The 144179-nt window shown below is 40.9% G+C and overlaps 3 protein-coding genes across 4 annotated transcripts; 1 reads left to right on the top strand and 2 right to left on the bottom strand.

Moving 5' to 3' along the window:
* The first annotated feature begins 5913 nt into the window (after positions 1-5913).
* On the top strand, positions 5914-22432 carry NRG4 (neuregulin 4). Its single transcript, XM_074156010.1, has 4 exons — positions 5914-5979; positions 10040-10133; positions 17341-17490; positions 22339-22432. Exons 1-4 carry the CDS (start codon positions 5970-5972, stop codon positions 22430-22432), a joined length of 348 nt encoding a protein of 115 aa, XP_074012111.1. The 5' UTR covers positions 5914-5969.
* An 8677-nt stretch (positions 22433-31109) lies between these two features.
* On the bottom strand, positions 31110-36820 carry FBXO22 (F-box protein 22). Its single transcript, XM_074156175.1, has 7 exons — positions 36655-36820; positions 36418-36550; positions 36211-36298; positions 35698-35793; positions 34517-34681; positions 33366-33531; positions 31110-32086 (listed from the first exon to the last, which is right to left on the bottom strand). The coding sequence occupies exons 1-7, from the start codon at positions 36756-36758 to the stop codon at positions 31657-31659; spliced, it is 1182 nt and encodes a 393-aa protein (XP_074012276.1). The 5' UTR covers positions 36759-36820; the 3' UTR covers positions 31110-31656.
* Positions 36821-36969: 149 nt separating this feature from the next.
* Positions 36970-88396, bottom strand: UBE2Q2 (ubiquitin conjugating enzyme E2 Q2). Of its 2 annotated transcripts, XM_074156700.1 has the most exons (13): positions 87952-88396; positions 70006-70110; positions 63290-63394; positions 61561-61617; positions 59348-59488; positions 50908-50992; positions 45608-45668; positions 44164-44254; positions 43790-43848; positions 42182-42230; positions 41438-41533; positions 40345-40411; positions 36970-38557 (listed from the first exon to the last, which is right to left on the bottom strand). In XM_074156700.1, the coding sequence occupies exons 1-13, from the start codon at positions 88135-88137 to the stop codon at positions 38526-38528; spliced, it is 1134 nt and encodes a 377-aa protein (XP_074012801.1). In that variant the 5' UTR covers positions 88138-88396; the 3' UTR covers positions 36970-38525. The 2 variants fall into 2 exon arrangements, with proteins under 2 accessions (XP_074012801.1, XP_074012802.1); XM_074156701.1 differs by lacking the exon at positions 63290-63394 and having other exon boundaries at positions 87952-88137.
* Positions 88397-144179: the final 55783 nt, after the last annotated feature.

Here is a 144179-nt window from a genome sequence, read left to right as displayed (position 1 = left end):
AGGGCGGGGCCGGGCGGGGGGCGTGTCCCCGGCACAGGCCCCGCCCCCTTCCCGCGCCGCCGGGTCCGCTCACGGCAGGAGCCGCCGTGTCGCGATCGCCGACCCCTCGGGACAGGGCGGGCAGGTGGGAGCCCCGCCGACAGGGGCCGCGGGGCGAGGGGAGGCAGGCAAGGGAGGGGACCCGCCGTGAGGGGCCGCTCCAGCCCGGGGGGGGCGGCGGGGGCTGGTTTCTGTGGGGGCGGCCGCCCTGCGAGGCGCGCCGGGGTTTTGACGAGGTTCTTCGTTAAAAGTTCCGCCTGTTCTTTTTTTTTGGTGTGTTTTGCTGTGTTTTTATAGAGCCCCGGGATTACATAAGTGCGTACGGCGAGAGCAGCTGCAAGATTACACGATGCAGATTAGAGATTACGTTGATTCAGCAGATTGTCCGGTGCGTGTCTGAGAAAGATTACACCCGCAGAGCTCAGAATACCCGTTTGCTGTGGTAAGCCGTGGTTTAAGTAGAACAAATTAACTCAATACAAAATTAAATGCACAAAAAAAAAAAAAGGAAGTAAAAAAAAAACAACAAAAACAAACAAACAACCCCCCCCCCCAAGGTTAAGAACATGCTTTAAATGGACCAAATAAAACAAAACAAAACAAAAAACAAAGATTTAAATTCAAGTTTTAACAGTTCTCCCCCGTATGCTGGGCTGCTGTGGAACTAACTGGCAGCCATCAGTTATTACTGATCAATTGGTGCTGGCAGCAATTAATCAGTTATTGCTGCCTGGATGATGTTCAGCTTAAAAAAATCAAAATCAGTATTATGAAGAATAGTTACATGAGGTTCCTGATGACCACCATGTCAAAGTAAATATCTAAACTCTTGTGATACATATTTTTAATTATCCCAAAAATACTTACAGATACCGTTATATTTTATTAAATGTCCATGTGCTAAACTGTCTCCTTGTATGCCGGTTTGTAAAATGGATTTTTTCAGTTCTGATTTTTGGATCTGAGAGAACTGACATTTGAAAGCTGACGTTCTGATGGACAGGATACCTACCACTGAGATACGACAAAAAAATCGATGACGCACGGAGAACCTTTAAGTTGTATTATATTTCAGCTGATTTCTTAGAGAGTTTAGGGATGAAACCCGGGAGTGAAAGGGCCAGAGAAGAAATCAGTAGACACACAGAATGAAGGAACAATGCTGTGGGTTGGGTTTTTTTTCCAAGCTTTATAATGTTTTTTTTTTTTAATGCAAATGTCTTCTAAAATTTAATTCCCCCCTACATAAGCATTCACAAGCTCAAGACTGGAATCTCTTATCTCAAAGCTACAAATATGTAGTATTTCATTTAAGTTTTCCCTTAAATTTACTGTAATGCCCCAAATGGTGATTTCAACATCATGACAACAGTTTTACCAGCTGTTTTAGTATATAACTAATCTTAGACATACTTCAGTGGATAAAATCAAAATGTAAACCTAAAGTTTTGCTGCTGGCATTCCTAAGATAAGAGGACTCAGTCATTTGTTGTCATTTCAGAAAACTGTAATGGAAAGAATTTTGAACAACTGTAGTCAAAAACCTCACCAGTCAATCACAAGCATGTTCAGGCTTGTGAGCTATTTGGCATCTACCTTCGCTTCTTGTCTTTTGTTAGACCTCCTTGACATTGTGGCTGTCTCTTCTTAAAAGAAACTTGGAGTAAATTTAAGCAACACGTACTTACACAAATTTGTTGTAGTATCTCATCTTGAATCTCCATTTGTTTCATGCAGTTTGATGGATTTTTTTCTGATGATTTTCTGTGCTAAAATCAGTGATGAGCTTCATATGGTAAAGGTGTTAGAAGTTATCACTTAGATAAGAAAATAAACAGTCTCTTTTTAATGAGACTTCAATGCAGTTCCTGGCTCTTGAAGAAAATAAGAGGTGTAGACTACTAACTGCTCGGTAGATATCAAGGATACATCTCAGAAGGAAATTTATGTTTAATTCGCCCACTAAGCAGATAGTCAATTTTAAAAATTTCTTCCCCCTTTGTTGTTTTCACGACACAAATATTTGAGCTCTGTATTGAGGCAGAATGAGATTTTACCTCTTTTGGATTTTAAAAAAGAATACGTAATGCAGTAAAATCCCACTCGTGAAGACAGCTGAAAGGTGCAACTTAATCTAAATGAACAAACAGTCTATATTTGAAATATCCATGTGACTAAAATGATCTTCTTTAATTTCAGGGAGAGTTTGTATAGAGATTAATTTCAAGAATGTTTGGGTAGCAAAGAACCATAAAACAAAACCCAAATCATTATTCAGTGCTTTCTTTTTATCTACCTGTGCTCATTAAGACTTCTAGTTATCATCTTTTGGGGATACTGCATCTCATGGATGCTTAGAATAGTTAGCCATTAAAAGTACACAAAAATAAGCGGCAATAAGGATTCTGTTTTAAATAGATGGGGACTGAAGCACACAGGCTCATTTAGAGACAAGTCTAATGAGTTCAAAACACTTGTTCCAGTCAGCCTCTGGTATGGTCAGATACTTGCACATATTTTTGCTAAAGAGCTGAAGCCACTGCAGTTTTGGGTCAGTCCTCAATTTGCCCAAAAATCCAATAGCAGTTCCAAAAAAAAAAAAAGAAAAAAAACCTGTATTCTTTCCCCTACTGTTTTAGTGCTCAAGAAGCATGAAGGGGTACAAATTTTCTTGCGTGGTTCACTTTTATCTGAGGTTTCTGTGCTACAGAATAGTAACCCAATATTTTCATCACATTTGCAGGGTTCAGCGTGACACACACATGCACATACACTTCATGCTTCATTCAGCAAAGAGCTTGAACATGCTTTAAACTTAGTGACTTAGGATATGGTTAATTCCAAACATGTGGTTTAAATCCCTTCCTAAATCGAAACCCTTGTTAACAGATCCAGACTATGAAAATAAAGATGCAGAGGACTTTCAAGTAATTGAAGAGGCTGTAGTAGTATCAGTATATATCAGTATACACAGGTGACCTAACTTTAATGTATAAACTGTAATCTTTCAAATTATGTATTATTATTAATATGAGTTTAGATGACAAATATGAGGGAAAAGGGTAGAACTATCTGAAGTTTTTTCAACAAGCTGGCACAGAGCAAAACAGGCTGTATTTTAAAATTCAGATTAAAATATTCTGACTTGATACAGAATGTAATCTTCCATGAATTCCCAAGATGCATGCAAGATAAACCTTCGAGCAGTTGTAGAATTGGATTCTTATTTTCTGTGAGCACAGGCTACAGCTGTGTCTTAAAAGTAAGACACTGAGTTTGGAAAGTGTTAGGTAGATGCACAAATGATCCCTTGTGTTTCAAGTACCAGTTTAGTGCACAGATAGATGTAAGCAAGTTAGAATCAAGTTTAGGAATAATTTCTGCTATAGCCTTTCATTTCCTTTACCATATATCTGCTTACTTTTCTAATGAGATAGAGAGTCCAACTTATTTAGGACACCCATATACATACTTTAACTTCTGTTCAGAGCGCAACAAACACCCCAGAAAAAAACATTTACATAAAAATACACAGCTACCTAATGATTTGCTTTTTTGGTCTTTAAAAAAAACAACAAACCATAATGGTGAATGCTGTCAGCAACATCTCTTCTGAAAGTGATCTTGAGACCCAAATTGCAATACTTACTATCAGAACTTAAAGAATAGAACTATGCATACACACATACATCCTCTTGGATTGTTTAGGAAGTATTTTCACCCCCTTCCTTCACCCATTTCCTTGAATATGCAGGCAACAAAATTTGAAAATAAACAATTTGTAGTCCTGTAGCCTTCTTCAAACTCTCTTGTTCTCTGCAGTTATCTTACAAACAGATTTTAGTACCTGTAACAATTAGTCCTAGTCCAAACAGCTGATGAGGTGCACAGCACATCCATTTAACACACTGATGCAGTAGAAAACTGTCAGCTTCCTCCAAGGAATTTTCTGCTGGATCGCTGGATTTAAGCACCTCCTGAAAAGGTTCAACTTACAGCAGTAGCAGCACCAGAGAGATAGTGAGCTGCAGACTGACAATAAGATGAAGGAAATGTGAGATCGCCTTTTTGCAGTAGCAAAATCAAGTTATTTTGTCTGTTCAAGGACCCATATCCTAATCAAATCTGGAAAAGGAACTAGTCTGAAATTTATGTTATATATCCTATTTATATCTTCTGTTACGAGAGCTATTGGATATTATACAATTTCGTGGATCATTCTAAGAAAAGGGAAAGTAAATTAAAAAGGACTGCTTTCTCCAGTAAAATACAAATTTAAATCAGATTTTTGACTGCTGCATATTGTATTTTTATGATGCAATTTATATATACTACATTATGTGAATGTTTTGAATTCAGCAATAAATTGTAGTACTGGTAACCCCAGAAAAATATGCAAGCGATTCTGTGAGCATAACGGGGTGTTACCCTATTCTGTACTTAGCCTCCTTATGCATGTTTGTCTTTGTTGTAACCTCACCCACATTGCACTATATGTAAATTTGAAGACTTTTTAACAGCACATAGAGAATCCAAATCTCGACTGCTAAAAATAACCATCTCTCCAGGATGATTTATTTCTTTCAAAACCAGGATTCCAGTTCTGAAGTGAATCGTGTTGGTGTGTTTCTTTGTGCCACACGCTATGTTAATTGTACTTGATTGTGTACACAAAGCAAGCAAAGCGGCGTACCTGTGAGACAGCCCAAGAGGGCAGCCTTTGGGTGGGGACCTTGCTGTTACAGCCCAGTATCACAGGGAACTGCCATTTCACATTTTCTTGCATGGACAGGACTTAAAAGAGCTGGGGAAACCATTTGAGGCCCCATGAAAAACAGAACTGTCTGCTCGTACAGTAAGTACAAATGCTCTCTACCTTTTGAAATGGGCCTCTACAGAAAGTTGCCTTTCTGTACTAAAAGCTGAAGTACAGGCAATTATTTCTGGCGGAGTTGGTAATTTATTTTATTTGATCATTTAATGGGAAAAAATCTTTCTCCAGTATAGGACAGCTTGCTTAAACATTTGCTTTATGCACACATTAAAGTATAATTAAGAAAAAAAGAGCAAACATTAAAAAATAAGATTTATCATGCTAGGCTTATTCAGTAACCTGTTTGGTACAAGAAAGCTTGACTATACCTTACAAGAAAACAGAATATAGCAATTTTAGATGTTGTAGAGTTGGCATGTCTACTAAGTTTCTTTTTAGCAATGTCAAGTGAAGATTGGTTTCTGTCCAGGCAGAGAGTTTCTCTTCCATATTTTAAAAATAATTGTACAAGTCTTGACCTTGCTGAGTTCTGCTAAATTTACGGCCTATGTTACTAATTTCACCTGCAATCAAGACATGAGAAACACCCAAGTGAAACACACACATTCTGAGAAACTCCGAATTGGGAACTTCTTGTCTGTGAAATGCAATGATTCCACCACCAAGACCTTACCTGACTGAGTAATTATCAGTCTGAGGACTGGTTCAATTGTATGCACTGACCTTCAAGGTACAAATGTCAATTTAATTTGCTAGCCAGAAATAGGAACTTAGATTGCCTAAAAGCATCGGGTATTACAATTCTGAGTAAGTATGGGAGTTTGAAGAAAGTATTCATTGTTTAAACATGCTTTAGTGTGAATTTGGTTTTACTCTGTAGCACTGCCCTTAGGAGTTCACTGAACTTGACAGTACATTTGAATGTTTGCCATTAACTGTGAAGTAATGGAACTTACATCTAATATAACAGTATATTACTGTCAAAGTACAACAAATGTCTTAGCAGCAACACTGAAAGACACATTTCAATAGCTACTTCTTCAGGGAAAAAAGTCACTGGGATTAAAAATGATATGCTAAATTTACATGTTTGTCTTTAGGTGCCGTTTTAGAAGAATAGCCTCTGATCAAGAATAAGAATTGTTGTCGGAATAATATGCGAACAGGTAATTTCTTCCAAGTCTTTACATGGATATGTATACATACATAATTAGAATTCATTAAAATTGCATTGATTTTGACAGCTGCCATTGGGATTGTCAAAACTGCTCCACAGGGCTGTCTTCACTTACTAGTCAGCAAACTAGAGTTCACCAGTCAGTAGTATAAATTCTCTTAAGGATATGTTTGCTTTGATCAGTCCTAATATTTCACAGTTCGTGACTGATTAGCATACAGTCCAAAGATGCTTATAAAGTGAGGAAACATGCATCATCCCCTTTATCTTTTGTCAACATTTCCCACTCCTCCCCCTTCCCTTTTCCCTTTTAGCAGACTTCAGGATTAGACAGTCTGTAATATTTTAGCCTCTGGACCAGGCAAGACAGCCGAGTTAACACGTGGATTGTCAAGGCTGGCTTGGTTCTTCGGGGGTTAAGGTGGTGTTGAGCCTTTATTTGTTTTTCTTTTTAATAGATAGGACAGTCAGGTTACAAAAGTTTATATGCAAACAGACAAGATAGTTTAGGGACAGGTTTTCGTGCATGTCCTCAAAAAGAATAATTGAGAATTAGTGTATTTAGAGGCTGCTGTTACTTCTGCCAGTTTGAAGTATTTGCAGTCTAGAATTAGAAAGAACAATCTTGTTTCATACCTCTTCCCTTCTCCTCTCACCAAAACCTGACTTTTTTTTTTTTAAAAGTAACTTTTGTGTCCTACTTCTCTTTATTTAATCTCTCACATAGAAGGGTATATCAAAATACACACATATATATATTGTAGAACATATATTGATAGAGTTTCTACAGCTGTATTAATTGAAAAGCTAAGTCTTTTGTATTTTTTTAATTGCCTATCGTCACTTGACTTGTTAAACTTCTCTATCTTGATTATGGTAGTCTGAATGTAGTATACATTTGACTTTCAAAGCATACAATTTGCATTTTTAGATTAATATACTGTATTGACTTACCTCATGAAAAATCATAACATATTCACTGATGCAAATTTAATTGGGTTTTGGCTTGTACTGAAGCCCTTCTGATTCTCCAGTATACTCTTTTGCATCATTGACTATAAATTTAAAGGGATAAACTGTTGCTTTCATACTTTCCTGTCTATAAATACAAAGCTATAGCTTTCACATTTGATCCAAACTACTGCATTTCAGTAAAGTAAGTAAATTTTTATATTGTAGCAAAACCTGCTACTGCTAGTAATTAATAATATTTTTTTTAGTGTTAGAGCATCCTGAATTTTCTTTTTTTCTCTTTCATAATTCTGTCATCTACTTTACATTTTATTACTCTGCTAATTTCAATAAGTAGTGGTAATACACACATAATACACAAAACAGAATTAATGAGAAGCACAATTGGATGGAAAATGGGGCACCTGATCTACATGGACCTAGAAGGTTCTTGAAATATCTCATTACTGGTAAAATTAAGGTTACCATTTTTCTCTTAGCACTGGAAAAAAGTCTAGCTCTAGAAAGAAATAGCCTGTAGAGAAACTGTCTGTAATTACAATCAAAAAGGTTTCGAAGGCTTCCTAGGCACTTTTTGTTCTCTCTCTCCACCTCTCTCACTTTTCTGTAATAGTTCTGAGGTATTTTGCTAGAACAGAAATGCCTAGTTGGGCTGCAGAGCTGGTCCTTAACACACAGATCACACCATAACAGTGAGAGAATCACTCTCCCAAATGTTCTGAGACCTGAATGACTTGAGGCATTTAGCTTTCTTCAGTACTCTACCACTATGCCAGTGTGAGACAGGCCTGTTTCTGCATAAACATGAAGAAAAGAAATAGAACCATGAGGCAGGATTTTAAGGAAGTTAAGAAGTTCTCATTAATTCTCATGAGAATTTCTTTGAAGGCTTTCCACAAGCTGTGTAAAGGGATTTTTCTGTGGAGCCTACCTTCTATCACCTCGCTTTTCCATCTAGTAGAATTTCAACAACACTTAACTCACTCAGATGCTTAATAGAGTTGAGAGCAGGTAAAAGTTGAGTTTTGCTTTTTCTCTCTTGATTTTTCTAATTGTATAACTATCCTGATACACTGTTCATCTATTCAATATCCTCTCTTCATTTAAGGAAGGATGTAGCCTTCAATTTAATTACACTGTCACAGAAGTTCCACTGTTATGTTTGAATAGATTAAAATAAAATAATTTATAGTTCTTGTTTAAAAACCTGCTTGTATTTTTCTGTTACCATTTTATTCCTATTGCAATTATACTGTTACCCATACGAAATAATTTTAAAAGTCTTTTAATAGTGAACTTGCAGTAAATGAATTGCCAGTAGACAAGCACAGAAAGCTTTAGAGTTAAAATAAATTTTCATTAACCTCTAACAAGGTAGGGCGGAACACACATTGCTGTTATGCCACATCCCCAGCCACTGCAACAAAGTCAAACATGAACAACCTGTCCAGCCTTACCTCCCCCTTCCTCCAGCTCCCCAATTTATCTGCACACGTGCAAAAAGGTCCAGTTATCATGTCGATGCTAGCACTTTGATAACATGGAACTAAATTCCTGTTGAGCTCTGTAGTATAACTGCCATCGTCTTAAAACAATATAAGGACTTTACTTGCACTCCTGTGTCAATATGCCATCAGAGAAATGGAAGACTGTGTGAAAAGATGGGAGAGTGGAATCACTAGAGATGGTCTAGAGGGTGGCAGGATGCAGGATGTTTTTGTTGCACAGGGTCAGAAGTAGCCAACCTTTTCTGCTACTCCTAGAAAAGTCAGGTTTATTTTATATAGAAAGTTGCAGAAGCTCCCTCTAGGACAGAAGGTCTTGTGGCCATACTTCCTCCCTTTTTTTCTGCAGGAGTACAGGGGAACCGCAACACTCTTTCCTGAAGGACAGATTCCTCTTAAAAAACACTGTATAGAAAATATCTTCTATGCATAAATAATGAGACAGCAGAATTCTTATTTTCAGAACTTCTGGGAGAAATAACAGCAAAAACAACACCTAAAGTGTGAGGTAACACATGATTCTCACGCTTGTGATGTCAGGAGACTGCTCTATTTTTCTTCTGATTGAGCTATTGTGGTTTCATAAGATTGAAAAAAAATATGTTTATAAATATATATGCATATATATAAAATGAGTTACTGATGCATTAAATGTATCATAAATATATGCAGTCCAACTTCCAAATTTAGACTGCTTTCAAAAAGAGTGGAAAGGTACAGTTAGATATTCTATTTAAGCATAAAACAGACAACTGCTGCTATGAGTGCCAACTTCAGTATCCTGTATTTGAGGTTTTATTAGAATGCCTAATTGTGTTTTAAACCCTAACAATTCATAGAGGAAGCATATTGAGTTAGAAAAAAGCCTTTCCGAGTTCTGTGCAAATTACTTTGTAAAAGGCAGTCTTCTACTGAAGTGATGCTTCATAAGCTAGCTCCTGCATCGCTTGTTAAAAACTGGGGTGGGAAAACTTGGTTGTGTCCAGCTGCACTATAATTCAGCTCAATACTGCCTGAAGCAGTCTCAGAACGTCCTGGTCCACACCTGAGACTATTCTGAGTTTACCAGTGCTGACTCCCATTCTCTCACAGATGCTAGCTAAGCTAAAGATAGTTTGTGCCACTGGGACAGGACAAACCAGACTTCATATAGGTCATCACGAGAATCACTGTACTCAGTACGGACTGTGGTCATGAAAGGCAAATGAAGTAACTGAGAATTCAAAAGTTCCTCTCACCGCAACAGAATTTTGCGTTTATTCATATAATTTAGGTGCTTCACATCTGATACGGTGATAAATTTGTCATCTTTTTGCATATCGTTACATGAAACAATTCTGCAAGACAGATCATGTTCTATGTTGCTGGCCTGGAAGGCAAGACTGATACTTTATTTGTTCACAGGGTGGTTTTGTTTGTGTGGAGGTTTGTTTTGGTGTGGGGTTTTTCTTCGGTGTTTTTTTTTAAGGAGGCTACCCTCACTCCCCAAAAGTATAATTGAGATCTCCTTTTATTGATAAAAATACAGAAGTCTCTGTTTTTCTCTGTGTTTGTTTTCATCTTATTTTTAAGATCATGAAGAACTCTGTGGCACCAGTTATGGATCTTTTTGTCTAAATGGAGGGATTTGTTATATGATTCCTACTGTATCCAGTCCATTCTGCAGGTCAGTGAAACTGAGGTTAATGTGTTTAAGTATTGGATGGTAGCTGCCTAAAGACTCTTTCCCCATTTTGCTTCTTTAAGAAATTACTGTTAAAATGGTATATAAATCAAAATACCTCTTACCTATGGCTGTTCCAAATTCAGTAATTCATGCTCAGATTACTTATCTAGCTTGCAGAGACATGACAATATGAGAAAAATGAATGTGTATACTTGTGCAACGGTACTCATTTATTTATGCCATATTTTCTCCCCCCATTATAACACAGAAAGGAACAAACCACCCTTTGTCTTATGGAGTATAGACTGCAAGAAAGGCATTCAGAAAGGCAATTTACATTCCTAGGTTTTCTTCCAGATGAATTATATTGCAAAAATTCTTATAACATAAAATGGCCTGACCTGAACAAAATGCAGAGGCACAAAAAGGAATATAATCTTTTAAGGGGAAAAAAGAATGTAATTCAAGTGACAGCCAAAGACTACTTGATAAAGAAACATCAAGGCAGCAAACAGAGATACTTCTTACACCATTCATTTATGGGACTGTTTTTCTTTTTGAAGCCCATGTAGCACACTGGAAAAGAAGCGTTTCCTAATTTTGCACATGGGTGTTTCCTGCATAAATACAGCCCTATCCTTTTATTTTCTCATTTACCAAGACATAAGAAGATGCTAAATTAAATTCTAATTTTTCACGGTTCTGCATTTACTAATTCTGAGTTATCATTCATCAAAATAAATTACAGTTAATTTAATGGGTTTAGTTAACGTAATAATAGGTGTTCAGACACCTATTACATACACTTAAGGATATTACCTTTTTTCCTTCCATGGCAACTTCTCCTCCCTCTTCAATCTTGAGGTACAACTAATGATAACTGGATGAAACAGTTGAAGAAGGAAACAAAATCTCTTCTAAGATGCCTCATTAAAGTATTTCTTTCTTTTGTTTGGGACAGTTCAAACATTTAAACACTTAAACTCATGCATGTAAACTCATCTAGTAGATGAGAAGAAGCAATGTTGTGGTAAATGCTTATTGTCCCATGTCATACAAGGAATCGGATCCAGAAGTGAGGATAAAGCTCGGAAATGCTGGATGATGACGATCATTTATTCTAACTGCTAAGCCTTGCAAGCTTATGCAATGTAAAATAAATACTATACACACAAAAAGTGAAACAGTGAAATACACGTTGGGTTTTTTTTCTGGAAGGGATCCCATATTATTGATATTAAAATACTTAAAATAGAATGGATAGACTAAACACATCAGTTACACAATTTCAAAGGACCCTCTCAACTATTGCTAGACTGTGTGATGAGGAAGGTGTATTTGATGCAATAAATGTAAACATGAAGTAACAAATATTCAGAACAGGAATATTGAGGAGCACAAGCTAGTCAGCATCGATAATTTCCACTTTAAAAGGCTCCAAATGAAGTCATTTGTAATTCAGGTACTAGAGGATTTTATAATCTGCTGAAGCAGAAAAGTAACATCTTAAGAGCATTTCTGTTATACTCAGGCAATCTTATTGCATTTAAATTATCAAGTATTTTTCTTCTGTATCTAGTGGTTGATTATGAAGTTATATGGGTTTAAATAGAAGCATTCTATTTAAGCATGTCCTCATTCTAAGCATGTTCCTTAATCAGTCAGAGAAGGCTAATTATAGATGAGAAAGGTTTTGTTTACACACAGATATCTTAGTAATCAGCAGTGATGTGAATAGAAACAACAGAAAAAACACATCACTATTCAGCAGAATCCAGAAAAATATTTGGTGCTTTGGAACTTCAAGACTGGCATCGTCACACAGTTGTGCAAAGGTTTTTTTTGATGCAGGTTTCTGCCAAATCCCACCTAAAGCTTCCAAGGGTTCTCAGATCATCTCCCACCAACAGAAAAATTGAATCAGTTTTAGAATCAAAGGCTGAATAATCATTAGTACAGCATTGATTCAAAGGGGGAAAAGGAGCAAGAACAAACTGTAAAAATACCTTAAAACACATTTGCTTTGACATGCTACTTATTTACACAAACATGTTGTGCTAAACATCGTTAGTCCAGATTACCTAATGCAACATCATTGGAAGTAATTTCACAATGTGTCTAGGAAAATTGCATCATTCTTTAGAAATACGTATTTTGTAGCATGCTAACAAACTACGAGCCACTGTTTACTTTTGGAATTTCAGTTATTTTGACCATTCAGAAATGGATATATACATACAAGGTAGAGATTTAATAGAAACAAAACATTAGTTGGCCCCTCTCCCCTATGCAACATTAGCAGATTTTAAATACAGCTGACGTGTGTTAGAAAATGAAGTCGCTCAGCTGCCATCTTCCCTCATTCCTTTCCTAACAATGAGTTAATGTTCTCAGCAGCAAAAGGCGCACCTGTCACCATAAGCAAGATGAGCTTCAAACCCAGGAATGCTCATGTACTAAATAAACATGCAGCAGAATGGAGAAGGATGGAAAAGCAGCTGCCTCAGGTGTATCATAAAACATGAGGCTGAAAGCTGTTTGCCTCAGCACCTGATGTGCAGCTGTCCCATAATCATTAATTAATGCAGTGCAGAATTAAGATTATGTTGTCTGAGTGGAAGCTCTGGTATTTCCATTTTGTCTTACACATGGCAGATTTCTGAGAGCCTTCTTTCTGTATTTCAGACAAAATACAGATGGTATAAGAGCACACAAACACAGCTCCTCTGCTTCCAAGGGCAGTACACACAGAAATTAATAGTGACGCTCTCTTTTTGAGGAAGGGATCACGTTCTGCAGAAGGCAGTGTGCTCAGGCTAAGTACACTAAGCCTTAGAAATCTCTGCCCTGAAATTTCTGTGTATGGCTATCTCCTCTTTCCCCTTCCTTTGCTTCTACCCTAATACAATCTCTCCTCCACCCTTCCTATCCTAATCCAAGAAATCCCATGCAAATCCCTTCTATCACTTTCTGTATATCCCATCCTTGTCTGGCTCTTTCTCCGAGATGGGTCCTTCGTTCTCTTTTCCAAATGTCCTCCTGAGTGATATACTCACTGTGCCGTAAGCCTTCAGAATATACACACTGCAAGTTGCCAGTTAAGGGCTTCCCACTCATCCGGGCTTTTCTTCTTTCTCTGCCTCCAAAACTATACTTTCTCATACCCCAGGCTATTCTGAAAACAAAGCACCCAATTAGTATTTTTCAATTCTGCTTTTAGCTTGAAAGGTAGGAACAAAAGTTAGAATACAGGCTATAAGGATAGCCAAAAAAAGAAATCAATAATTAAGATTTATTTTTAATGGGACATAAAATATAAAATGCAACATTATCTTATGTGTTTGAAAAGTATTAGTGATCAGAACAATACCATTGCCAGATGTGGTAAAGCTTGCCACATAAACACATAGCTAGGGGAATTATAGGGGAAAATAACCCACTCTTTCAACTTCTCTCCAGTAGTAGCATGAGTTTCATTTTACTTTCTAGGTATATGAGTACAGCTTCAGAGTAACAGTTCTGAAACTCCTCTGAACACAAAACTTTGAAAAAAGCTGCTCAGGGCTTCCAATTAACTTTGCCATTGCTTATTCACTTTGGCCTTAAATTCTTTTTCATACTTACTAGTAGCCCTTACAGTGTATGGATTAGGACGACTTTTAGGAGCCTATTATAAACTAAAGGTTGTGGTGATTTTGAAGCTATCAGCCTTGTAGTCTGAATTGCATTGACAAGCAGATAACTTTTCAGCTGTCTTTTTCTGCTTAGAGCCTTGTATTTACATGTAAGTAATTTTTATACCAAAAAGCATACGGGTTTTTCTTGACTAGAGTCAAGACTCCTGTAGTATAGTACTAAGCAATAGGAGTCTGTATGCATATTTGACTCAAATCCTACTTCTGTTTTAAAATCTGTCAGATATTTGCTTACAACGCCCACCTTCGAGTCTGGAAGAGAAAGAAACCTCACTTTCTTACCTAAATAAGACAGGCAGTAGACACTTGCACAGTCTCACAAACTGCATCTGCAAAGGAGACAGCAGAAATGCCCTGTGTTATTTTAGTTACCGATGGGATTGTAAAGGATCAATATAATTGTGGTCATGTCCTGACATCTTATCCAATACGGCCTATTTCCTTCCACCTTGTATTGATGCTGATATGGGTAGTTTTGATTAATACCCTATGCTGAAAGATTCTGTGGGTTTCTTTACCCACATGTTAACCCATATGTTAGTGTTTTGTCTCCAGCATAGCTCCTCTAGTAAGTTTATATACAACAGTTGAGGCTGGCTTATCTCATCTGACAAGAGGTGTGGGTGTGTGTGCACGCGTGTGCAGGCATCTAAGAAAGCAGAAATCTGGATGTGATATGAAAATGGGAGATTCTAGTCTCACAGCTTTTTCTCAAACATTTGAAGGCTGTTTTCTTTCAACTCCAATTGAACTGGAAATCCTAATTTCTTAGAGAAATAAAGACCTTTTTTCCCATTTTAAAAATCAATTTTGGAATGCTACATCCTAGGACTGCTTAAAGCCAACAGGCAGCATGTGCTGAAACAGCAGGCTAACGGCATGCAGACAATGTGCATCAGCAACACCTGGACTAGTAACAACAAGGCTTAATTAGTGTAACCCCCTCTAACTACAGCCTAGAAACAGGCTTCTCTATCTTCTGCACTCATTCGGTCTAGTGCAGAAGCACAGCTGCCTGCCATATTAACAACTGCAAGTGTGTCACGCTTAAATTGTGCTCTACTTTCAAGCATCCATTACAAGCAGATAAAGTTGCCACTGACTTTTAAGGCTGTGTATAATAAGAGCGACCACCTCTAGGAGACACTAAATAGATACCATCAGTCTGCATTACGTTCATAGTCCACACGCTTGTTAGAGACTGCTTTACTGTCTTGCCTGGGGTCACTGTGTATGTAACTCCAGTGGAATTATTAGAGCTCTGCTAACGCAACAGGAAAAGCAAATCTTCTGAGTGAGTTCCACTGCTAATTACTGAAGTCTGCTTAGTTTCTGTCCCACCGATTTTAGGAAAGGATGTACAGCAGAAGCCTTTCTCTCTCTTGGCTGTCTTAAAGCACCTCAGTTGCTTCTATATTTAACTTAGTCCTTCACCTGTTTGTAAATCAGCACCGATGACTTCATGAAAGCTTGTGCAAGCCAATATTTGAACATTTGGATTTTCAGAAAAGCCCTAACTGTAGCAGAACCTGGTGGTAGGGTCACGTTAGCTATAATTTTGATTATTTAAATGTAACCAAAAGATACTTCATCTCAATTTTCCTGTTTCTATGAAAACCTCCATAATTTTTATGTTATATGACAGTATTTTCTACATCCCAACAGTTCTCTAACCCTAGCCTTTTACCTAATCCTATATGCAACTCTCTTCAGTGCTAGAAGGACTGTCTTTTCTTTTTCCTGCATCATTTTTCTCTTTAGGCTACTGACTTACTCCCTTTACACTCAGTCTCTAGAACTTTTCGATGAGCCTTAGTTTGATGCCAAAACCTATTTATTTTTTCTTCCTGTATCATTTTAGCCTTGCATTGTTCTCCAGTTTTCATTGGTATTCAAGAATACTTCTATGAATTTTATATTCCATTTTCTATCCCTGTTATTCTATTCAGCTCTCCAAAGCATTTCTCTCTCACTTGCTAGAGAACAATGCCCCACTCAAACTACACTTGTATTCTTAAAGTATTCTACAGTATTTCAGAAATAGGCCACTGAAATGCCACTGTACTTAGAGTAAATATCTGGAACATTATCTCAAGCAATCAGAGCAGTCTGCCTACCCTTCCTTCTCCCAGCAGTCAAACACAGTCACTTTGAAAAGTCTCACAGTGCCCTTAGTAAATGATGGCTGTTTGATCAGTTGCACGTCTTTAATATATGATGATAATTGACACTTTTTTCCTAGTGTCTAAATCTTGCACTTCATTTCCAAAAGTGAAGAATTAAAAGAAATGGTAGTAATTCTTTGTGCAACAGTTTAGACAAGTAGTCCTGAAATAGTGGTCCATAATCTACAGACAGTGGTGCTGGGAGTCACATCAAGTATGCACGGTGGTACGCTCACCGTGATCCATTTGTCTCATTTAGATATGCCAGACATCTTGCTTTCTTGGCACTTCCTCCCCGCTCTGCCTTCTTATCCCTCATCTGAAATTATACCTCACAGCTGCCAATGGCAGTTGAGAACTTCAAGTATGTTACCAAGTTCAGACCATTTTTCTCAGCTGGAGCCTGAAATTGCTTATGTCACAGATTATTATGACTTCAGTGCCAGAAATAGCAAAAAGGAGCAACATCTTTAGTAATACAAATAGAGAGAAGCACATTTGCATATATAAAAGATACACGCAGAATGTAGTTATTGAATGAAGTGCTTGCCATTTTCTGTAATGCAATAAATTCCTTAAGAAAACTTAGCAGGGTAAGTGCAAAATGTAAGACAAATGAAGATTAGTTTAGCTTCAACCTATCTGGTTTTGACTCAATATGAATTACTAAGCCCTTAATTTTATTTATTTTTAATAAAATATCACACCATTTTACCATGGTAAAATACCATATTCATTTTAATCCTTTCTTCAGAAGTTTTCAGAAGCTCAATGCATAAAATAAGCATAGTAGAGAAGACTTTTAGCTAGGTCTCTCCAAAAGAGGGTCATTCACCAAGCATGTAACATGTTCTGGCATGAATTATTACACTGCATAAATTACTTTTGGAATTTAAGATGTGCTGTGTCTCAATGGATTCCTGTTTCCTTGATCTATTTAGCTGAGGGTACTAGCTCTTACAACAAAGCAAGCTAGAAAGTTACAGGAAAGGGGGAACAGAAAGCTGTGTGAGAGCCCGTGGGATGACCCAGGTAACACTGAAGAGGTGGATTTAATTAATTAAATCTGGCAGTGGAGGAGGCAGATTTAACTGCGAAGTACACCATTATGAAGTATATTGCTAATCCAATGAATGTATTAACTTGATGCCCAAGATGCCCAATTGCCTTTGTTCCAGAAACATGAGGTGAGTGGAAATTCCATAAGAAAACTTGCTGTGAAGCAAATATAAACCTTGAGTTATGCCATAACAAGTTCTGTCCCCACTTAAGACCAAAAGAAGCCTTTGTGCTTTTCATATTAGATGACAAGTTACCATCTAATCGGAATAAAACTTGGTTTCCCAGGTGTATTGAGAATTACACAGGAGCCCGTTGTGAGGAAGTTTTGCTGCCCAGCATCAAGTCCCAAACAAAAGGTGACCTGTTTGCAGTTTTCTTGGCTTCGCTTCTTCTTCTAGGAGTTCTTGTAATTGGAGCATTCTACTTCCTTTGCAGGTAAAAGTGCTTCAGAGTGCTGAAGCTATTTAATCAAGTAGAAATTTCTTCTGGTAATCATGTACTAATTATTTGAATGTAAAAGTATGTAATGAATTATCCATAAGGTTTGTATGGAATGAAGCATAATTAATGTGGATGTCTTAACTTGTTGCTTGTAATATTTTACTCAATGTCTTTTCTAAGTTGTTACTTACAGTTGCTTTGTAAAAAAAGCCACGTAGTACACCCATTTCTGAGAGATTTTACAGTCTACCCAGAGTTAATGCTAACATTTTAAAACATTAGTCAACCCTTATGTTGTCTAAAGACACAGAAGTAGAAGCAAATTACCAAAGCGCTTAGGGATCAGAAACTGTTCCACTGCATTGAAGTAGCAGCCAAACCAACTGGTGCCATTAGCTCTCATTTCCTTTACAGTTCCTGGTTTAAAAAGGAAAACTAAGGAAAGAATCAAATTCAAGAATAATCCCAGGTAGATTTTTATTAACTAACTAACATCTAGAACAAATCCAAGGGTTAACTCATTTATCCAGGATCATCCACATTTGAGTAGCATGAAAACGTCAGTGCTAGACAGCAAGTGCTGCAGGTTTGGTTTTGGTAGCATTTTAGGCATAGTAGGACTTCAGAAAGCCATAATCAGAAAACACGGAAGCAGTTACTGGGATTAAGTCAACTATTTGATGCTGTACAAACATCAGTACACTTATACCAAACCCAAACAAACTTACTGTCTTCACTTACTCTCTGCATTTATGTACACAAGTCAAACTCCTCTGTCCCCTCTTGTTTTTACAGTACAGCACTTTTTGTCAGAGCTCCTTTTGTTGTATACTGTTAATATGTATTTATGCTTTTATGAAGCAGCTTACAAGCCCCTGTGATTCTTAGCCATCACAGACTTGCAGCCTCTTCCTGTTACTCCTGTGCTGCATTTCTCCTTGGTTATGATAACCTAAGGTTCTTGCAATTCTGCTCTTTGCTCTCCCATAATCACATTGCCAGATCAGCCTCCCTGATCAGTGCCTTTCAATGAGCGACCTTTGGAATAACTGGTCTAGCTTTACCTCAGCTGCTGTCATGGAAACCCACTGAATGCCAGTTTTTCCCATAGCTGAATATATTTAGAAGAGATAGAGCAGCATTTGATAAAACAGAGTTTGTATCAAAAAACACTTGTTGTAGAGGATACCCCCTACCTTGGTAATTTTACTTAAATTAATCCTGTCTTAGCAGCAGAACGCCACGGCAGTTGTTAGCTAAAGAACGTTTTCAGATTACTATAAAGTTATTAGAATAGAATACAGCTTTAACTAACTAAAGAAAAAATTCATTCAAGTCTCATAAAGGTATGGAGAGTGTATCTTTAGAAGTAAAGCCTGTCTCTGAGAAGAGAAAAAAAGTCTTCAGAGAGCAGAGAATCTCTTAAAAGATCCTTTTCCTCTTGCATACAGCAAAATTAGGGGAAATCTGGAGACACAATCTACTGAGTTTTACTGTCAAAGAGCCTTGCATTGCGAAGTACAGAAGCTTAGAATAATCACAGAATCATAGAATGGTTTGGGTTGGAATGGACCTAAAAGATCATCTAGTTCCAACCTCCGAATAATAACAGCAATTACAGGGCTGTGCAAGTCTCTTACTAAATAGTTGGAAGTTGAACCTCAACTACTTTATTTCTTTATAGGAAATGAATTTACTGAAGCTTTACTTAACTGGCAGAACAAGTAGTAGGGCCTCTTTATAAGAAAAATACCAAGGGCAGCAACTCAGTCTTAACATAGTTGCCCTTGAACCTTTCTTACATACCAGAGTAGCTTGGGAAATCTCATAAAATCATTATCAACTTCTTTAATATAAAGAAAAGAACACAACTGTCTAAAATTTTTTTGTCTTACCTTTACACGTCGGAGGCTGATGTAGCACAATCATCTTCTGCTAAAGAACTCATCTATAAAAGAAACACTTCACTTCTAACAATCCGTATCTCTTGACTGAAGTGACCAACATACAAGAGGAGTCTCAAGTGGATACTTTAATCTACTCTCCTCTTTTCAGCTATATAAACAAGGATTATTGCTAAGAGCTGTCATTAATATAATTTTCTTTTCCCCCAAATTTGATCTACCACCTCTATCATAACATTCTGGAAGAGGGTGGAACCGGGGCTCGGAACTGTTAGCTGAGAGTCTGCATCATCTTTGATTTGTCCTCTTGATAGACTATATTGAATTTAAAATGTTAATGGAAACATTGTGCTATCAAGTTTCCACTATTACACTTTATTAACAAATATGTTTGACCCAGAATAAGAAAGCAGAGAGTTTTTTCCCCCATACTATGTGAGAGTACAGATTTCTGTGGCTCTTTCAGCCCAGGATTCTAGTGCAGTTTTAGTATAGAATAATGCAATCTGGAGGGATGCAGAAGAGGAAACATTAATTGCAATTTAGGATACAGAAACTGAATTCCTAAAATTATGCATCAAATCTTTCAGAATTTAGGAAATCAGTGCTCTATTTTCTTGTCCCTGTCATCCCTCTTACCCCACTTCCTTTCCAAGTTTTCTTCCTCTCAGGCTGCTTGGGGAAGATTTCAGGACCAGGCATGTGCAAGTGCATTTAATGCTCCCTACAAACAAATCCATTCAGCATACAAGGGTGGAGAGAAGGGATTTCATTGCTCTGCTTATAAAACCAAATCATAAGTAATGGTGAAAGTAACCCATAAAAGAAAAGGGCTGCATAGGAAAAGCTCTGGGTGAACAGTGGGAAATAATTCTCCCTTTATATTTAGCTGAGTCATCACATTTTTATCAGCCGAGGATTTATTTTTTCCAATCTGCCAACAATCTGCTGTTAAGCTGATTTCGTGCTGTATTTGATTATGCACTAGGGTTCATCAACATGGTCTGGGAAAGCATACCTACGAGGAGGAGGAGGAGAGAGAAAGATATTGAAAAGACAAACAGCATTTGAAATGGCTAGAGAGTGAGAATGATGGAAAGTAGAAGAAAATAGAGGAAAGGAACTGAAGGGCTGAGTGAAAGGAACAGCAGAGAACAGAGGGAGGGAAAAGTGGTCAAGGACTGGTGATGAAAAACAGCAGTTTAGAACGAGCAAAGATAAACAGTACTCCAGGATTAAACCTCCCACTGTTGCTGGAACCTGCAGAAGGAAAGGCTACTATATGTTGATAGAATATAGCTATTTAGGTAGTAAAGTGAATAGCTTTAATTTACTTTTTGAAAAAATGATGAGGAATGTTGTTGCAAAGAAAAGACTATGCTTTTATGTCTCCTCAAAGATGAGTATTGTAAAATAATTTTATATCATGTTGTAGGAATTCATAAGAACAGGACTGTCCACACCCAAAAATAATGAGAAAACCAGTTCAGTACATTAGCTTCCTTTTATCAAGTTTTCTCAAGGAATGTGTTGTTTCATAGGCAATAACCATCGCTTCTCTGTCAAAGGGGAAATCCTGGTTGTTAAAGGGCATGCTCAGTTCTGTTTGCTACTTTCCTGTAAAAGCTCAGCACATAAAACTATTGCAATTTCTAACTATTTGGATTCACTAGAAGATATGGCATCGTGCCAACAACCGTATTTTAGCAAAGACAGTAAAATATTTACATTGTGAATGTAAAACTTACCCATATATATATATATAAAATCAGAGCTGGTTTTATGAAAGTGATTTGCTACTTGACAATGAAAGAATGAGTAGGCTTCTGTGTGGCTTCAGGCTCGGGGAGCTGCATAATGTGTTAGCAGAGCAGCGCACGAAGGTAGGGCAAATCCAGACCTAGCTGTTCTCTATCTCTAAACAAACACACACACACCCCCAGGCAACAAATGGTAGGTAAAGCCTATTGTTTTGACCTGGGGAAAACAGGAAAGTATGCAAAAATCCTTGCTATTACATTGTTACTGAGGTACCAAATGGCATATTTTGCTACAAGCAAGTCACCTGTCAGTACAGGTCCATCTGGCTGCCTTTCTCCAGAAACATATTGCACCAGGGTTACTGGAAGAGGAATAAGAAATGTAGCTGATTAGTATAGATTCCACATAAGCCAGCTTTTATTTAAGAACACTATAGAGGCCTGAATGCCACACAGACAGCTTAGAGGAACAGAGAAAACCCTAGGGAAAACTAAAATAAATGTGCAATTAATTTCTATACTTTATTATAAGTCCATGTTGAAATGCCAAATTACCTGTAAGAGAAGTGTATGTTGATGAACAGGAGCTCAGCCAGCCAAAACAACAGGGTCTAGGAATAAAGCCATGTAAGCTGTCCAAGACAACAGACTTTGTGGAGGAGTTAGATCACCACAGGACACAAACTGGACAGAAAAGAGAATAGCTCACGACTGTTCTCAAGAGAGCAGATGTCTAATTACTATTAAAAGAAAGGGAAAGAGACAGCAAGAGATAAGCTCTATTTAAAAGATCTGTTTTTCCTCAAGAAAGTGTAGAAAATATCACATTATTGATATTTAACTTACCAATGCTAAGAGAGTTAATGATAAATTAAGTAATTTTGTGGTATCTACTAATTGCTTAAATAAAGACCTAAGAAATCAGACAAACAGGAACATTAACTTCAGGAGAGAAGCCATGTAGTTCTGAGTGCTGTTTCTGCCTCTGATGTCTACTCTCCCTCAAATACATGCTTCTCAAAAACGTTTAGTATTCATTAGAAAGTAATTGCAGAAGATCCATGTAACTTTTTTTCAGTGGAAGCACCATTCAATTAATTCATCTCTTCCCTGGTAAATTTTTTCACTCTGTGTGGTTTTTTTTTCCTCCCTGTTGCCTCTTTGTTTCTTCTGGTCAGGAAAGCTTCCATCCCAAGGACGAGTTCTTCAGAGTGTGGTGCCAACCTGGTTGAGACTACAACCAGCAATGGCTGCAACAGTGAGTACATTTAAAATTAAATGATTTCACTCCTTAAGGCAGGCAGGGGAGGAAGCTTTCTATAATTAAAAGCATGTGTTTTGTTTTTTTTTCAGAAATAATAACTGAGTAAAGCATTAGAGTGGAACAATGGTGGGAAAACATCATGCAGAGGAACCCTAAGAGTACAGCAGTGATAAGAGGCTGATGTGGTAAGCAAGATGAGAGAAGAAGGTAGACTGAAATAGGAAACTTGCTTATGTGTTGGAGAAGACTACAACTAAGACATAGATAAACAGTTGCACTTACTAGAGTTTCTATGTGTTTTTAAAGGTGTATCAAATTATACCAAAATCACTACAATCTATGTCTGAATTTTGTGAGATTTTTCATGACAAGTTACTGTTTTGAGTAATGCACAGGTAGATGCATGAGATAATTTTGGTTTTTACTGCATGGGAACTGTGAAATAATCTTTTTTTTTTCACTTCACACAGAATCTCAGATAATCATAGGGAATTTAGCATGAGGTAATACTTTGAATTTTGTTAGAATTGTCCTTTTCACAGGATCGCCCCAGAGGAGTTGAGGACTGTCTTGATTCAATAGTTTCAAAATTTATACCTGTGATACATGTTCAGAATTTGGCTTGTTTCAGACACACTTACCAGATGTAGGGAAAAAAAAGTACCTTTCTCTAGCTAACACCAATTGTTTTTTTTTTAATGTAAGACAACATGAGGATAAGGTATCACTGCTAGTGTACTGATCAGCTTCCTGGCACAAGATTTTAATTCAAATTAAAAGAGAAGAGACTGGTAATGGTTAAAAGAAGTTTACTAGGCAGAGTATTTACCCTTTGTTTGGTATATGTCCCTAATATTAAGCAAGATACCTTCCTTGATGGTTTTATTTTTGTCTTGCTGCCTTCTGAAAATCTCACTACTGAGGGAGATTTAAACCTTACTTTAAATTTTCCAGTTGATATTTCAGATACTAGAGGTCAGGAATTTTATTCATCAGGTCCATTCCTGACACAAAATATTATCCAGCCAGGTGTCTTGGCTGAAAAAGTGCTGCTAGCTCTAAAAATTTGTTTGTTTTATGCACATAACCATTTGTTGATCACACCAGTATATTATTTATCATTTTCTGGTTCCTCACAGGATTCTCTCCCTCAGACAAATAGAGGCCAAATGACATGGTCTGTCTCTCTCTCTGCCTTGACAACACAAACAGACTGTCTTGTTAGTCAGAGGCATAGAAAACGTGAACTGAACAATTTTCTTTTCAACTCATTTCTAGCACTGGAGGTTGAAACCAGCAAAAATCAGATATGTTTCCATCATGGCACATTACCTAGCAGCTCTTTATATGGGATTTATAAGGTTGTACTGAAGAGAAAGTTAATTGATAAAAGTTCAGGAATTGAAAGGGGAGAAAACGCAGAACACAGATTTCTTATCTCTGAAATAAAATATCTTGAAGTGTATAAAAATTTAGGTGCAAAGAAAATGTTGAATAAGCTTCTATTCCTAGGATGTCTATTACATGCTCTAGTGTTAGAAAAAATAGCGTGTATTTTACGTCACTGTAGACAAAGTGGCAGCGAGACAGAGAAGAAAAGACATGCTGTTACAGTGTATAAGGTAAGAAGTCAAAGAGAAAACCATATTATAATAGCTACTAGAAAACAAACCAGAAAAATACATTACCTTCCGAGGACTCATGTCAGAGAAGTTAGAGTTCAAATTAACACTCAGCATCTGAAGGGAGAATCTGAGGCCACCAAATCAAGTAGAGGATCTAATCCAGAGAAGTTCCTGATCAAGTTATATGAAGCACTAAAAGATCACCTTCTCCTCACATTATCCGACCTTATATGTTATTTTCTGGACTTCAGACCTTTAGCAGATACTTTGAAGGAAGCTGGTAATACTGTTTTAAAGGCTAGGAAAGAGAAAGGCGATTTTTCATCAGATAGGGACATGCCCCTGTTGCATACAGAGTGTAGGACATTCGTAGCAGTACTGACAGCTACATTAGAATCAGCGTTACCTAAAGTACTTGTCATAGCCTCAGTGAAAATTGGTCAGAGACAACTGCTTTTAGATAACTGCCAGATATTAATCATGAGACATTCAGACTTAACGTTAAAGTCTGGTATACTATTTTCATTGAGAAAGGAAATAATAATAGAAGATGTAAGAAATAAATGGACGGAAGTTGTACTCTATAAACCCTTAGAACCCTCCCAGCTTTCTAGACAGACATGGAATAGTAATTCACTGTTACCAATCTTGTTTGCATTATTAAGGAAACAACTTGTACAAAAAGTGAGGATGAATAAACTAAAACCATGTTTAAATGCAAACGAGTTGATTTACGGAACAATGTTATCTTTGAAGGAAATCCTATTAGCAATTCAGAGTGCTTCAAACCCACTGCATTTGAGAACATTTCAGCTTCTAAAACTAATTATTTCAGTTCACAAGCTTTGTGAATTTCATGTTCAGGTCAAAATGAGATCAGGCTACAAATTCATTTTAAGGTGGTCAAATGCCACAGAAAGTACCGGGTAGCCAACATTACGTGTAATTTAATAAAGTAGTACAACACTCTTCTAGCAATGCTTGCTTACAAAATTAAGCAAGTAGTCCTGTGAGCAATAAAGCTAAGGAAACACCAGTTCCAGTAGATCAGATCTTGTGGCTGAGGTCACTGGAGTCTAAAAAAGCATTATGTGTATATGCAGGGATGAGTAGTAAGGTCTGTCTTCTCCGTTTGACTCCTGTTTTCATGAAAGAAGATCTCATGTCTTTAAAATCACCCCTCCACCAGCTGAAAGGTTATGGCAGGAAGAAAACGGTAAAAGACTAATTTCCTAGAAACCTCCACTAATATTACTATTATAGTGTTATGGCAAAAATTCTTTTATACCTGAGGATCATGTTTTCCTTCCAGAATCTTGTAGTAAAGGTCTCTTCATAACGTGTTGCCTTTTGATCACTTTCACAACGAAATGCCAGCCATTAGCAGGAAACCGCTTTATAGACCTAAATAAGAGGTTGCTTGTATGTTACTCAGTATATACTAACTGTTTCATTAGTAGCCCAAACAAACTGGGGCAAAGTACAATGAAAGGAGAAGAAGAAATGGCTGTTCAAAGAAAACAAGAGGATTTCTCTGTGCTTTATAGTCTTCTGATTTATATTGTTAAATACTAAGCAGGACGACCAACGGGAAGTCCGTTTGGTAGCACTTCCCATTTTAATGTTGTGCAGCCCCTTCACAATTTACTGCACTAAAAAAGCCTATTTCCTTCCTGGCCCTGCATTTTTAAAGAGCAGCAGAGGGGGCCTGATAATATGACTTAGTCCTTTGAAAAGGGAAAACAGAGAATAAGTAGGGGAGAGAACTTGCCACAGTAGAATTGGTGTCTGCGCTGTTGCTTTTGGTTGCGAGCGTTCTGACGACGAGCTGCTGAACTGACCAGAGTCCAGGCAGAAAGGGAAAGCAGCAAGCTTACCTAAAAGGCTATAAATTCCTGTTATGTGTTCAGCAAATTTTGTATCAAGAGATACGTACCAAGAAGGGACTGCCCAGGGAGAGCTTTAGCCAAAGGTGGTTATGGATTTAACATGGGACACCCGACTCTTCTACATTAAAAAACAAACGAAACCAACTCCCTCAACTATGTTCCTTTGGTACTTAGCATCCTTTCAGATTTAAAGGATATCAAGCTATTTCCAGTAAAAACTGAAAGGACTGTGGGTTAGTTTGGGTAAGAGTTTTCACTTATATACTCAAACTCAGAGATATTAATGAAGATGTATTTGTACAAGTTTGGGGGAAAAATGGAACTACATTGTCTTATGATTCTCTGGCAATATTATTAGATTACCAGGATGCATATGTTCATTGTACCCCTCTGGGATATAATGCCTTTTGTTGATGTCTGTATCTTAAATGAAGAGATGGAATATTCCTGTATCTCAGATTACATGGAATAATCAAAAGAATCCAGACATAAATTACTTGCTTTTTTGTTCAAGATTAGTGAAAAAAATGCTTCTTTCAAGAAAGTTCTGCAGTATTTCCTACGCTTTGGGGAAAAATGAACAAACAAAAAAACCCAAACATGTGCATGTCTAAAGATGTTTAAAAAAACCACAAAGCTTTTTCATTATTGTATGTAAAATGACCTGTTTGTGCTCATCCAAAGTCTGTCCTTGTTTTTCTTGTGATTGTAACTTGTTCAGCATAATCTGTGTGCAATGTGAGAGAGCAATTTGAAAAGCAACAAATACAAATGTTGTGAAATCCCGCTAGGCAGGTTGCCACTCAGCTCCATGTTTGGGACTGATACTCCACAAAATATTCCACCAGGAATTATTTCTATAGCCAGCTAAGGGCACGTAAACAGAACCTGCAGCTGTAAAACCTGAAATAACAAGAGAATAATGCTGTTTTCAACCTCCAGATTAAAATTAAAATGAATTTCTAACACTTCTAAATGCATCTCTCTGTCAGTTTGTGTAACATTTGAGCATTCTTTTTCAGTGTACATTAAAAGAGATTGTTTTCAAATTATCCTCTCAATGTAAGTAATGCTATTTTGACTACAACTTTTGTACAGGCAAACAATGGGCTGTAAAAATGTAGCAGAGTTGTACATTTTCCATCACAGAATTTCCTGCCGTTTCAAACTATTCAGTCATTTTCACCAGTGCTGGAGATTGTCTCAGAGTTCCTCTATTGAGGGGATTAGTGTTTGCTCTCAATTTTAATACTGACAACTCAGCTAAGACTAGCTTATTTTTAAAAAGCTGTTTTTAACTCTTATAGCTGTGAAAATTTATGTTGAAAAGGTGACAAGACTGCCACTGATTCACTGATGTGAATCACTCCGAAACATTTATTTTGAGAAGTTTGTGTTACCTGCTAATCTCCATGAGGACCTAGCTGTGAAATGGAACGATGGCAATTTATAAATTGTTTTCTAAAAGCATTTAGAAGCACAAATCCCATTGATTTGGAAATAAAATTTTTGCTCCTAAATTATCAAAGCTCTTAAAAAAAAATTCCAATTAGGCATTTGTCTGCTAATAATTCTAACATAAATACCCAGGTAAGATGATTTCCAAATAATCCAAACCTATCTTAATGCCTTTCTTTGAAAATTTCCAGTTTTTCACTGCAGCTATGTTTGTGTAGAAAAATACCCTACATTGTTATGAAGTGCTGGGAGGCATAAAGGAATCAGCACAAGGGTCCTACAATGTTTGAACTCGTATTTGTTTGACCTAGAGCTGTGGTACAGGACCAAGGGGCACCCCTCCGTCCCCCCGAGGTGAGCTGCCTTTGCCTCACTGCACATCTCTGAGCCTTTAGTCAGGAGACACGTTCCCAGACAGAACACCCTCAGCCTCTTCTGGACCCTGTCTCTGGCTAAGAAATGGGCTTAGAACAGGTAACATTTCAAGTAAGAAATTTGATAATTAAAGTCTAATGTTTATCTTACCTGCTTTTGTGTGCACAAAGTACAGCTGCTGTATTAAGATGGAATGTATTTTAGAGATCCACTGCAGACTCATACAGTAAAAAAAATATCTTCCCCACAATATAATAATGAAAAATAATCAGAGGGGGGAAATAATTATTTTCTTGATATTTGCAGAGTGCTCAGAGATTATAAAGTAAAAGACCCTACAAAAGACCACTTAAATTTACATGTTTACTATCTTTGTTACTTCTAACTATGCAAACTTCCAGACCTCAAACCTTATTTTCCTGTATCATTCTGTTGAGTAAAACAGAAGTAGGCATCTGAATAGCAAATGTTTTTTAACTTACTCTCTCTCATTTAGCCAGACATTAGGGATTCAGAAAACTTAGGCTCATGCTAGTTAGTGTATTATATGAAAACTAATGAACACCCCTAGAGTTACTTCCAGTAGAAGTTCTCCATTTTTAGAAAGATAAAAGTGAATTATGAGGGGGTGAGTTTTGAGATAGACTTTTAACTAAAAATTAATTAAGAATCGTGTGTGACCACTTGTTTTTTCAAAATTCAGTCCGAGGCTTAACATTATCAGCTTTCTCTGCCGCACTGAAAGTCAAAGTTGGGCTGCATCATTTACATATCCTGGTTTACTCTTCGCTGCCAAGGGAGCACGATTCAGTATGACTCATTCATCTCTTAAAATAAGGCTTGTTTCACTATTCACTTGGGCCATAATAAATCTGACACAGAGAGTAACAAAACCCAAGTTCACTATCTTTGCACTTTTCGGCAGTTTTTAACTGGAAGTGCTTTCTGCAAGTACAGTTGTGACAATTTAGCATAATTTGGCTCTTCTTTATCAAATTATTCTTGCTTTCTTACAACCACATGCAATAGAAACATCCTATAATGAGGATATTTTTGAATTAGTAATTTTAAAATAAAAATTATAGTAACAGTTTTATGTTTGGCAATTGCCGTTTTGGTTGTGCAAGTACAAGGTTGTACATCACACCGCTTACCTATTTGTTTTTTTACTTTTGAAACCCTACAGTTTGCTTAATTGAAAGATGTATTAAGAGAAGATGTGCAACAAAACAATATTCATATTCAAAACATGGTGATAAAAGAATGTGTTTTACCTTTCGTCAGCAAAACCATCACTCCTCCCTGCAGGTCTTGTGACTTCGAAGATTTTCTTTTTTTCTTAACAAAACCAAAATCCAGTTGTGGTCACTTAGGGATTACATTCTCTTGCTGGAAACATATTACCATCAGTGCTGTAACTGCAGATAATTATCTTTAGAGCAGTCCTGCTATTCATATTTGCCTCAGTTGCTGAATATGCATTTAACTAACTTTGTCCGCTTTAAAACCCCATGTTTATTTTTTGAGTGACAGAGCTATAAATTACTGCACTCCAAACCTTTGTATAGGTTAAGAACAAGCTCTGCCTTTTGGTACATGCACCTTTAAAGCAAATATATTTTGGTTTCGTTCAGGAGTTGTTGTGTTTGAAGAGTAAATGACAGTGTTGAGGCAAAATGAGTTTGAATAGCAAAACACTTTAATCACAGATGTTGCAATTTGATCCATTACACCCCTCCCCTGTCACTCAGAAGGCAGACTGTGCTCTGGGAGAGACAGTGTAGTGGTTCTGGGGTCCCCATGGCTCATCCCCACTCCCTGCTGTTGGAGAGATGATCCTGGTGCAAGCTCTTGGGGCTCCCCACCAGCAACTTTCCTGTACTATGTTTACGTCTCAAGTGTCTGCACCTACAGGACTGGGCAGCTGTCGGACTTTGCTGAAGATCAGTCCCTTCAAACCACACTCTCAGTTCCTCTTTCGCTGCGCCATGGTTGGAGCTCACCATCTGCCGCTTGGGACACTCCCAGACATGTCTGCACTGTTGTTCAGGACACAGGGTTGATCATACGTCACCTACTTCTATTGCAGCAAAAAGTTAGTTACAGTTTACAGGCTTACAGTAGCAGCAATGCCGCCTAGCTCTAAAGCACGCCAACAGCTACAGCAATCCTCTCTGCATTACAGAAATGAAGTATTTCCTTTGCCTTCTGTTAAACAGAGGCTCTGTCTTGTGCAGACAGAAAGTGCCAAATATGACATTCCGATTATGCTGAAAAGAGAAAACATTTATCCACCTCCCACCAAGTAGACTCTCTTAAAATTCAAGCATACTCCATTTCAAAACACCTCGCTTTCTGAACACAATACCTAAACATTTTCCAAGTTGCATGCACACCAGCTAACCTCCTAGCCCTACAAGGCCATTGGGAGTTCACAGCTCATCCTGTCTTCTAATTAAAAAAAAACCCAAGGGTTTTTTTTTTCAACAGCCTTGGGCAAGTGCTGTCTGTGCTCAATGCCCACTGAAACCAACAGTTAACTCTCAGAATAGATATGCCTCTACTTTAGCTCGTTAGGCCAAGTTCAGGAAAAGTTTTAACTAGACATGGGCAAAAAGCTGCCAACTGTGGTCCTGGATGGTACATTTAAAGCAAAATAGCATCATTTTTTCTACAACAGACAGCTAAGTATTTTCTTTCTAGTACACTGAAAACGGGCCAGCTGCCTGATTTGGCATTCAGCAGTGTGGTGAAATGGTGCAAAATGAATCTTATTTTCTTGTCATTCTATTACTAAGTGAAAATAAAAGGGAGGAAAGAATTTTAAAGGGAGCAAATATATTATTAGCTCTACTGAGACTATACTGAATTTACTTACTTGAACTTTGCAGTAGTGCATTCCAGCTGCAGCAATCAAACCAGGTGACTGATGTAAAAGCACAGGAAAACATGCAAAAGCACAAGTCTTGCTTAAAGACTCTATATAAACAGAACACAGCCAGATCTTACATGCTCCACAATTTCAAATTAAAAAGCAAAACACTTTTTAAAGGAACTTAAAGGTACCGGGTAGTCTTAATTTTCAGCATTCTGGATATAAAGATGTGTAATAGAGAGCATCATGCTGTAAAGAGAATCTAGAAGAAAAGGCAACCAGTGCGTTTGGGGTGTGTAAACTTCAATACACGAAGACTGAAATTGCTGGTGCACACGAAGTATCAGATATTACTCTAAACCAGATATTTAGAACAACTGAAACTCAGTTCAAAAGCTGAGCTTGTAACTGGACCTCTTTAAATCACAGCTTTTTCTCTAAAAATAGAAGGCAAGGTACTTTTACGTATTTTCATCTTTATTTAATGAGCACTTTGTTATTCTTCTCTAAAGCTTTTCATTCATTTTATCTAGTAAAACCATTCAGTTCTGTAAATAGGACTCAAGTCTGGGTTGTGCATCTCGAAATAAAATCCAGGAAATGGTGGATTTTATGCATCAGTACATCTGTATGCATCAGTAGTTTTTCTAGACTGTTTTACATACACAAATAGAGAACATCAAAGTACTGTTTCTTTCTACATGTTGATATCTGGACTCCAACTGGCATTTGTGTAAACCATTCTCATTTTGGAAGAAAAAGACTTTCTTCAATTGCAGAATTCCATCAAATACCATTTACCTGCAATTCTGATGTGTACAGGGGATTACACAAAATGCAAAGCTCTTGCAGCTATGATATTAAACTCTATTCCAACTACAAGATTTGATAGTATTACCAAAATGATGTTTACATTTGGGGAGGGGCTTTGATTGCAAGATGTCCACTCTTCCAGACTTCTCAGCTTTCTGGAATGAAACAAACAGCTCACTGAAGCATTAAAAACATATTTACACTTGGTTTGCTTTAGTTGAACCAAGATGAATAAGAGTCATAACGGTAGTATAACCGTGAAGCAGGTCATCCTTTATGTCGTTACATTCTCTTAATACGAAATTCCCAGTAACTATTCGATCACATCCTATTTCTCCATGTCCAAAAAAGCCAAAGAGGGGAACGTTTGGAAAAAACTTCCGAAATGCATCTGCTTCCATATTCCTTTTGGTTTTATAATGCCGATATCCTCTGCCAACACAGGCGAACATGAAGCCAATGGTGTTATGCTCGGGGATGTTTGCTGCTTTGAGACGCTGCATGGCGGCTTCTGCTGTCCTCTCATCAGCTACGTCCTGGTCTAACAGAACAGTGGCACTCTGGATCTGGGGGCCGCTGAAAGCCAGCCCAACCACGCCGCAGGCATCGCCGGGCTGGGCACTGCTACTGAAAGGCAACAGGCATCAAGTCAGAGAACATTCCAGAAAGACCACGTCCGACCTGAATAATCAGGTTTGAGCAACCTGGTCTAGTGGGAGGTGTCCCTGTCCATAGCAGGAGGGTTGGAACTCCATGATCTTTAAGGTCCCTTCCAACTCTAACCATTCTATGATTAAACTTCTGCTGTGGCAGAAGTAGGTATCAAAACAGACCAACGCTCTAGCGATTTTGAAAGCCACGCATACTTCAAAACAAACCAAAATTTTAGCAACTTCACTTTTTAGCAACCTGTCACAAGGAAAAACTTTCACATCCATTACCAGAGATTAAGTGTAAGCCTACCTTTCAAATACATGCCAAATTCAGCAGTTTGTGTACGAATGCCAACTGAACTATTAGTTAAACTTAAGACAAGCAAAGAAACTTAGCATTTACATATCAAACCAGGGCAGTCAGTAATGGCTTCAGATTCATGTTGCTTTAAGTCTCCTTGGTTGGCCGAGTACATATCTACTTATGCTTTATTAGCAATAATTTAATATATGGTCATCTCTCTTATCTGGAGTAATGGTGCAGCTGGCATACATCAGGCGCAAGAAAAATGTTGGTATTACTATGGAGTTGAGACCTAGGCTGGCATGAGAGGAGCTGGTGGCACTGTCTGCACTGCACTTCCCAGCACAGGAGCTCCAGTGAGGATGCACCAGCCCCTGCGAGTCAGAGGGCACAAAGAGTCCTCCCTGTGCAGCCCAGCAGCTGGAACAGCTGGAGCCCAACTCTGCCCTGCCCTGGTGGAGGAAGGGGCTTTTAGCTGGATGAGACCACCACATCCTTCAGCCCTTAGGTGTGCTCCTGGGGCACAGTCCTGTTTGCGTGGTCACCTACTGATGGGTAGCGTGAACCAAGCCAAGGCTGACACAGAAACAAAACGTTCACATGAATGGTCTCTCTCACAATGAGTGATAATTTATCTGCAAGCCAGAGAGAAAACACAGCCTGCAACAAACACACGTGAGGTGTCCAAAGCTGGAAATCTCCTTCACAGTGGGCTTCTCCTAGCTGGGTTTCTAGAATCCAATTTGTAACACAGTCATAAAAAGTTTCCAGCTTTTCCAGCTAGATCACAGTGTACCAGTTGGACTTTACTCTCTTAAAACAAAAAAAAATATCATTTTACTACTGTTAACATGCATTTCTAATATGACATAACTAAAAGACTATGGCTTCTGCAGGGTTTCTCCCATTTTAAATCTTCTTTACAATTTACCTTGAAAAAGATACCTACTTCTCAGAGGTCAGTGACGTAAAGCTCTCCACTTGTCCCCCAGCCAGGATGATGCTTTTCTCATTCAAAGGATTGACTATTTGATGAAGAAATCGAGTCGCTCCAGACTTCCAGGAGTTGTAGCCAAATAGAAGAACCACCCGGAGATCTGGGTTATTCTTCAGACCTACAAACAAAACCACGGACACAAATCCTCTTATTTTTAAATCCTGACCCCTGAAGTCCAACCATCCTAGTCTCTCCTCAAATAACATATCACACCTTTAGTCATGGCTTTCCCTTGCTGCAATTGGGAAAACAAGACACAAGCTGCCCAGGCATCCAGGGGCTGGGCTGCATTCCCCACCCAAGTGAGAATTTCTGAAAAGCAGCTAGCAGGGAAAAGAGGACTCCGTCTGCTTCCTCCAGCTTGCAACTTCTTTAGCAGAACATCTGAGTTTTACTACAGCCTCTGAAGGCACAGCTCTTCAGTTTTACTTGGCAGCCTTAATTGTTCTTTAACAGATAAGAACTGAGCCTGTAGGTTATTCAACAAGAACCACAATGCAGTAAATAGCTTTACCTGAAAATTAAATACATTATGTACATCAGCCAGTTACTTATCCCAAGGCAGAAAACTCCCAGGTTCCTAGAATACTCAAGAAATCCTCATCACATTACTCTCCATAAACGATATATGCTGCTGAGGAGACGGTGTGAGGAATGTAAACTGCATTTATTGAAATATGCTGTCTTCTGTTCCACCTTTCCTTGCTACAACGCCTGACTTAGGATCTAAACGCAAAGTTATTCTGGAGAAGAGGAGAAGCAGCTCCTCCCCGCTTGTTTCTAAACTGTAGTGCTGGGAACCATTCCCAACAGCACAAACTCATTTATCATTATCTGTAAGCAATTAGAGGTTGCTCAAAACCTAACAGCTCCACTTAGAACCCAACTGAGGTAATCTGAGATCAATACTCAGGGTAACTTAATCTTAATACTCAGGAGAACAGGAAGAAAAGAGATGCGTAATTACCAGCTGCAGCCCCTGGAGAGCCACAGAGGGCTCTAGGAATGGAGTTGGCACAGAAGCTCCTGCTTCCACGCTGGTACCTAAAGGAGCAACACAACACTGCACAAAAGCCCAAATAACAGGGAGATCAAGGACATACCTGCTTCAGCAAATTTACTTTCATCAAAGACCCTGTTCTTTGAGTCCTTTGAAAAATGGAAAGTATGAATCTTCACCCCATCGATTTTGGGAAACAACAGAGCAAACCCAGCTTCACCGTCTTCAATTTCTTGAGGCTGATTGCTGCTTGAACCCATAGGGGTAACTACAAAGATACAAAACCAGACATCTCGTGTTCAGTGATTCTAATACTTTCGTCTACACTGTAACAGAGATTAAAAGAGGCAGAACATCTTAGACAATGTCAAACATGATAGTTCATTTCCATAACACCATATCTAATTGACAACTGGGGTGATTGTTTTTGTTGATGTTTTGGTAGGATGAAGCATGTAGGAGTCCTGCTGGCTACTGATCACGCTGAAGTCACTGTGGACAAGGAGACATGGATATATTTGGACATTTCCCTCCAGCCACACCAAATAGGCATCAGTTGGAAAACAAGCACTGGGCAATGCAGCTCTCTCAAGCCTTCCTGCCAATTTCTGCAGGCATGCGAACGCAGTCAGATTTTTAAGGTGTTGTACAAGCGTGTGATGACAGTATAAAGCAAACTGACAGAAATACTGGGAGCGTATTATTGAATTATGCTGGTGACAACAATCAAACACCCTACTCATGCTGTGGGAAGAGACTTTAAGGTGAGAAAGTAGGAAAAAACTTTCTAATGATAAAAAAATGAAGCACTAGAAAAAAGACTGCCAAGGGAGGCTGTGAGTCTCCTGTAGTTATTGCCTGTGCCTCCTGCTAGAGCATAAAAAACAGGTACATACTGAGGATATCCTGTACAATTAAGTCACAATATGACTCTGAAAAATACAGATAAATCCAAGAAACATTCAATAATTACATTAAAGTACCAGGAAAAAATGCAGGAAGCTGCCTGCTCAATTAAATCAACCCTTTTAGTTATAACTGCATCACATGAAGTAAAAATTTAAGCTCCATGTGACTTAGCAGCAACACTATGAAGTCCTTAAAATTTAAGCTCGCGCCGAACAAGGTGGGAGCATAACATGGTAATCGCTGTGCAAACTTTCCCACCAGTCTGCAGGACTATGCTTCCAAAAACGTACAAAATTGTGGTAAACTGGAACAGATGTGCAATACACTGGACACATTCAAGCCGATCTCTCCCAAAATCACACATTTTCCTCCTACCTACAACCCCTGGGGTGACCAGTCCGAGAACCTGACATCGCTTCGGCAACAATTTTTCAAGCGCAATTGCTGTTTCTTTACTGTTTCTTTTCCTGGCTGTTAAAAAAAAAGAAGAGGAAAAAAACCCACAGGGATTAGTAAAAATTAGCCGTTCCGAGTGGTACTGGAACAAATCCTGCAGTCAATCCCGTCCTATCTGTCCAATGCTGCCCATCAGCGGCTGCCCTGTTAACAGCATCTGTACTAATCTGTACTAATTGGTATGACCCCGCGGGACAGAATCAGCATCCTCCCGCGGGTAGGAACTCGCCTATGTAGAATAACGCGTCTGTAAGCTGTTTCACGCCACAAATATCAACCTACGGGGTCGTGGTTTTTTGCAAAAGCGTTACTTTTCCCCGAAATTGAAACTCAGAGGATTCCCTTCCGGCCGGGTTCTCCCTACGCGCCGCCCCCGCTCGGGGCGGATTAAGGCCCTTTACCTCTACCCTTAACCTTAGGTTGAGGCTTTACCTTTCTTTTGCTCGTGACACTCCTCGTGCCCGCTGAACGTCTCCGCGTCCGCGATGTAGAGCACGGTCTGCGGCAGCACCTGCACCTTCTGCGGGGAGAAGGGAGAACCGGGGGGCTGCGGCGCGGCGGGGTGGGGAGGGACGGAGGGGAGCGGAGAACCCGCGGAGGGCCCGCTCCCACCCCCTCAGGCCGCCCGCGCGCACCCACCTCCAGCTCGCGGGCCAGCGCGCGCACCAGCGCGTGGCTGTCGGCCGGCCCCGCCTCCAGCGCCGACACCCAAGCGACGCGTTGCCGCGCCCGCAGGGTCCGCCGGGCGCACTCCCTCCACAGCCGACACACGCTGCAACACAGCACCGGCGGGGCGCGCGTCGGACGGGCCGCCACGGCGCCCCGCACCGCCGCCACGGCACCCGGCCCCGCCGCCACCCGCCCCCCGCGCCTTACCAGGCGGCGCGCAGCAGCGCCTTCGTGGGCAGGAAGCCGAGGACGCGCTCCACCACCTCAGCCAGATTGCCGAGAACGAAACCGGCCTTACCGGTGGCCTCCATGGCGCCGCCGCCGCCCCCCCCCCCCCCCAGTCCCGCTGCCGCAACGGCGCTCTGCCTCAGCCTGAGGCGCACTTCCGGCCGCGCGGGGCGGGCACAGCCGGCGCAGGCGCAATGGCGCCGCCTGGCGGCCGGGAGGCCCCGCCCGGCGCTCCATCCTCCTCCCTCCCGCTTCCACGCCCCCCCCCCCCCCCAGGGACACAGCGCACTTCTTAAAATGGTTTTTATTCATAAACTTGATGCAAGTTTACAAATTACTGTACATTGCCAAGTAACTCTGCAATGAGAAATGGAACCCAAACCAAAGCCGGGGCTGCGCGCAGCGGTGGGGCCGGGCAAGCAGAACGACTGGGGAGTGAGGGCCAGGCCTCTCCCCTCGCTCCTGCCGGGGTAAAAACTGCATCCAGAAGCAAACGCACAAGGAGCCGTGGGTGCCTGACAGAGAAAAGAGCACAAGTCTGATAGTTGACTAAAAACCGTAACAAAAACATGCTTCTGCGCTTCTAAAAAGTGCTTAATCCGCGGTACACACCCTTAGCTCGGCCCCAGAGGGGTGCAAAGGCCGGATGACGAGTACTACAACCAAAATAGAATCGATTTAGGTAAGGCAATGAGATACGGCGTAATTACACAGACCCAGATTCATTTCCTAACAAAGAACGAACGGTTCCCATCAGTCTCTCAGTAACAAAACCACCGTCATGACTATGGCAACATTTCTTAAAACCTCTGAATCAGATGATGTTTTTGTACTTTATTGTAGCTTTTATATAAAAATTTTTTTCATTCAAGGACTTTCATCTCGATTTGTGCCAATCACTTTTTAAGTTCATTAGTTTACAAATGATTGCAACAACCCGTTAATAAAATGGAACACCTAAAAAGGTTTTTAGTATTTTAAATAACTTCAAGCTTCATACTGCGGCTCTTCATGTTAAGGAGGTTGAGCCAACAAGTAGCAGGAACAGCCCAGCAAGTTCTGATGCCCCAGTGGAAGTGACTAGTTACAAGGTTTTATTGGCACAGCCTTGCTCTGCTTTAAAAACAAAAAACCAAACAACAAACAAAACAAAAATGAAAAGAAAAACAAAAAATCCAAACCAAAACAAAATATTAACATAATCTAAACAAAGAGCATCTTTTCCAAGAAACAGTTCATATTCTCATACAGCCATGAAAAATGTTTAATGACTTAACATACATGTGTTTTTTCCTATATCATTAATTTGGAAATACTACAAATGCTGTCATTTTAGACCAGAAAAACTACTGTGATTTGCAAGACCTGACATTTCCTAAAACAGTATTAAACAATGTATTAAACTTCTTGTCTTTAAATGAAACGATACAACGCAAGTCTCTGCAGTCTGCATTTTGCAAAAGGTAAGAAATACACAAAAGTGTGTGAACAACTCACTCCTATTGAACGATCTTTAGTAACTCGATAGCCTGCTGGAGGGAGCTTACGCTTTCAAATAAAATAAAAAAAAAAGGGAGAAGGGAGGGCGTGGCCCAAATACGCTTAATCCATAAGAACAAATACGGTAAAGGCCCAAACTGCTCAGTCCAGATACCTAAGAAGAGCGGAATGGTAAGGCTGTAACTTATACTTTACGTGTCAGTTGACAGATTATCCACTAACTTATCTAATAGCTAAAGTCTTCAGTACGGCTGTTATAGGGGCACTCATAGCTTGAGTCTGTGTGTTGGAAAACATAAAAAAGAGCTTGTTTTGTTGACATTGGTCCAGGTGTACAACAGTCCTCAATGTTAGCCATCTTCTTTTGGAGGAGTGTACCAGCCTACGGAGAACAGAGAAATGCGTTAGGTACCGGCACAGCTGCATCAAGACAATCTTACCATCTTACTCCGAGTTTGTGGGAGATGGAAGCCTAATCCGGCTCCTTCCTTCCGTCTTAGAGCCAGCTCAGTCAGACCCAGTGCCTTAAACGCTACTGGTCTGCAGTGGGAGATAAACACGTGACATGTTCCAGGATCAGACCCAGTATTTAGGCATGAAAACTAAACAATTCCAAGTCTGGGGGGCGTTTGTGGCAGCAGCTATCCTCAGCTGGACAAGCGGGACATCACCAGAGGAAGCTGTTGAGGGAGGAACATTGCCATACCAGAGCCAAATGGAATATAAGTAAAACCCCCAAGTCTTCAAGCCACTCAACGCACAGACATACAAGCACGACTACACTGGGTTACTTGTATGTAAATCCCATCATCTTGCCTACTGAAAAGTGAAGCATGCACAGGCATTTGAACAGTTTATCCACTTCTGCAAATCCTGCTGTAGGAACGGGCTCAGAAATGTCAGCTGAATAACCTGCCACTTGATAGGATTTGGCGTGTTTAACAGTTGAATCATACCTGATCCAGTCTGCATAGTTTTTTTCTATGCACCTCCACACCTCCAATCTTAATTCTCCCAGCCACTATTGTAAAAAAATCCTCTACATTTCTGTACAGTGAGTACAGGGCCTATCTATGTCGTCCCGGAGAACAGGTAGCAGCTGTAAGTTAAAGACACCTTTTGCAGCAGCAATAAATGCTGTGAATGCTTTGTGTACAGCTCCTGAGGCAGCAGTAACCACTGTAGTCAAGGCTAGCATGAGCTAGAAGTAAACAGACAGCCATGCTGGCTTTTGTAGCAAACTAAAAAAGCAAAAGACTCGGTTAATGATGAGATCAAAATACCATAAAACTGGAAAGCATTTTTAAGTCGTTCTCTTTGATCTTCCTCCCAGTAGTAGAGAAGGCATCACGTTCAATTTTAGAGGTAGGGGAAACTGAGGTGCTCACTGCAGTCACACCAAAACACACTCTAATGTTCTCAGCAACATGAATTCCCAGAAGGGACTGTGTCCAACCTGTACCAAACAACATCACGGAAGCGTAACCAGGACTAACTCCCTCATCAGGAGACCAGGGCACCGACTGCTGACTGCTTTTACATAATGTATCCGCCACCTCAGGTCATTTGTTGTCTTCTCATCCTGGCATAATGAATACAATTATACCTGAAGCGCTTGGATATACTTGTTTCATGCAGCCGAGAGACCATTAACTGGCTTTAAATAGGGTAAAAACAGAAATAAATGTGTCTCCCATTTCTATCGCAGTTTTTCTAGCGCACTCACTTGACTTTTTGTATTTTTTAGACTCTGGTCTTTCTTTCCGCTTTCTCTCTTCCCTAACGATTGCTACTACTAAGGTCTCACCACGCTGAAACAAAGTCTCTCAGGGGAAGAGGCAGACTTCCAGCAGGTACTTCACTAACAAAAAGTGACCCTTTAAAAGCTACAGTATCAATAAAGTTACTGGATCAACAGGCTGAAAATGAAATTGAAATACCTTTCAAAAGACAGTAGGAACACAGGAAAGCTGGAAAAGTTGCAATGATTGTTAGTCCAGTTATTTTAAGTACCATTGTCGTTCTAGTGCAAGATGAGAAAAAGGAAGTGCCATCTATGGGCTTCCCAAGCCAACCTAGGACACTCTGGCACCACAAGTGTTACTGCAGCCAAATACCAACTCCTAGGTTGCTGTGCAGACAAGAACAAAGTCACAAGAATATACATACCATTTTTCTCATGTATTTGTACTAGTGACTTATAGGACTGTTGTGCTCTTGCTAGATTATATTGATTCTGAAAGGAGGAAAAAAAAACAAAACACCACCGTAAAAACCCCTGCATTTAGACATGTGAAACTTCAACACAGTTTTACAAAGAAACCACACAGTGGGCTTACAAAGAAAAAAACCATGCATGACGTTGCAATCTTTCCTGGCTTTAAAGTACAAGATTTTCAAGACAAATACCCTTATTTTCTCATTTCTCTTCCATCATGACAACCATAATTTGCATGTTCCTGATGCTGGAAAGGCCCCTCTACCAGACAGTTTGGAACCCAGGGTCAGTCAGAAGGTGGGTGCAGCTGGGACGGCGGGTTCAGGCAATCCCCACCGTGACTCTGTCCTGCTCAGCTCAGCAGCCACCAGGTTAGACTGAAATCTGATCATAAACTTTTACATCTCACTTAGTGCACTATCCTTGAATCAGTACTTAAAAACTGGCATCCGAGTGACAGTTTCTTTGACTTAAATATTTAAACCTCCTCTGAAAATAAAAGACTCTGAAGTACGAAATGCTAAGTTATGGCCTGTTACCAGCAGGCACACTTGAACCGAATTATGATTTCAATGGATGCTGAATGACTAGCTCAGAAATATTTGCATGGTATTATTTTTCTCCCTCTCATGAATCTTTGCAGGTGTTTAATGCAGCAAAAGGTAGAGAACAACTTAACATCAGTCTATGTGACTCTGGCAGTCAGGCTGTCATCTATAGCCCTTCTCATTTCCAAACCCTCCCGATTCCCAGTTCCAAATCCTTCTTCCCTCACTGCCTTGCCAATACAGGGACAGTACAAGTCCAACTACTTACAAACCCTGCCCACCCCAAGGTTTTATCCTCCTCACACATTCATCATTTCTTAACAAACTCATAGTTAACTGCCAATAAAATACTCATACATGCACCAGACAGCAAGATAAATCAAAACACAAAGATATTTGCAATGACAATTCTGTCGTTCGGCATCTTCTATGCAAGTCAGCAAAGAAGTGGAAGCCTAACAGTAATTTGTGTAACTGATATACACAGCGTATTTACCTTATTGGCTCCAAACTGTACTCTGGCTTTTCCTTTGACTAAAGTGGCATTGATCTGCATGATGACTGATTCTATTGAATAGGCACTGCTCCAGCCCTGCAGGAGGAAAGAAATATTTCTATATAACGTGTACTTGCTTCTTGTGCTCACCTTGCAAATCTATTTTTGAATGTACACTTTGGGATATTTAGGTTTTTTTCCCTGCACTCCACTTTTAGTTTTAACTACTTGTTTGCAGTTAACAACTTTTCCAAAGAAAATCTGGAGAGTGATATACAGTATTACTGCTAAGAACCTGTAGGAAGAATGAAAATCCTAAATCACCCATTTCCAAAACACAGCAAGACAGAAACAAGAAGAGCTCCATTATTACAGCATTGACACATTTTCAGCAACATCCCAACAGAAATTACAACTTTTTGTTGTAATAAGCAGAGAAGACTGCCATCTAATGAAGCCATTGAGTGAGCTATGACAATTTTACTCCCAGGAAAATTACTTGCTTCTCTCTGGCATTGTTTTACCTTCCAGGGTAGGTACCTTCCACCTCTTGCAAGCCATCCAAAGCAGGAAAGAAGATCTCACACAAGATCAGCAAGTTAAATCTTGTGGAAATTATGTGGTTTATTCCCCATGGAGTGTGTAATTTATTCTACACAGGGATTCTTCAACTCAGGGGAGATGCCTATTTCATTATATTAAAGCATGCTTTGTTATTATCCAGATAACAGAGTCTGTGTTCACCTGTTTAGTAAGAAGTTCCATGCATAATGCACCTCCACCTAGGACATACCTAGAAACAGACATGAAAGAAAACATATTTGACATTAGCAGTTAGTAAAAAGATGGAACTGTTCAATGCACTTTAAGCTCTTGCAGGCTAGTTTGTTATATTTCTTGTTCACATAAAGCCAAAATGGCCTATAACCAGTAATTTATTGTAACTAGTTAGCCGCCTTATATTTATGCAAAGAAGATTAGCATTGAGAGACAAAAAAAAAAATTCCTTTGCTAACTACACTTAGTTAAAATCAGTGACCGAGCCAGTCAGCACGACTGCTTACACAACTGTACACAGACCATGAAAAAAGGAAGGTTGCTTTGTATGGCTACACTATGTGTATATAGTACTGATGTGTAGTTGTAAAAAAACCAAAAAACTAACAAATTAACTTCTCTAAAGAAACTTAGCACAATTCTAAAAAAATGTAGGTACACCTATATATCAAAGAGGTAGACAAATGAGATAAAGCAGATCTTCACTTGCTCTTTTCCTATAAGCCACTTTCTAATTTCAGTAACACTTCACCGTGGATTGTGCTGGCTGGGACTCAGCAGTCAGCTCGCCCCGTCAGCACAAAGCTTGGGACTGAGGGGGCAGAATTTACCACTCCGAAAATGTAGTCTCCTCTACGATCAAGACATTCAAACAACATAGATCTGTGCAACACTCATAGGGAAGCGATCACAGAAATCCAAACCTCCTGGGCCATTCTTTCATTCTATAAAGAAGTCCAAGTACAAAACCAGAATCCAAATGAGTTTTCTGGTGTCTGGCACTGCTTGTTTGCTTTTTTGGTAGCAGCAACTCTCGTGAACACTATTTAACTGCACTAACCACTTCTTCAATGCAAAAAAGGCACAGCAAATCAAATCAAATCAGAATCAGCACCAGCTACCACACACTGCATTTTGAAAGGTACAGGTATAATTTCCTGTCAGCAGGAAATGCATGAAAGCCTTGGAAGGCGAATTTAATGTTCTCTCCATGGTTATATACAAGTTTCTGTGACACAGGACTTCAAACACAGTTTAGATGACTTTTGCAGCACAGAGTCGATTAAATTTAGTATTTTTGGATTAGCGTTTAAAGAGTTTTTAGACAAAAACTTTATGGCAGTGTTACCAGAAAAAGAGAGTCGGTGAAGACTGTACTGCAAGTTTAAGGCAACGCAGGGATCAAGAACCCTTCAAAGCACCAACTCCAAACACCCCACTATTCTGAACAACAGGTGAAGTACTGGAGATGTTAACCACCTGCAAAGAGGCCAGTTCTTAAACATTATGGCAGGTACAGAGTCTTGCAAAGCTAGACACAAACTAAGCAATTCAAAGAGGAATTGTGCCCAGCTCTTTGCCTACTATTAGTTTGTAAAGCTTGAGAAGGAAGCCTTATGTATCACACTTTGAGCTCTTCCCTAAATTCAAGGTCTACAGCATGCATCTATTTAGGGGAAATTTCTTGAAGTCTACATCATAGTCTAAAAATGTTCCCTCAAACCCAATCAACCTATCTCAAGTTGTAACATTTTTACCACAAAGTAAAATTTCTGTAAGACAACTCAAACCTACCCTCCTGTGAGCACAGGAGATACCACTCGCACAAAGGGAGGATCAAAAGGGAAGTTATCCTGAAAACCATAAGAAAAAACAGGTTAAGAAACATACTGTGGCAGTGTTTTTTCCTAACCAGGAAATATTTCAATAGCCTTATTTGGCAAAGCAGATTTAAAACAGTAAAACTTTTCAGTTCTGTAAAAATCACTTTTGCAGAGTACTGGCTAGAAAGCAATTTTTGGGAAGCTTTAGTGTCAAAGTTGCAATTTTTCTTTGCTTTTTATGCTACAGCTCCATCTTTACCCAAGTAACAGCTGAGGGTCTAATTCAGTCACTTCCTACGGTAAGCTACAAATTCAACCCCAGCATTTCTTCCTTTAGACACATACCTTAAAAGAGAAGTTGAGTAAAATGTATTCTACACCTTCTTTTTCTTTTAAGACCTGAAGATCACTATGCAGTGGGCTGTCAGGATCAACCCTATAAAAGAAGCAGGGGGGAGATCCTGGATGAAGTTAATATTTTCACTACCTGTAAATAGTAATTACTCTTAAAGAGGCCCTTCATGTATCTGCAGTTTACAAACTGTAATTTGAAGTGAACTGTAGAAAGCTCTTGTTCCTTTTACATAGTAAACACTTTGCCATGAGATCAGCAGGAAAGCTTGCTGCAATGCACTGCATTCCCAATGCTATCGAGTGTTATTTGAACATAGTACAAAATAACCCATCCATTGGAAAACAACAATTTTAATTCTCTTCAGTTCACCAGAAATGCATATCCAAAGTGCGCGTGTGGGGAGATTTTAACAGGAAGACTGTAGTGATCTAGCTTGCGGTAAACAGGTAGTGAATCCTTTATGGAATATGTGATCACAGTTCTGTATCAGCTGCTAAAAGTAATCTGCATCAGCACAAGTACTAAAGCCAGCAGCTTTGGCTCAGCAGAATTTCAACAATTGTTTGTTGCAAAATGCTGGTGGCGAGCAGCCTAGCCATTAATTCAGACGCTACTGAGTTAATCCCAGCCGGGGCTCTGACACCCAGCAGCTTTTAAGAGACTAGTCAAAAAATGCCTGTGGCAAGCCAAAAGCAGATGTTAAAGGGATTGATGAGTTATTAAATACAAGCCTTCGCTACTGATGGGCTATTAAATCCAATCCTCTGTTACAGGTGAAACCATGGATTTATTAGATCCCATTCCAGAATTATTTGGGCAGATTGTCCCCATCCAACCAATGGGAAGCTCTTTCAGAAGAAAAGCTCCCAACGCTTAGAAACTCTTCATTTCCAGACTAGCTTGTACTAGGCCAGTTCAGAATTACTTGTTCTAGTACCGATACTGTTCCTTAGGCAAACGGGCTCTTTTCTCTCTGACATGTATATTAAGTTATACCTAGAAGTTTTGGTCCTATGTGTCTGCTCAGCTGTAGATATAAAGAGCTAATGACACTAAGACAGTTCTGTTCCTTCTTATATCTTGAATGAACATAGAAGTTCCATTTTCTTGAAATCAGAAACAAACAAAACTAAACATCCAGACAAAAAAATTTCATAATTTAAAGTTTGTATTTTGGAGTAGTTTCAGTAATAGCTGAACAGCAATGAGAGTTATGGTAACACGCACTGTATTGGCTGTGCAAAGAGGGTTGGGTTTTTTGCCAGCTCACCTACTACAGTTCAATCTCTGCACGCAGGTTTGTAGACCAGAATTGTAGCCACCACACACTATTTTGTACGCTCTGGGTAGAGATTCTCATTTCTCAAAAGTAAGAATCGCTGCAGCAATAATAAAACAGATTCTTCAGAACATCAAAAAGCTTTAATAACTTACTTTAGGAGCTTAACGTGCCATTCATACAAGCTGTCATTTACCAATTCCACTGAATATATCCCTGTAGAAATATTAGACGGAATTAATTATGCACTAAAAGTTTAACAAGGTAAAATTTAGCAAAAGCATTATTTGCTTTTAAGTAAAAATACTGTCAGCAGAGGTAAGCAACAGGTAAGATACTAATACATTGATACTGAGGCACATGCTTCCTTCAACAGCAGAAGAACTTATGAGCAAACACATGGAAAAAAAAAAAAAGTGTTTTCACTTCTATAAAAATAATTCCACAGGAATCAAAATGTTTTTATGACACCTAACCATTTCCCCTCCTCCCAGTTCCCCTTCAAACTCTCCACAGCTGCAACTCCAGCTTGCTTAGTACATTTTATACCCAGTACACGACCAACATACTTTTAAAACACCTAACACACAGTCTGAGTATGCAGCATTATATTTCACAGGTTCTCATCAGTACTGGCAGACCAGGACAGGGCACTGGACAGAGTACGGAGTAGAAACCCAAGAAAAGAAGATACCGCCTTGGATGAAGGACATTCCCAGCAGCTGACCAAAGAAGACAGAAAAATGGATCAAAAGAACAGCTGTCTCTGGAAGGCAGCTGGTGATTTTCAGCGGTTCGTTTGTTTTAAGCACATTAAACAAGAGTTGTGCATCCACTCAAAGGGAAGGATGAAAGGTTATCTGCCATTTTCTTGTACATTCAAGCTTCCTCTCTGCAGAAGTTCACAAGCGGCCCAGGAAAAAGCAGTAAGTCTTTAACCATCAGACAAGATTTAGAAAATGGTATCAGTGATGTTCAAAAGTCTAATCTCTTCTCCCACATACTATTCATGCATACACATGAAACAGCTATGATTAAACTTGCTACCTGGGCCAATGTTTAACAGCATATCTGTTGCTGACGTAATTATTTGGAAGACGTATGCAAATCAGGAATCTGCCTAGGATTTCTGAAGTTTGTACAACCAACAGACTACAGCCACCATACTCTCTCCAAGGAATTACAGTATATATTTCCCAGTTTTATGATTCTAGAATACATTACCTTGCAGTTGAAAGTTTTAAGCATTAGTACTTGGAGTACAGATGACCTTTGAAGCTGCCCAGACACCTTTATTTCTAAAGCATTCCAAAAACTCAGTAAACAAGATAAAGAAACCCTGCTTGTTTCTCCTTACCGCAGTGCCACAAACAAGCGGGTACTGCAGCCAAGAGCATGATTTCAAATTTTTCTAAGTCTGGGACAACAAAGTAGGTCTGAAAAATAACTCACTGTGCCCTCAGTGTCCCTTTTAATCAGCAGCTAGTTCAGAGACACCACACTTTTCTGTTCAAGGATGAACAGAAGGAGCTATTAAGGCCTTTTTCCAATTTCCCAGATCCAAGGACACTATTTTCTGGATTGCCCTTAGTGTAACTGGAAGTGACGAAGTATAAGAATTTCAATTTGTACTGGGCTGATGTAACAACAAAAGAGTTGACAATCAGAACTCTGCTCACTGTCAACTCCCATTAATCTATTCCACCGTTGTGTCCAGAATATTTTCTTCCACCTACATACAAAAGGGAGTGACGACTGGACGAAGTAACCTCTCAGTGTTACAGCTTTGGCACCTAGCATGAGTATAAAATACCTGTTAGAGACAACAGAACAAGTTCTAGTAAGATTCTGACAATATCCTAAATAATGAAGATCACAAGAGACCTTCCATCAGCTTGTTTATTCGCCGAGCCTTTAGCCCTATTCCTGCATTCCTTCTGCCACCCTTAAATTCCTGGTCTTACCCAGAATTCCAGTACCAGTCCTTCAGCTCCATGGGCAACCAAGGTCCGCGTGTTTTGCTAGCAGCCCCGAAGGAATAACTTTTGCTGGCCTTAAGAGTTGTACTACACCTAAACTAGGGGCTGTAAACGGGTTCTCTTCAGAGAGATGTGCACAGTTCAGGACTGACAAGAATGTGCCTTAACAGAAGAGCAAGCTACTCAATCAACCTTTAAAGCACCCAGACTTTGAGCTGAATATTATCTGTATGTCCTCATGAACCGCAGCAGCACCAGGGTTGCTTGCTGTCTTGATACAGAAGCTTAACAACACTATCCAAAGTTGAAGGGGGTTTTGTTTGGTTGGTTGGTTTCTTAATAGTCAAGAGGTGTTATTTGGAACCAGCTCATATGCTTTTGTTTCTTAATTTAGGCATTAAGAGGAAAAAAAGTTACTGTAGAGTTTATCTCCTTGGTACCAGTTTCTGAGAGGTCCTTAGGGTAGGGAAGGGAATCAAGGTAGATTCCCCCCACTTAAACACAGTTTTTTTTTTCTTATTCCTCTAAGAGGCCATCTATAGAGGTGATGAAGTAAAAGCAAGCAAAAAAAAAAATCAAGAGATGAAAACAAATCCCTTCCAAAATATGTCTTACTTATAGCAACTTTACTACAACTAGAAGTAAATCCCATACGGTCTTTAGGTAAAAGCGGTGAGTTGAAGTCATTACATAAAAACAACACAACTGCTAAAGATATGAACAGAAAAGTTTGCATTTAATATCCCCAAATCCTTTATTCCTCCCCTCCCTACTGCCCCAAATTATGTTATGAGCTTTGTGAATTCTTCCATTTGACTAACCAAATCTCCCACTTTGTATTTGGAAATGGGAACACCTTAGTCTGGAGGACTTGTGACTCCTATTACCAAAACAGGTTAATGAAACTCTGTCTGATTTCTAGCAGAATATCTTAATTTGCTGGAGTATTTTTTGCTTCTGTTAGCTCATAAGAAAATAGTTTTGTTTGTTTTTAAGGGTAGTTTTTCACCTAGATGTTCCAGGTAGATAAGCAACTTTCCTATTGACAGCAAGCTTGTAGTCATCTTTTGCTTCAATTCCAACAGCAGTATTTCAATCACTAAAAGAACTTCAGTTCTAAAATGGGTACTACCTTGAACATACACCCATAGTTGAAGTCCTGACAGTGTTTCTTAATGCTACTTTTCTATAAAACAGTTTAAGAGAAAAGGAAAAAAAAAAGTGAAGGCCTATTACTCCAAGTATTACTCACTTCAGAAGTCCCAGTGTTGTCCTATTGTCAATCCTGAAAACATGTAACCTCAAATACACTAATTAAAGTGATCCTTAACTGAAAAGCAACCTTAGATTTTCTGGCTTGTATTACAAAAAATGAAAACAGTATTAAATTACCTTGCAACAGTTACCAGAACCTTTAAGTTTCACAATTGTTCCCTTTGTGTGTTAATACACAGAAATGAAATTAAGGGAAAAAAGGACCATCGAGTAAGTACTCAGAACAAAGCTCACATAAAAAAAGTCAGTTATCTACCATGCTCCTGCTCACAGGTGACAGTTATCTAACAACAAAAGACAGAATGAGGCTATAAAAGCAGTTTTGTGCAAAGGAGAGGAACTGATATTTAAATTCACTCAAGTCCTAAGACTAAATGAATCCATAAGGAATCAATCTTGGTAAGTTTTATAACGAACAGCGTAATTTACTGGCAAAATTTAATAAATGTATCAGTAGGATGGTGTTTCAACATCAGTTTTATAGTGTCAACCTCCACTTGACATTTTACTTCATTAACATGTTTTAGAGATCAACATAAAACATCCAGTTGCAGTCCTTTTACATATTCCTGCATCCTAAGCTAATAATAAGTTACTGTAGTCACCCTTTAGTATCTCAACTTCTCTTACAGTTTAGAAAGACTTACTTTTCTTCATAATTTAGAGTATGCTTTCCTACATCAGGAATTCAGTCTTTTGCAAGTAGTTACAACTTGTTATTAATCTAAAGCCAAGAAATGGCATTATTAAGCAACCCAAATCCTCACCTCAAACCACACCTATGACAGGGGCTTCTGGTTGTGCCTCCAGCAGTACCACTATGTGATTAAGCACCATACAGTATTTATAGTCAAGTAGATTTGTTATACCCCATCTTTGTTCTAACCACAAAAAAAAACCCTGAGGATCATACCATGGCAGTAAAGCATCCCTCCTGACCTAATGCAGATCTATTTGTAGGCTGTTCCTTAGACCCACTAATCCATTCTTTACCGGATAGACGGTGATTAGGGCATACTGGCAAGCACTCGGTTGCAATAAAGCCTAAAAGAAGTAGGCTACGAGAGATCAACACTAGGTTACCTAATCAAATTTATACTTCAGATATTTTACCACTGCCCACAGTACTTCAGCACAAATAACTGTTCACCTGAAAGGTAAATATGGCAAATCAAAACAGGAGCCCCGTGTCTCTTCAACTCTGTCCTTTTACACAAGTGAGATTTAAGCCACCAAGTGAGATTTAAGCCCACTAGAAATGAACTAGAGAAGTGCAGAAGTGTGAAAGATAGAGGATTAAAGTTTAGACTGACTTGCTAATTAGACATTCCTCCTGTTCCCATTCTGACCTGCACCAGGTTCTCACACCTGGTGGCAGTGATGGAGTTGTTTACTCGGCTGACTGACAGGAGTACAACTTGCCTGAAATCTACGCAGTTTCTACTTCTTGTATGGTAACACTCAGACAATTCAATATACCGGTTCCTTTGCTGAGCTAGTTTAGATACAGCCCTTATACAGAGCAAATAGAACAGCTGACCACCTACCTACCTAAAGCTAATCAGTGTTTGTTATTCCACCAGATTTAAAAGACAAGCTTGATTTCTATTGCCATTTCTGTCCTTCTTCCAAAGAATATATGGAGCTCGGGATCAGACTAACACCATCACAAAATAATAATAGTAACAGCAGTGTAATTAAGGTTAAACCCTGTATAACAACAAAAGCTTTGGCTGTTGAACACAAATCTCTCCGCATCAAGCATTTTCTTGCGAGCAGTACTACCTACTGGCAGTGGCCAAAGCTTTTGCCCTATCTACCCGGAGAGATAGTTCTGAAAACTCAAGAAGTCCCACAAGGAGTAATCTTGAGTTGTTCTTTGCAGTCATCCACCCCAAGAGCATTCTCATAGTTGCACCAATCCTGTTAATTCTTGTATGAAGCCATGTGTAACAAAAACGGAGAACATTTTAGAGGTTATGTATCCAACCTGACTTCCTTTGTCTCCACAAATATAATGAGATTATATATAATGTATGTATCTATGTATTCATTTTTATATATATGTGCACACATATATACACCTACACAACACGTATATACATACATGCGATAACAAAACACAGAGGGATTAGCAGGAAGTATTTGCCAAGAGAATTCTTTTAAAGTGTACTTAAGAATGGAAATCTGAAGCATTTTACCTGTTTTATAACTCTGTGATCTATATATATCCCTGAGTTCTTTCATAAGTCGATCTGAAGCCTGAACTGACCCAGAGACTGCACCCTGAAACAAACAAAAAGACTCCAAATAAGTGAAAAGTAATATTTACATCAAACAGCTTTATTTCCATTACAAAGTTAGTGTAACTAGAAGGTATTAAGAAAATACTAATTTCTGTATTAGGATTAAATTTTTTGAAAAATTACATATTCTAGCGAGCAAAGACTACTCAAAAGAAACAAGACACTCCCTCTAAAGCAGCACATTAATATATACTGCTATATGGTATAGGTGATACAAACTTTTAATCAACGTACAACAACTGACATTTTTCTGTAAAGGAGTTTCATCTCTTTGGCCTTTTGATTTCCAAGATGGATCCATAATACATTTCTAATAGGGAAATATTTCCTTTTACCTTCTGCTTTTATGCACTGGAAGGAAGAGTAAGACTAATCCTAAGAACAAGCTTCTGCACATAAGGTTTTACTGTTTTCTCAGAAGTTTAATTTTATTTGGTTATGAAAAAAGGTACAGGAGTTGGAATAGAACACCAGCTTCTGGATGAAGTAAGATCAACCAATATATTTAGTAAATGCAGAACAAAAGCAACACTATTATTTGCAATAGAGAGAAAAGAAAAGTAATAGATCAGTCAACACCTACACACAGGAAAACTAAGGTAAGTAATTCTTAAAATACCAAATATTTTTGATTTCTCACAGTTCTTGTGGTTTATGCAACAAGGGCAGAAACCTCTTCTGTTCTTTTAGAGCTCAGTTCTGTATTACTCAGCATTAAAAAGCGATAGAAAGCTTAGCATACAATTTCTGAACCTTATCTTTCAGCCTGAGATAGAGTGCTAAAGAAAAAAGGAAAAGATAAAAAAAAGAGACCTTTAAGTGCCATGCATATAAAAATAAGACTAGCTCTAAAAACCACCAGTTATTGACAAACTAATGAACACAACAATATCAAGTAACTGATGTCTACTCATATCAACAACTGCTGCACTGGATGTCTTCTGCACACAGTCTCAACGCTGAGAGTTCTGTCCCCTTGGTATTAACTCCTGCCTCAATTTTCTGAGCTTTAAAGCGAGGACAGAACTTTTTCCTCTTACAAAATTAATGTGCTTGTTTAGAATGACATAATCAGCAAGAGTACCTAGATTATTCTCTCCAATGCCAAAACTAGCAGGAAAGATTTTTATATTACACCTTAGATGTTACATGATTACCCTGCTTACATATTCCACCCAAAACACGATTTTATATTCAAGATTTTTGGAAAGCAGAGAGGTAAGAATTAGAATTACAAGACTTAAAATACGGAAAAGGAATGAGGACTCCAAATGAGGTAAGGCAGCTATCACCCTGAACCCCAGTCCTGTGAAACTTTGGCTTTCATCGGCAGTCCGTTTCCTGAAGGCAGATTACTTCATGAGACCTGTGCAGTCCTCTACTGCTGCTTGGACTTCAGTCACTCCCACTGAAATACAGGCTAATAGACGTGGCTCATAAGCATGGTTTCAGGAGGGGGAAAAAGAGTAAAAAAAAAAAAAACAAACCACCAACTACAAATGAAAAATCCCACAAAAAAAACCAAACCAAAAACCACCACCAAACACAAAAAAGCCCCCACCTGGAATAAATTTAAGTTCAGCCTTTCTATATGAAGTACTGAATTAGTTTATGAGTCTGTTTTTCTACTCCATCTAAAAATTTGACGAGATTTGTTTCTTCAGTTTCCTTTCAGACACTATGAGCATCTACAAACAGATTCTTTTTGGACAGAAGTGCCAGAGAAGTATTTCTGGAGGAATGTGAAGCAGCTATGACCACCATCTAACACTGGAAACGTCATCCCTGTTTGGCTGAAGTCAACAGTGATACATATTCTACAAGGTCTTAATTGTAGGATCAAATTATTTCTCCGGAAGGTTAAATATCAGTAACAGTTACTTGATGCTAAAGCCTCCACAGACTCCTTTGTCTTCTCTGATCAGTAGCATCCCATATGCTCAGCTTCACACTATATTATGTAGACTACTCTTTTAGGCTATTCATTTTCATATTCCACTGGATTTAATTATGCAGATTACTGAAATTCCACTAGTTTTTCTTAACGGACCAGTATGAAGAATGACCTTTCTAATTAAATATGCAAATAAAAGGCAACTCCTTTTATCTGATTAAACAAAAGCTGCACAGAGACAGGGCTCCAGTCAAGTCATTGCTCAGTCTACTGAAGCCCCTGCCTATAGAGCAGTATGAGACAAAGAAGAGATCTCTCTTCCTTTAACAGCAAGCGAATCAAGTTTTATGGAAAAAAAACTGGTAGATTATATACATTATTTGCAGATTACTACTATTCATACCCACTCTTTGTTGAGTAGCTGAAAAAGGAAGAGTTACACTCAACAAGTGAACACAACGCAGTGCTAATCACCATTCTCTGTAAAACTGCTGTGCTTTTTCAGACCTGGTCTGGGAGCATTAAGGTTGAGACTCATTCATGAGTTGAGTCTGGAGGAAAAAAACGTTATGGAAAAGTGTCAAGATTCTGGCTTTCTTCTATGCAGAGCTGTGCAATATTCTTGCCTCATCTGCTGTATTGCTCACTGAAAGAGGGAAATCTTGTACATTTTTCACAGAGTATCAACCTCTAAATACAGGCAATTTAAAAAACTTATTAGATACCCAAAGACATCCTGTGGAAAACTAGTTTCCTCACTGCATCTTTATTTCCATCTAATTAAGCTACTGAATTTCTGTATATAACGTTGGAAGCTCACCTTTGCATATGAAAACTTAAGTGTCTTCTATACTGTAGTAATTTAAAGAACAAAACTTAACACTCCACATTCTCCTGAGTGCCATTATAACTGCTGATAAACTGAAGTTGTACTTTAAAAAAAAAAAAAAAGGTTAATTTTAGCATATGTAAGCTAGCCTCAGTAGACTTTGTCTATAACTGGTTTTCACCCTTTTTGCCTAGGAGTTTCTAGTTGGGCTGCCCATTCCTTATACAGCAGTAATAAATACAGTTAGACATGCTAGTCTAAAGAGTCGCTAGACTGCAAACCAGTAATCTGTGATAAGAGAAAGAGGTTAGCAAGCTTAACCTAAAGAGTTCAGCACAGGAGAACTGAACTGAACACACTCTGAACTATCCTTGGAGGAAGTCAAAGAGGAAGACTGCAGAGACTAACTGGTGTATCTGATGGTAACCTTAATGCCAAACACCACTGCTTTGAAACACAAAGTATTCATTCTGGTGTCACTTTTGGTTTTTGTAACTACTGTTAAAGTCCAGTTTAGAAGACAGTACTACTTGTGTCACACCGTTCCGTGATAGAGTAGAGCAGTGAGTTCAGTTTTGACTATCATGGTAGTAAAATTAAAAACTTTAACTTTCAATAACTCGATATATGCAAGTTATAATTTCAAAGACTGAATTCAGATGTAAGTGACTGAGTATCCTTCTGGAAAAGTGGGACTTACCACTCCAAGGGAGATAAAGCTCCCACTTCTCCAGTTGTGTGATCAAGACTTACAGTCACAACTGCCTTAGAAATAACTGGTCAATCATGGGATCTGACAGGTACCTGTCATGTGGGGTTGATGACAAGAGCAGAAAGGCACAGCCATTTGAGCTGTAAACCCAAGAAGTTAAAAGAGCTGCCAGACAAGCCCCAAGTGACTTTTTTTCCTATTAAGTAATCAAATACACCCAAAATCTCACTTGATCCTCCTCTCCTGTACAAGTGTATACTTGTGGTTCTCCAGAACAATGAGCAGGTAAACTGGAGAAATCCCTGCTATGGGACGTAAACATTTATGTGGACAACATGCCATTTGCTGAGAGTTGCAAATAACAGAAACACCTGGTGCAGGAATTCCCAAAGCCAAAACTGTTGGATGTGAAAAATATTCATGAGATGCATCACTACAAGCTTGTCCTGTTCTCAAACTCGTCCCCCTAAGGCTGTGCTTCTGCTACTGTCACAAATATGAAACTGCTCCGAGTATAGGCATTATATTTTTCAGAAGTGTTTCTATCCTCAGTAGCATTTTAGTGTGAACGTATAAACTTGAGTAAAACACTTTACAGAACAGTTAAGCAAGCCCTAAGAAAACCAGGGCTTCAGAACTTCTGTGTTTGCAAGCAAGACATAACAAAACTGTGCAGAAGTCAGCCCAGCACATGCCACTGCCCCAGCTGGCTGCTACACTGAGTCTCCAGAGATATAGGGGTTTGCAGCCTCAGCTTTGCTCTTTTTCCCCTTCCATCCCTCAGAACACAACCATAGTCCAACTCCTTAAATGAGTTATCTGAGGCAGGAGGTGCAGTTCATTGCAGTTTTAAATCCAGAGACTGGGTTGTCTGTTTTCTGTCTGATCAGAAAAATGCCATCACACACCGAAACAGTACAGTAAATCGCCTCACTCTCAATATGTTTCAGGTAACTCAGCCACAAGACTAAAAATTACCTGCTAAAACAAAACACAAAAAATGGAAACTCCTCCAAGATAATAAAATCTGAAGTAACCCCAAAAGAGCTAAAGAATACAAGTTTGCTCTACCGTCACTGAACTTTCTCAGTATTTGCGCAGAAGTACATTCATTCCTGGAAGGTAAAGTACATTCGTTCTTAGTTCAAGGATTAGACTGAAAATGGAAATGACACCTTAGACTTCATAAAACCTGATGATGAAAGTGGAGACATTTGAGACTTCTAAAGGAAAGTGCATAAACTCCTCAGCAGGAAATGGAAAAAGCTAATAGCATTATCTAAATAAGAAAAGCATTAATCTCTAAAATGACTATGTGGGGTGAGACCTCTGAAAAGCAAGCAGCAGCAAGTTGTTAAATATTTGAAGTTAATGATTCCAGTTCAAAGACCTTTTTTTATTCCCAGTAAGCAAGTGGTTCTTTAAAGTTATTACAATGTTAAGAGGAGGATTAATTCTTGCTCCAAGTTACATGCTGTACTGCAAGCCAAATTTAAGTTTATTTCCTGATGCCGGCAAGAAGAGGATTAAGGACACTGCCAAGGAAGAGAACTAGTTTAGAAAATGAGTAGATACATATTCTTAACTTGTATAACACACAAACCCTAAAAACTTCTACGACAAAAGTCCTGAGAGGCAGAAAAATGTCTTTAACCATTTAAGAATATGCAAGAATGGGACTGCAGGCACTCCTTTCCTATGGAAAAACCTTTAGCATGATCCGTAACTTCAACCTGTGTTACAGCCGAGAGGAGAGAGCATGACACATGGATTTGGGCCACAGAACATGTAAAGAAACTGCAAAGTCTTCTGGTTCCCTTGGGCACGAATCAAAGCCCTCCATCAGGCTTCATGTTCCCTCTTCCAACAACAAGCATGTAAATGTGGGCATGGCTTTGTTTTACTTTGCTGAGGAAACAAAGTACACCAGCAGAGCCGCGTAGTTTGTGTGAAAACCAGACCATGTTCAGCCACTACATTTACGTTTGTGAAACTCATACGGTCCTTTAAGAAAACCCACTGTGAAGGGCTGTACAGATTTACATTTTACGTAAGATACTAAGCAAACTTCTATCTTAGACCATGTTTAACATGTTCTATTAAAAGCCCCACGTTTTGGCAGCATTAAAGGGGGCATTTAAATGCTACTAGGTTAGCTCCTTCCTAGGTCAGTAGTGCAGCTACAGTTTTCAGTTCTCAAGCACTTAAGAGTAAACCCTCACAAGTCCCTTGAGAAATGATTTAAGCAGCGCAGCTATTTCTGGCGACCCACAAAAGTGCCAGGGTTCCTCAGCAGCAGCTGAATACCCTGTTCCCTGTACTCAGCTGACCTTGTTTATGCAGCAGCATCGGCGTGAGAGCCTTGGCAGGAGAACCAGCCCTTACGTAAGCTGGATCTGCTGGTGGCGCGCGCACACACACACAGAGCAGCCCGCCTTTCGGCTCCGCTGGACGTGGAGGGGAAAAGCAAAAGGCAAGGCAATATTTGCCAAGCGGGAAAGAACAGACAGCAAAAGAAAGCTGGCAGTTTTAAGAGGTTTTCCACACCAAGGAAGAATGTTGACACTGCAAAAACCTGTTTTCAGTTCTACCATATTTTTAGATGATGGTAAAGCAGTCCGTGCCCTTCAGGCTGTGAGAGGATTTATTTTATTTAATAATGAAAGAGTCCTTACCATTAGAGGTCTGAGTTATAAACACAGAATACACAGAATGTCAATAGGCATTTTCTCAAACTCTGAACAAACATTTAAGTTTAAGCAAAACCAGTAAGTGACCACTGTGTCTATGGTCAGTCAAGTCTCAAAACAGACCTGACTACACAGCAAAAACAGTTTGGCACCTTCGGTTTACCAGTTTTTAAATACAGAAATGTTGATCAGGTTTTGGGGTTTGGTTTTTTTTTCTGTGTGTGTTTTTGTTTGTGGGTTTGGGGTTTTTTTTGTTTTGTTAAGGGGTGATCATTACTGTACACTTTCCTTCAGACAACTTAATAGATACCCATTGAATCCACACACAAATCAAAGAGCAGTCTCCTCTAGCCAGCCCTCTCATACTGTCGGTTTCAGCAGAACATTAGGTCTAAAGTATTTTTGACAGGTTTGCACTCAAGTCATATTAGAACAGCACTGGGACAGGAGCAGAAGACTTGTATTTGAAGAACTCTGATCGAAGCATTTCTCTTACTTCCTTTGCGAAGCAGATGACTATAAACTGAAACTCTTTTCCATGTTAAAGCGTCAGTCACTAAGAGGAAGAAGTTTTTAAACTAAAGTTATTTAGAGACAGTAATTCATGACAAGAAATAGTCAAGATTCCGCTAACTAAAGGAGCCTTTTACCTAAATTCTTATGATAAGTAGATCTATATGGAGCACATCCAATACTAAAAGTGGATTGACTTGGCTAGTGCCGAGCACTTTCAGTGTACATAGTTCTTGCTACAAATCAAAAGAGGTTTACAACAGCAATTTTCTTGAATTTAGTATCATTTTTAAGCACAATTTAGGCTTTTTAGAAAATATTTACTGGAAAAATCATCAAGTATAAGAACTAGAAGAAAGCTGGTTCTTTGGGCAAAAATCCAGGTGTTCCCTACACACCGATGGTAAATCTTATTCCTTCCACAAATACTTACAGGTCCCTCCCCAGTACCCAACTACTGCTCACATTCTCAACTATTAGCTTAATGAGAAATAGCACATCCTGTGTCTAGACATGATCTACATGTCTGCTGACTTGCCAAACAGCATATAAAAACTTACGAGCTCACATAGTAGAGGGCACCAATTTAAGCTCCTTCTTTCTGTACAGGTGACTTATGAAAATTTCAGAACCTTTACCTTTGGTTGAAATTGGTCATGAACAAAGTACTGAATTTCATGCATGACACATTTTAAGCCCCTGTGAAACAAGTTTTGATTTCTTTGGAAGCCAGACTAAATAAAATTAAAGTTGTATGACATCACCATTCCCTCCTACGTGCACCTTTGAGAAGTAGAAGCTTCTCTGGAACCTGGCACTTGTGACAAAACACTTCTAAGCCTCTGGAGAACAGGTTTTTTTTTACAACTGCCTGCTGGCAGGATCACTCAGAAACTGTGATGATAAAGCTGCAGAGCTGCTGAAGGCCCCTTGCTTTACATCTGGCAAAAAAAAAAAAATCCTCAGTAATCTCCAAGCAGTGTAGATATTACTGAAAAACAAACTCATGCATAAAATGGATTTAAAGCACAAACTCCTGGGTTTACTAAGTATGTTAAGTCACCCATGACTTTTAACGCAGTTTTATATATGGCTTTCTGTGTTATTAAAATAAGAGCTCAGCAAGAGAAGTCATGCTTAAAAGCTAGATGCTTTATGTCGATTCTGCAAGGACTACTGTTCGTAACAAAGACATCAAGCGAGAGAGAGAGGGACAACCAAAGAGATACCTCTGGAAATCAGACAAGCAGTTAAATATCATTAACAACTGTGAAACCTGAATTTATATGCAAGAGCTGACTCTAGTGAAAAAAGGTGCTTCTTCATCCAAAACACCAAGAATACCCCAACCCAGTCTGACAAAATAAATTATGATAGCGTTCTCCCAGGCTGAAGGAGAGTGCTTTAAGTAGTTTTTGTGCCTCTGTGGCATGTGGACTGACAACTAAATTTCTGTGCCAAAGATTCTGTTGAAAGATGAGTCCATTTACTAAATGACCTTGGAATCTTACCTGGCCTATTCAAACTTCTCCAAAAAGAGCCATTTAGGTCCCATAAAGTTTGTCCTATATATGGCTGGAAGTCAGCTACAGGTTAATTTACATCTACCTGCATAGCAAGAGGTTTTATTTGCTGAAAATAATTTCTATTTTAAAGCCAGAAGTATTGCAAAGAAGAAACATAAATCATTAACTCACATTTAAGTGATCTTGCCTTTGATTTTTTCTGATTTTTTCTAAGATTGCAAGGTTCTCTTTTTCAATGCCTTCATCCTCAGATTTCTTCCCGTCAACTGGTTCCTCCTCCTTCATATCATAGTGATCCAGATCTTCAATGTCCTACAGGATAGAGGAAAATTCCCTGTAAATAACTGAACTATGCTCTTTGTTCAATGAAACCCTCTCCAAGGGCATTCAGGAATACAGTCACATACTGCACAGCACTATGTATTAGTGATTGTTGGATACCATTTCTATTTTGCTCTAATTTCACTCTCTCAGCCAACAGTATTCACTGGAAGTCTAGGGAGCCTTCACAATACAAATGAGACCCAAATTCACAACGTGTTTCTGATCACAGAAACAAGCACAATAAAACTTTTGCGAGACGTTGATTGTAGTGAATTAGCCCATTAAAGTAGGTAGAAAACAGGAAGTTAAGGCATTTTGAACAGGGCTTGAGAATCCAAAAGCACGCAAAGGTAGGGTGTCTCCAAGATGCTTCTAAAAGCAGACTCTTCTCAATTACAATCCCAGCTATATTACACTTCTGGCAAACAATGATTAACATACCTGGCAGGGCTACAGCAACCCTTCAAGCAAGTTAAATATTAGAAAGCTGCATGTACTTTTTTCAAGGTGAACACTTCAGCTGAAGCTTAGATGCAGCAGTTTTAGAATTAGGATGAGACAAAATTATGCAGTCAAGTATTCTGGCCACACAAGCCAACATTTTCAGTTCTGAGTTCTAGACTAAGACACTGAATAATCTTCCCCTCTCTATTCTGAGACGGGGTTATCCTGTTGCAGAGGAGCACTCTGAACTTAAGATAACTGCCTGTAAGGTGATTCAAGCGCTATTTGTGGAGAGGAGGGCAAGGATGTGAATACCTTGCGGTGAAAAAGAAAGCACTACAGCAGCCACACCAGCAAGATACGAGCACACAACTATGAAATGTGCTCCAACACACAGTACTCTTCCACACCTGTGGCTACTCTTTATGCACCATCTGTTTGCGTGGCAGGACAACCTGGCCATAAACACAAATTCAAGGATGTCTTATATAGTAAGGAATGCACCTATCTGGTGCCTTTGACAACACTGTTTCCACCAGCTGTAACAGATTTTAGACTGAGTATTCTTTAAAATGCTCCTGTTTCTCAGAAGAGCGATACAGCCCTATGAACCGTAAGCTGCTTTACAGTTTAGAAATTGGACCAGGTTACAAGTTGAAGATATGTGCCACACACAATGCTACCTGATAGCTTATAAATAATGACAGACATGACAAATTTTTGTCTAAAGTAGCCTGAACAGAGTGCAAAAGGCTATTCACAAGTCTGCAAGCAACAAAAGCCTTGGGGCAGCAGGATATGGGAGCATATATACCACCTTTACAGAAACTCTGGCTCCAACAAGTGTGGTCTGGATCAGGCTAAATACAGTGTAAAAGAGGCTACTGTAACATTTAGCTCTTTTTTTCTACAGGAAGACTTTCTCTTCGATTCAAATAATCAGTTTCTCATTCTTACTACACATCTTCATTAAAAATATAAATCTGAAGTAGTCAGAACAGTTCTCCTATAATAAGGCTACTTCTAGGGGTTCAAAAAGCAGGCATCTTGGAGCTATTCTAACCTGTTCTAGAAGTAATTGAAGGGGTGGTTCTCACACAGTAAAAAGCTCATTAAAAGCCGTGTGTCACCAGACACTGACATAAACCCCTTAAAGTTTAGCGTGTCTACTTCGGATGTCCTTCCGTTTCCTTCAAGGTATTATAGTTAAAAACTAGCTCACCTGTTGAATAAATCAGGCTCTTAGCCAGTCTGCTTCAATTTGGGAGGCACTTTCAACTGTATCAGAGCCAGTTCATATGCTGCTTGAAATAGGAGTTAACAATGCAAACTTACTGATTTGGCACACAATGTTATGTATTGTTTGACTAAAGCACAAACAGATGTCCAATTCTCTGTATCCAAGTACCTCACAGCTGAGATCTAGGTTTAAGAAGAAAATTTCACTAGTTTTGGTGGTTGAAGTGAAAGCTGACGTTAAGGTAAACAAATTTTTAATTATCTTTTCTGTTGAACTCTAGGAAGATTACATTTTACAGTTTGGCTTAATAATTAGCCAGCCACTGCAGAGCAAAATGCCAGAATTCTACTAGACTAGGGTAACAGTTTTCACATACTTCACCCATATCTTCTTCTTCCTCCTCTTCTGATGTAACTTCTTCTGTTGTTCCATTCTGCAACACAACAATGAGGTTTCTGCATAAATTGTGCATTTGTTCCTTTCTTTCAAAAACAGGAAGTCTACTATCAAAGAGAAAGCTATATATACAAAAGTTACACCTATCAAGGTCTGCAAAGGACTGAAGTTTAACACAAGAGATACACAAAGATCCTCTCCCGGAGTATGACAGTGAAGAGACTTTTGCATGAAGCAAAGATAAACAGAGTGTCACAACTAATTTCACATTAAGTTTTAAGTGGAAACTTAAGATTCAGATAAGGATATCCTATTCTGAGACCAGGGACAAATGCAATAAACAAGTCAAGCGGGTTATAACTCATGATCTCTTAACCATGAAATCAGATCATGGCTCTGACTAGAATCCATATACATGCTAAACCTCTAAAAAGAAAAAAACCCAAACTTTAGACCTCTAAAACTTAATGGATTTTTGTCCCAATACCTAGAACTTTTATGCAACAACTCCAATCACCATATAGCCGTTGTTAACAGATTATTTGATAAAATACTAAACCGATACATTGAGTTCATTTTTCATGGCTTTCCATTTCAGGATACCACTTCCAGCTCAGGAAGTTTGAGCTGCAGAAATACTCAGGAGTGTTCCGCTACGCTTGTGCTCCGCTTACTCTTCCTTCGGCAAAGAAGGCACGCCACTGCTATAGGCAATGCAGGGGACTAGATGGATCTCTGGTCCGACTTACTAAAGCCACTCTTATTTAACTTGCAAATTATCTGACATTTCTGGCTAAGAAACCTTCCATAAGTTTGTTTTTGAGTTTCTGGGCATAAGTAAGCCTCTTCAACGAAGCTACTTCCTAATATTACAGGCCTATTGCCTTACAGTTGCACTGCTACGTGGGTGGCTGAGACAAGACCTATAGGATTACAATTTGGCACGTGACCAAAATTAAGCAAGTTATTTGTCATTACCATAGTACTGTCACCACAGGAAAACCATCTGTTACGCTACAGGAGTTTTTAGAAATCATGTCATCCTAACATGTATAAGCAAAAGAAGATATCAATCTTATTAAAAATACAAAAGAAAATAACAGTTACTGTCAGTTACCAGTTCTGTTTTCAGTACAATTCAAAACATTTTAGTTAACCAGAACATTTCACAGCCCTTCACAGCTCTTCATTTGTCAAAAGCACAAGAAGTAAATGAGGCACCTCAGACACTCCCTACCCAAAGTAGCATATGGTCCTGATATCCCATGTTTCTGCAAGGGATTGAAGAGGAAGGAAAACATCAATAGTAGTTCATCCAAGTGCAGACTGTGAAACATATACTCTTAAAGAAAAAGCAAACAGCGTTCAATCACATTTACATTTCAGAAAAAAGTACATTTTGGAAGCACTAGGAATACAGAGTGATTGGCGTGAGCAGTATTTAAAAGAGAATCAAACTGATAGCACTGGTATCATATACACACCTTTCAATGGTACAGACACTCCAAAGGAAATTGTGAAATATTATCAACACCATTATTAAATGGATTCTGCAAACAAAATTCAGATTGAGGACACCATAAAGCAACAGCTTCATATCTCAGTTCTGGCTTACACAAGGTTTACTCCTTCCCAACACCTTGTTTCTTGGAGCCAAAAAAACAACTCCTTCATTGCCATAAGAAGGTGTCCACAGCTTTTTAATTTACCTGTCCAGCTGGTAATGGCTGATCTAACATTTCAACATCTGGATGCTGAGGAAGATTATATAATCTGCAGAGGTCACATATTAATCGCTTCAGCTGTTGAAGAAGCTACGAAAAAAGAAAACATGGAAACGTCTGTTCAAACCAAAGCACAGAACAATACATTCTGAATTTTCTTCACTGTCGGTACTGAACTTTCAGTGACTGTACAGCATTTAGATCTGCACACATAACAATAAAGTTTAAAGACCCCTCTTTTTTGCAGTAGTCATTGTAATAAAATCCCCACAATGGGAAACCAAGGACATGGCAAGTTAAAGATGGCTCCCGTTTATCTCCTCATGTCAAGGTAAGGAAGTCATGAGCAAAAGAAAAATCTGCTCTGGCAGCATCACCCATTCCAGGCATAGGTGTCTCAGCCACAGATCACTAGGGAATAATCAAGTGATCATATTCCATGAGACAAGATGGCCCATTCCAGTTCCCGAGGTTAAAGAACCACATCTTCAAGAAAACAATGAGGAACACACTGATTTTCCACATCCTGAATCCCTTTCTAGGGCACACCAGCGGGGCACCAGAAGCAAGACAAACACTGTACAAGGCAGAGAAACCAGCCAGGCTCCGAGCTAGAGCTCGAGCAGTCTGCACGTCGTATCTGGTATCAGGTTGAAGCACAATCTGTTACTATCACTCATTTCTGTTTCCAACTTTCAGCCTTACATTGACTGTGTTCTGTTAACTGCAAAATATGGAACACCTTTCACTCACCTTAATGCTATCCAGAAAATATTTACTTCCGCAGAAACAGAGAAACATTTGGTTTGCTTCTTGATCACCATGCTAATTAAGTGGATTTCCATAGCTGTTAACTTTCTCTAGGCAGCCTCAGGCTCCTAGTTAAGGCCAAGGCCATCGAAGCCTCTACTACTGCATCTCCTAACTTTTCCAGGTCTTCGCATAGTTATATCAGAAAAACAAAGAAAGGACTGTAGAATGTTTGCAAAATGGTTAACATGTTGTTATTTGCATAATAATAACCTAGATGAAGCTTGCAAAAATTATACCTCTATTTATGGACTTTTCTTCCAGATACCAAAGGAAGTTTGTCTTGTAGAAGGCAGCGAGCAAGACAGCCTTTCTGTACACACATCCTTCAGCAGTGACACTTGGAGCGACAACCTCCACTGCCCTTTAAGTATCACTCCATAAAGGAGGGAGACTCAGGCAATGTGGCCTCAGCCGAGGTACAGCATAGACTGTATTATCCTGAAAGAATGATACCTCTGCAACACTATTTGGTGTTTGAATATTGTATTTCTTAAAATATACAATAAATTAAGGTATCTAAGAAAAATTTAGTCACTCCAAAATATTCTACATGTCTAAAGCCTTGCTATTGGCCAGTCTAAATGCTCTTACCTCATCCTACAGCAAGTGAAAATTCAGCCTCTCCAGGGTTAAGAACTCATTTCCAAGCCCAAGTCACTAGCAGTGATAAGCAAATGTTGCCCATATGCTATCTGAAAGTTTCAGTGCTTTTCCCTTCTCCGGTAGAATTCAATGTTCCTGTTTAATAGGAATGTTATTTATTCATCAGAGGCCACGGACCGCCATACCAGCCTGCACTACGAGAATTAGGACATTCTCTCCTAGCAAACATGGTGTGATGTTTCTGCATCATTCATGTCATCCTTAACTCAAAAATAAAGCGGATGACACCAAAAGAAGTGGTGTATCAGCAACACATTTTTTGTGAGTATATACATGAGATGTGATACTTTTATGTTGCCAGAAGCTGTCTGTAAAAATCACATTTTTCATCAGTGTTAAGACTCTACACCTGTTTGAAACTTCCTGGGTGTCTGAAACGTCAGGAAATCTTTTAGCAAGCAGAAAGCAGGTTAATCAATCAAAAGTTAGCTGTTAGACAGAACCACAGGTCTTAGAATTATTATTCTCAGTACGTGTAAGATGCTTAAAGTTGCACTGCTACACATTTTGTCGAGAAAGTTTTTCTCTGCACAAACAACACTTTTTCATGGAGAGCTGGAGGAAGTACTGTAACTTTTCAGGAATTGCGATTTTTCTCAGGCAGCCACGTAAAGCTAGGCAAGCCATTAATTTGTTTACATCTGTTGTGAAGCATATAAAAAATTTAAATGGTGGGGGAAGAACACCACCACCAGTACTTGGCTGGTCCAAAGGTTGGAAAAGCAGATGAACACAGTATTAGATGTGTCTCTTCAGAAAGAGACAATAAGGGCTGCAGAGAGAGTTAAGAACTGCTACCTGCCCTGCTTACTCCAATCCCCATCATCTCCATGACAAGTCCTGTCACCTGGATTCAAATTCAGAAGGAATCTTTGGGGCCAGGACCTAAACCATTGTAAGCTTCTCTCATTTGCTTCTGAACACAGTGCCACTGCGAGGTTCACAGGCGCTCTCAAAGCAACAAGCTGATGGCACAACCTGAACCAAATTACACCGTGGCTGTGCCCGGAGAGGTGTCTCTCTGCCTCCAGCAACACATCTGCACCAGCACCAGAGATCACACAACCACCCAGCAACTTACAAGCTTCAAGGAAGATCAATTCCTGATGTGCTTCAGCACAGAAGCAACAATTTCACCATAAAGGGGGAAGCGGGAATTTGCAGCTGAGAGCAGGGACCCTTCCTTGGCAGCAGCCTGGGCTTCAGGGCGAGCTTCACGCAACTGTCAAACCACAGTTTTGTTTTTATAGCTACATTGTTTTACTTGAGGTCAGTCTCTACAATCTGCAAAGGTGGTGGCAGAGTGAAAAGCTGATCCCATCTCTACATTTCTTCTTCCTTATTGCTATGTTTTTCCTCCGCAGGAGTTCATTTCATACCCTTGATCCTTCTGCCATGGACCACCATCACCACTATCCCTTGTGCTCTGCTCAGATGCATGAAAAATCATAGGATCTGATGGGCTGAAAGGCACGTCTGGAAGTTATCTGACCCAACCCCTGCTCTAAGCAGGGCCTAGCATGATTTAGTATGTGTTAAGGGTACATGAACAGACTGTACCAAAAGGGAGAGCAGATTTCTGCCATGTATTAATAATTTAAATGTATTTCAAGGCTAACTTCACATGCTTGGCTAATGTAAAACGAATGCTTAACACACACTCTTCGCTGCTACTGAGGAAAAGTATCAGTATACTGATAGTTTCCCTGGAATACAAACTGCCTAAAGCAGAAACTAAACAGCAACTAGAATGAATAATCCACAGGGTATTAAAGGAGCAATGTAAATAGCCTGAATAACACAAATGCTCAAGTGACCAAATACAGTGACAAATTTATATGTTAATGATATTGATTATAATATAAAAATAACAACAAAATATAAAAATATAATATATACATCTATAATATAACTTTTAATACTTCAGTTCTGAGAAGTTGGTAGTTCTTATGGACACTGTAACACTGTTTTAGAAGAAAAAAAACACCTCTTAGAATTTTTTGTTTCCCTTCTTAGCATCTTACAAACCTGAAAACAGTTTAGAACAATCTTTGAAACCTATCCTACATTAGGAGGCCTTTTTATGCATAAGGAAATCTTTCTTATGCAGTATGAAAGCATTAATAATTTCAGGATAACCTTTAATGATATTAATATACTGCTGGGTTCACTAGGCAGCTCCTTGTTTTCTAATTACCAAGGAACATGGACTGAAGTAGTATAGTGTAAGTATACACACACTTATTTTTCCTACATGTATCTGTATATGTACACACACAGAGGATCTATATCTATACATAAATAAATAAATCAATACACCTTAGCCTACCACTGAAGCAAAACTGCTGAAGAAGGCCACAAGAGGAAATAGAGGCAAGAAATAACCGTCACGTGGAATGTGGCCACTACTCAGCTGTCAGGTAGTCCGTGACAGTAACTGGCCTCACGCACAGTCCGCAGCCTTGGGCAGTTTCAGAAAGTAAGGCAAAGCTTCTCCCTGCATCTTGTCTCTATGATACGTTATTAGTTGCTGCCGCATTGGTAGTTTGCAAGAGCCAACACTCTTTCCTGAAATGCCATCATGTGAAACCAAATCTAAATTCTTAACAGAGAAGCAGTGTGCTCAGGGACAGCAGCTTACAGAAGTTGTATACATCCTTATGCCAGGAATTCTATACTTTTGAAGTCTTCCATGCAAGTTTAGGCCCTCAAGGTTTGAATAGTGTGAGAATTGAAGCTGCCCATCAGAATTTAAGTCCATTTCACTATTACCTTTCAAAAGAAAACCTCCGAATCATGTATAGTTATGTTTAATAACCCATGAACCCTCTGAAGTCTGAGACTTTAGACCCGCAACTATAACTTCCCTTACATTAAACAGGACAGCAAAACTGAAGCAGGATTTCTCTTTTGCATGGCACAACCACTAGAAGGCAGCTGGCAGTTTCAGCTACCAGCGCTGATCCACAGGATCTGAAAGGGAATTCAGGAGACAGTAGGGGTCAGAGAGGATTCCATAGCCCCTTTATCTGCGGACTGGAACTTGTGCTAGCAGTGCTTTCAGCACATGCTCGCTGTGCTCAGTTCAGCTCCTGGAAGAGTCCAAGGCAATTTGCCATTCAAAATTTGACTGTTTCAATAACTTACTGAGCTTAGAGCAACACAGCACAAACCATCCTTTAGACGCAATAAGTTAAGTGAAAAATGGTTTGAAACATTATAGAAGTCTAAATTTAACTAAGTGAGTTTTTAGGAGATAACGTGATAAATCAGAAGCCTCTGGATTTCTACAGGTTTCTTATCCCTTCCTACCCTTCTCCAAGAAGGCTGTATGCGAGTTCCTCCCCTTCACAGGCGCTGGAGCACGTGAGTTGCAAGGGGAAAAGCTGTAGGGAGAAAAAACAAACCCCAAGACCCCAAAGCCAAGCCTTTTGAGCAAAACAAAGAAGTCAGATGTTGTAGTCTAAGTATTTGTCTCTCTTCAACCACTCCCATCTGTCTTCATCTTGGCATAACACGATGTGGGGTGGATTCCTGAGAAACCAATGGGCCATCCACAGGTGTCTATTACATCAACCCACCAGCTTTTACATGGGCAAGTACAATCTTGATATCAGGAGCTGTTTTCTTACAACGTACATAGGCAATCTACGTGCACATGCAATTCAGCACAGTGAGTCCTATGCATGTTTGCGATAAAGCTTTCTAACCTGTTGCAAGCAAACCTGTAGGTAGTTAAACATAGGAAATATCTTGTTTAAAACCTGTAGTCTGAAGCTACTAATCACACCAGCTTCAAGCTGGAGAACCTTCTGAAAAGTGCATTTAAGAAAAAAGGTGACTTGGCCACATTTTCTGTTACTATACTGTTGTATGTCTTCGAGGCAGAAGTCACAAAAACTAAGAGATCTGTAACATTCTTGTAAATGTAGTTTAGTTGTAAGAAGAAAATACCCAACTGATACATATGTCTCCTGTAATGAGATCCAACTTAATACATTAAAACACTAATGTTTCTCTGCGATGCCCCTTTGATTTTAATTATGGCAAGGTACACAAAGACTCTCAGTTGTGTGTTAGTTTTCTGATTATTTCTGACAGAAGTCAAATGCGTTTGAAATACTCTTTAGAAAAAGAAAGTTACATACCTTTATTTAAGGTCAAGTATGCTTGAGTAACATTATCCCAGTAAACATTACAGGTAAGTGATTTCATGAGAAAGAACATTCCCAAGTTTTCAAAAAACCAAAGCACACACTAAGGCCAGCACATAACCCATGCAAGAAGGAGTATTCTGCAGATTGATTTGCTTTGTATGCATCATGTGCATGCATGCATTCTTGTATGCAAAAATAAACAAAAAATGTTAAAATAATCTGTTAATAAAGATCATCTGTAAGGGCTATTTAATACCCATAAAGCTCAGTTTGGAGAGGAAAAACACCACAATCACTGAATTTGTTAGTAGGCTGCACTAGTGCTCTTTGTGGAACAAAGTACATTTGTACTGAAATTTTTGCCCAAGTAATATTCAGGGACACTTGAATAGAATGAAAGAATACGAAGCTAATTTTTTTTATATGTGTATACGTACAAACACAGCTCCTATCACTACATCAAAAAGCTATTTAAGGAAGATACAATGCCTGATAGTTTTCTGAAATTCAAAGCTACCATTAGAATCTGTGCAAAGATTTTCTTTAAAAAGCAATCATCCAAAATCATAACAGTGTTCAAATTTATCACTATCTAAGGAACATTCTGATGAACCAGAAGCTATCCGGTCAAGTCTTCTTTACTGAAATCAGGAATTCTTTGTATTAGCTACCATTATAGCCATATTTTGGAGAATATACATTCTCAAGAACACAAAGCTTTTGCCTCCATAATTGACCTCTGTGCAAAGAAAACACTAGAAGAGCTGTTCTATTCAGTAGTTTTAAGTTCTTATGCATTTCACCATTCAATTATTCTCAGAAAACCTTAAACTGTGCAATTATTGGGGCTGAAATTTAACTTTTTTAAAGAGCAATTATTTAAATCATCTTCTACTCCTTACCCCAAATCTTTCAGATTACTTTTGTTTCATACGTTCTTAGAAGAGAAACTTGTGTTTACAAAAGCCTCAAAGAATCCTAACACTGAACTAATGTAATTGTTTGTTAACGTGACAAAGCTAAATAAACACCCAAAACAGTCAAAAAACAACCAAAACACTTGCTCACCAAAGTATTGCTCTTCTTAATATCTTCTAAACGCTCTAAGACTGAAGTCAGGTTTGGGTCATCTGATTCTACAAACCATATTGGTGATGAAGAGGGGTAAGACTCCTGTTAAAAAAACAAAACAAAACACAACACAAAAGACTCAACAAATAAACAAACAAAAAAAACCCCATAAAGCTTTTAAAATTCATTCACCCCCCAAATTTCACAACACTATTAGTATCACCTTTTATCTTACTCTAAAGTCAGGTAAGAGAGAAGCTTTTAACACAACATTTTTAGGCAATGCAAGAGAAGTTGAAAGAAATCCAGCCAACTGGTTCTGCTAGTGTTTCACCCTATTTTCATCTTGAGCAGATGATGGACATAGATAAGAAACAGCGCTGAAAAGTTTAAAACCCTGGAGGCGAGTGGAGCAGGAGGGAGAAATTTAGAAACGCAGTACAGGTGATTACCAAAAACTGGAAATCACAAGCAGTACAAGTCAAAGAATAAAACTATATCAATCCCGATTTTTCATAAAAATAGAGATTCTTCGAAATAAAAGCTGTGAAAGCAACCAAGCCTGGAATTCTTCAGATTTCCTCCTCAAAGAGGATTATTCAAACTGTTGTAGCACTGGCTCTCAGACTGAAGCAACATAACTTTGCCTCCAAGGCAGAAGATTTGACCTAACAGGCAGATCATGATGCCAAAAATCTGCAGTTTTATCTTTGTACCATCAAGGCTCATAGAGGACTTACCGCTGCTGAAAGATTTCTCAAACAATATATTAAGAAAGCTTACAGAGTAACTGTCTTCCATCACGAGAGCCCTACAGTTGTTAAGCAGGTGCCAACACACATCCCGGTGACAGTGAGATCAAATGGGTTCAGAGGTTTAGAAGCGCACTCCCTTTTCCAGAAGAAGCCATGGTTAGGGCACATACAACATACAGAGCAGATGTGACCCACACCCCCTCATACAATCCATGACAAGTGATTTTTCCGTCACTAAGCTGCCGCAGCACGCAGCCCTGCAAAAGCTGCTAGAAAAACCCTTGCTACGGAAAGGAAAACAGAAGTCCTTTGCCTCTTGTTTACATGCTTCAAAAAGAATTTCCATTTTTTTCCCCTAACACATGCTTTTTCCCCATCACACAGCATTGTGAGGATGGAGGAAACCACGTAGCTTCCAACTCAACAGTGTCTCTTCATATCATTGATGGGTTTGGATTTTTTTTTTGGTTTTGTTTTAGTTATTTAAGGCATTCTCCATTTATTACCCATTCAATTAAATTGTAGTAGCTAAGGACAAATTGTTGAACCTCAGTTTTATCACCCAGATATTATCTTCATATCCCCAGGTGTTACAAAATAATATGAGGGGATATTCATTCATTTCCCTCACTGCAGTTTAAAAGGAAAAATTCCACATCTCTCATTCCAGAGACAACAAATCATGCTTCATTCTTCAACACTTAGAGCATCAAGGTTCCTACCGCGACTTTAACAGGTGACTCCAAAGTGTGCACTATGCTTACATATTTACACTCTTTCTTGAGTGTGTATTTTTTTGCTTCAGAGTTTTCAAGACAGCAGTAAGCAGTTTCACAGGAAGAAGACATCACGCCTATCCGTCAGTGTTACTGGGTGGTCTTCAGTGATTCCCAAGCAAACTTAGCCTTAGCAAGCTCTTGCAGTGCAAAAGAAAAACCCCGACCTTCCTAACTTAACATAGCTTCTGTCATTTCAAAGGTACTCGTTCTGTTAGAATGCAGAACACTATCCATTTGAAAGCTGGAGAAAAATACAAGCATGTTAGAACTGGCTTTTACTTTTAATAATATGATGCTTACTTCCTACCTGACCTTCTAGCTGAAGTGCTGAACCTCATAAAAGACACCATGTCATTAGACAAAGGACATTTTGGCAAAACAGGCTATGACAGCAGAGTCCCCGCCTGGCAGCATACTCCAGGGAAGTTCTAGCTCCAGGGGTCTAAACTTCTCACCTGTAAACTGAAGCCTTTGCATGAACTTATTTTTAAACAAGCTCAATCTCTCCCTCCCTCAAGCTAGTTTTTTTTTTTTTAAAATCACAGCTAAAAATACCTTAGAAGAATACAAGGTATTCCCAGTATCCTTATGAAAAGACAAACTGTTTACATCTTTCAGCTTCACCTTGAAGCACACCATACACAGGGGAGAGACCTTACAGTATCTATTCCTGATTAGCTAAGGCCTAACAACCCAAATTTCTGTCAAGAAAGTCCACTGCTCAGCTTGCCACGGTTTTAAGGTTAAGGCAGGCAAACAGATGGGTAGTTACGTGTGGTTTAATCGCTTTCTTCCTTTACCAAATACAGTACCTTGGAAAAGTGTATTTTCTCCTCAGTTTCACTTAAGGCACTCTTGAAAGACTAACCACTACCCCTGCCAGAAAAACAAGGTTGAGTTCCCAGCTGCCACTGGCTTCCCAAAATTATTATTTTTAGGAGCCACACTTCATTAAAGATACTCCAGGTTTTGTACAGATAACATCTCTCTCATTTTTAGTACCATGCAACGTACCTGTCAAGTCTTCTGCGACAGTGCAATTCTTACCTCAAGACTTTCACTCTGCATGCTGGCAACATCAGAAAGGAGACTTTACTAACCATGGCCCTACTGCCTGAAGACTCGTTTGAACCAGCTATTTTTGAGATCTCAACTTCTCTGGCCAGGTCTTTAAGTTAAGAGAAAGGCAACAGGGTAAACACAGCCTTCAGATTACACCAGCGTTCCCACCAGAAAATACAAAGAACAAGCAAAATCCCTTCCAAGATTCACAGAGCCATCTGCTTCTTAAAATCTTCAGACTCATTAGAATAAAAATATTCTCCAGATACAGTCAACATTTGGACTGTGTATGCGCATTCCCCTAACAGGTATTTTTGGCTTAGTTTTTTAAGCACTTGTTAATTATGGCAGTCCAGGTCTAAGCAAGTCTATTAATTGCAATGATTTATAGAAGATAAAACGCCTGTCAGTCCACTCTTCTAAACCGTATCTGGAATCTGCAGGCTGCTTGCAGAACGAAGCTCAACTCTTCACTGTCTGTATTCTTTTTTTTTTCCTGACAATTCTGTTTCTCTTTTCTCTACCAGAAGGATTTAATGTACAAACCCACAGTAGGACATTTGTTGGTCGCAATCAGTATCTCTCCCAGTCTGGGGGAGCCATATAAAAATCTCCTCAAAAAAAACTTGCAGCAAACCCTTCGGCGGACAGGGACGTGACGGATAGTGCAGATTTGATGACCAAGCAATCCCACCAAGCGCTTAAATACATTCCAGCGGCTGCTTGAATGTGCTGATGCTTCTGCACTGAATGACACTTCTTCCTCATTCTTTGCTCTCATTCCAACTTGTGCCATTTTTTGCAACAAAAGCAAGTTCTGCTGTATGTGAGAAAACACACTAGGATTTGATACTGCCAGCATTATTAGTGTATAGCACAAATCAATTACTATACCCTAAAAATGATTAGATATTCAAATTTTTATTCTGCTTGAGCTTTTGAAGAATGAATGGGAACAAAGCATTTATCAGAACTGCTTTTCTTAAACCCTGTGCGAGCATATTCACTCATCTGCATCAGAAAATATTTCAAATTCTAGACTGCTGGAATATGCCTATTAAATTGCACATTCCATCTTTTTCCACAACAGATTAAAATACACATTCAATCAAACTTTCACTTTGTTGGAACACTTTAATTCTTCAGACTTACCAATAAATGTGTTCGTTTAACTTAAAAAAAAATAAATGGCACTAAGTTTCTCTAGATCTAAGTAATCCATATTTTTGGAACAGCTGAGTTTCACGCGGATATGAGTCACTATATTTTGAAATACAGAATTCACACACAAACTTTAAACATTCTGATCTTGAGATATAAACAGGCTCATGAGTTTGTAATGCCATAGCACGCAATGAAAAACTACGCTTGTGGTTTGTAAGGTCAAAAAACCTCAACTTCACACAAGCAAATTCTGTGGAGAAAATTAAGCCAGCTTTTCCTTCCACATCTGCATCCTATAGGGAGGAGAGATGGATCTGAGTTGTTATGTCATGTAAGGAACACAAGCTTCCCAAACACAAAGAGAGAAACCCTAAAAGAGCTGTTATTTTACTATTCATTCTTTGTGGCCAAAAAACCCAAACCATTATTTGGGGTCTTTTGCTCCCCAGCTGACGTGCAGTGATTTTGTATGATCTAGCTCAGCTGCACAGGTATCACCCACAGTAAGTGCTAGAGGTTTTTTCCATAACTGCTGTAACACAACATTTTCCTGCTCTCTACAAGCAAAAATTCATCACAAGAGGGAAAAGCCGCAGTGCTGAGATTTGGGCAGCCCTCACAAGCTAACGGCCCAGGAAGCCAATGCCATTGCTCCGTGAGAGGTGACACGCTGAGACGACATCACACCGCGCATGTACCCCGGCCTGAGGACAAAGGGGGGAATGTTTACAGCCAGCCCAGATACAGTCACAATGCATGGGATCATCACTTCTGGACGATCTTTGTATTAACAGCAGGACAGACCCGGAGCTTTGTCAACACAAACGCTTCTGTAACAGAAAGCTGCAAAAGCCTTTAGCCTACTAATAAACACACAAAACACAAAGAGAGTAAAGCCCCACACTCCCGCCGCTGGAACAATTTCAAAACCTATCAAATCATTTAGGAAAACCACAGCGTATTAGAAGAACACACACAGGATCCCTCTGCTCAGACATTCCGTTGCACCCTCTGTGAGAGGGTCTACATACGTTTTACTAACCAAAAAAAATTTTAAAAGGCAGCAAAACATGACAGAAGATATCAGGAACACAGGCATTAAGACAGCTTTTCCTGGGTATAGATCCATCATCTAAGTATATCCTTTCTAAGCTTTCTCATCCTTAACAATCAGGCTGTTTTACTTGCAGAGTTATATAATCTTTATCCTGCTCTGTAAAGCTGCGGCGACACGATTTTGATGTTAGCAAGAGACTTTTAAAGGAGCTATTTCTAAATTACTACAATGCTGTTGAAACTGCGAAGTTGCTAAATTAAAACACCACGTCTTGCTGACATTCCTAAGATTAGAACAACCTGTACACGCAGCCTGCGATGAGGTAAGAGCGTAACCACGTCTCCTTGTACACAACGGAGCCATTTTATCATGGCCAAGTGGGAGGAACACACATTGAAACACACGTCTTCAGCATTATGATTTAAAAATCACAACTATATGCTGACAGTTGTTCATTTTCTTTAATTTCCAGATCATCTTAGACTGAAGTGTTGGGGTTTTTTTTCTTTTACTTAGCATACAGGCTAGACAAAATTCAACCAATTTTATTTCTTTCCCGTTTACAGTTTTTGCAAAATCTCCATCATTGACAGAATCTAGTTCTGTTCTTTTTACACCAGCCACAACTAAAACTTAGCTGATTTTCATAACAACACTTCTAACTTTTACCTTCTCAGTCCCAAAATTTTTTTGTCCTCCCCCCTTTACTTCCAAGCAACAGAACGTCAAACCCCCAGATCTTTTAACCAGCTTAATTGCTTTGAGAAGGCTGGCAAGAGACCGTTCTAGCTCACGCAGGGCTTGGTAACGAAGTAAATCCTAATGTAAGAAGACATTTCAGAGGGCTGATACAGCCTTTTCAAGGTGAACACTTTTGCAGCTATAAGGACACATCAAGTAATTGATCTCAAATCATAGACGGCTTTGCCTCAGCAGACACCTTGATGCTACCAAGTTTGTTTGTTTGAATTAAATAGGAGAACTACATTTTTTAAAAAATAAAATCAAGTCCCACTGGTTAGGGATCTCATATATATCCTAAACAAACATTCAAAAAAATACTGAAGATTAGACTATACAATTAAATACAATTTAGTATATATTGTTTGAAATTATTAGTCAATCATTCGCTACTTACGAATTTTTCACCTGTGTCAACCTGCCTTTAGAGGGAAAAAAAAAACAAGCAAGAGATTTAATATTAACAAAAATATCAGGACATGAGAAGATATTCTTAAAGCTAAAGTTTAGCTTGATGACCATAAAACACTAGTACTTACAGCTTCTTGAAAGAGTATTACTTGTGATTACACTACTGACAGATTGCTTCCCATTATTAGGAGCCAAATTTTCCAAAGGCAGCTTTGGAAGATGCAAGTAAGCATTTTCTGCCACTGGGTACTTGAGCGTCCGTGAAATCTATAGGCTGAGAACCTTTAAAAGTCAGCAGATTGTCATCTGCCCTCCCATCCCATTCTTTATAATAATTTCAAAAAGCAGAAAGCAGGAAGAGTCACTTTCAACTCAGGTTTTTTGAAACTTCATTGGAAGTAATCCAAACAAAACTATTTCCCAGAAACCTCAAGGTATTCAAACCCCAAAAACTTGTATTTTCAAACATCCAGACATCACCATTTGCTCTGCTGTACAGACTGAAAGAGTTATTGAACATATTACAATAGTCTAACATTTCATTTCCAAGTTCAAAGTAAAAATTTGCACTTCTACATAGGAAAGAATTGTTGTTTCTCTAAGAATCTAACAGTCCAGTTATCCAGAGTGCTAAAGAAAAGTGTATGCAATGGGGGGTTAAAAATTAAATTTAATATTGGAAGAGGGGAGGAAGCAAAGTGAATTTTACCCACCCCTGCTGAGCAGGGGGAAAACTTCAACCTGCTTTTCCTTTTGAATTTTAAGATTGTATACAACATACTATTAACTTGCCCAATGCATATAAACAGAAGGACATCTGTTATTCACTAGAGTTCAGTAAAACAGAGATCTTTAACTGTTTCTATACCACAGAAAGCAAGCTTGTGTTAGCTTTGATTTTCTTACACTCTTCCTGAAGTCAAAGCCTGACACACTCAGTTCAGTGAGAAAACTTGTAACAACTCACAGATTTGGTGAAGCATCAAGTTCAAAGGACTCAAATACAAGTATCTCTTTCAAACACAGAAAATTGCTACAATTCTACCCTCGAGTTTAGTGAGTGTCTTGACAGCGAGAGAAAGGCTATACCAAAACAATCCCAGATGAAGCAGCACCCTTTGGTCAGACCCCTGGAGATTGCCGGAGCTTAAACTGGGAGGGCTGGCCGACACTCCAGAGGGCTGCGCCACCATCCAGCATGACCTGGACAGGCTGGAGAGCTGGACAGAGAAGAACTTAATGAGGTTCTAAAAGGGCAAATGTAAAGTCCTGCACCTGGGGAGGAAGAACCCCAGGCAACAATATAGGTTAGGGGTAGATCTTCTGGAAAGCACCATTGAGGAGAAGGATCTGTGAGTCCTGGTGGATAGCAAACTTTCCATGAGCCAGCAATGTGCCCTTGTTGCCAAGAGGGCCAGTGGGATCCTGGGCTGCATAGGGAAGAGTGTGGCCAGTAGGTCAAGGGAGGTCATTCTCCCCCTCTACTCTGCACTGGTGAGGCCACAACTGGAATACTGCGTCCAGTTCTGGGCTCCCCAGTTCAAGAGAGACAGGGAACTACTGGAGAGAGTCCAGCGTAGGGCAACTGAGATGACTGAGGGATTGGAGCACCTCCCTTACGAGGAAAGGCTCAAAGAGCTGGGGCTCTTCAGCCTGGAGAAGAGAAGGCTGAGGGGAGACCTTATAAGTGCTTACAAGTACCTAAACGGTGGGCTGAAGAATGATGGAGCCGGACTCTTTTCAGTGGTTTCCAGTGATAGGACGAGGGGCAACAGGCACAAGCTGGAACATAGGAAGCTCCACTCAAATATGAGGAAGAACTTCTTTCTGGTTGAGGGTGCCAGAGCCCTGGAACAGGCTGCCCAGGGAGGTCGTGGAGTCCCCTTCTCTGGAGATCTTCAAGCCCCATCTGGATGCAGTCCTGAGTGATGTGCTCTGGGCAACCCTGCTTTAGCAGGGGAGTTGGACTAGGTGATCTCTAGAGGTCCCTTCCAACTCTGACAATTCCATGATTCTGTGATTAATCATCTTGCCCCTTTACAGGAGGAGGGTGAAAGTATCCCATACTCTGCTCCGTGTAGGTTCTGCTGACGTGCTCATTGCCGCAAAACTGAGTGCCTTCAGGAGCACCTTAAAACAACACGACTAACAGGGTCACGATGTTCCTCTCCTGCACGCTCTCCAGGGAATGATGCAAGCATAGCAGAGTATCTTGTTTGAGAATTATGTTATTAAATACAGCCATGTTAGAGTAGGCAGGGTCAAAGGCACGTGCCTCACGGAACAGAGCAACCACAACTCTATAGGTGCCTGTAAAATTCACTCTGCAATCACAAATCGTCCCAAAGAAAACTAAATATAGTTAGTTCTCTGTGCAAACGAGTTCTACTAATTGCAGAAGGCTACCACAAAGAAATGTTTATGTTAAGAGCATAAAGAATGGTTACAGACATTACTTCTGTCTTCACAGCAGAGCCCCTCTTGGGCAGAGAGAAGCAGTTCCCCTCCTGCCACATCAGGCCTTCACAGACACACGTGCGAAGGTCTGACCCTTCGCACCTTCTACAGCCCCTTTCTGTACGAGTGTTTAAATGAACCGAAGGCCTGGATTATGGAACGCTTTCTGCAATACATAGATTCAGCAGCACCTGCACGTGCCAGTATTCATAAGATGGTGACCACAGCTAAGTAGGAACAGGGACAGTATTTCAATGGTAATCCACTTGTGTAAAAATTATTCCGAAACCCAAGCAGCTTGTAATTTACCACTTCATCTGCACAAATTCATTTGTTCAACCCAGGCCCATAGAATTCTCTTGAAATTATTATTGGATCTTTAACTTTTTTTTTTTTTTTACTTTGGATACATCTGAGGCAGAAAATAACATTTTGGGGGGGGATGAACCTGGAAAAGACTTAAGCAAACACTGCTTTCAAACAGACACATACAAGGGGCCAGTATTTTCAAAGTTTGTGAAATAATCTAAGCCACTTCTGTGCCTTACTTCCATGTCTCTATCCAGGTTCACACATTTAAATCTCTCACTGCTCAATCATCCCTTGAAGAAGCCAAAATGCATACAACCGAAGTAGCAAAGGCACAAAACATCACTTCAAATGGTCACAAACAGGAATGCGGATGCGGTATCAGAGTTCTTACACTTCTTATGGTGAAATTCTTTCAGTCTGGTTTTTACAGCCAGTCATTCTTCAAACTCCTTAATCTACACAAAATGTCCCAACTGCTGATTCTGATATGTGAAATTGCCCATTACCCTTGGAAAAATAGCTTTATCAGCCTCTCTTATCAGCTGCCACAACCTCATCCACTCCCCTTACCAAACAGAAGGCAGCAGGTTACTTGTTTGCCCAGTGTAACACAACTACACAATTAAAATATGAACTTTGAGCATAAAAGCAAAAAAAAAAGCTCTTTTCTGATAAAAAACAGGGTTATTGATCTTCACCATGAAGGAACACTTTATTCTCCAGGTCATCATCATCATGCGGCATGCGGTCTATCCACTCAAAGAAATTCACAGAAAAGACAAACACTCTCAACACTTTGGTAGGGACCCAAAGTAAAATCCACCCAATGTTAACGTGCTGCTGCTCAAACACAACTCCTAACACCAAGCCCGGCTCAGCCACCAGCGCAGCAACTGACACTTGTTCAAGAACAGCCTGTAGCCTCTGAACATGAGAACTGTTGTCGAGGGCCAACCCAGCTAAGTGAGCTAAGGAACGCTCCATTGCCAATCCCTCGAACAGCAACAAAAAATTACAGCTCACCCACACTGAAAACAGAGCTCAGAATGCAGCATCACTGCAGACGAAGTGACTTGCTATCAGGAAGAAGGTTGTAGAACTGAGACTAGAATCCAGGTTTTTACCACAGCACCTCACAGCAGTTGGACCAACCCGTCTCGCTCCTCGCACACAGAAAAGCCACTGTGTGCTTGTACTCTCCTCTCGACAGTTGTCAGAGGATGGCTGGTTTAGAGCCCTCAGCCAGAAGGGGTTCTCTGCTTTAATGCATGCATTATACACGCTCTCCAGCTGGCAGTGGTTTATCTAATAAGCAGCTAGACATGTGTGCTAAAGAGAAAGGTGTTTTGCAAATCTGACTCTCCAATACTTCCTTTACCAGCAGCACAGTAGCTTATGTGTCCAAACTCTTTCCAGTGGTTTCCAGCAATAGGACGAGGGGCAACGGGCACAAGCTGGAACATAGGAAGCTCCACTCAAATATGAGGAAGAACTTCTTTCCGCTGAGGGTGCCAGAGCCCTGGAACAGGCTGCCCAGGGAGGTCATGGAGTCCCCTTCTCTGGAGATCTTCAAGACCCACCTGGATGCAGTCCTGGGTGATGTGCTCTGGGCAACCCTGCTTTAGCAGGGGAGTTGGACTGGATGATCTCTAGAGGTCCCTTCCAACTCTGACAATTCCGTGATTTCATGAACTCCTGAAGGAAGCCTGGTTACTTGAAACAAATTATCAACTTGGTCAAATCATCAAGAGTTATTGATTACCTGCTCCTACAACTATACAGACAGGTGCATTCACAAAACCTCTCTCTGACACTAGCATCACAAAGCCAGAGTAGCAAGAAACAGCTTCTGATAAGGCTAGAACCGAAGAAGTGGTTATAACTAAGTTGCAACATGTCACTCTCTCTGCTGACAGTGGTCCTGCTGCTCCTGCACCTGAGCAGCTCTCCAGCCACCAGGTTGCCCAGCTCTCACTCACACCAGCACCTACCAGCTGCCCTGACTTGGTCACTGGCCTTCAGATTAGAGCCATTTAGGTGGAACTTTGTGTCTCCCCCCCCAAAATTTCAATACCATGGAGTTCAAGTGATGTTTACCATTAATAAGTTAAATACCGCACTCTTACCACAGTTATTTCCTACTTCAAAAATTCAAGGAAGCCTGTGGTCTCTTGAACACCACTGCACAGGAACGCTTTAATTTTTTTCTAATACCACCATACAAGTTCTGACAGAGCTTATGTTTCTGCCTTTCTGAATACACACTGAGGAAGCTGCTACAAGATCTGCAACCCTATTGAACACTTTCTCCCAGAGGGCTTAAAAAAACTAGAGATCTGGGAGAAAGGAGAATTCAGTCCTAACTAAATCTCAATAAATCATGCCCTAACTGCTCTACAGGACTTAATACACCAGGATGCCTTGTATGCATGAGGAGATAAAAAAGAAACAAAACACGCAAGATCATTATTTTAATACCACACTTAAAAGATTAGAGCTGGAAGCGAGAAGCCAATAAGACACACACGGACGGGTGTGCTTGTTTCCAGCAAAGATCAACCGAGAAGGATTCTGATCATGTTAGCTTCAACTCTACTGAACCCAGGCCTATTTAAGACCTACATGTTAAATAACCTCTCCTTATCAGTCATTTCATTTTCCAGTTGTCTTCTATGAGCTGGCGACAGGTCATTTTCACTTCTACAGAGCTTACAGCTGAAGAAATACAGTGGAATGCTTACTAAATCATAAACTATCATGTCTCTTTAAAATGGCATATTACCATTCAGAGTCTACAGAGAGAAAAAAAAAAAAAGTTAAATCTACTCCAGCCATGAATTCAGGGGTTTATAATCTTTCAGAACTACATAAGGGTAAACCTGACAGTACTGAACAGCAGTCCACACTGAGGCATAACTAAAATAGTAGATATTTTTGTTAATCAGCTTCTAAAAACATTTGTTCCTATTCAGATGTTTTGCTTCCCCCCTCCCCCCCCCTTTTTTTTTTAAATAATACTATTTAGAGAACCGTCTCCATCTCTTTGTCTCTTCCATTCTCCTGAAAGGAATGTGATTTTTCAAGTAAATGCACAAACTACTTCCAGATAGCATGGTCCAGTTGTCTCTATTTAGCTGTGACTGTCACAAGCCAGACTCTCACGTAGGCCCACCGCTGCTGCCGGGGGGGGATCTTCCATGTGGGAGCAATCCCAAGCGGCACTGAGGACCCGGCTGGCGCCTGGCAAGCGGCTCTGGCGGCAGTGCTGGCTTCGGCGCTTCCCCAGCACTCGCTGACTCCCGTGCCCTCCGCTGTGACGGTACAGCTGTTTGTGCAGCCACGCAGGGGACCAGACTGGGAAACCATCCAGATCAACAATAACCCGGTTAGGAATTTTTACATGACAGCCAGGTCCTTAATCCAGTAAGCTCAGTTTTGGCCCCCTCACAGGGCACACTGCCTTTGCTGCTCTGTGAGCAACAGCAGTATTACAGGGTGCACGGGACACAACCGTACTTTGTTCTTCCTAGCAACTGTAATTTTTAATTCACATTGAGGATATCAACATGTCATCAAGTCATCAATACACAGTATCCTCTGGCATTAACACTGAAAACACACCTGCAGATTCATTCTAGTCTGAGTAAGTCTGACAGAATGAAGCTACTCTTTTCTTGGGTACACACTTGATCAACTCCATTAATAACTTCTGATGTGACAGTGTTCCATTGTAGACAGACTGCCACGATGAATTTGGAAGTGCAGCCTTATTTTCCAGACTAGAAAGCACTTTCTACACTACTCCCTAATTCTTCTCATTTCATTGATAAAAAGCTTGGAAAGGAAAGTCAAAATCTTAGCATGCCCTGCCCTTTCTCTCTCCCCCCCCCCCCCCCCCCAAAAAAAAAAACCCACAACGAACAACAAAATCAAGAGTAGCAATAGTGCATACTCTTGCTTCTTGTAGCCTAAAGTCGGTCTCTGTAAGGCCAACTACCAGTACTCCAATTTTGACACAAAGTAAATATCATTGCACAAAGTAAATATCAAACACAAATCAAAGGCAACCATCACATACCATCAAATGCCTGTTAGAAAGTAGCCCTACTCTAAGTTAGTCTCTTTAAAATCAGTGACTGTGAAGAAACATATAAAAATTACCTTTCAGCCTTCTACAAAAACCTCCTGAACAGTTCACATGAGGAAGCATGCTGAGTAAAAAGAATATAATCCTTTTTATAAAACTTCTTTTAATTAACAGTCCCAGTTCTGAAATTACTATATCATCAACTCACCTAAGTAACCCACTTGAAATAAGTGCAATTTCCTGTACATTAAAACCTTGACATAAGCCACAATATATATTTGAAGCCCACCATTGTGGATATTTTAGGAGCACTCCATACATTATAGAGGGGACAGAACAACTGACCTGCAAAACGCTGCGGTACTGTTACAGCCTTTCACACGCAGCACAACTAAGCTGCGGTGTCAGGAAAGTAAGGGCCCGTGTCTTCCAGACACAGAAGATTCCTCCTACTCCTTTTTGCAATACTCCTTTTCCAATTACAGTCTTAGCATACAAAGGTAAGTTAAAATCCTCACTTTTCTAGCTTTTTTTTTCTCTGTTTGCTTAATTCTGGTTTGCTAAATAAAACAAGACAAACCTTCTCAATTTCTATTGCGTAAGTTATGTTTGACAATAGTTACCTGAGTGCCTTTTCAAAAACTCCAAGTATATCTAATTCTAGTTAGAAAAGTATATATTATCAAGGTAAAGCTGTGTATGTTTTTATTTAGTCTTGGTATCCATATGCTGCAAGACAAAGGTCTTAACCTCACTACAGAATGTCTAGTAATCTAAAAAAACCCAAAAAATATCTGTGGTTTGAACCGAAAGCCTCATTTATTATGTGGTTAGTTCTGTGTACAAATAAATAACCTTTTTAGAAGGTTATCAGCCGTCGAGGCATTAGCCAGGAGTGCATTTAATATTAAAAATCCTACGCCTTTGAAGAACTATCTCATGTTCTAATACACTCACTTTCTGTATATACCCAACTTGTAAAAAGCTTCACGGGCAATATCTTCTCATCCATTCTAGTTCAGAAGGGAAAATAAAGTCTTCTCCCATCAATTGCAGTTATCTGTAGACAGCAACCTTTTCAAGTCTTTCATAGTAGCTTCTAACTCCGATTTAGCAGCAGGGCATTTTTCAGCGAAAGCAGAAGATACTTCTTTCCAGCAGAGAAGCAAGAGTGTACTGGAGTCAGCCGTATCACGTGAATGGAATTGTTAATGTCTGAAGGATGTCACTGCACATCAGAGCCCAGTATCTGTTTGGGGCAAAATCTGCTCCCACACAGAGCTGGCACAAACCCTGCTCTACCTGCAAGTGCCACTCGAGGAAACAGAATTTCAGTGGTAGTTTTGTGTATGGGCGGAGAGAGATTAATATCTAGTTTCTCTCTGAAGAGATTATAGAAAAAAAAATAAGAGATATGTTTTACAGCAGTCCAAATCAGTCCCTTTTCTTGCGATAACAAGGATAAGATTGAATAATTCTAACACACCCTTTGGAGCACTATGACAGAAGTCTGATAAGGTACCAAACAAACTACAGGTTGCACCAAAAGACACCTACCTGAAGTCATGATCAATAAACACACTCCTCTCAGTAAGGCCACTGTTTTGATACTATTTCAAAAAACATGCAAAACAGGATCAGGATAAATACATATGGTAAAGGACACTGGTTTATTGAACTTGATTAATTGGAATACTGCCCTTAAATGAAAACAAAACCCGAGATAAACAGAAATAAAACTCCAGGAGGGAGACACTGCTGTTGGCATAACAAAATGGGAACGTGAAGGTACACAGCCTGAACAAGTTCAATAATTAAGACAGTTCTCCAGAATAAGCAGCAATGTTTCTGACAGGGATGACTCCACCCTAAAGTGCCTCTTTTAAAATAATCTGATTAACCATTTAAGTTCCAATATGGGTCACTACCAGAAATAATAAAGGACAGACTCTGACAAAGTTTGCCTGTCACTTTATGAAACAGAAGAGCTATCAAGTAAAATGTATCTTGCTTTAATCTCACGCATTGCTCAGTATCACAGGTAGACTACTCCTAGGATGCTGCAGCAAATGTTTAACTTGGACAGTTCTACGAACTATACTGCAGACAATCATCTCAGTGAGAAATTCCAGGGCAGACTTCTAATCAATCTGTGGAATTTAGTCTAGGAAACTTGTGGAGATCCACGGAGTTCCTAAACAGACAATCTCTCTCACCTCTCCAGGATAATGTCTCCTCTTTCCTCTGCCTTCTCTCTCTAGACCAGGGAAAAGAAAGAGATCCATTGTGAAGATCAGAGCAACTTAGTTATCAGGTCTCTTTTCAGACTTAACGCAGAAGCTCCTGGAAGCCTCCTTCCCTACCATTCTTTTCTCCAGCCAGTAACTTCAACACCTGCACAGACTGCTAGACAGCTTTCATTTTAGGTAAAATACTGAGGTACCCAAACAGAACCACAAAGTAAAAAAAGATTATTGAGATTTGTGCTTACTCTTCCCCTTAACAGGATTCTTGAGCATCCAGACACACAATCTACTGTTAGCTTTTGTTGAGTAAAGGACATATCCTGGCTTGATCAATACTGTAGGAGTTAAACTGGCTGGAAGAAGCCAACAGCTAAAGTTACATATTTGCACTGCAAATCCAGAGCACTAAGGTAGCAGCTTCTGATGCAGGGGGTGAGTCTCCCCAAGAAAACATATTTACCAACAACTTTACAGCTGTAGCAGCTTTTGCATGCTACTACCACCATTTGAAGTTCTAGTTCCCACAGTACCTGCAGATCCACTGAAGCACAGCAAGCAAGAGTCATGCTTTTCCTAGTTTATAGTACCTACAGAAAGAAAACTGGAGGCAATTAGCAGTCAAGAGACTCAACTGGGGGGTGGGGGAAAACAGCCACCTACCTCAAAGAACCAAAAATTAGTCAACATTGGAAAGCACCAAGCTGCTTGCAGACAGCTGTGAAACAGAAGTTTCAAGAAGGTTGGACACAGCCTTTTGTCAAAGCAGAAGTCTCGGCTCTGAGGTCTGAAACAGCTCTTTTTTCTGTTCTTTTTGCAAGTTCATATGCTACAAGTCTAATAGCATGCAAAAGACCTCTTGACCTTTAGGGCAAGCAACTGTAATAGCAGATTGCAGACACTGTTTCCTCAATAATACATAAAAACGCCAAGAGTGACCTAAGCCTGTTTCTTGCTTGTTCAGACACACATCAACCAAAGGCCTACAAGCAAGCAGGCGTATGTCTTTGCAAGTTCAGAAAGAATTGCTATCCAAAGTAACTACGACAAAAGCAGCCTCAGAAGTAGACATACACCACAGCACAAATCCAATGCACCAAAAACTTCAGTCCCTTACTACTGGCTTCCCTGTCAGCTGTCACTTGACAAAGAAGAAATAACCCATCAAATTCAACTGGCAACTGAGGGTGCACAATCATCAGACCTTTTATTTTACTCTTTAGAGACAGGCTTATGAAAGAGATCACGTTGCGTGGAAAGAAATAGCCAGAACTCCTCAGCAATGAAACAATCTACTGAATAAAAAATATTTAAACAAAGTCACACAATCCATCAACTGCCAGGTCATGTCTAAAAACAAGAATACCAAAGCATCTTGCTTATTTTACCATAAAAAACATCTTATGTCTTACAAGTATATACAAGTGTCCAGTAAAATAAACATCAACCCCATGACCACCAAACTGACTTCTCATGACAATTAGCTGTGAAACCTGAAAGATCCTCTTAGCAAGTCTCCTTTAATAAAGGAGTTACTTTAAGGGAAGTAAGGATCTGATCAAGATTATTAGATTTGCCTGGTTTGCATGCACATTTTCATCTTTCAGCACTCAAATATTTACACTTACACACATTTCTACCTCCGTGCTGTTTTAAACTTTCATCCTTTTACAGGCCAAAGATAAAAAAGCTATAGAGCTTACCTTCCTCAAACCCAAACGCACTGACCCTATTTTCACCCAGTTAAAATTTTTCAATACTCTGCTCTTAAGCTGAATCTTGATAAGGCATTTAAATTCACTTATAGCTGTAGCCAGTCCAGTAAAAAATGAACCTCCAGCACTTTCCTGTACATGAGTCACAGACGCCAATATATTCAAAACCTTTGGCAAGTTTAGGCCCTAAACTTTTAAAAAGACGGAGGATTTTTACCAGGGTATGCAACACCGAACATTTTACTCTGCTTCCCTCCCACTCATTTACAACAAACCGACCCCAACAAATATAAAGGGGGGGCGGGGGGGGGAAAACGGGGGGGGGAAACGGGGGAACCACCCCAAAACACAGAAACGAAATCCCAAAGCAAACGGCAGGCAGGAGCCCCTCGGATTCCTCAAGGCAGCTCACTCCCCCCTTCACGAGTTTAAATGCCACCATGACGGTAACACCACGACCCGCCACCAGACCGGAGGCACTGTTTTATCCCTCCAAATGAGAGGTTGCCCCGTCCCTGCCACCGCCGCGGCCCCCGGCGCCGCGGGAGGAGGCCCGGCCGCCCCCCGGCCCGCCCGTGGGGCCTTTCCCCGCCCGGCCCGGGGCGGGCCGCCGGCCCAGGCCGCGGCGGTGTGGCGCACTCAGCAAAGCGCTCGCCCTCCGCCTCCCCGCCGGGCTCCCACCGCCCGGGGCAGGGGGGGGAACGCTCCCCGTGCCCCGCAGGGACGGAGGCGGCGGGGAGGACCCCGCCGCTCTCCCCTCACCGCCCTTCCGCTGCCCCCGGGGGCTCTCTCCGCCGCTGCCCCGGGCCCGGCCGCCCTTTGTTCCGGCTGGCGGCTCCCGGCCCCGGAGCGGGCGACGGCCCGCGTCCTTCCACCGAGGCTCCCACGCGGAGGACACCCCCCCCCCCCACCGAGGGGCCGGGGGCGGCCGCTGCCTAACTTTTGTCACGGTGGCGGCGGGGACAGACCGCAGAGCTTCGGGGGGAAGCGGGCCCCGGCAGCCCCCCGGCGGGCGGAGGCCCCGGTCGTCCCCCCCCCCCTCCCCGGTGCTGAGTCACCCCCGCGGCGGGGCTGCGCCCCCTCCCCGCGCCCCCGCAGACAATGGCGAGGGCGGGCAGTGCCCCGTCCCTCCCCCGCCGCCCCCCGCTCGGCCCCCGCACCGTGATGTTGCAGTGGATGGTGAGCGGCGGCGGCGGCTGCGGGCCGGAGCCCGGCGGCGGCGGCAGGAGGACGAACTGGCAGTGGAGCTCGTCCAGCTTCCAGGAGACGATGCGGAAGCGCTCGTGGTCCTTGTCGAAGATGGACTCGAGGAACTTCAGCTCGGCCTTGAGCCCTGACACCGACATCCTGGCCTCATCTCCGGGCCTGCGCCGCCTACGCCCGCTCTTGCCGCCGCCTTTCCCTCCGCCTACAGCCCCGGCCCGACCCTGGCCCCGGCCGCGCCTGCGGGGCGGAAGATGGCGGGAGGGCGAGCGGGGGTGGAGAGGGGGGGGGGACGGAGGGGCGAGCCCGGCGGCGGCTGCCTTTGTACCGGGCTCCGGCACCCACTCGCTCGCTTAAAAGGGCAAAAGCGCAGCCCGCTCCCCCTTCCCCTTCCTCCCCGGCGGGCTGGGCCAGGCCCGCCAGCCGCCCCGCCCTCGCCCTGCCCTCCTCCCGGGACACACGCAGCGGGGCCGGGCCGGGCCGCGGCGGCGCTGACCGGGGGCGGTGGCGGGGAGGAGCCGTACGGCTCCTCCCCGCCACCGCCCCCGGTCAGCGCCGCCGCGGCCCGGCCCGACCCCCCGGCACTGCCCGCCGCTCCCCCCCGGCTCGGAGCCCTCCCCGCCGAACGGCGCTTACCCGTGGTTCCGCCCCTTCTCTTCCCGGGTCTTCCTTCCTTCCTTCCTTCCAAGTGGAGGGTCCTGCACCTGGGACGTGGCAATCCCAGGTTGGGCGAAGAACGGCTGGAGAGCAGCCCTGAGGAGAAGGACTTGGGGGTGTTGGTGGATGAGAAGCTCAACAGGAGCCGGCAACGTGCGTTCGCAACCCAGAAAGCCAACCCCATCCTGGGCTGCATCAAGAGAAGTGTGGCCAGCAGGTCACGGGAGGTGATTCTACCCCTCTACTCTGCGCTCGTGAGACCCCACCTGGAGCACTGTATCCAGCTTTGGAGCCCTCAACACAGGAAGGACATGGACCTGTTGGAACGGGTCCAGCGGAGGGCCACGAAGATGATCAGAGGGATGGAGCACCTCCCCTATTAAGACAGACTGAGAGAGCTGGGGTTGTTCAGCCTGGAGAAGAGAAGGCTCCGGGGAGACCTCATAGCAGCCTTCCAATATCTGAAGGGAGCCTACAGGAGAGCCGGAGAGGGACTCTTTGTCAGGAGATGTAGTGACAGGACAAGGGGTAATGGTTTTAAATTGGAAGAGGGGAGATTTAGATTAGATATTAGGAGGAAATTCTTTACTGTGAGGGTGGTGAGGCACTGGAACAAGTTGCCCAGGGAAGTTGTGGATGCCCCATCCCTGGAAGTGTTCAAGGCCAGGCTGGATGGGGCTTTGAGCAACCTGCTCTAGTGGAGGTGTCCCTGCCCATGGCAGGGGGGTTGGAACTCGATGATCTTTAAGGTCCCTTCCAACTCTAACCATTCTATGATTCTATTCCTCTCCCCACTGGTTATTTTTGTCAAGAAAAACGGCAGCTTGGGGTTTGCGCTTGTCATTTCAGGGTCTCGCCGGTCCTCCGGTACTCCTAGAGGTCAGCTGGTGTGAACTGCAAATGCCTTGCCCCGACTTTTCCGGCGGACCAGAGCAAATAAAACTCTGCAGCACTACAGAGGCCAAGAAAAAATTTATTAGTGTTACATTTAAGTTCTTTTGTAATCATTTGTACGACATTTTATGCCCAGAAAAATATGAAAGCAGAGTAAAGCGAACACTCACAGAATCTTCATGGTTGGAAGGGACCTTTGAGATTATCGAGTCCAACCAGAAAAAAACAATAACAAAACCAAAACAAAAAAACACCCAACACAAACTACACCAAAAAAAAAAACCCCACAAACAGACACAAGACAATAATCTCGGGCACTAGAGCATGCCCTGAAGTGCCATGTCTTCATCCCATCAGGGATCCTGTCCCCATGCCAGGGTTTCCACCCAGACACACACGACCACTCAAGGCAGGGTTCTGGTTTTCATTCGTGGGACTTTCCAGGGGATGGAGATGTTTTCTGTTTGCTACATTCAGGACCTCGCCACATTCAGGGATCAAGAGATACTGCCTCTATTTCTGTCACTTCCTGACACTGGGAAAATCATTTCTGCACCTTTATTTGTCCCTTCCCATCTTCGCCTACAGTCGACAGCTCTTGGGGAAGAAGGATCAACTCTCACAGGGCATGAAGAGGTTACTGTGATACGAGTAATACTGTTGCAGAGCGTCCTTCTTGTTTCCCAACCAGCTTTTAATTAATGCAGTACACACACAAACACACACACAAAACCTGGAATAGGGAATTGCCTTTTTTTTTTTTTAACATTGATATTTTATATAAATCTTTAATTCCAGAGAAACTGGCAGCACTTCACAAACCACAAGCTGAATCTTGTCAAGTGGTGAGAACTCTAATCTTCATCCAGAAAAACAGTTATGCACATGCCCAACTCCAAGCATATGGAAGCATTACTGATTTGTGGGTTGAAATCTCCTATCCTTCCTGCAAAGAGAGCAGCAGAGAACACACTTGGCTACAAAAGGAGCCTGTAAGGATTGACACTGGTTAAATACTCTGAATGAAAGACACCAGGAAGTCCACAGAGTTGAAAGACCTGTTTTTTTTTCAGGTATCATTTGAAAGACTCCTATTGTACAGTGTGTGCAACTCGGCTTTCCTAGAAAGGCTGAACTGTCGCTGTTGGCTCAGACTGCATGGCCTGCAAAGTGAAGACAGAGTGGATGTGACTGTTGTCTGTCGATGCATCAGCAGGCAGGGTGATGACCTTTGAGAGATAACAGAAGATATCAGTTCAAGGGCAAATTAGCTATAAATAAACAGCAGAAAATTACGGCTCTACTTATTAGAAAGAGAGGGCCTAGAAGAGCCTTTCTAAGGGAACAGCAGAGACAAAACTAAACAGATCAGTTTATCAGCGTTACATGATGCGATGCATGAAACAGCAGAGGCATGAATGTGGTGACTCAGCCCTATTTCCCTCATAGGACAAGATTTTGGCCTAGAACGCCTCATTGCAGCAGATAGGCGGGTAGGCTTAGCAAGTTCAAACCATACCTTTCGTCATACCCTACCAGAGCTGCCTCTATCGCTATCTCTGGTCTTCCATCCTCCGTGCCTTCTTATCTGCCTTTCCTCTCCTCTGCCTCCCCATTGTCTGTGACACCCCATTTTTTTTGGCAGCTGCACAGAGGTGCACATGTGCCAGCTGGGGGACACTTGGCCTGTACTAGCGGGCATGCCGGTGGAAGGCACGAGAACCTCTCTCGGGCACCCAGGGATCCAAACATCGTGGTGTCTCCTGACCATCTGGCAGGCCAAACAAACGGCTTACTTGGCCAAGTGTGTCCTGCAAGCCCTATATTGTTTAAGTCTGGTGTAGAGCTTTCCCCAGCTCCTTCAGTCTGCCTTTTTTGTTGCAGGCTTCAAGAAGCAACACGCAGCTGCACAGCCACCACTCCCCTCAATTCTGTTGCACTTCTCTATTTAGCAGGCATTGTGCAAGCTGCGACATCGCCTGTGAATTCATTTCTGTGATAAGACCTTGAGAACACACTGGGGCTGCCTCACTCTCTGGAACACAGAGGCTGCTTCAGAGGTGTAAAGAGTTGTTCGTCATGTCTGACTCATTCCTGTGTCTCCCTTCAGGGACTTGCCATGAGGCTTTGACATGAATCTCGTGTTGGTCACAAGATGACTCGGGAAATCCTGAGTCTCCCAAAGACCAAAATGAATGGACAGAGGGGAAGACCTGGCATAGCTGGGTAATAAAGGAACTGAACCCTGGTAAAGACCTTCAAGAGCATTGCATCAGATTCCAGTAATTACAGATGCTCTTAAGTTCCCTTGATCTATATTGCCTGTAAGCACCATTTCTTTTCTACCTTTCTTCCTGCATGTACATCTTCAACACCATGGGAACCTCTGTCTATCTATCATACAGCTAGATTTCATTTCCCAGGGATCTGAACTTTGGCCAAACCTCTCTATTATGAAGATAACATAACCTTTATAACCTTCTTTGTTTCTTTTCCCTCCCTTTCATTTAAACATAAGTTTTGTAAGAGTACTCAACTGAAACTCTCAGAAAAAGACAGCAGATTCTCATTCCTTTGCTGGGTAGAACTGGTAACAAAAAAGGAGGCAAACAGTTTAGACCAAAATTTACTTTCCCTTTAGCATTTGCTGCCAGTTCTGTTTCCAACACATTGGCCAGGCATGTTCCTGGTGAGACAGAAAGCCGGCAGCAAGGGGCGAAGGGAACTGAGGGAAAGATGAGTTCAGGATAAGCCATTAAGAAGGAAATGAACAATGATGTAGGATGGATGGACTTTGATGAAAGCAAGAGTTGTTTGAGGCCTAAAGAAAGGATGTTCCAGAGCACAGATGAATTTCAGTCCTTTTCCTCCGTGATTGCCCTTTCCAGGTCTGCTGTATTTCCAGCTTTACCCAAGTGAAGCTCCTGTACATTCAGTTGAGTGTTTGTGCCTGGCAGAGGATTGATTTGTTTCTCTGAGAGCAGTTTATGGTTCTGTTTTTTGACCTCACTTCTCTCACTCACAGCCTGGCCCTTACAAAGGGTCTTTCTGTTTAATTCTGATGTCACTTTCCCAAGAGAAATGGCAGGCACCAAAGAAGGAACTGCCATTTTAGAAATAAGGAAGGCCCTGAGATCTTTTGTAACCCTGAACCTCAGCAGGAGAAAGAAAAGGATAAAGTTAACGAGATGGGAGGAAGAGTAAATTGGTTTTAGTGATGGATGATGCGGTTTGATAATAGCTGATCCTGGAGCAGAACAGACACTTAAACTTTTTCACAGATAGGAGGAGAACTTGAGACTAGAGAAGACAAATAATACCTGATAGCCATAAAGAGAAGAATAAGGCAGGAACCTTACCTGAAACCTTGGGCAAAGGCCAAAAGATTAGAGAGGATCCTGCTTTTCCAAGGCACAGTCCAAGCTGTCCTGCTCACCAAAGCCAGGCTTTCGCATCAACTTCTGAGCTCACAGCATCAAAGTCATTGCTTCAATAACGAAGACACTTCCAAAGCATTTTAGAAAAAAACATACATTAGTGCATAAAAGCTGCTTAAATGGCTGGACAATGCAGGTTCAAGAAGCATGGCATGCAGGGCACAAGGGATTGCTTAGTCCCTCAAATATCTGTTTTACTTTTAAAGACTTTAAGAGTTAAGAAGGGCATTTCAAAACCAACCTATCCTAGAGGCAGCTTTGGACAGATAGAGATACAGACGGACAGATGCCCAGATGTTTAGGAATAGGGGACAAGGAGGTGTCTGCAGGCACTCAAATACTATGGCTGTGAGTTTAATATTAAAAAAAAAAGTAAATTAAAAAAAAAATAGAATAGTAGCATGGTCAGCATGGTCTGACCAGGATGGTCAGAGAGCAGTTTTCAGTTACAATTCTTCTGAGTTTCAGTTACAATTCCCTGCGGCTGTCAGCAACTGAGTGAAATAGGTCCCCTCTTTAGGGTGTTTTCACTCAGCCACTGAAGAGTGTTTGTAAGCCTATATGGGAAACAGCAGTAATCTTTTGGTGAAGATTTCATTACTGTTTGTCAATTTTGCAGTTCTAGCTATATTTTATATATATATATATATTACTGAACAGTGTGTATTTCAGAGCAGTCAAAAGCTGAATAGAGTCTGCAAAGCAAGTTTAATGATATGGTTTCGTTCCATATGAAAGTTGTGGGAATTAATTTATTAGCAGAAAGGTGCCACAGGAAAGCAAAGCCATGTTAATCACAGTCCTGCAATGTTGCAGATGGGGATTAGAATCCAGTGTACAAACACATCAGACACCAAACTCCTCGCACATACTTTAAAATGCACAGTAAGGGAATACGCCTAGTGTTCTCCTTTATGGCTCACATAGCTTCTTAAAAACAGATGAAAAGCACATCTGTGAAAGCAATAAGGAACTATGCAGCCATATCTGAGGCACGCCATTTAACAAAATAACAGAACAAGCTATAGAAAAAAGGAAAATGCGGTATCATTTTTCCAAACCCGGCTGGGTGAGGGAAGAGGGAGCTGCATAGAACGCTGCTCAGGGCACAACACACCTTCCCTGGACTCCCTGGGACTTGCACCCCTTCCTTGGGATCCACACAGAGTCATAAGCTTTATAGGGCTCAGCAAGCTTATTTTCCCCTGCCATCACAGAAGCTTAAAAGGGATGGACAGGAGCAGAGGTCGGATGCCAGGCTCAGTCCTGCTAAATATGTTTGTGACTGGAGGGGGAGGCAGGGAAATGGGCAGATCCCCAGGTCAAGTACTCACAGTGCTGAGATGCAATCTTAATCACAGCTGAATATGCAGCTCCTTCATCCCCTTTTTTCTTATTTTGATAGGCAGTGAAATAGTCAACTTTGGCTATATTTAAAATATCAGCAGAGGGCATCTGAGTTGGCAGGCACTGAGATGAACCGTGCAGGTCAGAGTTATTGTTTCAGATTCTGCAAGCACAGCCAGACATCACCACATCACTTACCCTGGAAAACACAAATCAAACGCATCCCAGCAATCGTACCAGCCAGGGCTTCTCATTTACTTATTACTTTTTGTAGGTAGGTCTAGATTTTGGGGAATGAAGTGGTGCACTTAAAAAAATAATTGGCAAAGTACATCTGGAAAATTAACCCATGTATCTTTATGGCTGAAAGAAGGACAGAAAAGATAAGACATTTTTTTCCTTTATAAAGATGACTTGAAGTATGAAGAGTTGCCTGAGAAAAAGTCACAGAAAAAAGCAGTCTCAGAGAATCAAATGCAAGACCAAACCTCAGAAAAGAATGATCCCAGCAATTCCCATTCTGTAAATCTGACTCTTTTCCTGCTAGAAACAAATTATAAGCACAAAAAGCCACTAAAAAAGATGCAGGGTAAAAACTCACAATCAGTTATATATGCCCTGAAGTTTATAGGGAAGGGAACCTCCTATAGATTTACACCATCAGCGAGTAAGAGGGAAGTAGCAGAACCAACATACTTGGCTTTAAACAAACATTTGAAGGACTGAATCACAAAAGTCTGAATATAACATGCATTCACATCTTTTGTCATAACAGCACCCACATAGCCTGAGAGCTGGCTTAAGAATTGTGAACGAGGAATAAAAATAGCAGATTACTTAGCGGGAAAAGGTAGTTAGTGTGTTTAAAATGGATCACGATAGCGCTGTGTTAGAGTTGATCTCAAGACTTTCCTGGTGATCTAGAAGAGACACATTGATGAAATTTTCGGATGACACAGAGAAGCATTTTGAATAACAACAAGGACAAGGAAATAATTCCAAGAGGCAGAAAAGTCAGAAACAGTAAAAAATGCCAACCTCTGGATCTATAAAGCCACAAACCTAGTGCCTAGTTTCCTACAGTTTACATCGTATCACCATCACACTGCATCTCTCTGGATCTCATGCTATAAACCCCCCTCACCTTTTCCCAATTCCTTCCCATGTCTCCACACTTCTTACTTTCCACAGGATTCTTCATATTTCCACCCACATTCACCGCCTGTTTTGGCTCTGGGAGACAGAGCAGATGCTGTGGCTGGTTTCAGAATCTACCCTGCCTGGTATAGTCTGTTGTATTCTTTACTTCAATCTGTTTATTTGAGAAAATGTTTTTATAGATAAGATTCCATCTTTTTGTCCACTATATTCTATACATGTGCAGATGAGCTCTGGTTCGTGGCCAGGCTAAGACCAAGGGTCTTATCAATATTTCCAAAAGGGGGAACATTTTCTTTCCTCTAGCTATTCACTGATTTTTAGAAAATTTGTGGAATATAATATTTTCCTCCAGGTTGAAACAGTCCAACAAGTTCAAGAATCAGTTAAGAACAAGGTCTGTATAAAGTTAGGTGGTATTTGCCAGTATCATTGCATAAAGAAAGGAAAGCTCCTTGATAAACACAAGGCAAAACTGCCCCCAGAACACTGCAACTGCGATCTTGGCAGAAAATTATCAGAGCAAAGTATGGGCCTCAGAGGACAGATTTCTGAAGTGGGACTTAAAATGACTAAACACCAGAGCAAGCTTCTCAGATGCACCCAGTGTCCATTAGGATCCTCCTTTATATCCCCCGGTCCTTGATCTGACTTGCCCTCACTTCAGCTCCAGGCACAGCACGGAGCAAGCTCAGAACAACACAGCGCCTGTGTGACACCTGCAAGAATGCAGCGCGGCAATGTGCTCACCAGGGTGACTTCTGCTCTAGACAAGAGTCTTAACTTGTCCCCTACCTGGCTGAGGAAGATTTATCTGGCTTGAAGAACCAGTCTCATATAAAAACTTTAGCAAAAGGATAATTAAACAGAGAAACGCCAGCTTCCCAGACAGACAGCAGGAGAGGAACAGGGCTGGAGGGAAGGAGGTTAAAGGATCTTTATCAACACCTCCCTGCATTAGCACACGGTTGTGTCGTATCACCAATAGTGCAGGTGGTTGCACAGCCCTGCGTGCATTTGTGTTCTGGCTCCCAATATCTGCAAGCATCAAGATCATTTAGCATTGATGTACAGAGGAAGCTGGGGATTTAAGCAAAAAAATGAAATTAAACAGTGAAGAAGAAAACACAACCTGAATATCGGCCCAAAGCTTCCTGCCACCTTGATGTAAGGGACTCTAGAAATCTCTGAGGAAGCAATGCCATAGTGAAGAGCTGCCAAGAGCGGCCACCAAGGGGGGACAAGGGTGGCCCAAGGTGGGCACAATGGGGAAGGCCAAGGGAAAAGGCTGTGATTTCATGGCGGCAAGGCAAGCCGGGTTAAGTGAGCTGTAGGAAAGATATGCTGACTAGAGACTGCTTAGAAACCTCCTCTGGCCCCTGTGTTTCAAAGAGAGAAGTCTTTCTACACTGGTAACCCAGTTTTAATTTCTGCTGCGCTCCTGACAGCATTAACAGCCCTGAGGAGGCTGGGCTCAGGGAGGATTTCTGCCAGGTCCTGTGAGCAGCCCCAGCATTTTCCAGCGAGCACACACTACCACCTAGTGCCGAGAGATTTTGCTGCAGGAAGAGGACGGAAATCAAGTGTTGGCCAAAGGGACTTTGGTTCCTGCAGCTCCAGGGCTCTCCCGGGCCAGGTGGTGCCCCTCTGGGCTGCCTGTCCCACTGCACTGGCATGGGAGGAGAAGCAGGTACAGGCTCACCCAGGCTGGAGGGTTTTAATAGTCTGTGTGCTTGAGACGAGAAAAAAGGCCCTGTGATGTCAACAACCCTGAAGATGAAAGAAGAGATACTGATAAAAGAAGGCAGCGCCCCTTTTCTGTGCTCTGAAATTGTTTTCAAGCATTCAGGGAAGTCAATCCTATTTTATCCATCACCTACATTGGACTGCAGGGAACACAGTGAAATGGTGTGAGTTCTTAGATCACAGAATGGTTAGAGTTGAAAGAGACCTTAAAGAAGATCATTTAGTTCCAACCCCCCTGCCATGGGGGCAACCTAGACCAGGTTGCTCAAAGCCCCATTCAGCCTGGCCTTGGACATCTCCAGGGGTGGGGCATCCACAGCTTCTCTGGGCAACCTGGGCCAGGGTCTCACCACCCTCACAGTACAGAATTTCTCCCTAGTATCTAATCTAAATCTAGCATCTTTCAGTTTAAAACTGTTACCCCTCATCCTATTGCTACAGTCCCTGATCAAGAGTCCCTCCCCAGCTTTCCTGGAGGCCCCCCTTTAGGGACTGGAAGGGGCTCTAAGGTCTCCCCAGAGCCTTCTCTTCTCCAGCCTGAACAACCCCAACTCTCTCAGCCTGTCCTCACAGCAGAGGGGCTCCAGCATTTGGAGCATCTCCATGGCCTCCTCTGGACCCGCTCCAACAGGTCCATGTCCTTCTGATGTTGGTGGCCCCGGAGCTGGAGACAGCACTGCAGGGACATATCCCCAGAGCGGAGCAGAGGGGCAGAATCCTCTCCCTTGCCCTGCTGGCCACGCTGCTGGGGATGCAGCCCAGGATGCAGGGGGCTATCTGGGCTGCCAGCGCATGTTGTCGGCTCGTGTTGAGCTTCTCATCCACCAACACCCCCAAGTCCTCCTCCTCAGGGCAGCTCTCAATCCATTCTCTGCCTGGCCTGTGTTTGTTCTTGGGCACAAATGATGCGAGCTGTATCAAAACTGATCATGAGCCCCGTAACTGTAAGAGAGAAAAGTAGTTTACTGTCCCCTTTCCCTGTCTCATTCTCAGCTTCTTGACAGCTGACCTGGGCTTACATTAACTAAATATATATAGTAATATTAACCCAAACAACTAATCTAGGGAACTATCCCTCTGTCTGGCTGTTGGCCTTATGAGAGAATATGACTGACCATGAATTCTTATTCATTCTTCACATCAATCATGCTATTTAATAAAACGTTTTTACAGATAAGACTCTGTCTTTTTGTCCAGGTACTCTAGAATCAGCAAAATCAACAGCATACTCATTGATTTATCTTTGCAGTTATACAAAGGCTTATACCTTCCTCTCCAGGCAAGGAAATTAGCCAGTAACATTTTCAAACCCTTTTTCAATTCACATAATTTTAACTTTTTACAAGAAGAGCTTTTAGAAACACACAGTGATTTACCAGCTGGTGGAGCTCAGGAAATAGCAGGAAGATTTGTCCACAAGCATTGTCTGAATTGGAAGTGAATTGTGACTCAGTCACATGTATTAACCTTCTGCTTTCGTTTCCACAAAAGCTTTAGGATCTTACTGTTTTTCTGCTGGAAGAAAGCATCATGAATGTACTGAATTCACTGTGGAGTCACTACCACCTCATCTACTGAAGATCTGCAGAACAGGTCTCCTTGGCACAAATACAGACTAGACATGGAAGTGTAGCTTTCTAGAACAGCTAGAAACAGCTATGGGTAGGTCCAGTTATCAACTGCTCAAATTAGTCAAAGCATTAACTTTTAATGGACCCAGTGTTGCTGAATTTGTTCTTCTCACTGTTTTGTTACCCAAATTTTGTTCTTCTCACTTGTTTTTTTAGCCAGAGCAATAGCAACAACTCCTTACAACTCATGGGACCAAAAAATATGAATGAGAAACCGGGAATATATAGACTAAAACCACGTGTTTAATTCTGATAAGCAGCCCACTGAGCTCCAGCGGAAGCCTGCCTATCAAGTCCAGCGAGCTTTCAATGAGGCCCTATCTGAGGGGCAACATTTCGTCACCGAAGAGGTACTCCCAAGTATTTTGTTTGGAGTACGATCTGGGGAACAAAAGACTACAGTTAATGTAAATGAGTAAAATATTACATGTTATCTTACAAATGTATTTGGAACAGGAATTGAATATTCAACGTTGACACCTATTCAAAGAACAATAAAACATGGACCCAACTAAAACATGGACCCCTAGATCTTTGAGCTAAAATACATGCAGGGTTTTCTTAATTTGTCTCCAGTTGTTGTTTGTTTTCTTGGAGACATAAGGATATTTTCATACTTTTTTCAGCCACTTTGAGTTCTAACACATACCTTAAAATGAAAACAGCAGTCCTTAAATACTTAATCCAGAAACAGAGTCTTTAAATCAAAAGCACAAAATACCATGTGAGCAGCTATATTAGAATAGTTAATTAATTCGGTAGCATGAATGGTTGTGTTAGACTGAAATTGTGATCAAACTTCTATATTTTCCAGAGCCGTTAAAAAACTTATTCTCTTCCTACAATCAATAGAATCAAAAGTGTCCTGAGTACTTGAAAGAATTATGAAAAGCATTATTCTAATGCTTTTTCAGGTTGCAGAAGCAGAGACAGTGATGTGATCTAATCAAGCATTCAGTTTCCAACATATTCTCTTTAAGAACTTCTGTTTGGACTCTCTTTAGACCATGGTAATTTTGAGGGCTGCAAAACATACACACTTTTCCGGCTTAAATAAAGCAACCAGAAGGCTTTACTGGGCCACATCACTCTCATCTAGGAAAAACTAAAGTGTAGGCTTTGTTCTAGGCACACAAGCAGTGCCACAGAAATAATTGGTATTTAAGCACATACTTTATATTAAAAGCAAATGCTCGGCTGTTTTGCTGGATCAAGAGCTGTAAATCTTAGTGATGCCATGGTTTCTATGACAACTAAGTGTGATATTACATGAAGGATTATGATTTAAAGGAACACTATTACATCTGGCGTTTTTACCAGATGTGGTCCTAGTTTATCCTGTACCTTGTGTAAGAATCTGCTTGTCTTTGTGGAATCACTGAGCCCAGAAGGGAAGGCCTCAGCAGACCAGGTTGAAAGCAAGTGAAGCACGCTGCTCCCCTCGTTATTTCTGCAGATTCCAAGGAGAAAAAATAAATTCAGACTTGGGGCTACACTACCCTTTCAGGCATAACTGCAGCCCAGGAGCTTGATGATAGGTGAAAGATGTTGCAGCTGCAATGCAAGAAACCAAGAGCCAGGCAGAGAGTGGCAACGCGGGTGCTGAGAGCCCAGGCTCCCTCCCTTCAGAGCCTTCACAGCCCTCACAGTGCTGTGTCCTGCACCCACAACCCATCGAAGACTTGAATGCCTGTGAAATTGCAAACAGAACTCCAGTACAAGCGGGTCTCACCTCCAGTGTCTCCCTCCTCCATCCCAGCAGGGATCTCTGCTGGGTCACTGCTCCTCTCGCCCCTGAGGACTGCAGAAACTCCACTCCACCCTTGCTTTCTGATTAATTCATTCTCTTTTGGCTTGGCTGTAAGCATATTTGATCTCTTGGGGATGTCTTCCAGCTACCTCCATGGTCCTCAGTGATGTCTACAAACATAACCAGAAAAGTATTTTCATTTCTGGGGAGCAGGTGCCAAAAGCAAATACATGCTACTTAGTACTAAAAGCTACCCCAGAGTAGCTAGTTTGGAACAGAGTAGGAAACCCCTGAGAAGTAGGAAACTCTCTCACTGTCCTTGGCATAATAAGAGCAATTTATGCTTTTTAACTGAGAACTATTAAACCCACACTTGCAGACCTCCAGCAGCCGGCTGGCTGCAGTGTGTTCTCAGCGGCTCATGTGCTGCTGCCTACATTCATCTCAGCGAGTTGCAGCCATTTTGGGTGGGAATATTGTCTTCTCTGCCTCACTGTCTCATTTTCAGAGAATAGCCTGGCTCTCGGGCTGCTATGCATTCAGAACACACTGATTCACCTGCTGATTTTACAGGCAAATGAGAGCCAGCCTTGCAAATTCGTTCAATGGCCCTTTTAAGTACATGGCTGGCTTTGTAGCAAACAGCTCCCTGTAGATTAGGATAAACGCTTTACCAAGGAGATTAGTGCCACTGCACTTGTGAAATCATGATATTCCTTACAAATAAAATCAGTAACTATATATAGCCAGCACATCTTCCATCCTATGAGATTAAGAGTTTCTTCCCTGCAAAACAGATGAGCTCACTGAGAGATAATTTTGTGATGGCCAGATAGCTTCAACATAAGATTGAGCCCATCATCATTAGTTCAATTAAAGCTCCTTTTTATACCAGTAAAATAACTGATGCGCTGATAAACTGCCTCAGTTCATTGTTACTGCAATATCCACAGCTGCTCTGAACACATCGATGTAATCAATATGGCCCACTAAAAGGTTTCTAAATGAGTTAACTCTTCCAGGAACCAGCCAGATTTCTGAGGGACTATTTGCTTATAAAATCTCATGCTTTTTGTTCTGTGTTTCTTTTATTTAGAGAGGCATTAAGTCCAATCAGGAGCTGATCACACACACTTGAGCAGAGCATAATATGAATGTCGCATGCTATTATTGTAATAGAAGTTGAGCGAGGGAACCTGGCCTTCAGGCTACTTTTCCCACATAAAAAAAATACTTAACCAAACCTGCATCATTCTGACAGAACTAGGTTAGGGAGTGACTATGTGTGCAGTTACACTGGCAGAGCACGACCTACCATGAGGGACGGGAGAAGGGTAGCCAGAGACAGGAAGCTCTTACTCCAGTTCAGCAGCAGCCAGAACAGCATCTCCCAGAGTAGCCTCAATAACAGGATTAAAAGGGCACCATGCTAAGTTGCAGGTCATCATTTAACACAAACAGGGACACATCTCTAGTGTCCCTGTTCTTTTTTGGTGGCATTGCCCCCACTCGCTCTGCTGCAGGTGCAAACAGCCACACAGCTTCCAGGGCAGCTGAGAACTGTGTTCTTGTTCAAAGGGTGCAGCCGTAGCCACACAGGTTCCGTTCCTGCCCTGTTTTCTGGGATAGATCAGAAACATTCCCAGGAGCCACACAAAATCTCTCTGAATGCCTAACTTTACTGCCCGTCCAGGAGAAACAAATCTCTCAGGTCAGCCTCTCCCTGCCCTGCTTCAGGGGAAGGACTGGGCAAAAGACAAGCCTGCACGTTTCTCAAGGGGGTTTGGTGCTTTTGTTGTTGGCTCCAATTAAAAACCCCAACTAAACCTGCAAAGCCTTTTAAAAGCTTTGTTAACCTTCTATGAGGCAAATGCTTGATTTACCCATCCACAAATCTTTTTGAATCCAACACATTGATTTCATGTGTTTGCTGCATTCTGGAGATACAGGTTTTCCAGCAGCTGCGGATGAGGAGCTAAAGAGAGATTATTTTTTCACACTTAAAAGTAGCCATCACATGCTTACAGCCTATTACAGGGACTAGGCAGTGAATTCTTCCCCACCTGAACAGAACTTTTCACCTGGTCATTGCTATCTGCTGCTGCCACTAGACATGCAAAAGGCAACTTTGTGTTTCCCATGCTGAAACACAAACCTCTAATGAGTTCAGTTTGAATTGTGCCTCAAAGACCAGACAGAGATGGTAGTAGGATGCATAGCTTTACATGACTTGTCGAAATCCTTCTGGGAGACAGAATAGTGTACATTTTTTGAGGGGTTCCCATCTGTCTGAATTTCTAATTTGATTTTTGGAGCTAAGACAGCTCAGATGGGATTTAGCTGAGAATACATATCCTGAAGCTGAGTTTCTGAAGTTTCCTTCACACCAGGATACTAGGATGGTACCTGCACAATAAAATTCGTAAGCTGCAGAGCTGCAGCTCAGGCCCAACATCTCTTCTTCTGATAAAGAGGGTCACCCAGATCCAGATCCCTGAGAGAGAGTGCTCCTGAACAGACCCTGCAGCAGTTCCTCAGTGCCAGGCACAGCTGCAGGGAAGCAGTTGGTGACAGGGACACAGCACTGAGCTTTTTGGGCTGGCTCTGACTGGTTGATGCCTATGGCCACCTTAGAACTCGACCATTCCTGTTGGTCCTGGTACAGCTCAAAGAGACCCTGTAGCTACCACAGAGCCAGCTCTCAGCTCGCCCAGGTGGTCGGCGCCTGGTTTTTCTTGTTTCTTTGTTTTTAAATCCCTTTGGAGGTTGTTTACAAAGGCTTTGCTGTCCATGAGAAGCACAAGGGCCACTTTGAAAGGGTGGTGTGCCCAGAGGCAGTGAATTCTACATTGCTTCAGTTGTAGAACTCTGCCTTACAGTCCCCATCCAGGGAAATGAGCCAAAGATAGCTACAGCTTCCAAATAAAGACTTTGTGGAGGCTGCATCACCCTCCGATGTTTCAAAATTTCCAGTGGGCCACATCAGTCATGGTGAAGTGAGAAGCGGCGTTTAAAGTCAATCTTTCATCAAGAAGTAAAATCTCATCTGTGACGGGGATAACATTTTCTTGTTTCAAAAACCACACATCTGTGAGAATCCTTTCGGCTCCTGTTACAACATATATTTCCTAAAAATAATGGCTTGTTTCCTGTTTCAGTTAGTTTGCTCTGTGTGCCTGGCAGCATTTTGCAGTTTCACTGTTTCCCCAAGACAGTCAATCAGTTTCCCTTGTTTGTGTGGGTTTTTCACACACCACACGGAAGAGGAAAACATTAACCAAAAAAAGAAAGGAAAATGTGATTATAATCCACATAAAGCAGCCAGGGCAGGGGGATGCGTACTACCAAGAACTCCTCTTTTTTTAAAAAGTGACTACATTTCAAATTTCCTATCCCTATTTAGCTGTAGAAGACACAATCTCTTTCTGTAACAAAAGAATACGACTTCTCAGACTACCAATGTCTGTGGCAATTTCAGAATCAGCCAAGGAAACACAATTTTATCTCTATTGACTAAATGATGCATGGATACATTGATTAAATGGGATAAGAAGTCAGTGATCAACATAACTTTTGCTTAGTACTTACTTACATTTTTAGGAACACAAAGTTAGGTTATTCTTTTTAGGATGGAAAAAAACCCATGCAGTTATCAAGACAAGAAACCTAGAACTTTTGTGGTTTTTTTTTTTTTTCTCCCAGTCATTTATTTTACTAATTACGGATCTTGAGTTTTAATTAGTTGGTTTAATCAGTTGTGGGCACACTACTCCCAAGCCCCCAAAGGAAAGATCTGCACCCCTCTAAAGAGGAGCGCCTACTTTCAACTTCTCTCTCCCCGCAGCTCAGGATGCCCCTCTAGAAACCAGTCTAATCCAACAGGCTGCATCTGAGAGCAGAGCCACAGGAAGCTACATAGCACTTCAGTGTGAGCAATTATGGAGAAATTACCTCATTAAACCCTTCGGTGTTAATATTTGTCACTGTTTACAGAAAGCCAGCCTCAAGAAAGAGGCTATCCAGCACACGTAGACCTTCTGTGTAGAGAGGGATGGAGCTCATAGTATTTACTGTGACTTTTGTATCTGTGAGCAGACGTGGTGCTTAATACAAACAGCTTTCTTCAACACACTTACTCATAAGCGAGTGCCATCTGCATCATGTGTTTGCTGTTCAACATAAGCCAGGGGAAAGCAACAGGAACAAGAAGGAAAGAGCATGGTAATACTTTCACCAAACAAGGACATCTTATCATCTTGATGCCCCTCCTGTGGGCAGCAGACCAGGGACGGGTTAGGAGGGGGCTCTCTTAGAGCCGGGTGGAGTTGATCCCAAAGAGCTGACCAGAAGATGGCGTGAGAGGAACAGTTTTCAAAGAAAATCACCGGCTATGGCCTGCTGACTGCAGCTGAGCCAGTCATGGTGGGACCACGTCTCCCAGCCACTCAGTAGCTCCCAAGGGGGTGAAGCTGCCTTGGGAGCAAGGGATGTGCTCGGGCAGTGGGAGACATGGGTGGATAGTAGATTTACCTCGTTAATTAAAGGGATATTTTTGTTCTGCAAATCCGGTTTGCTCTGGAAATTTGAAATGTTCTGAAAATCTGTAAGACATGAGTACAAAAAGGAAATAGCATCTGAAAATCTTTTGAGGGAGGAGAGGAGAAAATTCTTAATATTCTTAAGACATTGTGATTAGTTCTCAGAAGGCTGTTACAAACACTATGCCTTTGGCAACTATCTCCACACAACAAACCAGTGACAATCAGGTAAATCTGGAGCATTCTTATTAAATCACTGCAGCTACTATGGGTCCATACTCATCCAGAGGAGACCAAAAATCTGGATGTTCAAAGATAATTCCTTACGAGTCGCTACGGAATGGTTCTTTTCTTCTGCTACCAAGCTGATGTGTTAGTTCAGGTAATACATCTTGAATGAAACTGAACTAAAAAGTTCAAGCAAAGAATACAATTTCTAGACAACTGCTTCTATTAATTTAAGTCACACCAATTTTCCTGCTCAACATCTTGGGAAAACCACATGGTATTTCCAGTATAGGATTAAAAGTCCCTGATCATTTCACTCTATTTCAAAATCTACAACATCCTTTATATTCTGAAAAAGAATCTAGAAATCTTTTTTTCCTGATGTTCACACACCCTTCATCTGTTTGCCAGTATTTGCTCTAGCTCAGACTTATGTGGGCAGGGAATTAATTTTGTGTGGTAGCCCCACAGAGTTGTGGTGAAGGGCTTTACCATCTGAGTGCAGCACAGGACATAGTTTGATGTACAGTTTCCAGTGCAGATCCATTAGCAATGGTTACAATTCAATGTTGTAAAAGGAAAATATGTTCACATTAATGTTCCAAAGCTAATCTATTCCATTTGATTAAACTGTCACGTTTTCACAGGGGAAAAACTCACAGTTTGGAGAAGCAGTGACACTCAGTAATTATCCATGACTACTTCCCCCTTTTAATATTCCATTTATTTAACTTTTCCCAACCCATTTTCAAGTAGGAGTCCTGGAAACTGTTCAAATCTGTCCTGTTCAACCCTATGTCCCCAGCTCATATATGCTAATATATTAAATGCTCAAAATAAAAGGGGCTTTATAGAAATGCTCCACATTATCTGTTAAACTGGGATCTCCAATATCACCTACTTCATTTAGTTACTCAACCTCCAGTGACACATCTACTTCTTCTGGGCACTTTATCCATCCACAGAGATCCAAATGGCCTCCGTGTTAGCCACAGCCCAGACCCTTGTACTCACTGTCACTTGGTTGTGGACATGAACCCTGGGGGCCACACAGGTGAAAGGGTGCCCAGCTCCACGGAGGAACAAGTCCAACAACCGCTGGAAGCTCCCTCCTCCGCACCAGCTGCATTGGATGATTCTCAACCATCTGACACTTTGGGATGATGCTTTGTGATTGCATGTCCAGGAAAGTCCTGCTCTGACTTTGTGAGCGTAGCTTTGGGTCTCTTGGAAGCTAGGTAGGGCCACTTGTCTTCAGAAGGAGGTTATAGGACATGTAAGGCAGTGTTACGTGCTATGTTTTCCTCTGTACCTCAGATGTTGGCTTTGGTACTCGGGATCCATCTGTCACACTCATAATCAAGCCAACTGCTTGGCAGACTGCTACGATGCTCTTCACATTTGTTTGTTTGATATTAACCTTTTACATTACCGATTTAGCTGTCAATTGTCTACTGCTTCCTTTGCAGAATGTGGTAAGAAATGCTTGGAAAACACTTTGCCAATGACCTAACTATGTACCATTTCAAGTGTTTTTTTGGCAGTACTACCTTACATAAACAGTCTGCCTCCGCAAAGATACGGTCTGCCTCCACAGGGAAACTCTTGTAACAGACATGTATTTGTAGCACAGGGCCCCTAAGTGGCAGAGATGAGATGGGAGACTCATGCTAAAGACTTTTCAATCACACACTAGCAAACAGTTAAAAAAGAACCTCTCTGAACACACAAAGTAGGTAATCAGTGGGAGAAAAAAAGCACATGATCAGTGGTGAGCTACAAAGAAGGAACAAAGACCAAGAAGAAAGACTGAAAACAGTCTCCAGCTGGGTTCTCTGGGGAGGTTCAAAACTCCCTCCATAACAGCAGGCACCTAAGCACCTTTAACACACAGGCTCAAGAGTCTCTCAGCGGCTCACCACTATCACCCTGTGGTTCTTCTTGGTCGGTTCTTAGTCATGAGGTTATTTTCCCCCCAGCTCTGATTTTGCTGCTCAGTGGTAACATGAATACTTCATGGCTGTGCTGGCCACCAGCCATTTCCCATGCCATCCTCTCCCGGCACTCTCCCCACCCAATAAACCTGGAAAGTATCGTAAGGCAGGGGTGGGAGACAATCCTGCACAGCCTCAGATGCGGGGCTTTCTATTGTCTGCAGAGAAAAGGCAGCAGGTAGAGAGTTTTGTGGTTTGCAAGGCTCACTAAAGCGTGCAGCGTGCCTCAGGGAGACAGCTGGCTATGTCTCCACCGATTTTTGCCCTTTGACAGCTCCCCTCTTGTTAAGACATATAGAGAAACAGCTGGCTGGGAGGCAGTTATGAATACTCCACAAGGGGAGCAAACACTGAGACATGCTGAACAGCACCTGCCCAGAAAAACAGAAGTACAAATGCACCCTCCAGCAGAGCAAACACAAGTTCCAGTGACCTGAGAACTAATACAATGTATTGATGCTGCAGTGGAAATTCTCTAGTACGGCTGATAATCTCTTCAGTTTATTTGAGTGTGAGAGCATTCAATTTCCATACAAACAGAAGGTGATTTCAACTCCACCTGTTCCCCGTATAGCACCTCTTCACCACAAGAGCGCAACCTTGCAGCTTACTCTGGCCTCGTCCTCTCTTACTGCAGTACCAAGGTAACAATACCTTAAATCCAGAGCTGCGTTGTGCCAATCGCCTTTATCACAGCCTTTGATAAGTACTTATTTGCAAGTGCTTAGTTTGATATTAGATCTGGTTTATAGCATACCAAATCACTGGGATGGTAACAAACTGCCTTTTAACTAGATTTAAGATAGGTATTGTGTCTTAGTGCGCTAACAAAACACTGCTGAATATCTAGAAAAAAAGGTCTTCAAAGCAATACTGTTGTTCTTTCTGGCCAAGTCACTTTGGTTTCCTTGCCATAGTACCCATTCCCCCTGTCATGCCAACAACAAAGGAAAAACCACTCGAGCAGTTTAACTCACAATTCCTTACCAGATGCTGGCTATCTCTTAGTCAATATTGTGAAAATGTTATTTTGTGAATTCATCTTTTCAACAGATTATCTCAAAGCACATCTCTAGGGGTAGGAACCTAGAGATACATGAATGGCGTAAGTGTGAATATATATGTGGATATAAATAACACAGTATCTGAAGTATACACTTGATATCATGCAAACTCTCATAAAACCCAGACTTTGAGGCTCATGTGTAAACTGGGCAAAAGGAAAGCTGATGGAAATAGAAAGCTCCTCAGATTCCCCTTTCTAAAAGAAGCTGTTCCACCTTTTTTGTGGATTTTTGCCTTTCCCAGCTGTGCTTGTTCACTCCTGCTCTTGCCCTGCATAGGATGGACAATGATGATCTGAGCGTTTCCTACTTTGGTCAAAGAACATTCTTGCTGAGACCCTATCAATTAACAGGAGCCGCGTGGCTGATCCCCAGACAGGCTGTTTTATTGCCACAGGCATCTTTCTGGAACTTTAATGCTGCCTTCCCAGAAACCACTCCCTCTGGGAATGATCTTGTACTTTACAGAAGTAGATGCATCATTGCTGGTATTTCCACAATTTCTCAATCACTGCTACCCTTGAAAAAAGCCAGTATAAATCCCTAGTAATCCCATTTAAGGAACAAAGGCTCTACAGATTATACATTTATTCCTCATGATTTCTCATGGGCTGACAAATATTTGCACTGTTTTGATTTACATTCACGCTGCACTTTTAGACTATTTGTAAGGTCAGCTTACCTGCTACTTCGGGAGACTGATCTAGAAGATGCACCAGAGACAGGGACCCAGACAGCTAGAGTGCTTTCCCAGCTTTGCCACAGACCCTGCATGTGGGACCTCACAACAGCCACGAGGCCAAGCAAGTGACACAGCCTGCTGGTGCCTCTGTTCCATTTTCACCTGTCTCATTTACTTAGATTGCCAGCTCTGCAGAACAAGGGCTGCTTCTTACAATAAATACATTCAAGATCATAGGTGTGGTACAATAGAAAACATGAAAGAGGAGCTCAGCTATCCTGAAAGACTGTCCACAGCATTAGGCTGGTGAGGTCTGAGAAGTACTGTCAGAAGGACATGTCAAGGGCACAATTCATGACAAGTAAAATGGCTTATGTGAATACCTAAAAGCAAACGAGAGCACCCATTATAGTCATCAAATTCACTTGAAAAGGGGCAGACAACTAACATGTGACACACACTGTCGTGGATGAAGGACAGACAGCGCAGTCACTAAAATGATCTATTAAATACTGGAGGCTGATCTAGGGAACGATCCAGTTTCCCAACGACCTCAAAGGATTTTTGTTTTCAACTTTTTAAAAAGGAAGGAAGGAAAATTTCTTGCAGAAAAAAAGGAGGATTAACCAGAGAGATAACTTATTAGTGCCTTTGGTTAAGTGGATGTAAGTCAGAGAAAAATACTTATTGTGATGAGGGGTGGTTATAAATATGAAGCAGTTTGGGATGTGAAAACAGAGGCAGGATGTTAGTGCAAAATGCTGGCATTCCCACTAGCAAGCAGACAATCAATAGCTTCTGGATAGGAAAGGAAAATAGGGCAACAGAGAACAGCACTTTAAAAATTTAAAAAAAGAAAAGGCAAAACAAACACACACTAAAACCCCCCTCTCATAGGCTGCAAAGGCCAATACTAGGAAATACGAACAGGAGTCTGATCCCAAAACAGACAGCTATAAATATGTCCCAAATCTCGCACAAGTAGCTGATTAGTAACAGCCCTGGGTAGGCAGGAGCTAGTCACCAGAAAAGAAAGTCAGACCTGAATATAAGGCTGGCTCTGGGCTGGAGAAGACCGTAGGGCAGCAAGCCTCAGGCAGGCTGGGAAAGGCCTGATTACTGAATATCTCAGTTCAAAAACCACAAAACTGTGACCTTTCACTCATCAGCTGACAGACTCTCCACCAGTAAAACAGACAAAACAGCCAGTGGAGGACGATGGGGTACTTTAAGTTTAGAGCAACCTAATCATCAAAAGGAGGATTTAGTGCATCTCAGCAATTAAGATACAGCTGCTACAGCTGTACCTGCCAGTTACTTGGTTTGGACTTTTAGGAATTTTCTTCCACTTTGAAAGCTTTCTGTACTAGAAAAGAACAAAATATTTGCCAGGACATCAGATAGCCTCCCACCACGGGTTCATTAAGTATGGTTCAAGCAACACCCCTGGGACAAGGAGTGTGGTGTCCGGCGTTTTTCTCCCTGAACATTTTTTTTTTCCTTGCTTGGATTTATTCAGTCCTTTTCTTTCTTCTTTCTCTATTTCTCCATTCTCTCTTCTCCTGCCCTGTCCCACCATTCTTTTCTACAGTCTTAGGTATGGTATTATCGCAAAAAGGAGATATGTAGTAAGAATGTTAATCAATGTACATCAGTGACTCAGAAGTCTTTAATATAACTAAGCCTAATGTCATTACTTAGTGCTATACACCGCCTGCCAAACAGCCACATACTCCTAAATACTGCTTTTCTACTACACAGTATAAGAACAGGCTGTCTCACAAATTTGGTGCTCTTTGCAGTTTTACTGTTTACTGCAGAATAAACTCTGAGAGTTACTTATTTACACAGCAACTTCAATGAGCTAGAAGAATGCCAAAGCACCTATAGAAGAAAAAGTCACGCCATTCTTGGGGTTCTGTTTGAGTGTTCCGAGTCTGGTCTCTCAGTGCTATGACATACAAATATTAGACTAACTTACTATTCTTTACTTTTATCTCACACCACTAACGAATTTTATATATCTGAGGTCAAAGTTAATCCAGAACAACTTCTGGTTGTACGTCTGAATAAGCACTCTCAAAGTGGAGAGGAGTGTTTGCAACAACAACAAAGTTGATCCCTTTGTTTTAAAGAAAACTTCATAGAATCATAGAATTCTTCCCTACTACAAGAAAAGGCAAAGCAGCACGGTTATGTTCTCCCAGCATATTACCAGGCATTTCTTACCATCTGTTTTCAAGAATTTCAGGCAGAGGTCAAATCCTGCTTTCAGGCATACGTGATTAGCTGTGGATCAAATTCATCACAGGTGAAAACACAGCTATGACAATCACGTCAATGGCTCTGTGCTTAAATCTGTATTTAGCAGTCCAAAGATAGGCAAAATAGCTTCCAAAAATACTACCTTAGCTTTCCTGTACTTCTAATAAGCTGTAGCATAGTCTGCTAAGCTATTTTCCACAATTTCTGGTTTAATCACTTGTAAAGTAAAGAGATACTGCCCAGTCTACAGTGCCCTCATTGTGGGAAAAAACGGCATCCAAGCAGAGAAACATGTTCACCTTTCTTCACAGCTCCACAAAGATTTGGTAAGAGGTTGATCAATTCCACTCACCTTCTCCAATATCACTCTATGACTTAATGGTTGGTACTTGCATCAAAATCTCATTCAAGCCTCCCTCCTTATTTGTGAGCAGAGACAGACACCCAGAAACAGGCAAGCAAAAGACACTGGTGCCTGAGAGAGGGACCACTGCAATCTGTTCCTTGGTCTTGGCATCCTGCAACACCATGCTGTTGCTACAACAAAATTTGGATTTATACACACTGCTAAGAAGCTTTGAGCTGCCCCTAACACTGGACAGTGGAACTGGCATGAACTTTGACAGTGACATTACCAGTGGAAATCTCAGCTGGAAATGGCTCCTGGTTTTCTAAATGTCCTTGCTTGGGGAGGAAACAGAGGACTTCACTTTTGACTATTTTGGGCCTGGTCAAATAGACAGAATGATGGGAAAAAGCATCAGGTTTTTGCCAGTGCCACTACCAATCCGCATGTAGCAGCTGGGTATCTGGGTCAGGGATCTGAGGGACCCTCCCCTGGCTGAAGGGCTCTGTTACAGCACTTTTCTGGGCTTTTGCGCACAGGAAGCCCTTGGCATCTGCCAGCAGAAGCTCCAAGAGATAGGTCTGGAGAGCTTCATGTCAACTGTCACCTTCCTTCTTGCCTGTTTTCTAGGAGAACCAGGGAAGACATAACTTGTGGATCCAGGTCTTCCATTGCCAAACAACACAGAAGGACAGAATTTGCTCTCCTTGCCCAGGATACCTCTACGGGTAATTGCTGTTCGTATCTTTTTTATCCAGGTGGATGAGGAATGACCAGGCAGCAGTAAGAGCTCAAAACCTAGCTGGTTTTCTCTTGCAATCCATGTTTAAGAGACTGCTCAGTCCTCCTCTGGCCCCTACAGTAGGTGGTTAAAACAGACAGCAAGCAATGAGTCATACCACTAACAGCAGAAGAATTGTATTCATTATTTACCAGCCTCTGGGGTCTCTGTGCTGCTTGGAGACAGCCTGCATCTCCTATCAATCATTTAACACGTTCCAATTCAGTGCAGTTACATACGGCTCAAAGGATGGATCTTGTCCGGAAGAATCTCTCAGTGCTCTTTTTGTGCAGCCTCCTCCCAAGTCTCGTGTACCTTCCCCAGCTTCATAACTTCTTGGCAATGGCTCAGCTCCTTTTCACTTTAAAAATTAATTTAGTGTTCACAAAAGGTGCCAGAGTGATAGCACTCAAAACTACAGCCTGATGTTTGCTCACAGAGCAGGTACTGCCCGAGCAACAGGAGATTTTGTTGTGTGACACTCACCTGATGATGCACCTCAGCCCTGTCTTTAGAGATCAGACAGATTTACAAACTAATTCATTTCTCACATTCTAACTGAGAACATGCTTTGTCCAGCCATACCAAGCTGGACTAAATATCCCTCTGGCCCCAGTATCCTGCCTCTCACAATGACCAAGCTGCACAGGGAAGAAAGCAAGAGGGAAAGTCCTAGCCCCAAATACCCTTCTACAGATTGCAGTTCAGACACTTCCTGGTTTCGAAGTGTTTAGTGGTGCCTGGATGGTATGAATGTCTCTTCCACTAATTTGTTCATGGAAATCTTTGGCATCTGCAATCCTACAGCAGTAATTCCACAGCTTATCTACATGTTGCAATAACCCTCATATTCTTTTTTCTGTTTTGAACCTCCCACTGCTAGACCAGAGAAGATACTGATTCTTGTTGCCTCATCTTCCATTGACCTACCACAAGACACAGGACAAAACTGCTAATGCAACAGTGCCATGATCCAACCACACCACAATCCTCCCTCACAGAAATAGATAAAAACCCTCTTGTCCCCCCATTCAGCGTTTTTGGAGGGAGGGTGTACACTGAATATTTGCAGTGACAGTTTAGCAAGCAGTGCAAGGTGGAAAGGATTTAGACATATTCAAAATTAAAGACAGCTGGAGAAAAAATTCTATTGTTTTCAAAACACAAACAAGGTTTCCTGTGAAATGTTTTGAGTTCTCATTGCAAATCACAGTTGTTTAAAGCAAAATTGTAAACATGTGAGATTTCAGAGAGCTTCCCCTGTTTTTTGAGAGAAATATAACTGCATTAATAGAAAGCATTTTTTTTTCTTAAAAAAATTAAATAAATCTTTGGCAAAACCAATCTTTGCTGAAACAACTCAACCAATTCTTCTTAAAAACCTTTAACAAATGGAAATGCCAACAGGTGACAAGACAAATAAAAATGAAATTTTTGGCATTAAGAAGACTTGGTGAGCTAAAAAGAAGACAGAAAATGAATTGTGGCAGAAAAAGAAAACAGAAGAATTCTTAAAGACAAAATCCTATAGGAGAACCAGTGTCAGCCACCAGGTTTCAAAGGGACAGTTACGTGTCTGAGTAACTTGGCATTGATTTATGTGCACAAGTTAAGCAGTTGTTGCTCTTTCTCCTGATGCAATTCCAAATTGCTTAAGTTCTCTGAAAAGATTATTGGTTGGGCTTTATCTAGCCAGATCAGAGGAAACTGACAGTGAGGATATTTATACTTTGGGGCTTTGGACAAAGCCAAAGTGCTTTAGTCTGCATGAGAACTTGGGAATACATATTTTGTAGATGATGACTTCTGAAGAGTTGTCTCCAAAGAGACAAACATGGAATACTCCCATGGAACATTCAGTATTTCATGAGCACAGCAAGCCTCAGCAGCTATTCCCTTAACTCATTTCTACAATAAAACACAGCCAGCACTGCAGGCAATGCCATGGATTGGTATTTGTGTGTACTAAGTCAATTAACCCTGGCTTAAGCACCAGCAAGTGTTACTACTTATGCCAATTTCTATCCAAATATTTTAAAGAATTCTTGGGACTCCGGTCTGTATCTTTTGGAATACATTATGAAAAGATAATATTTTTTCTGATAGCTCTGGCATATTTCTCCACACTACCAATCGTGGCAGGAACTTTCAGTGGTCTCCCGGACTCCTTCACAGCTTCTTTATGCACAGCTATTCTTAAGTCAATGCATTCCTCATGATTACACAGGAGACAGACTGGCAAATATACTATATGAAGTAATCAGCTGCAGTAACTGCGCTCTTAATGTAACATGACAGCTCTTCGCTCAGCAACTTTGCGATAGAAGCCCTGGTATTTAGAACTGTTATTTTTATTTTTATTTTGAGCTTACACAGCAAGAGATTAAAACTGAATTGTCCTCAGCCAAAGCAAACACAAAGTCTATGTGCAATTGTAGTATGTAAAAACCTGTGTGGCTTTGTTCTCCTCTGGGTGAACTGGGAATGACACCGACGTACCCAGCCAACGGAGTCCAGCTTGGGGAAGATCAAATCTCTCATGATTTTACCCAACTTTAAGTTATAAATATCCAGAGTACTCAGACGGCATCTTTGGTACAGTATTCATGAGATACTAGTCAAGAAGTGTAAAACAGAATAGACTTGTATTTAAGTCAGCTGTTAGACTGTTTGCTTGAGATGACAGTAACTAGTGAGAAGTACTTTCCATACGCAATACTTTCTAGGAGCACTTAAATCATGTTTCAGCTGTAGAAGAAAGAGGCACATCATACCTTAATGCTCCATGCATGAGAGAAATTCCTACTGTGGATCAGACCAGCCTGGTCTGGACTCTTCAGTCAAGAGGACGCAATAAAACCTCACTTTACTTGCTTTCCTTCCCCTCAATACACCACCTCAACTCTTAGCAGTAAGAGCCAACATACCATATATTCTTCAACACTGTTGGCTCATTATTTATACACATTAACTGTTTGTGAATATCCTAGCATGAAAAAAACACAGGAGTACAATTTACTTTAAGAAGCCCCTGGAACTTCTAATTTAGACTGTCACCTCTATCTAAATCTGAACACCTAGATTCAAGTTTACATACAGGACAGAGACAAAGGAGGTAGCGTCATACCCATGCTACAAATGGAGAACTGAGGACTTCCCATGGCCACACACAGTGACAGTGGCAAAGTCAGGGACCAGTTCTAGTTTCCTGGTTCTCAATCCACTGATTTAAGAATAACCATCTTCTTTATCTTTTTTTTTTTTTTTTTTTTTTTAAATCGAGGACACAAAAAGCTTTACTGACTTGGATCCAAAAATATACTACCTTGCTCCACATGCAAAAATATTGATTGTGACCTATGTTCTTCAAGTATGCAAAAAATCCATATGTGGATATCTTTTGCACAACAAAGAGGCAGGGAGATTAAACAGAATGAACAGGACCAAAACAGTAAAGTAATTGAAAGAGCAATGAATCTCATTGCACTGAATACCACTGATAAATGCAAGATTTGAATGCAAAAGAAAAAACCCTGCCACATAAGGCTCACAAACTGCAGATGGAGCTCAGTTTGAATGAGTTTCATGTTACCTCCAGGAAAATTCACACTGCTCTTTCATTCCACATCATTTCTTCAGGGCAAGAGCAGAGTGACAATACCCATTACCATCATTATGCTTATTCACAGCTCTTTACACGCACCTGCCTGCTCTCACAGGACTGCCCTGAATCAGCACACCGTTAATTTTTACAGCTAGAGAAACATACAGCAGTTGCTGAACTGGGCGCAGCAACCTCCCTCACTTCTGGGTCACCGCTGGTTTCACGGGCTACACTCATCCTGCAGAGCGTGGTGCAGCCCAGTCTTCTCAGCCAGCTTCCCATGTGCTAGCTTTGGTGCCCACAGCAATACGGAACCCTATAGAAGCTGCAGACTACCTAAGGGGCTCAATGCTGCAGACTACAGTCCTATCACGACCCACTGGAACAGACAGAAAGCCAGTCTCGGGATAGGATTGTGAGTAGGTCTGTTTTGGTATCCAGGACACACCGTCCCCAAAGCTGGGAAAGAACTGAACTGGACCATGAAGTTCTGGCTGTACCCAAGCTGCAGCTCTGCTTCTCAGTGGTTTTTCCTGCCCCTTGGGTTCCCTGGAAGCTACTCCCCAAAAGCCGCCCCATTCAGTGCTGTTCCTGCTGGCTGCTCATTGTGTCACCCGCCATTCAACATTTACGTCTGGTTTGATGTTCTCCTGAGGAGAGACCCCTCTCTTTTCATGCCTTGCTCAGGTATCTCTCTGCTCTCCTGCAGTCTGCAGTGTAAGCACATCTGTATCCACAGTCTCCAAGTGATCTAACGCACATATACTGTCACTCGGCTTCTCTAGCGCCGTGCAAGAAGTGAACTTGGCAGACTTTTCAAAATTACATTCCACATATTTTGGTATCTTACCTGACTTTATCATTACATCAGCACAAGAGTATTTGCTTGACTGAGAGCTGAACTGAAATTCATGCATCTCCATTTTTTAGGCTGCGGGAAAGTTAAGAAAACCCACGAATACTAATAGACTTTATATAATCAGAGTGTGTGGACCAACGCACCTTTATGACTCATCTCTGACACTATTTAAGTGTTCTAAAGAGTGGGAAGATGGTATTGCATTGAACAATGCACAGATGGCCTACTTCACATAGGAAAGAAATTAGTATTTTCATACTTCAGGACAGTAGTTTGAAATTCAGTGGAGCATTGTAATAGAGAAGATAGAACCACTGACATTTGCAAGCAGTTAAATGGTTCTGTATCTAGTGCTGCATAAACTCAGGCTGACAAAACAGTTTCTCTCTAGTTTATAGGGAGGTTTATAGAGGATGGATTGTCATGATAATGGTTTTCAGGTTCAGCCCTTTATTGAAAGATCACAGCCACAAGCACAAATATACTATAGACCCCATGCATTGCCAGTTTAGCAGCAACGGTAATTACAATTGTTGCATCTTTCCAAGTGGAAGTAGAGGTCACAGGTGAGTAAAATGGTCTCTCGTGAGTCCTTGCTCAACATGCTATTTCTGTTCTTTCATAAGCCAGACTTAAAACAAGAACAGAATGCAGCTAGGCAAGCTTATGCACACTGCACAGGTGGATGCTTTTAATTTTTATCTTCTTTTTTAATAAAATGCACCTCAAAGATTAGCTACAAGTATTATTCAAGCCTTTGACTTCCTAAAGTACTGAGGAGAATGTTTCTTTGCCATGCTTGGAAGAGAATCTCATGATAGCTAAGAGAAAGAAAAAGAAAAATTTTTTAACTCCTCTCCAAAGAAAAGAAAAATATCTTGTTCCAATCACCTAATTCTCCCTCTTTCTTAACTCTTCCATTCAGAAATTTAAATAATAAGCATTAATTTTAATAAATGTTATATATATTGTACATTTAATTAACACTACATGGAAGTAAAGATAGCTTTCCCACTGGATTCTACTGATTCTGATTCTGCTGTCCAAGACCAGCAGAAAAGGCAAGCTGGGACCTGGGAAACCTGAACCTTTGATTCTGAATCCTTCGATTCAGGAGGACTCTGAAGTGTTGTACAAATTGGTACGGATAGACCACTCCCCTTTAGTCAGTTCTGAAATGCATGTACAGTCAGTTTATCTGACTATTACACTTATTCAGATCATCACTTATTTCAAAAGTAGCTGCTCAGACTGGGAGTCTGGGAGAGAAAGATTAAATATCTGCTCTAAAAACACTAAGGTCTTGAACCCAAACTTCCCATGTCTGAAAATTGATGTCTTAATTATTGTTTGCTTTTGTAACAATTTCCGTCTTGTGCCTGAGAAATTCCCTGACAGATTTTCACCAAACTGACACATTTCCAGTAAGAAGCAGACATAGTCAATATTTTCTAATGCGAAAATTGTCATCAAAACATTCACAGCCATCTCTCCTTTTAATGTGATTTGTTCAGTTAATGATCCTAGGGTAAAGCTTTTCTTGTAACTCTAGAGCAGCAAAGACTGGCTGAAAGGCCCAGCCACGCTCAGACTGCGTTACTCTCATTTCTTTCCACCTGCAGTGACGGTTTTTCAGCTGTGTCCAGAGAGGAACTTGAGGAGATCCCAGGCCCAAAGCAGGTCCTGGAGACAGCCTGCTTTGAGGGACTAAGGCAGAAGCATCCTGATGCTACAGATATTTAGGCACAAGGGCAAAGGCTAACTGTGCTCCCAGCTTCTCTCCCACTGTTGGCCCTGATACAAAAAAGCAACAGGGCAGCAGCCTCACCACAGGTCCACTCAAAGAACATAAGGTTTCTTATTCCTCTTGGAGGTGCTGCCTTAAAGAAACACAAAAATTAATATATCCATTCTCTTACCAACCCTCCAATGCAGGAATTCTCCCTTCAACTAGCAGGAGACACAGAAGGAGGAACAACATTACAACAGCAACACTGAGCAAAGAATCATATCCGATCTACAAGAGGGTACAACATTGTATTAGCACACAAACCTTCGACAGTCTCCAAGCTCCACAGGCTAAAAAGCTCCTGAGGAAAAGGACTGAAAAATATTCCTGCTCATAACAGTGATGCAGTGATGTGTGGCTTCTGCCCAGCAATGAGGGAGAATTAAGCTCAGCAAACAGCCCAGTTTAGTTGGTGTACAGGTGCCTACTCAGCTGTGCACCTTCCTGGCAACATAAATAAGAACAGAAGGGTGGACGTTTGAAAATGTCATGCTGTTATTAGTTAATAATAAGTTAAGGTTACTTTCACTTAGTGCTGTAATGACAGCGACAGAGTACTAAGATGAAAAGGAAAGACAGACATAAGGACCATAGGAATGCAGACTGCAAGGCCAGAAAGCTGGGGAAAGATGGAAGCATATAGCCAAAGCAACAACAAAAGCTTGTTGGGCCACTCAGGAAAGTGGCCAGGAGTATATTAATATAATGTCTGATGTTCGAACGCAGAATGCCTTGTTCAGTCCTCTATAGTACCTATACCTTCTTACCAGTGCCCTAGTTGGGGTCTGAGTAAAAAGTATCTAAGAATCTGGAGTCTGGCCATGTGACTCAGAACACAGCAGCATTTGGGATCAGAGGAAGCTTGTTAAGATAGAAGCAATGGTGAAAATGCAAAGGCAAACCTCTGTGCAACAGTATAGAAAATAGGTAAGTGAAGCATAAAGAATGGCCCATGATCTCCTGCCAAGAAAATGGAACTTGTAACTACAACTTGAAGAGATCACAGCCTGCGAAATCTGTGTTTAATGAGCAAACTTTAGGATATTCAGCAGCTGGATTTCAGCATGCCTCAGGCCTTGAGCCAATGTTGCTGGAGTCAGAAGGAAACAATTCTCTTACGGGTTTTAAGCACACAATAAATAGAAATAATTGAGCCAAAAAAAAAAAAAAATCACCTTTTTAGTCGTTGGCACAGGGAAAAGCAGAAGAAACAATTCCTCTGGAAATCCTTGTAACTGTGGGAAAGTCAAACAACACTGGAACTAAAAACAGCACAATTTCTTTTCCACCTGAACAGCCTTCCAAAGACCAGAGAGCATTGGCAGTTGCCATTCTTGGACACCAGGAGCCAAAGCCGAATAAGTAGAAGAACAAGAGAGAAAAAAAAAAAACTTTAAAGCAGTAAGCATTGGACTTCCAAAGGAGAATGAATGCACAGCTTTCACACCGAAACAGCTCCAAGGAATTTCCGTTGAAATTTTAAGTAAAGAATCACTTAATGTTTGTGAGCGAGAGAGTTCCTTACAGGAATGATGAATTGGAGAAAGCATAATTTGGACCAGAGACTTAATCCACCTCACAGTATAGAGGAGTAGCTGACACCTATACATGCCAGAAAAACATCATCTTTAGCTATATTTATGATAAGCATATCCAGCATTGGTATTCTAAAACTTGTACGTTACCACACTTGCCCTAGTTACTCCTAGTGGTCTCTAACCATTGTTATTTTTCTAATAATTCTTCAGTCTACACTTACCTTCAATCCATCATCCTTGTATTTGCTCTAAGATACCCCAGCTAGGGTCAGTTCTGGATGATTGATCAGTATCAGATACATGTCTTCCCCATGGGAAAATCTCTTTCATAGAATGTTAATGCTTGCTTGCAACCCTGCACCTTCAACAAAGCATAGAAAATAAAATGAAACTCCATCATCATTAAATGTACAATCTTGAAAGTTCATGAGGGCCCATAGTTCCATTTGGATTTCCATTTAGGATTAGACTATTGTTCAGCAAATTGCACCACCTATCAAATACACAGGGTTTTTTTTAAAGTGACACTAAATCTAGTTTCCTAGTACTATCTCAGTGATCTCATGCTATAAGCACAAGCACACAGAGACTACATTACCAGAGAAAAACAACAGGGAAGAAGCTTTTTGAAACCCTCTTGATAACTCCATTATATTGCTCCTTCTAAGAAAAATATTATAAAATTGAAAAACAGTCAATTTGCATCCTGGATATCTATTAGCAGAGTCATTAGGATCCCATTATTATGTGAGATTACAATGGAGAAACAACTTTATTGCAGTGCAGCAGAGGCCCATTGATAATCTTCCAGCATGAAATTATAACAAGGGTACATGTGGCGGCTTCCTCTCAAGATGAAGTCACTGTCCCCACAAAGTGGGACAGTTTTAACACAACTCCTACAGCTTTTCAAAATAACATAAAGAATTAAATACTAATTTAAACTAATACTGTGTTATGGACAGTAAAGCCTACCAACAAGTGAGCCAAGTACTTTTGCAGTTCATTGTTTTTGGCCTGCCCAAGTGTTACCATTTCAGTGTCCATTATGCAGCAGATTATAACACCTGAATAAAGCAGATCTCACTTGTGTGAGGTGAACACACAGCTGGATGTGCACGACCTGTGCCACGACATTCCAGTCCAGACGGATGGGAGCGCATCACAGAAATACTGCAAAGCACTAACAAGCAGAGCTTGTACTTGGCAATACAAAGGTCCAGTATGAAAGGATGCTCTGCAATACAACGTTTACAATTACCCATGCATCATCAATGGGTTTAGACCCCAATCCAACACACTTTCTAAACAGATGTTTTGTTCTAAGCATGTATCCAAACTTAATGCTTTCCCAAAAGTGTGTGGACCTTTGTACCTGGTCCTAACACAGGTGGAACAAATGCTGTATTTACAAATTACATCAATCTGAGAAAACAAATAACATTTGGGTGATTTATCACGGAAAGTTTGTTCTTGATGAAATATTTTTCTTACTCCTTTTGAAATAACCCAATCAACAGTCCTTCCATTTCCTCTCTGTTCCACTGGACTGCAGTAGGAAGATTATTTTTTCCCCTGATATTCATCCTAGCTTTCCATTTGCTTAACCTTCATCCTCTGACTAATCCTTGAAATAATCTACTCTCCTCTTCAGTGCTGGTAGCCTCTAAAATGATTATATGACAAAGCACACTCTATATCTGTTGCTTACATATTGTGGATTGCATCTTTTTAAAAAAATAACCCCATGCTAAGGCCTGGATACTGCCGCTGCTGAGGGCAGTGTTAGATGCACAGAGCTCAAAACAGAACTCTTTTTGGTGTCTGTCCAGCTTCCAGTTAATCCAATAGGACTCTCCACTGGCCTCAAATACAGCAGAATTGGGCCAGTTGTGATTTTAAATGCTATTAGGGGGTGGAGGTGGTGAACACAAAATAGTGACTGTAAAAGCTATATTCATCCCACTAATTAGAGAGAGAAGATTTGTTTGAAATGACAAACGCCCAGATAACCATCTTTCATCCAAGCATAAAAAACAACTTATGCCCAGATGCAGCACCATCGATAAAGATAAGGAACATTAGTAAAGGTCTGAAAGGACAGCATCATCAACATTGCTAAGAAAACGCTTTGTGTGTTTTCAGATAAAACATCTGCAGCAGGTATATACATAGAAAACATAACTGAAGCTTCAATGATTATTCCAGAACTATGATTTGTTCTTCCAAACTATTTCTGGAAGCAATTGCTATATGAATATAATACATATGCTTAAGACTTAACCCAATAAGGTACGCAAGGATGAATTCAGGGTCACATGAGTATCCAGAGAGAGGCCTCAAACAGACCACAGAGTTAACTAACTTACTGCACTGGGGCTTGTCAAGAAATTCCTTAAAAGTTATTTGGAAGGAAACAGGTATTTTACATACCTGTGACTCTGTGATACATAAAAAGTGCACGACCAGTGATGGAGCTATAGCAGGAGATCAAACCTCTGAAGCCAGGGTGAGACTCATAGCCTTCCCTCTGAGAGAGTGTCATTCCGGACCACACAAAGCAAGGTGCCTTTGTAGAAGGAATCAATGTCATGGTGTAGAGCAGCAGGTCACCATGCAGGCCAGGTCAGGTCAGAGGTACATTTTGAGCCTTATAGATTTCCTGCCCAAAGCCCAGCAAGTCCCAAGGTTTGTGCATAGGTGTCTGCACAGTTGACATAGACAACTAAATAGCGCACTCCCTGGTTGTGAAGGTTACTCAAGTACAGTCCTTATCACAAATCCTGCAAGTCATCACATCTAGTGCTATCTTCTGGATATCCCAGATAGCTTCAGACACAAGCTCTGAGCTCCCTGAACAGTCACTATTCCATTTAAACAAGAAAAAAAATAATAATAAACAACAAAAAAAAATCTAATGGAAAGGTTAAAAATGCAAATCGTGTCACAGCTGACTATTTTACTGAGATGGTCAGCTGGAGTGCTCAAACCCAGTCCAAAATCATCACGTACAAGTGCCAAAAATCACAAATGTGTCCCATTCAGCTGCCAACAGTTTCAGCTGGCACTGCACATCTCAAACACAATACATACAAAAATCTGTGGCATGGGAAGTGCTGACAGTGCAGCACAGCCAAAATAATAACATCTATCAGCATCACAGGTCTAGCAATCGACAGAGGGAGTGGGATATCTTTCGCAATCCTCATACTCAGTATCAGTTTCTAATTAGAACCCAGGCCAGGAGAGGGTTAGGAAAAAATATCCTTCAATACAGAAATGCCTCCTGATAGTACGGAGCTACAAAGAGCATCATGGTTGTTTCGTAATTTAATATAAAGCACCCTGTACTCAAGAACACTGCCCAGGTTAGACTGTGAACAGTTGCTACATCCTTGTGCTTCACTCAGGGTTAAGGTCCTAATCCTACATGATTTACTCCCATACTCCCACTTATCTCTATGAGCAGTCCAGGCAAGTTCAATGGACTTGTTTGCATCTGAACCCCACCACACACAGGAATCTTTGCAGGACCAAGAGACGAGAAAATAGATTCCCACACTCCCAAAATATGTAATGTTATTGGTAACCCAAGTTGTTTTTCTTTTTAAACTGATCCTGGCCCAAAGCTACAGAAAAACAGAACAGGTTTGAATAACATTTTCAGTGTCACACATCTGTCACTTCTCAGTGCATAACAAAGAGTCATGCTGGGAATCCATGGAGATTTAGAGACATATGGCTTGGCAGCCCCATTGTAAATTCCTGTTAGCACATTAAACTAATTGGCTTTGAAGGAGGAAAAATAATTAGGAGAAAGAGAATTCACATGGTAGGAAAATATATAGCATTAATGAGCATTACTATTTATTGCTCATACTCACGCCTCTATTTTTTTATACACAAGTGTTCTATTGTAGACTAGCTGGAACTGCTAAATAAAAAAGTAAGAATAAAGAACAATTTCCTTTGACTTCTATTAAACCATTCAGAAGAGAAGTAGAGAAATGACAGCAACACAAATCAGGAAAAAGTAGGAAATAGCAAGATATGGGGAAGAGCAAAACAGGGACAAAGTCATTTATCCAACCAGTTAAGGAGACCCAGCTTATGGCAGCTGCTGCTGGAAAAAAGGGGTGTTCCAGGGAGAGGTAAAACCTAGACTCAGGACTGAGTCTGTATCTGAGAAAGAAGTGCAAGGACTCTTTCTGCCGGCTGATAATGCAGTTACAGAAGGCAGCAGGTAAGCATCATATGGTCTGGAGGAATTCTGGTCATGTTGTCCTGTTCTCAGAAACCTGGAGCAAACCTGATGGCCCTACTGATCTATTTCTGGTGCCACTGAGCTCACTCCCCTCAAGTGAGAGCAGCCAGGAACAACTTCAGTCAAGTCAATGGAAACACTGCAGTACAGCAGAGCAGTAAGTTCAGAGTGGACCAACCACATGTTCAAGAACAGAAACTTGTGAAGGAAGTACCACAGAAATCAGCAGCCTGGTCCAAGTTCAAGGAGAAGATGCAGAAGCTTCTGCTTGGAATGTGCGTGCAGGGAGCTGGAGAAGCCAAGAACAATAATCTCTCTTCTAACTTGATGGCGGGGGCCCGACATGTAAAACACAACAGCTAACGGTATCACCTTCCTTCACTCTGCGTGGTATGGCCTGAGGGCCCTGTCACCACTCCTTATTTAATACACTGAAGGTCTCCAGAGAACTCCTATCTCCCATACAGGACTCGCTGGTGTTGGACTAATGGGTCTTAAAAAAACTTGACCAATTTCTTAATACATGGAAATGTACAGTTTAAATTATTTGAAGCTTCCCATTTTGAAGTGAGAAAGGAAGGGAAGGAGGGACAAAAAGGAGAGAGTTGTAGGAGTCACTGGGGCCACGGAGATGCATATCAGGACACATTCAGCTGACATGGCCACAGATCACCCATACAAAAAGGCTGTTAGTGTTGTTTCGCCTGATGGTTATGGCCAAAGGGAGATTTTGATACAATGGAACAAGAGAGATTGTGGAAGAAAGAGATGACATAGACCATTCCTGCCCTGTGAGCACAGTGAGGCCAACAGCTGTATTTTTGTTGACTTTGGTAGACGTGCAATCAGCAATAGCTTTGCAACTCAGATAAAGTGGGGAATCAGGTGGGAGGGATAACATGCACATGGTGAAAAATTTCCACTCAAGCATAAATTTCCACTCCTGTCCCTTTTTCTACCCAGTACAGAGCTTATGGAGTAAAATATGAAAGAGTACATTAGATGCAACTGACAGACTGTACTAAGTATGAAATAATTGAATTCAGGATTTTATTCTTTGTGTGACTGAATAAAGTTTTTAAGGTAAGGTCTCACTCCAGATATGCAAAACCCATCATCTTATGCTTACGTGTTGTCTACAGTGAAAATAGCAAACCAGAAAATTGTTTTTGCAATAAAAAGCTCTCTAAAGGAAGACACTACTAAACTGAGCTGCTGTGGGAAGAAGAGGCAGATGTTGCTCTCATTTAGAAGTACTGGACATGGAAACAATGACAATTAAAGGAATGAACTCAAAGAAGTGATAGACTCTTCCCTGTCCCCTCTCCCCAATGACACAAGAGCAGCAGAAACTGCATTTCCCAGAAGACAGGTATCCAGCTACTTGCCACTTTCAGCTGTTTAAAAAGCAATACCTCCTGGGACAATTTTATTTTTGAATGTCTAGAACTGCTCTGCCTCTCTTTCCCCTCTTCCATGAGCACCTGGCTGCCAGTTAATGGCTGTAGCTACTATCCAAGGCTTGCTAAACTAAAAGAAAATACAGGCAGGGTCCAGATCTTGCTCACAAAGACAGACACGCAGCACGGTTCCATTGAATTTACAGCCAGTACTTGCATGGTGTGAATCAAGATCAGAAACCCCATCCAGGAAAGTGTTGCTGAGGCAGATGTGGTAACACCCAGAAGGGTCATAAGAAGAACAAGAGCTCCCACTGCAAACACACCAGCTGTGGGGAAGCTCACTGGCAAGACTGTAGTCTGCAGGCAGTTGCCATGCCTAGGGCTTTAAAATGTTGCCAGAAAGAGAGATAGCTGTCACAGGGTAAGGTAAATCCATGAGGCTGCATTTTAATCTCGCCCATTCTCTTTCCATCCAAGCGAAGCTCTGGATCTAAACCAGCAACAGGGGGAGCGTAATCTGCCTGAGAACAACTATTTCCACTAGACGAGCCAACAGGAACCATTCCAGTCACTATTCCAGTCACTCCTGGCACAGCTGGGGCATTCAGTGCTTTTTGGCCTCTGACAGTTTCTTTTCCAAGTGTGTTAGGAAAGCTTCCTAGCACCTATCATCTACCAAGCTAAAATCTTCCAGCACTCTCTGAGGCTCAATTAAACTGGGTACAGAACTTGGACACAGATTTTTAGACGGCTCATAAACACTACAGACCTGAGTACTATTCTTCCCAGTGGATGGTTTTATAACATGACACAGGACCTCATGAGGAATTGCTCAAACCCATGAAAGATATTATTAGCATGTGTCACAGCTGGAAATCTCCTTTTACTGTGCCATTTTTTTACTTTGAGAGTCTTCACTGTTGCTCTATTTTCAAGAGAGCAGAGAGTTTTTGAGTGATCTTGGAAATTCTCAGTATTTGTTTCCTGTTTCTCAGGAAACAGATTTGTCCAGGATATTTTTTTCCCAAAAAAAGACATAAACCACACAAATTCACTTCTCAATATAAAATTCCTCCCGTTTCACAAAAGTTTCAAGACTTATAAAAAAAACCACACAGGTATACAGACAAAGAGGAACTTCAAGTACAATTCACCACCATAAATCAGACACTGAGAAATCACTTTGACAGCTCTAAAAGCAATTAAACTTTATCTTGGTAGAGGCAACCTTCATTGGCAAGGCAAACTATTTTCCTACTAGTCTTTGGAGATATTTCATAAGCAGCACGTAAAGACCCTTTTAGAATCCTCTTACACTGTTAACATACATTTTATAAGGCCAGAAAGGCGAAGAAAACTATAAAATGCCGTTAGATTAGAGTATTACCAGAAGCTCTGCAGATACAAAATTCGCAAGCCTTGCATATCCAGGCGTAATACAATCAGCTCTGCAATAAGCAGTGTACAGTTAGAATCCTGTACTCGGATATCTAGCTGCTTTGCCCTCTATAATGAAGCAGAAGGCAAACACAGAGCTATCACTTCCTTTCTTCTGTTTATTGGAAGAAAAACAAAGATAGACTCATACTATTTCTGGATTATAAGGGCCCAAGCAAACAAAAATCCAACACACAAAATAAAAAACCATCCATCTTCTGGACACAGAAATGGTTCAGAAAGGAAAAGGTGACCCATTTCAAGACTGGTGCAGTGGTTAGATGCACTGGTTAAACACGTGCTTTTCTATTGGCACTTTTCTTAACTTGTCTTTGTTTCTGACTGCTCTGAAAGACAGTTCCTCAGACAGACTGTCTTGGCAATGAGGATAGTCCTTAAAGGCAGTATAAATACTAAATTAAATATAGAGCAGTGCAAATAAACGTTGTTCAACCAATACCTGGGTTTGCAATGTGCAGGCTGCAGTTGCTGATTCAGAGTATCTACGCAGCAATTACAATTCTGCTTGTAGCTGAGCACAGTCCCACTGGAGGGGCTGTGCCACAACACTGGCGTTGCCAGCACTGCTCCCTGCCAGCTTATTTGACATCTTTGCTGCGCTGCAGACACAGCTGCGATTGCAAGAGATGCACAACAATGTATTTACACTCACCATTTAGGTCTGGTCCACAGTACAGATGCGAATTTTAGGCTGTCTCTGAATCTCACGTGTGGCTTTCCATGCTTGGTTTGGACTAGTACCTATTGTTTTGAGTATATAACTTCAGTTTGAGAGGATCACTTATTTTTTTCCTTCCAAAGTTAGATTTGCCCACATTAATTTTCCTCCCCTTCAGACACAGTTGTGAAAAAGCAATGAGTAAAGGGAGTGCGTCACCCCAAACAACCTGCAGAGCTGCAGTAACCCTTTTTCTTTGAACGGTACCTCTAAAACCTGTTCAGCTCAATGCATACATCCGCAGACAGCAAATGCACACTATTTGCCCCCCTGGAGATTTAGCTTTTCTTTTGTCTTTATTGTTCTCCTAGTGAGACTAAGAGCTTACTCTTTTTTTTTTTTTTTTTTCCCCTGTGTAAAAGGAAACCATACAAACCTCATTTTGCCTTGAAACTACATTAACTTTTGCATGCAGTCTCCTTCCTCTAATAAAATTATGAATGAAGTTCAGTTTCAGCACCTGTGTTTGATTCTCTCACTTTGTCACATCTGACATTTTTTCTAAATCCATCCTTTTCTGCCTATTCATAAATGAAAAGAATAGGGTTCCCATGAGAGCTGTGCATTGTAAAAGATGAGTTTTCTGACTTATTACTATTCCAGCAGAGGAGCTGGCTTGTTTGTTTTTACTTCAGAGCCTCTAACTTACAAACCTGAGAGAAAGAGAGAGGCTGTGGGGATCTAAGCAAGAACTACCCAATTAGCTACACTGCCATTAAGGAGAGAAGAAAAAAAACTTCAAAATGGACCATGAGCCTCTTCTACACATAGGCGCTTTGGCGTTTTAGCCATCCTCTTAATGTTAAGATACGGCAACTGTCTCTGAGTATTGGTGTGCATGTGTAGGATTAAATCAGAAAGGCTTATTCCTGCACCGGAAGTTATTTTGATAAGCAATTTGATTCTATTTTAATCAGATTAATTATGAATTTCACAGCTATCAGTTTATCATGTAAGAACTTTTTTCTTCTGATACACTGATTTTGTTCTACTGGTACAAAAACCTACACATGCAGAGAAGTCTAGAATTGCTGTTTTGAGAGGAATGATCTATTCCACAGTTCCTAAATTATCCCCTACCACTGTCAGTCTCGGAAGTTGGATTTATCCGCATTTTAAAATTGCACTTGTCATCCTTATGAACACTCTTCTCATTACATGTGAGGATACACAATTTCAGAAGCTTACAGTCACTCTGAGATTGGCATGTGGTGTTATAGGAATAGACTGATCTGGAAACAGTTCTGTTCGTGTGGCTGTGGGAAATCTCACAAGTACTGCTGCTTTTCCAGTTGCAGCAAGTCACAGCATAGGGATCATGCATAATTGTTTTCACAAAATCAGCAGAAGGAAAGAATTAGAGCAGCCTTACTGATATAAAAGCTGATGGCAACATGTCTTCAAGGTGCAAAAAGGAAAGTAATCCTAACTCGAGAGAACACTTCACAGTAAAGGCTGAGAAAGAAATAATCAATCTTTTCTCCTCTCCATCAAAAATTAAGCTGCTGAGTGTTTTTGTGAGGAAAAGGCAGCAGTGGAAACCCTTCCCCTGTTTACTCCCAACAGAGGGCAACAAGCAGCTGCTTCCCTTGCCCAAAGAGCTCTCTTTGAACCTCCCAACACAGACACATCCCTCTTGGGGTGCGAGCAATCCTGTCTTTCAGCTTTATTCTTTGGCCTTAATGCTGTTGTCACCAAAAGGACACGCTCACCCATGTGTTTACCGCAGGGAAGTGTTTGATGTGGACTGTGTACCACACCCAAATTACTTTCAGGCAACACCGAGTCCCCCCAATCCCTTTAAAGAAGATTATAATCCAAGTGAAGAAAAACAAACTGATACCAGTTCAGCAGCTGAAGAACAGATTCTGAAGAAATTCTTGCCTTGACAGAGAGCAACAGCACACAGAAATAGAAAAAGAAAGCAGAAGCGTTGGGATAGTTTGAATACCTGAAATGTTAGGAAGAATCCTGCAAAAGGCAAATATAACAGGAGGCACTGCCACTCTTCTCAAAACCCCAGGAATGGTTATTTTGCAGCATCTTCACTTTAGAACTGTTTCATATATTCCCACCTTGGAGACAATCACTCCTCACCTTCTCTAGGTTAGGTTTGTAACAGAATGAACATCATCATTTGTACACAGTTTCTGGATTTGTCTCATGCACACACCGGTGTGAATGCCTTCTGCTCTGTACGACAAACATGAAGACATATTTTTGTGAGAACTTGCTAAGAGCGTAAAAAAGATTTTATTGAGTTTTGCTCTAATTCAAGGAATTAGAATTCTGTGAAAAACTTTTCCATAGTTCTCCCTGTGTGATTTTTTGACCTCCAGCCATTCCCAAATTTTCCAGCAACACCACCTTTCCCTTCTTTATTCAAGTTAGTTTTGGTTGTGTTCCCAAGGTTCCTTATGGCCAAAGGAATGGAGTATGTCTCAGCACCTTGGCAACACCTTCTGTATTGCCACACCCAACACATCTCAAATCCTTCACTCTCCATGATGCTGTAGTTAGAGAGAACCAATAACCAGATCTGCTGACAGTACCCAAGCCTGCTCTTTCCAGGGATGGAAAAGAAGGAGTTGAAGGGAAGTTCAAGCAGAAACAGGGAGAAAACGGAGTTCAGGGAGAAAATTTCTTTTCAGCCCAAGGTAAAATACACATAAGCCTCCTCTGATCCTCAGTCTCCAATAAATAAATGCATGCAAACTACAATTCTGCAAATATCAATCAGAAAAGAAAAGCAACGGAAAACGCACCTGCCCTTTACGCAGCTTTTAAGTTCTTTATTCTAAAGGCAACAAGAACATAGCACAAGAGTGCTTTTTAGCGTCATTTAGACTAAGAAGTGGCCTATATCCTAGTAAACCCTTACCCTTTCACTGTGCTTCTATGTTGTCAGTATAAAGCGTAGGACTTGGGCTATATAACACAAGCAGATGCGCTCAGTTTGCCTCCCAGCCCTGTCTGCCATTGTCTCAGGACTCCACAGAGATGTTACGCTGTTTGCAGAATAGGCTAAACACACAGTGCTCAGCGCGTCTTGCAGGATACATCTCTCCTGCTCAGCACGGCAGGCAGGCAGGGTTTTACTCCATGGTGCCTCCCAGTGTGGCCTCAGGTCTGTCTCATACATGACAGCACAGAGCCTTGTGTGCAGGAAGCGAGAAATCGCTGGCAGGGCTGGACTCGAGCACAGCCTTGGGTCCAGACTTGCTGTGCAGCCCGGACATACCCTGAAGACAGCTCTGAGCTGCTCCTGTCATTGCAGCTTCATTTAATTTATACCAGCTTCATTATACTCTGCTGTAGGGTTGTCAATCAAAATGACAATTGGCCCATTAAGGCTGCCACCAGTCAAATGCAATTTTGGATAACTCAGAAGAGGTGAACTCACTCACTGTGTGAATCCTGACAAATTGGCTATCAACTCCTTCCCCCCCCCCCTTTTTTTTTTTTTTACAGTCACCATGTAAGCTGTTTCTTGCATTTCTAGTAATGCTATTAACTTTCAAAGTGATGCAGCATGGGAGTCCAGTCAATCAGCCAGTCAATGAGAATTAATGGCCAGTGGAAAGGTTCCCCGTGATAGATTGAGCCTTCACGCAAAGAAAATTGGAAATGCAAGTGAAAGAGTCAATGGAGTGAGCCGCAGTATCCTGGGGCCCTGCCAACAACTGAGCAAAAAATATCTGCAAAACACACTGTACAGATCACTGCAGTCAACCTGACCCTCAGACCACGCGCCAAACAGATTGCTCAGGCCACAGAAAAATGAGGTCTAATGTCAACACATTTTTGCAGTGTCCACCAGCCTCAAGCTGCTAACTCATTAGTGGAATGAAGTAGGAAGAAGATGATGATGAGGTACTGTGTTTTGGAGAAGACCCAAACCATCTCCGAGCCATTTATATATGGGTGGGTGAGGCTTCTGAAAGGCCACAGAACACAGAGTCCTTCCCCACAACTCACTCTGTGTCTGCTCACCTCTATGTCAGCTAATATGAACTGATAGCAGCTTCCCTAGCAGAACACATCAGAGATAAACGCATATTGTTTCCCTTCTTTTGGCAGTAAACCAGCATTTCATCATCTATGACTGGAGATGGAACTTCGAGGCCTCAGTCAAACTTAAGGTCTCAAGACAGCTGGATTGCAACTCTCTGCTCCTCTGCATTTGAAGTAAAAATCTTATAGTTTTGGCTGCTTGATGTATTCTCCTTCTACAAAAGCTTTTCCAATAGGAAAGCAAAATTCTCCAGATCTGTCAGGTGGTTCTGAAAGATAATCCTCCTTCCAACAGGAGTAATGGGAGCAAACCTAACCAGTTCAGATGCACAAGCCCACACAGGAGCACTTGAAAGCTGAGATTTGGTTGCCTGCAACAACAGAGGATAAGGTCTATTGGTTTCCTGGGGTCATATGTAGGCAAGCCACAGTCATATTAAAGCTTTTACTGGCACACAAAAGCAAACAGGAACACAACTGGCCTCATTCTGGATCTTCAACACTGTTTTTTTATATCTCTTTTGACACACTCTGTGTATCAGAGCAATCTGTATAGTACCAAAAGTAAAGGGATGAACTCTATCACTTTCTCACAAATAAGATTTTCTTGGTCCTGTAAAACTAAGAGAAGCAGATAAAGACACGTTTTGATGCTCTTTAGTCCTGTATGCATTTCATACCACCTGCATTACCCAGATGTCACACAAACTGTTCACTTGTATCGAAACACATCCAGGAAAATTTATCACTGACATAGTCTGAGATGCTCAGATTCTGTAAATCAAGTGTACAGGAGTGTCTTCTCACTAGATTACTTCTGGAGAGCTATGCTTGTATCAAAGGAAAAGTTTTCACACAAGAACAAGCCAGCTCTAATAAACATGCTCGTTTTTTCTACACGATCTGACTTATTTCAAACAAGAGATGTAAATATTCCACTTCTGGAGCCTAATTTCTGTAGGACTGAATCAAATTACCTTTTGGAAGAAGTGACTTCTGGCTAGCACTCTATTTAATTCATTCTGTCAGCGCATGCTTTAGTGCTCTGTGTGGGAGTTTGACTTCATCCGAGACTGATGCTCTCTGCTCTATAAATTGAATCCACTGATGCATAATTGAGCCCTTGACTATATCAAGTATTTGCTTCACCAAACCCTCTTCTTGCTTACTTGCTATATTTGCTCTGTGAAAAATGGTTTGGTTTTTTTTTCATTCTGGGAAATGAAAAATTGAGGGACCTGAAACTAAGAGGTGCTGAGCATCCTTGGAGCCCTGCAGAAGTAGATAATATTTCATGCACATCAGGTAATACCTTTGATTTCCACTATTTCGCTACTTCTTTCACTTTTCACAACATGTTTTTAAACACAATTTGTTGGAAGCAAAAAAAAAGTTAGCATTTGTGTTGAAACAGTAACTGCTTTTTGTTTTGGAAAGACAAAAACCAGGCTCACCTCTTATCATCCTATAAATCTTTGTATATCAGTAGACTTAGAAGCTGCTCTTGGGGAAGCAACCCAGCAGCCTGCAGCCTTTTGGCAGAGTCCACCCAGCATTCTGTTCTGTCAATTGATTGTACACGTTCCATAGCATGCACCATGTCACACACTCTAGATACTTAGTCTGTAAAATGAGATATCTCATTTTTAATTGATGAAGGTCTCATGGGGAGACCAATTTCCTATTTTCTCTGTCAGTGCTAGCTCACAGCGTATCAAGATTGTTTTTTAATCCTTAAAAGAGAAACACAAAACAGTGGGGCTGCCATTCTAAGTGCCATTTGCCTCTCCGTTACCAAACTTCCAGGCTTTGTTCCAAAGGGATTTGAAAGATGTTAGGAAGCAGCTGCTCACAGCTAAGGTTGTCTGACAGGCACCAGTGTCTGAGAATATCAGTCTAAGCCAGGTGTAAGCAGCCACAACCAAGAGCGCTACACCACGCTATGTCCCCAAGGCTGTGCTGTTAGGATTTCTGGAGGCCTGGCCGGCATTTTGCTGTATTCCAGTATGCTATTATGAGAATTGTGAGAAAGCTTGCTTGCCTTTCTGGGTGTGGTGAAAAGTAGAAAGGCAGCACGCAAAATGGATGAAATAACAAGAAAGGAGAAAGTAAAAATGAGGTTTTAGTTAACATACCTATTCAGACAAGTATCACCAAACCTACTGACAGAGGGGTTTGTGTGTGGACCAAGAGAATACAGAACAGCTTGAAGTGGTGGTACAGGAAAGCCATACCACTAGTGCAGTAGATGCGTGTAACACTCCTTAAATTCTTTTGGCTGCAACTGGGACCTATGCAATGATGTTAGCCTGGAAGAGAGAAGCTTGTTCCACAAGCATAATGTAATGACACCTCACTCGGAGATACTGGAAATTCTACTAAAACCTTTGAAGATCTTGTTGGTCTCCACTGGCTTGATTTACAACAACCTTGCAATGCTGGGGAGTTTCAAACTGGTGTTTGAGAGAGAAGACAATGCTGAGGTTACCAGCTCTGATGTAGTTCACCAGCTCTGGATTCAAAACCGCATTTACACCAGATTCCCTACATTAGTTGGCCAAGCTGATCCCTGCCTGTCTTGCAGAGAGAGAGAGGAATACTCTTCCCTTCACCATTTGGAGGTGACCAGTGCAGGACAGTCCAAATGGATGCTCTTTGGAACAGGGATGATGTCCCAGTGTGCAACAAGGCTCTGATTTTAATCCATCCCTGAGACTGTCATAATGTATGTAACAAAACAAGTATATATAACAACAATTACCTGTGGACACTGTGCCACAGTGAACTGATTGTCTATTTGACAAATCTCTGCTATCGTCAGCGCTAATCTCCACCAGAATCTTTGCACAGCACAGACCTAGAATCTTTGCACAGCAAATGAAAGAAGTCATAACAAAGAAAACCCAATAATAAGTAGAAGTAATTCCAAGTAAAACAACCCACAACTAAACTTCTGGAATAACTGTGCCTATACTGAATTTTACGTTCCACATGCAGAAGTTTGCCAACATTATAAATTTTTAGGTTTCCTCTGTCAGGTTTTACCAAGAATGTGCCTGTGGTATTTTTACACCATTGATGTCATTAGCACATGTAAGCTATCTCATGATTGTCATGCAGTAACAAAAAGGGGACAGGTTGTTACAAGTTTAACTTTATTTGAAACCCCTTGGGTCTTTCTACACTAGTTAGGCAGATTGCTTTTGACATGTGGGCTGCACTTGCAGATGCCAGTCACAGAGCAGCAGATCACTTAAAAGCAGCCTCTATCATCCCTCCAGCTGTAGAGGTCACTGCACAACAAGGATTACACTCAATATTGGATGGAGAGCTTTTGGCTTAGTCACAGCTGAACAGACCCTATGGCGTTATAGGGCAGGGCTCCCCAGCCTTAAGTTCTTCAAGTTCTCCCTACACATATAATTAATATCATATACTGCACCTGGGTTTATATTATTCATCAAATAAAGCCTATTCAAATGGCATTCAAATGAAGGATGCTATAAAAAAAAAAAATATAGTGAAGGTTCCACATAACACTTAAAATTTAATTTGCGAAACTTCATACATCAACAGCTCAGAATACTATGCCTTCATTAAAAGAGCTGGAACTAAATGCAAAAATGTATGTTCAAGCAATGTCTGTTTACTACAAATGTTTTGACTGACTCTGACCACTGAAATGAGGGGGGCTGCCGACACCACATGAATTCAGAAGCTCAGTACAAATAAGTCTGCACAATTGCAGTCTCTTCTGCAGGTGCATAAAATAACTTTTCTTTTCATTTAATTTTATAATTCATTAAAAGTTTAAAATTAAGTAGGCATTAAAAAATCTGGAAAGCTTATTTTCCTCTCCTAATCTCAGACTAAAAGCCAGGTAAGAGAGGTAAAGCTAAAATATACTAGCTCTAAATTCCTAGGGACCTAATAATCAAGTAACCAGATCAATTCACATAAGTATTACAAGTAATATCTGCTGTAGAAATCAGTTGGTCTTAAATGGAAAACATTTTTTAAAAAACTTCCTTTTCTAAAACATTCAGCATATTTAATAGGTATCAATTCCCTCCAGTCAAAATTAACGGATGCTTCCCTATATTTTTAAGAGATTTCTATGTGTAGCATGCAAATATACCAGAAAGTACCAACTACTCATGGAATATTCCCTAGAAGAATGTTTTACATAGAGCAGTTTCTCCAGTTATTTTATACATAAACATATTTATTTTATATACATATGTGTGTGTGTATGCATAAGTTTTCTTTAGTAATTTTCTCACCAGTATGAAGCTTTCCCCTAAGAAATTCACAGTTATAGAGAAGTTGAGACCTTCACTGGGAAAACTAACAGGTTAATTAATGGTGTTACTAACACTAATATGTTACATTACAGTATAAATTGAAAGTTCAGATGTACAGAAGTACATCATGTTACAGAACATCTGAAAGAGGTCCAAAACCCCTAATATGAAGAGACAGAGCTTCATATTCAAAAAGTTAAAATTCTGCAATTAACACGAAAGAAAAAAGGTCTGGAGCAATTTTTTATTTTTTTTTTAAATAAGCTTAGTCTAGATAAGCTTTGTGCATGTGTAAACTGTTCTCCCTGGAATAACTGGAGATCAGCATGTACTGGAGCAGGACCCTAGGATGTGTGTAAATTATTTGCTAACATAATACGTAAAATTCAGTTGAATTACACTGGAGAAAACCTCCTCCCAAGCTCTTAAAAGCCCAGGAAAGATCCTCACAGTTCTGTGATTTAAATCCGTCCTTTGCTTACTCAGCTTTCACCTTACAGAACTGCACAGGAATCAACAAAGTAACAGTAGGTGGGTGGAAACAGATCAGATGTTTCCTAAGGTTGAAATATAATCAACTCCATTCCTCATATTCAAAAATACTGGTGAATGTGATACCCCACTTACGTACACATAGAAAAATAAACACACATGTGGGTCTCAGAAGGATTTGGAAAGATCCAGAGAGAGAAAGAAATGCAAGTTTACAGTTCCCTCAAATATCTTTCCACAGTATCTGCTATGATGAAGACGGACAGTCCTGATGAATTATTTACAATGCTGTTGGGAATGCCCCAGAGCCAAAAGGAAGCATATTGCAGGCAAAGACTAATGCAAGAGAACTGCTACTGCAGAGCTTTTGGAGACACAGGGAAGAGCGGAGGAGGTGGATTAGCCACAGCTTCCCATGGCACCAGAGCGGATGCAGACTGAGGACGCAAATGAGGCTTTTGGGTGGTAACAGAATTGTCCTTTCTGAAAGGAATTCGATATTCATGAAGTAAGATATTTTTCAGAGGCGCTGAGAAGCATACAGGCTCAGGTCCCTCCATTAACGATTCTAACTTTCCATACTTCGCTTGATTTCGTGAGCAGGCCTATAGGTCACTTGTTAATTATTACCCTCTTTCTTCTGCAAAAGCATCTCCTCTCAGCACCTGCTCTGACCAGCCTTTTCCTTCCAGCTTTCTTCCAAGGTTCTCCTCTCATCATTCACTTTCTTCCACACTCCACACACCAGGTCTCACCTCTTTACTCTCTCTTCCTTCAAATCCATCGTGACAAATATATCACAAGAAAGATGCTTTCATGTCAGCCCCGAATAAAAAAAAACAAGCTAATATCATGCCCACAAACTAACTTTTCCTCAGAGTCTTTTAGCACATTAACATCCGGTTGCTTAGCAAGGATCAGATTCTGCAATGGTATTCACTGTTAGCGCGACTTCAAAAAAACAACTGAAAGCATCAGTTGATCAGTAAAAGGCTGTACAGCTCACAGAGGTGGCACTTAGATTTTAAACTCAAGAGAACAGGAAACATCCACCTCCCTCTGGCACAGTATCAAGAAATCTGCTGGCGCTTGACAAAGCAAATGTAATAACAACAGCAGCAGCAACAACTTCATCAACAGGGACCTGCCTGGGCTTTTGTGCTTCTCCCTTCCCTGTGCCTGAGAACCTGGCAGCAGGTAAGCCCTGAGGCAGCATCACACTCTGTAAGCAAAAGGCTGACGGTTCCAAGGATAGGGCTGAAAAAAGAGTTAGCATTTTTACATGTATGAGTACAGGCCTAGCACAGCAGTGTCTGATTCTTGGCTGGGGCATCTAAGTGCTGCAGCACAGAACGGCCAACCCCCTGCCACAGCAGGGTCACCCAGAGCAGGGTGGACAGGAACGCATCCGGGTGGGTTGTGAGTATCTCCAGAGGAGACTCCACACCCTCTCTGGGCAGCCTGTTCCAGGGCTCTGCCACCCTCACAGTAAAGAAGTTTTTTCTCATATTAAGATGGAATTTCCTGTGTTCCAGTTTGTGCCCGTTGCCCCTTGTCCGGTCACTGGGAACCACTGAAAAGAGTCCAGCCCCATCCTCTTGACCCCTGCCCTTTAGACATTGATAAGCAATTACAAACAGTGTAGTGAAGAACACTCCTTTTTGCACACTCAAAGGTTTTCAGCCTTGGGCTATTGAGAGAAGACTCCTTTCTGCTTCTGTGTTCCCCTACTTAACGCATTACTTATTTTCAGGTAGCTGTTTTGATACGTTGTGCCTTTTTAAATATGGCAATATAAAATATTTCAGTAAGACTCTGCAAGGAATGAATGACAGAACAATAATTCACAGCTAGTATTTAGTTACTTCCCAACCACAGCCCCAACAGAAAAGTGAGCATGAATCACAGCGCTGTAATTCACACTGTCAAACTAGTACCGAATGACTATATATTGAAAGTAGCTGTTAACTACGGACAGATATTATTAATGCTAGTAGCCAATCCAGATATATTTACTACTCAATTATTTGTGGTCTTTTCTGTGCAGCTCTGTAAGAAGCTGATGTAGAACCACAGTCTATTTTGGAACTGGAAATTTTATTAAGCTTATATATTTGGTTTCTGAGTTTTTCAATTAGTATTTTGATATTAACGAAATATTTGAACCTGTGAGTGGAATTTTTTTTTTTTAAGACCCCCTCTCTCTTTAGTAAATGAACAAATGTAGGACATGAGATGCAAAGTCTCCTGGAGTGTAATCTAGGCCTCATGTTTACCATTAGTTTAAAAACAAAGAAAAATAAATAAAGAGAAAATATAATTATCATGAACCATGGTAATTATCATGTGGATTCAAAGCTCACTCAAAGCAGTCTGCAAAATACTCTGAAACTGCAGGAAGAAAGAGACTGAAAATACTGATTACAATTTACTAGCACATTACAGCACATTACTGTGTTTGTGAATGCCCCGAGACACAAAGACAACTGTTTTCCCTAAAACCTTTCTGAACCAGATTTCTCTTCCACGGGTGATGGAGCTTCACCAAGAGTCTCCAGGGGCTGGACTATGGGGCTGTGGTTTCTCGGGAGACACCTTGCCTGCTCCACAACACCTTTTGTAGGCAACCTTCTGCTCCCCTTCTTACTTTGACTCAATCACCACTGCCTCTCTCAGACCTTTGGTGACTGTGGCAGAAACTAGGAGCAGCGAAGTTTAATTCCATTTCACATGTGAAACAAGCACAAAACAACCCCACACACACTACTTATCACAGGACAAACACTCAAAAATTCAGTTATACCTACACAGGATCCACATGCAAATCATGGGGATCTAATTCAAGTCAGGGTGCTATAAACAAGCAAAGGAGAAAGAAAAAGGATCATTAGGTGCACATGTAAAAAGGTGCAGTCTGGTACAAAGAATACAACAATAATTCTATATTGGTTACATAAAAATACACAAGAAAGCCTTCCACAACATCACGTAATAGACAGCGTAGAACAGAGACAGTAAATTAACTTCCAGTTTATCGATCTGCTTGGTGAACACCATGATTTGACGTAACCACTCTGCCTAGTAAAGAGAGGGAGAAAGGTATTTCATTGCGCCCACCCCGGCAGCACACCATTCGTGACAAGCTGGAGGGTAACGGACCAGGCAGAACTTGGATGCCCAGCATCCTCCTTCGCAAGCCACACTCTCACTGTTCTGCCAAGCTCCAGAATATTTGTTACAGCTTTATTAACAAGGCTAACCTATACATGGAATAGGATGACAGAGTTGTCAAATGCTTTCACAGATTTACATTTAAAAATACAATGTGCAAATAAATAGACAACTGAATAGACAAGTTCCTATATATATTTATGCTATCACTTAAGGGCAAAACTGATCCAATAAAATGGAAATTTTATTTTTTCCAAAGCTCTTTCCAACTGGCCATTTTAAAAATGTAGGAGAAGCACTAGCATCTGAAAGCTCTTCTATGTGCTGCGACCCTCCCCATTTTACATTTGGTAAAACCAGAGAGGCTACAGTCGTGGCTCCAATGTTCAAAAGTCAGTAAAGCACAAACTGAGACCTGCACAAGCAGTAGCAGGACTTTGGCAAGTAGGTTTCTCTGCTTAAAAAAAAAACCACCACCACCACCACCCCCCCCCAAAAAAAAAAACCCCAAAAAAACCTCAAACCAAACAAGTAGACAGGAAGAGAAAATGCTAGCTCTGTTGCTACTGACTTAAAAGCATAAGGATCCCAGCCTCACTGACATTTCACTCCTCAGGATCACTCCAGAGGATTACTCTCAAGTAGCCCACATCAACAACACTAACACACAATGAAAAGTCTGCATCTTAGAAGCAGGTGCAACTTCAGATCTGAAGGGTTCATGTCAAAGCTGAATGGGCATTTGAAAGCCTGCAGCTTCAGCGAAAATAAGCTTTAATGTTGCAATTTGCTCTTAGCAAGTAATTCCGGTGAAGTTTGCTAAAGCTATTTAAATGTTACAGCATTTCTGCACGTTGATTAGCAGCCCAGAGCTATAAGCATGAAAATGCCATTTGAAACACTCATAGAATAATTTGCACATGCTTGCTGCAGAACCTAATCAGGATCGCAGCACTTGAGACAGTAAATTGAAGGCAAGCCATAAATTTCACCAAAGAGTTAACGCGCAGCATTTTGCAGGAGCTGGGCAAACACTAGTGCTAAAATAAGAACACATCCAGTGCAGGTTCTCACATCCACAGAATTAATACAAGTCCATCTATATTCAGAAAAGAAATATTGTACTCTGGGATTTATCTGTTACATGACATATGAAAATGCTGCCTAATGATGACTGACCTAGTTTTAAGAATGGAGAGCGCACCCTCTCTTTGCTTCTCTTTTCACTGTTCATTAGCAAGCCCTCTTCCCCTCTGACAGCCCTGACCCAACCCAGTACAGTACCTGACTTTCCACCGTGGCTGGTATTGTCATCTTTTTCCCTATCCCTTTTGTAACAGTAACCCTAAAATCCCCAGGGAGAAAAAAAAAACAAACACACAAACAAAAAACCAAAACCAATCAAACAAAAACCTCTAAACCACCAAACCCAAAACAAAATCCACAATAAAAATAATTAAAAAAACCTCCACCAACCCAAAAGCTCATCACCCAGCTACTGCCTGACTGAAGAGTCAGGTTGGGGTAACTCAGCACTTCACAAGCCCAAATCCACAGTCCCTGCAAAGCACTGGGGCTACTTGACACTAACATCCTCATCCCAGGGGCTGAGGGAGCCTTCAGAGCTCCCGGCTGGGGAACTTGTTTGAAGATTAGTTACTCCAGCAATGCTAATGCACCATGAGGAGGAGACAGCAGTGCAAAGCAAATTAAAATATTTCTCTGATTGCATTGAAAATTCAGCTTCAATTAAAAATCATTGACACTGAAAAAAAAAAAAAAAAACGAAAAAGAAAAAAAGGATCTGCTTGTCTTAAATGGCTCCTAAATTAGAAGAAGTCTCAGAGAGGCCCCTCACCCAGGCAGATTTAATGAAAGATTATTTCAGAAGCAGAGATCATGACTGCATAGCACAAGCACTTCATCAAAGGGAAACAGACTTATAATACATCTGCATCCTAAATAGACAAGATACACCCAAGGTCAGAGGGGAAACGAAAGCTGATGGGGTTGAGGCAGCGTGTTCAAAATCATGCTGCAGACCTGAGTCTGTTTTACAATAGGTGTCCTGACTCCCAGTCTGAGATGCTGTTCAAGCAGTCCTGAAAGGATATTACTCACTGCATAATCTTCCTTCAGCTGGTCACAGGTGTGGATTAAACTAAACACCTGATAAGCAATTTCTGAATTAAAAGCAGTCTTTCACCTTAAAACCAATGTCTTTCAAATATAACTAGAAAACTTGTACTTGCTCTTGTAAAAATTCACCACTGTTTATATATGACACATCTTTCTGTCCTTAGTAATTTTTAGGGGTTTTTTCCAGGTCTAATTATTTTCTCTACTATTCATATGATTTTATTTTTTAAACACAGATATGGTATAAAGAAAAAGTAGTAAAAGCTAAAACCATTTCAGTTGTGGATAAAGTTATCAGGATTAGGGAACTGCTGAATTATCTGAAGTTACCTCATGTTCTTTGTTCTTTATGTCACAAGTAACTAGCATCTCTTTACAGTATATACAAAGTAGCTGCAACTGAATGGGACTAATATACAAGTAGTTGCATGAAAAGCTACTGGGCAAATGACCAATACTCAGACCAATAATGCAAAAGGGAACATTACTGCGTTTCTTACTGCTTATCACACACGTAAAAGTCAGGGGGGGATCTGCTCTTTTCCGACATCGTAATTTCCTATTTTCATATCTGGGAAAATAGGAAATTAAAAGAGTCATCGTAGTATGAATATAATAATCAAATAAGACAGCTCTTTCATATGTATGGGCAAAATTAGAAACAGTAAAACACTTGTTTTAATCCTGTGTGCAACTGATCTATAAAGCAAACCTCTGGATACGGGGGTGAACACTCATGCAACAACTTTTAAAATAGATTATGTGATTTAAATGTTCTCAAACTACAGCCAGCTGAAAACCCTCAACTCTTCTCTGCAGAAAGGATCAAAACCTGTTTTTTATTCTCAGTTAGGAAACACAATGGAAGTCTATGCGCAAGACACCACCTCTTTTCCTATTGAAACTCCCTGGCCTGCAGTATAAAATGACATGCAATTGGCAGAGGATTAAACTGCCAATTGGTATATTTTCTCTCCCTGCCGACTGCTGTCCCCGAGGGGACGCGCACACGGGCTCACTCCCAAACCATTGCCTTTTTCAGCCTTGCACTTTAAGGTAAACCACATTCCATTTTGGCTCACGCTGGTATTGCAGGCTGAAGATTACAGCCTGTCTGCTGCTGATTTGTGGCTCGTTGAGCTCTCTGGCACAGGGAGACGCAGGGCAAAGGGTCACAACGCTGCCAAGTGCATGTCAGTCCTGAGAGTTAGCTGACATGAAGCTGACTGTGACTTAGCCCCGAAAATGAACTGTGGACAGTGTCATGTCACAGTGATAATTTAACCCTGTTCTTATTTACAGTGACTACTAAATCATGGCTTCCTCCAGTCAAGCAATCTTAACTGCTTGCAGTCCTGTGCACAGTTCAGGTGAGGTCCCACAGGATATCCACGGGATAAACACAAACGAGGTCTCTTTGGCTCACTGTCTTCCTCTGCCCCTGCTGCTAAAGGCACCATCTACAAACCAATGTGAGAAAAACATGCCTGTCTCATGTAGGTCAAAAGGCCTCTGGAGAGGCAATGACTGTGGTTTGCACCAGACCTGGGAGGCAAAAATCAAGACCCACTTCATAAGGTAAAGTATTCAAAGATAAAAAAAAACCCCAAACATAAAATGAGCTGGCTAGTATCTTCCTCTCTTCTCTACTTTTAAGTGCTTTTAAGTGGGTTAACCAGAAAGTGAAGCAGGCCAGCATTATGAAGCAGAGAATTAAGTCATTCTGCTTTATTTCTGTGTATGACATTGACCATCCACAAATATAATTGGTAGCTAATGGTAAATTAGTGCTGCCAAGTTGTCTGCTCCCTCTTTCCCTCAAATCATTTTCCCTGGAGATGCGCTGGAAAGGAGATATTGAAAACTCCTATTAAATAGCCACTGGCTTTCACGTGAAGTAATTGGAAAGGACAA

This window comes from Numenius arquata, chromosome 11 (genome assembly GCF_964106895.1).
Source record: "Numenius arquata chromosome 11, bNumArq3.hap1.1, whole genome shotgun sequence".
NCBI classification, from domain to species: Eukaryota; Metazoa; Chordata; class Aves; order Charadriiformes; family Scolopacidae; genus Numenius; species Numenius arquata.
Note: the sequence above shows the minus strand (reverse complement) of the source record. Positions and strands in the feature narration are given on the sequence as shown.

Bases quoted from the DNA above. Each gene is read 5' to 3' on its own strand.
- UBE2Q2 (XM_074156700.1), bottom strand. From the start codon at position 88,137: ATGTCGGTGTCAGGGCTCAAGGCCGAGCTGAAGTTCCTCGAGTCCATC. The intron at 42,231-43,789 runs GTAGGTTTGAGT...GTCTGTTTCTAG, and splicing joins TCTCCTGTGCTCACAGGAGG to GTATGTCCTAGGTGGAGGTG. The intron at 38,558-40,344 runs GTATGTATATTC...TGTTCTCCGTAG, and splicing joins ACAAATACATGAGAAAAATG to GCTGGTACACTCCTCCAAAA.
- FBXO22 (XM_074156175.1), bottom strand. From the start codon at position 36,758: ATGGAGGCCACCGGTAAGGCCGGTTTCGTTCTCGGCAATCTGGCTGAG. The intron at 34,682-35,697 runs GTAGGAGGAAAA...GTATCTTTGTAG, and splicing joins GGTCACCCCAGGGGTTGTAG to TTACCCCTATGGGTTCAAGC. The intron at 33,532-34,516 runs GTATGTCCTTGA...TTTTGTTTGTAG, and splicing joins AAGTAAATTTGCTGAAGCAG to GTCTGAAGAATAACCCAGAT.
- NRG4 (XM_074156010.1), top strand. The intron at 10,134-17,340 runs GTCAGTGAAACT...TTGGTTTCCCAG, and splicing joins GTATCCAGTCCATTCTGCAG to GTGTATTGAGAATTACACAG. The intron at 17,491-22,338 runs GTAAAAGTGCTT...TCTTCTGGTCAG, and splicing joins GCATTCTACTTCCTTTGCAG to GAAAGCTTCCATCCCAAGGA.